This window comes from Corythoichthys intestinalis, chromosome 2 (assembly GCF_030265065.1).
Source record: "Corythoichthys intestinalis isolate RoL2023-P3 chromosome 2, ASM3026506v1, whole genome shotgun sequence".
Taxonomy (NCBI): Eukaryota; Metazoa; Chordata; class Actinopteri; order Syngnathiformes; family Syngnathidae; genus Corythoichthys; species Corythoichthys intestinalis.
The window spans coordinates 51417445-51526524 of NC_080396.1; the positions used below are offsets into that span (position 1 = coordinate 51417445).

General features: G+C 38.6%; 2 protein-coding genes across 8 annotated transcripts; both read right to left on the reverse strand.

Moving 5' to 3' along the window:
* Positions 1-23029: 23029 nt before the first annotated feature.
* LOC130912252 (uridine-cytidine kinase-like 1) lies at positions 23030-52315 on the reverse strand. 5 transcript variants are annotated; one of them, XM_057830187.1, is made up of 15 exons: positions 43302-48211; positions 41141-41334; positions 40242-40348; positions 38926-39096; positions 36097-36168; positions 35744-35933; positions 35595-35656; positions 31349-31368; positions 30626-30724; positions 30451-30544; positions 26734-26796; positions 26529-26651; positions 26333-26440; positions 26108-26264; positions 23030-24096 (listed from the first exon to the last, which is right to left on the reverse strand). In XM_057830187.1, exons 1-15 carry the CDS (start codon positions 43367-43369, stop codon positions 24017-24019), a joined length of 1608 nt encoding a protein of 535 aa, XP_057686170.1. In that variant the 5' UTR covers positions 43370-48211; the 3' UTR covers positions 23030-24016. The 5 variants fall into 5 exon arrangements, with proteins under 5 accessions (XP_057686170.1, XP_057686168.1, XP_057686171.1 ...); XM_057830185.1 differs by having other exon boundaries at positions 26523-26651; XM_057830188.1 differs by lacking the exon at positions 31349-31368 and adding an exon at positions 32250-32266 and having other exon boundaries at positions 23031-24096; positions 43302-48210.
* Positions 52018-91869, reverse strand: znf512b (zinc finger protein 512B). 3 transcript variants are annotated; one of them, XM_057830182.1, is made up of 18 exons: positions 91453-91868; positions 90783-90993; positions 86230-86364; positions 69483-69565; positions 69187-69315; positions 68869-69044; positions 68489-68766; positions 68330-68401; positions 68116-68250; positions 67493-67620; positions 64170-64262; positions 59810-59908; positions 59296-59544; positions 58897-59208; positions 58661-58762; positions 58465-58527; positions 58111-58209; positions 52018-56366 (listed from the first exon to the last, which is right to left on the reverse strand). In XM_057830182.1, the coding sequence occupies exons 3-18, from the start codon at positions 86360-86362 to the stop codon at positions 56019-56021; spliced, it is 2499 nt and encodes an 832-aa protein (XP_057686165.1). In that variant the 5' UTR covers positions 86363-86364; positions 90783-90993; positions 91453-91868; the 3' UTR covers positions 52018-56018. The 3 variants fall into 3 exon arrangements, with proteins under 3 accessions (XP_057686165.1, XP_057686164.1, XP_057686167.1); XM_057830181.1 differs by having other exon boundaries at positions 91094-91868; XM_057830184.1 differs by having other exon boundaries at positions 59296-59442; positions 90783-91869.
* Positions 91870-109080: the final 17211 nt, after the last annotated feature.

Consider the following 109080-nt stretch of genomic DNA (forward strand, 5'->3'; position numbering starts at 1 on the left):
GCAGTGTACGACTGATTGTTGTCCTATGGACAGACTCTCCCACCTCAGCTGTAGATCTCTGCAGTTCATCCAGAGTGATCATGGGCCTCTTGGCTGCATCTCTGATCAGTTTTCTCCTTGTTTGAGAAGAAAGTTTGGAAGGACGGCCGGGTCTTGGTAGATTTGCAGTGGTCTGATGCTCCTTCCATTTCAATATGATGGCTTGCACAGTGCTCCTTGAGATGTTTAAAGCTTGGGAAATCTTTTTGTATCCAAATCCGGCCTTAAAGTTCTCCACAACAGTATCTCGGCCCTGCCTGGTGTGTTCCTTGGTTTTCATAATGCTCTCTGCACTTTAAACAGAACCCTAAGACTATCACAGAGCAGGTGCATTTATACGGAGACTTGATTACACACAGGTGGATTCTATTTATCATCATCGGTCATTTAGGACAACATTGGATCATTCAGAGATCCTCACTGAACTTCTGGAGTGAGTTTGCTGCACTGAAAGTAAAGGGGCCGAATAATATTGCACGCCCCACTTTTCAGTTTTTTATTTGTTAAAAAAGTTTAAATTATCCAATAAATGTTGTTCCACTTCACGATTGTGTCCCACTTGTTGTTGATTCTTGACAAAAAAATTAAATGTCATATCTTTATGTTTGAAGCCTGAAATGTGGCGAAAGGTTGCAAGATTCAAGGGGGCCGAATACTTTTGCAAGGCACTGTATATAGTCTATACATATATAGGCCTATATTTATATACATATATATATATATATAAAGTATATAGTCGAGAGATAAAAACAATGATGACATTTTGTGTTGCCCATGCAACTCGTTAGACTCGTGTTTGTTGTCTTCATCATCTTTTTCTCCTTCTGAATTCTCCTCCTCCTCCAAATATGACTCAAACATTTATGGCTGTATGTCACAGACTTCCTCTGGATCGATAGCATTGTTAAAAAAAAAAAACATCCACACTTGAACCAGAATTGCTGAAAAACGTTTCTTCTTCCATTGTGCTAAATGCCAAATATGTCCCCTAATATAATTATCACCAAGATCACTACAATAGAGCACTACAATGACAGGATTTAAAGACGCATTTCTCGTCATCTGCTCAATGCTCAATTCTTGTATTTACTTGCATCAACTCAATATATGACTTAAATTCCAATAACAATGCAATTTAAGATTTCATTTTTCTTGTATATCTTTAAGGACAGAAATATAAGAATGTTTCATTTTGAGACATTGAAATTGCAAAGATCTAGACAATTTCATCATCTGTAGAAGATTGTCGATAATTTGATAACCTTTCTTAAAGCGATCCACGGACAGAAAGACTTGTAGTCCTTAAAAGTTAAACGTTATTATGAGTTCAAATAATTTGATATGAAATCCCCTCTTGATGTTTTTGTTTTTATACACTTTGTATAATTAGCTTCACTTGGAGGTCGCCATTCTTATGGACATCGCAGAGCGGTGACGTCACATGGTTAAGCTGCCGGGCTTCCAGAGTATGACTCTAGCGACATAAACATGTCATTTGTTCAAACCTTTCAATTTGAACCTGAGAGGAACATTAATGTGAATGACAGCACTGTCAATATTTCACAAAATGAGCAGCAAAAGCAGAATGAACAGAGACGAGACAAAACGAGAGTATGACAAAACTGGTGTTCTGCCAAAATATGGGGAAACGTCTATAAGAGGCGAATTTGACACCCATAGTACTACTGTGCGCTTTAAGCTTGTTTTGCTTAGATGCATACGGACAGAACATATACAGTAAAGATGTCTTAAGAAAATACTTAAACGCAGTAATATCAAATAAGGGTGGTTTAAGTATACTACGTGACTAATGTGGTCAACAGATCAACAATCTGCTTTGAAGCTACCCCAAGAAAACAATGCTTAAATGAGAGGGAATCACGTATGAGAGGGAATCACATGCAAAAAGTATTTTGAGGCAATGACAAGGTAATAAAAGACTCAAAAAAAACCCCCACATATAGTAAGTACTCGCCGCTTTTAGCCGATGTGCGCATGTGTTGGATGTCTCGCCGCATAGAAGGAATTCAGAAGACCGAAATATTGTAGATTATTAAATCAATGGCAATATTTCATGTGTTTCTAATACCATATTTTGGTAAAGGAGAACAATTGTGGCTTATTAGAGCCTACAAATCTTTAAGTCCGGTTTCCTTGAAAGTGTGGTACTAATATTGGTGGTACACGGGCACCCTCTAGAAGTGTACAAAACAATCACTGCCAACAATCAGCCTACACAGTTCAGTTGTATTTTACTTTGTAGTACAATACATTTGTACAAAACAATCATTGCCAACAATCGGCCTACACGGTTCAGTTGTATTTTACTTTGTAGTACAATACAGTTGCCATTCATCCCTATGATTTTTTTTCCTTTTTTTTGTCTTGAGTGCGGGGTACAATTCTTTAGATCACTGTCATGAAAAAAAATTCAGTTTGTATATTTTTAATCATGTTTTCCCCTTTTTTCTTTTTTCTTTTTTTAATTTGTAATATTTGACCACAGAGTTAATGTTCACACAGTGCAAACTCACCTATGTTTGTGTGGCTTCTAATGATATTATAAATACTTTTTAAGGATAAAAACAATCACATTTTAAAGGACCACGTAGACCTTCGAGAGGTCTTTATTTCTTCAGAAGAATATATTCTTGTAATAGATTCCTGGAGCCCAAAAGTTACTTTAAACCATTACAAATTGCGAAATTGACTTCCATTGAACAATGCTGCAGGGTTTGCTCACCTCCATCTCTGTGTGACTCTGCTGTTGCTAAGCACAGATCAAGATCTTCACAGGGCCTGTCCTTGATGAGAATGCGGTGTGGGGACGTACTTGTGCACAGTGACATGCCTCCGTACAAACACTACACTCCCCCACCCCCTTCCCCAAACACACACACATTGGAAAACTTGTCTTCATAATTATCTGGCCTGTTGTGCAAAGAGATGGCATAGAGAGGATTAGAAGGAGGGTGAGTCGTGAGGGATGTATTGTATTTGAAGCCATCAGGGATATAATTCAGGATAACCTCTCACATACTACTGACACTCTCTCATTCACGATTGAAATCTTTTCACACAACATACTCAAATACATTCATATTAAATATTGAAATACACGTTTCATTATTATTTGTCAGAATATTTCAGTAGCCAGTATGAATTAAGAGCAGTTTAATAGAGTGTAAAGGATATTCCGATGGAGTATATGTGTGAAAAAGTTCAGGAGTTTATGTGTGAGCGTAGTAGCATTTAGCGTGTGTGTGTTTTGAGGAGAAATGGGGTTGAAGGCCAGGGGAGAGACGGGTGTGGTCAACGGTTGTAGTGCTGACAGGAAGTAGCGGAGTAGGGGAAAGGGGAAGTGAACCACCCCCGTACTGTTCTTTGCCTTCTCGCGAATGGAACAACGTGACCTCAGCTCATAGCTCCCGCCACACCTTTTTTAACCCCATAACACACACACACGCATATGTACATACAGCACATGCTTTGTGTTGGTGAACATACTCATGTGCAGTAAAGCTTTGTATTAGGGCTTATTTGGCAGTTATATATATTTTAGCTTTAATCCGATATAACATTATGAACAGTTAACACTCATACAGTAAAGATTAAAACTGTGGTTCATTATAAATGAAAAAAAAAAAGATACCAAAATGCAAATGTAAAATGTTTAATCAAAATTGAGTACAGGGACCTTACATACCACTCGAGGTACTTTGAAAATCACTATTTAATATAATTTTAATCAACTATCTTACACACACAAAAAAATATGAAAACAGCTTTTTTTTTTTTTTTTTTTTCATTTTAAAACTGGATGTCTCATAATTATACCCACACTGAATCAAAAATTAACAACTCTATTGTATGTCTTCAGCCAGCATATAAATATATAATTTATAATTGTTGACATGACACTCTTGTGGCGTCTCATCTAGGTTTGAAAATTGCCACACTCTAAGTGTGTTTTGGCTTTTATGCAGTTTTTATATCAGATAGACAAATATTTGAAATTAGACCCTTAGCCTTAATTGAGAATCTTTGCTATATTTTTTTTACCACGATAGAACTTTAATGAAATGTAAAGAAATTACTTTAAAATGGTTGCTTTAAAAGATACGGAATTATTATCATCATTATAAAAATGCAATGATTAGAAACTTCACGTTCAATTTTCTACATGATATGCTTATTATTTTTGAAAGATAAGACAAAAACAAATTGGAAGATGAGTAAAATGCTAACACAAGTATAAAAGTATGTATTTTTATTCAACTTGATGATTTTGATTTAGTTGCTAACGTAATTGTTACACATTTTTGTTATAGGCTTAACACATTTTTGAAGACTGACACTCATACAACTAAATAAAATATTATGATGCTTGTCTATTCAAATGTTTGAAAGAAAATATATAACCACCGCAATAGTCTGTCTGGTGCATTGCACACCACTAAAAACTAAAAGTAAAAGCATTTGTGAAATTTAAAATTATAACCCAAAAGCAGGTGCTCAGAGGCACCAACTGTTCACATTTATCGGCTCGTGAGTGTATTACGCCACCTACTGGTTATTAAATTGATGTTAAACATTCTTTTCAGAACCAAACCTGTATAGTCATAAGCATGTACATTAAAACAATGGATCTTATGTAAAAATGACACGAAATAAAATAAAAATGTGTTTGAAATGGTACAAAGTGAGACAACCTTGTACTTTGAAATGTGTACAACACTCATCCAAACACTTGTTAAAAGGTTTTCTCTTCTATTACCTCTCATTATGCTCCAATCTACGAAGGAGGGACATGAACCAACATGCTCGCAAGTTTTTACAGATGCTACATCAATACCAAATGTCCATCTGGCTATATGAACACTGAATTATAAACTTACTGACACAAAATGCAAAATTAGATGATAACAGAAAAAATATGTTTTTTTTTTGTTTTTTTTTTCTTCCAAATTTAGATAGAGAAATGTATGAATGTCAGAAGCTGGATGGTTTAATTTTGGGACAACACACTCGTCCCAAATATTTATTAGACCCAACAACTATAAACAATTATTTTACTTTTTAGCACAAATAACAGCTACACACATACAGTATACAAATTCAAATTCCAGTGAAGTTGGGATATTCATATTTAAAATCCAAAGTAATATTTTATTTTATTTTGTTAATATTGTTTCATTTTGAATTCCAGAACATTCCATTCCAAAACAGTTAGAACATGGGACAAATAAAGGCTGGAAAAGTTGAGGAATTATCATATTATAATACCAGTTTGAAACATTTAACATGTGAATAGGCTAATTGGAAAAGGGTGGAAATAAAGCATCAAGAAAGAATATGAAATATCTCCACTAAGCTTTAAGAACTGGTGTCCCCACTAAATATTTATTGAGTGTTGTTAAAAGAAAAACCCATGTAACACAGTGGTAAACATGCTTTCTGTCAGAGCTTTTTTAGAACAATTTTCAGACATCAAATTAATATTTGTAGGGTATTAGAGTTTCAATTGGTCAAATTTTTGTTTCATTTATGCCCCCCTTCCTTTTAAAAACATTTTGTACAACATCACAACTTACCTGGATTTAACTTTTCTGAATTTTGCAGAACCAACCAATATCCAAAGGTTTTTTAAGAACCATGCGGTTCTTGGCTATGAAATCATTGCTTGCTAATGTAAAGCAAATAAGCTCTATCAGCCCTCTAAATAACTTCGGTCGTGCTATATAGAGTCCTTTCTAACCACGAAATACCACAGTGAAGTGGAGTTTTTCTCCCAATATTGGTCTTTTTCTTAAATCGGGAAACGATCAGACTCAAAATCATAGGCCATTGTTCATTACAACTCATCAGGTTCTTTGGGGTGCTCCGTCATCCGTGGTCATATTGCTGTAGAGGTGAGTTGCTATTTAATGGGCTGACAAACCTGAGACTGAGCCTGAAACCAAACCATTCTCAAGTTGGTCAGTCCAACAAAGAACCTCTCATCGCCATGTGGAAAGCTCATCAATGACCCACTTGAATATGCTGTATTCCAGCCAACTGAGGCTTTAAGCAGATATATTGTATTGTTTTTTTTTCTCACAGCTCAAACAGAGGAAAGTGTATCTATGCCACACAAGAAGAAGAAACAATTCATTACTGAGCTGACACATGGACAAAAAAGTTTTTAACATTTCACATTATAATGTTATAAGGTTGACTTCTGCATTCAGTAATGTGAAGCAAAGTAAAGAAAAGGGAATCTGTATGCCAACCTGCACCAGAAGGATTTGTTTAATTTTGTTTTGCTGATGACAAGTCAAACTTAAAGGTTACCTTGCATTTTTTTTACAACTGTATTTTTCATAACCTTTGTTGTCATTTTATCAGATTTACAAGACAAAATTCACTGAAAATGCCGGGAATGTCCTTTTTAAAGCTACTTTAAATGATCCTCACATCGGCAACATCAAATGCAATTTTTAACATATATAGTGGGGTTGAATATACAGCCGCAAATCTTCCCCAGCTATTGTTTGGACACCCCTATTTTTGTGCTGCTGCGCTGCTGTATTTTAATGTTGATCAATTTGGCGGCACTTGAAGAGCCAAGTATCTTTTTAGGTGTAAAAATTTGGAGAACCATGGATTAGAACTACTGAATATCATAATAATGAATCCAAACATGTTCTTTTTTTGGAAAATTAAACAGTGGTTGTATTTTTCCTTTGAATCCTTTGCAAACCTAAACGGCATATTACATATTATCAAACCAAAAGTGTGGCAGATCACTGAAAAACATAAAAAATAGATGAATGGGATCAATCCAGACTAAAAGCATCATTGCAATGATATAAGGAAGACAGAAACTGCTTGAAATTGAATTGATTGAAACGCAATCCAAACAACAACCCGCTATGCACGACAGACCATATTTAAACTTTTCGAAGACACAGTTCACTCACTATTCAGCCACTTGGAAGCACATCTGCATGAAGGTCGTTGATATTATCAGCAGACCAGGAAAGACGAATCTGAGAAAAAAATTAAGTTAAAGATCTGAACAAATTGATGAAAAATTCATGGTCGGCCGCTAGAACATCAAGGTGTGAATTCATCGTAATCTGCAATACTAAATGAGGACGTACTTCATACGTATATGCACACGTGAAGTGCCTTCCTGTTGGTTTCATTGCTGGTGCTAAATTTTCCACTGACACTTTCATTCAAGGGACTGATGTCAAGGGACTGCACTGAAATGCTCTTGAAATCTCAATGCAGTTGTGTTGAGCAATGTTTCCTAATTTGCATTGACGGAGTCTTGACAGAAAATGCTTTTAAAAAATGCACAGCACATTTTGATCATGTCCGTTCTCACATCTTCTGACAGCTGCAGAGGAACAAGAAAACAAGTCTGCTGATATTCTTAGCTCTTCTCACGTCTTTTCACTGTCCTTCACTCACCCACTCACTCGCACAATACTCCTCCTCCTCTTGCAGGTCAATATGTGTCTGACAGGCTGCGGGTTTGTAATTGTCCATCAGGCTCATCAGACGTGCGTCAATCATACTTTACTCCAGCCGACATCTTGACAGCTGTCAGTGGTCGTTATGGAAAGTGATGGAAGATATCAAGGTTACTTTCCACGAGAAGAGGACAACCACAACATCCTTCCTGCTACATTGTCTTTTTGTTGCTGTTTTGTAATAAATATAAAAGCAAAAAATAGCTTAGATGATTTGGAGTTTTGCATTGATCGTTGTGTGATGTTTCTTTAGTACTTCGAAGTGTTTTTTGGGTCAAATTATGGGTAGTGAAATAAAGTCAAATTAAATACTTGCATAACATAGAAATATAGAGGACATTTCGCCACCGATTAAACACCCACACCCACACACACCGTATGTGTGTGTGTATATTATGTGGTTCTCCAAATGTGATGGACCTGGGGGTTGGTGAGTCACAGCAGGGGGTCAACAAATACACAATTAAACATATAAATCACATATTATTTTAAACCTTTATTACAGTTGTGGTCAAAAGTTTACATACACTTGTGAAGAACATAATGTCATGGCTCTCTTGAGTTTCCAGTTATTTCTACAACTCTGATTTTTCTCCGATAGAGTGATTGGAACAGATACTTCTTTGTCACAAAAAACATTCATGAAGTTTGGTTCTTTTATGACTTTATTATGGGTTAACAGAAAAAGTGATCAAATCTGCTGGGTCAAAAATATACATACAGCAACACGAATTAGCAATTTCTTGTGAGTGATTATTGACTTGAACAATCATTGACTTGAACAAGTCAGGAAAGTCACTTGGAGCCATTTCAAAGCAGCTGCAGGTCCCAAGAGCAACAGTACAAACAATTGTTTGTAAGTATAAAGTGCATGGCACTGTTTTGTCACTGCCACGATCAGGAAGAAAACGCAAGCTATCACTTGCTGCTGAGAGAAAATTGGTTAGGAGGGTGAAGATTCAACCGAGAATCACCAAAAAGCAGATCTGCCAAGAATTAAAGCTGCTGGAACACAGGTGTCAGTGTCCACAGTCAAGCGTGTTTTGCATCTCCATGGACTGAGAGGCTGCCGTGCAAGAAGGAAGCCCTTGCTCCAAAAGCGGCACCTTAAGGCGCGACTGAAGTTTGCTGCTGATCACATGGACAAAGATAAGACCTTCTGGAGGAAAGTTCTGTGGTCAGACGAAACAAAAATCGAGCTGTTTGGCCACAATGCCCAGCAATATGTTTGGAGGAGAAAAGGTAAGGCCTTTAACCCCAAGTACACCATGCCAACCGTCAAGCATGGTGGTGGTAGTATTATGCTGTGGGGCTGTTTTGCTGCCAATGGAACTGGTGCTTTACAGAGAGTAAATGGGATAATGAAGGAGGAGGATTACCTTCAAATTCTTCCAGATAACCTAACGTCATCAGCCTGAAGATTGGGTCTTGGGCGCAGGACAATGACCCCAAACACACATCAAAAGTGGTAATGGAATGGCTAAATCAGGCTAGAATTAAGGTTTTCGAATGGCCTTCCCAAAGTCCTGACTTAAACCCCATTGAGAACTTGTGGACAATGCTGAAGAAACAAGTCCATGTCAGAAAGCCATCAAATTTAACTGAACTGCACCAATTCTGTCAAGAGGAGTGGTCAAAGATTCAACCAGAAGCTTGCCAGAAGCTTGTGGATGGCTACCAAAAGCGCCTAATTGAAGTGAAAATGGCCAAGGGACATGTTACCAAATATTAGCGCTGCTGTATGTATATTTTTGACCCAGCAGATTTGATCACTTTTTTCTGTTAACCCATAATAAAGTCATAAAATAACCAAACTTCATGAATGTTTTTTGTGACAAAGAAGTATCTGTCCCAATCACTCTATCAGAGAAAAATCAGAGTTGTAGAAATAACTGGAAACTCAACAGAGCCATGACATTATGTTCTTTTATTTTTTTTATTTATTTATTTTTTAAATGACATTATGTTCTTCACAAGTGTATGTAAACTTTTGACCATAACTGTATGTGCCTTTTTGATTGTGGTGTATTATACACAAAATAAAATATATACACATGTAAAAACTTTTATCTTTGCCCCGGTCAGTGGCGGTTTTTAGAAGTGGGGCCACAGGGGCACTGGCCCCACCTCTAATTTAAATGGCCCCTGAATGTCCCATTTTAGTACAAAGTATGGCAATCGGCTGATCCTTCTTTTCTGAAGTGAGAGAGAATGAGATAATGTTGTTTTTTAGAGCAGTGATTCTTAACCTTGCCAAAGGTACCGAACCAACGTGTTTTACAGGTGCATTCACCGAACACTTAGGAATTTCATGAAGCCTTTTTTTTTTTTAACTTCAAAACCAAGCAAGCTAACATCTAAGTGAATTCCCTTTCAAATTTCTTCTAGATTTCAAAGTTGCTATAAGTAATTTTGCCTTTTGCTGTTTATTTTCATGTTGGTAAATGAAATGAAACGATTAATTCCACACTGTTCCTTGTTTTCATGTCTTCATTTTCATTTTGTTGTTGCATCCTTGCAACACATACTATTTTCTTGACAAAAAAAATTATCTACGCGCTTTATGCTGCCTGTAGGTCTGTTATACTTCCTCATACCAAGTGCAAGTCAACTTTCCACCAATCAAACAGATTTCTCCTTGCATTAGATAGAGGGCTAACAGTTAAAAGAAATGGAATAAAGCCTATAAATTGAGTCCAAAAACTTGGTCTAAAATGCCACTTTGCCTAGATTTAGTCATGGAGCGATTATTAGAAAATGGAAGAAGTTCAAGTTAACGGTCAATCTGCCTCGTTCTGGGGCTCCATGCAAGATCTCACCTCGTGGGGCATCACTGATCATGAGGAAGGTGAGGGATCAGCCCAGAACTACAGGGCAGGACCTGGTCAATGACCTGAAGAGAGCTGGAACCACAGTCTCGAAGAAAACCATCAGAAACACATTACGCCGTCATGGATTAAAATCCTACAGCGCACGCAAGGTCCCGCTGCTGAAGCCAGTACATGTCCAAACACGTCTGAAGTTTGCCACTGACCATCTGGATGATCCAGAGGAGCAATGGGAGAAGGTCATGTGGTCGGATGAGACCAAAATTGAACTTTTTGGTCTAAACTCGGCTCGCCGTGTTTGGAGGAAAAAGATGGATGAGTACAACCCCAAGAACACCATCCCAACCGTGAAACATGGAGGAGGAAACATCATTTTTTGGGGCTGCTTCTCTGCCAAGGGTACAGGACGACTGCACCGTATTGAGGGGAGGATGGATGGGGCTATGTATCGCCAGATCTTGGCTGACAACCTCCTTCCTTCAGTGAGAGCCCTGAAGATGGGTCGTGGCTGGGTCTTCCAGCATGACAATGACCCAAAGCACACAGCCAAGGCAACTAAAGAGTGGCTCCGTAATAAGCATCTTAAGGTCCTGGAGTGGCCTAGCCAGTCACCAGATCTGAACACGATAGAAAATCTATGGAGGGAGCTGAAAGTCCGTGTTGCCCGGCAGCAGCCCCGAAACCTGAAGGCTCTGGAGGAGATCTGCATGGAGGAGTGGGCCAAAATCCCTGCTGCAGTGTGTGCAAACCTTGTCAAGGACTACAGGAAACGTTTGGTATCTGTAATAGCAAACAAAGGTTTCTGTACCAAATATTAAGTTTGATTTTTGTGATGTATCAAATACTTATTTCATGCAATTAAATGCAAATTTATTATTTAAAAATCATACAATGTGATTTTCTTTTTTTTATGTTGTTTTTTGTATTAGATTCTGTCCCTCACAGTTGAAGAGAACTTATGATACAAATTACAGACATGCTTTGAAAGTGGGAAAACCAGCAAAATCAGCAGTGTATCAAATACTTGTTCTCCCCACTGTAAGTAATAATTTAAAAAATAATAAATAGATTATTAATACAATCTATATACAATCACAATTTATTATAGAATAGAATAGAATAGAATAGAATAGAATAGAATAGAATAGAATAGAATAGCCCTTCATTATCATTATACAGTTATACAATGAAGTTGCGGAGCATCCCTTTACAGTGCAGGATAAGTTAAAATCTCAAGAGTGACGTGCAAGTATGAAATCTAAATAAACATAAATATAAAATGCGTATGAGATACTCCTATAACTCAGGCAGTGCAAATAATCGATGTGGTATTACCAAGATGTGAGCCTTTCAACAATCACATAGCTTTTTTCTATGTCTTGCGTTTTCTGGTCACCTCGACTTGTACAAGTCCCTGTTCCTCGCCGTCTCCTTTCTGCCCTCCTCGATTCTGCTCCTTTTCCTGCCGGGCGGCCACTCCAAGGCCTTGTTCTTCCTCACTTTTGAAGTCACATCTTTGGAGAAGTTCGCACCAAAACAATTAAAGAGGGACCACCAGGAACTCCAGCAGGTGCTCTTGTGCTTCCTGCACATCAGGGAGTCTTACAGTGACATTCCAAAGGACGCCATGTGGGGCATGGGGAGAGATAGCCACTTGAGGACAGCCCGGCCCGTCTCCAGGTCTCCCTTGCCCTCTGGAAAATCTCCAGGACGTCGGCCCTGTGTGTCCCTGTGTTCCTCCTTGACCATGTTGGGGTTGACGACCGCCATGATGAGCCTGACGCTCTGCTTCTCGATCGAAGAGCGCGCCAACATCTTCTGGGTCAACTTGTAGCCGGAATTGACAGACTTGTAGTTCTCCCACCTGGCCAGCACCTTCCGGCTCGAGAATCGGGCCGTCCTCATTCTCTCAGGCTCCTAAAAAATATGTTTGTTTGAGAAAGATAGGGGTTTTGATTAATCTTTTTTATGAAGTGAATAATGCTGGTCACTTACTTCAGCCCCAGGACACCTGGGCAGCACCATACAGCCGTTGTTGTGGAAGCTGCTGTAGATGGTCTTCCAAAGGTGAAGAAAAGTAGACGAAAATCTGCTTGTTGCCATCGGCGTAGGGGTTGGTGTAGGACCATGGTGTTTCACTGAAAGTGATTAGATTGAAATATTATATAAAATAAAACACGTAAAAGCTGATTGTTTTTTAATATAGATGTAGAAATGTCTAAAATAAAATCTAGAGATACAAAATCCAACATGGCCGCCGTAGCAAAAAAATGAGCTTTTTCCGTTGAAAATTCTTGTGAATAAATGTTTAAATCCCTGAATTCTTTATAGATATGGACGTAAAACATTCTCGATTCCTACATTAAAAGCAAAAAAACTGTGCAGGTAGCATTTTACATAGATATTGCAAATGTGCAGCTCATCTTTAAGTTTCCTGTGGCGCCGCCTTACCACAAGTCCACAACAAAGAGCTTTTTACGTTGAAATTCTTGTGAATAAACACCTGGCGCAACAACCAGGTCTTAAAGTGTTTGGCTGCCGAACTTGAGAACAAGAGGGTATCCACCAATGCCATGCCTCTAAACGCCCAGTTTACCGTCCCACAGAAAATGTTTGTCCGTGAAGGGGAGAAACGGCGGACCAAGTCATCTCCCCTTGGAATCTGGCCCATTGAGCGCAGCCCGGGATTGGGAAATGCGAGTGGACCTCAACCAGAGGCTCACCTTTCCACCCGAAATTGCAGCAACCAATCTGCGACCAGACCTGGTCCTCTGGTCCAAATCCTGCCGGCATGTTTTCATCGTTGAGCTGACTGTCCCGTGGGAGGATGCCATCGATGAGGCATTTGAACGGAAGAGGCTGCGGTATGCCAACTTAGCAGCTGAAGCAGAGGGGCGGGGCTGGAACGTGAAGGTGTGGCCAGTGGAGGTCGGCTGCAGAGGCTTTGTAGCAAGGTCCACCACAAGGCTCCTGAAGGAGGTGGGGATCAGAGGGCAGGCCCAACGGAAGGCAATCAAAGAACTTGCCACTGCAGCAGAGCGGAGCAGTCACTGGCTGTGGCTGAAACGCAGGGACGCAACATGGGCTGCCAAGTGACCGTGCGGTGCCACCGCTTGACACTCACCCAGGTCTGATCAGCCTGTGGTGGGCCAACCCCAGCAGAGGGTGTATTGTGTTAAGTGGCCGAAACACCTGATGAAGCTGGGGCACACAACTGATGATGTGTCGAGCTGGTGGCACCGCTCGATCAGTGACTAAGTCCACCCCACCCAAGAGGACCTCAACTGCTGTGCTGATTAATTTACTTTGAGATCTATAACAACCAGTCCTATTAAGAAGTCTTAAATCCCTGATTTTTTTTTTATAGATATGGACGTAAAACAGTCTCGATTCTTGGTTAAAAGCAAAAGAAACCGTGCATGTAGCATTTATTTTACGTAAATGTGGCGAATGTGCGGCTCTTCTTTAAGATAACTGTGGTGCCGCCGTCCACAACAAATAGCTTGTGAATAAATGCTTAAATCCCTGAATTTTTTACAGATATGGACGTAAAGCAGTCTCAATTCTTGTTTAAAAACAAAAAAACGGGCAGTTTGAATTTACGTAAATATTTCGAAGAATGATACTAGTCTATTAGCTCTTCGTTATAATAATGGGGCTGCCACAATGGCCTTTTTCGTTGAAAATTCTTGTGAATAAATGCTTAAATAACTGAATTCTTTATAGATATGGACGTAAAACAGTCTCGATTCTTGGCTAAAAGCAAAAACCAGGCAGTTGGCAGTTATTTTACGTAAATATTGGGATGTATGGAGCGGCTAATTTTTCCAATTGATTTTTTTCACGTTTCAAAATGCATGCATGGTACGAAAAATATAATTACCCTGGATCAACGAACAAATCACTCCTGAGACAATCTTGTTAGTATGCGGTCCAGATTTTGTACTTTTTGAATGTAAATCCGGCATCGTGCTCAAAAGCATGTGTGAGACTTTCACTCACACCAATATCTAATAAATGAAGCTGAGTCACACAGCCCCCTACGGGCAGGCGGGGTGCAGAGAATGACAAAGTTTACCAGTCAAGTATCTTAATGTCTATGGTCCAAGTTATGTCACAATGACCAAAGTGAGGGAGGGCTACTTCAGCACACTGGCAAAGAAAATATAATTTTGTAATGCATTGATAGGATCCACAGAGACAATTTAATTTCTCCATCCATTTTAATTTCTACTACCGACTAATGATATACACACGTAAATCATCTTTTAAAATGTGAAAATCTCAGTCAATTCAACCACAGAGATCCATTTTAGTGTATCTAATTAAAAAAAATGTTACTTTAAGGTCTCAAGAAATATTATGGTGATTTCATGAATAACTGAACTGCAAATCTTTGTGCACCTATAAATACTGATGCTGCTTTTTGTGTTTTTAAAAAAGGGATTAAAGTTCCATCTATTGTATCCTTACTTGCACGCAGTACGATTAAATACGAATTATTACAAACTTCACTGGTTCATCTTTGCTTGACAGTTTCAAGCAAAAATGTTATTAACGCCACATGCAGGATAATCTGCATATTGCCTTGTTGACCAAATCAAACAAACACTGAACAAAGATAGCTGCGGCACTTGGCCCGTTCTTGGCCCGTTTCAGAAAAAATCCTAGAACCGCCACTGGGTGTATATTCTGCAAGAAAAAAAAGGCTTATTAGTAAAAAAAAAAAAAAAAAAAGTCATTTTTTTCAATAGACTGCATATATTCCATACTTTATACTTACAGGTATGAATCAGTGGCGTAAGTTTGCCCAGGGACGGTAGGGACATAACACTCCCAACTTTTCAGGGTGCTCAAATTGTCCCCACCAACTTTCAAGCAACTTAATTTGCATTATATATTGACTTCAGTCTTATAGGTCATTTAGATCGTCTTCCCATATATTGTAAGGATAGAATCAAACACACATTCGATTGGCTGATGACTTGACCCCCACCCCCAACACACACACACGCACAGCCCCCCCCACACACACACTCACAGCGGAAATACACGTCGACAGCATGCCACCTCCTCCGCCCCCTTTGAAGAGAAGGGATATTAAAAATTTTGGGGGGGGCAGCAGCAGCAGCCACTGTAAGTAATGTAAAAAAGATATCAATGTTGTGGAGGTGGGAACCACGCCACTAATTTTGCTAATGAAAGTCCGACCTGCATCAGTATTAGCATAATATTAAGCTGTGTGAATTTGCTAACCTGCAAAACTCAAACTCGGAGTAGGAAGCTGCTTAGAAAGAAAGGTCCTCCGGTATGTGTTTTCTACTGTTAACGGTAATTAAACTGTGAGAAATGTAGTGAACCGAGGTGTCCACTCCTCCCCAATTTTCATTTTTATTTTATTTATGTGGTCTTAAAGCAGCCCAACGGAACTTTCTTTGTTGTGTTTGACTGTGCTTGTGGAAAAAAACAGTAGTGTTTTACCTGAAGGACGACTCCATGTTTATTAGGGCCCGAGCACTAGGCGTGCGAAGGCCCTATTGTTTTGCAAAGGATTATTATTATTTTTTTTTTTCAGGGCAAATGAAAACGGCCAATTTGGAGGCCTGAACATGCGCAAAAAGTCACCAAAATTTGCACATACGTGCGGAAAATTGTAAATTTCGATAATTTAACAACGTTGCAAAAAAATGTAACAAAATGGCTCAGTGGCGCCCCCTTGAAATTTTAAAATTGGCCTATACCATTAGGGTTTGTCAGCGTAGAGCAATGAAATTTGGGGAGTCTATACCTTGTCTAAAACCGCTTCAAAAAAGCATTGGCACCCATATTCCAAACCCAACAGGAAATCGGTTATTTTGGATTGAATATGAAATTTTTATCGATTTACAGGGTGCACATTTGAGACCTTTTCGCCGAGGGAGTTAGTTGGATCATCTTCAAAATTGGTGAGACTGTTCAGGAGACATATGAGATCTTAAGTTTCTAAAATGGTGTGTTTTCATTCATGGGTCTGACCTGGGCGTGGTGCCAAAGTCGGCCATTTTTTCGGCAAAACACCGAATTCAGTAAATGGCTAATAATTCCTTGACACAACTTTCAATCTTTTTCATATCTGCCATGTACATGCGGTATCCCAGCCTGAACACGACTGCATTGAAATATTACCCATTAGGCCTAGCGCCCCCTAGTGAGAACAGGGAATGCCTTTTTTTACGAGACAGGTTCCTCCTCCAAGGGAAAAAAATCTGTTGACCTCAAACCTGCATCAGGGGAGCCTTAAGACCTGTGTTCAGGTGCCTGATGAAAAATATTGAGGTTTCGTTGAAGCGGAGGGGTCCGAACATGAAAGTGAAAATGATCGTCAACAATTTGTCTCGCAAAATACTTTGAACAGTCATAACTCAGCAGATATACAACATATCTGCGCCAAACTTCCCATGCTTGTTGAGAGTCATACCCTGAAGGCACCTGTAGGGGTCATTTGCATCAACTCTACAGTGCCAACTAGTGGCGACAGAAAGGAGTTTTAAAAAAGGCCTTTCCTATTGGGTTTTTTCAACGTAGAGCAATGAAATTTGGGGAGTAGATACCTTATGCCTAACTGCTCAAAAAAGCCTCTTGCACCCATATTCCAAATCCAACAGAAAATCGGGTATTTTGGATCAAATGTGAAATTTCTGTCCATTTCTAGTACAGGTTACATTTGGAGGCCTGGACATGCACAAAAACTCACCAAATTTTGCACATACATGCGGCTTTGTGTAGATTTCGATAATCTTGCAACATTACAAAAAAATGTAACAAAATGGCTCAGTGGCGCCCCCTTGAATTTTTCAAAAAGGCGTTTCCTATTAGGTTTTTTTAACGTAGAGTAATAAAATTTGGGGAGTCGATACCTTGTGCAAAACTGCTCCAAAAAGTCTCTTGCACCCATATTCCAAACCCAACAGGAAATCGGGTATTTTGGATCAAATGTGAAATTTTTATCAATTAACAGGGTGCACATTTGAGACCTTGTCACAGAGGGAATCAGTTGGATCATCTTCAAAATTGGTTAGACAATTCAGGAGACATATGAAATCTAAACTTTTCAAAATGGTGCGTTTTCATTCATGGGTCTGACCTGGGCGTGGTGCCAAAGTCGGCCATTTTTTCGGCAAAATGACAAATTCAGTAAAGAACTAATAGCTCCTTGAAACAACGTTCAATCTTTTTCATATCTGGCATGTATATGCGGCATCCCACCCTTAACACGAGTGCATTGAAATATTACTCATTAGGCCTAGCGCCCCCTAGTGGGAACAGGAAATGCCTTTTTTACGAAACAGGCTCCTCCTCCAAGGAAAAAAAATCTATTCACCTCAAACCTGCATCAGGGGAGCCTTAAGACATGTGTTCAGGTGCCTGATGAAAAATACTGAGGTTTGGTTGAAGCAGAAGGGTCCAACAGGAGAAGTAAAAATGACTGAAGCCATTTCGTCTCACCACAAGTTTTGAACAGTCATAACTTCTACAACATATCTGCGCCAAACATATCGTGCTTGTTGAGTCATAGTCTGAAGGGTCCTGTAGGGGTCATTTGCATCAACCCTACAGCGCCAACTAGTGGCAATAGAAAGTCACTCATTTTTTAAAATATATGTCCAGTTCTTTTCAGGTTGGTCATTGTAGTTTCAAGACCTTTTAAAATACTTATTTTACGGCCCATGTCCACATGTCTCTGTCTGTTGCTGTGATGACCCTTTATTCGCTCCTTTTTTGTAGTCCTCTGTCCAATAGGGGTTTTTATCTCTTAGGTGTGTGAATGTAAAGAGGCAACTTTCGCGCATGTTAGGTTCTAATGAGATGATTAGAGAGGACGATCTGCCACCACCCTGACCTGCACACTGTCCGAGTTGCGCTAGATTGCGAGGGCCCGTTCAGTCCTGCTTGCAGGCCTAGTTTATTTTTGTTATTCCCTGACTAAAATGGGAAGTTATATTCAGTTATATTTAATGTCTTTATTTGGACAGACAATGTTGAGTAGTTTTAAGGCAAATGTTTATTTTTTTTTCATTCCTGGCTAGTTAAGAGATTATTAACAAGTTTGTATTTAATGTGTATTTTAATATGTTTTGTTCAATTGTTCCAATTTAAATTTGCTAATAAAATCTAGGCATTTATTCTGGAAGTTTTCAAAATATTTTAGTAGTTATTGAAAACAAAAGTTTGAATCAAACAGTGTATAACCTGAACCAAACCACATGAAAGTTAGTATAAGTCAATACCGATTTATGTCGCATTGATCATTTAGCCTATCAATTAATTGGGTTGATATTTGTGAAACATGTGGCCCTGACCCCTGCTCACCCAATCTGTTTGGTTTTATTAATGTCCTGTCCCCATCAAGAAGTGTACATGCAGGTTATGCTGTTATATCGTCCCTACCAATGTTGAGACCAAACCTACGCCCTTGATATAAATGGAACTTTGTCTATGTTTGTGTTTGTAAGGGGGGCGGGGGGCGTCTCCTTAAGTGTGTTCAATCCATATGTACTCCAAAAAGACTGGGCGGATTTTGATGAAATTTTACGAAATCGTACTTTATGTGTCCGGGAGTGTTCTTAGATGGGTTCGATCTCTGTAGGTCTCCATTTAGGAGATACAGCGAGAACCAAAAGTGGTATTTGCCATGTGGCAAAAATGTTTCGCCATGTGGAATTTTTTTTTTGCCATGTGGCATTTTTTTTGGCATGTGGCAAAATGTTTTTGCCATGTGGCATTTTTTTTTGCCATGTGGCAAAATGGATTTTGCCATGTGGCATTTATTTGGGGTATGTGGCAAAATGCATTTTGGTTTGTGGGGGGGGGGGGGGGGGGTATATGGCATTTTTGGGGGTATATGGCTGTTTTGCTGGCCATACAAGTCCATCCCATTGACGGCTATTCACGTCCAAATTGTATTTTCATTTTAAATGTCACTAAAACGTGTGGCTGTGTTTTTGGACCCTACACTTTACATTAGAGCTTATCGACATTCAACTGGCACCCTAAGTAAGTCCATGCCATTGACGGCTATGCACGTCCAAATTGTATTTTCATTTTAAATGGCAGAAAAACATGTGTGGCTGTGTTTTTTGACCCTACACTTTACATTAGAGTTTATCGACATTCAACTGGCACCCCAAGTAAGTCCATACCATTGACGGCTATGCACGTCCAAATTGTATTTTCATTTTAAATGGCAAAAAAATGGATGGCTGTGTTTTTTGACCCTACACTTTAGATTAGAGCTTATCGACATTCAACTGGCACCCCAAATAAGCCCATGCCATTGACGGCTATGCACGTCCAAATTGTATTTTCATTTTAAATGGCAGAAAAACATGCGTGGCTGTGTTTTTTGACGATGCACTTGACATTACAGCTTATCGACATTCAACTGACACCCAAGTAAGGTTCTGCCATTGACGGCTATGCACGTCCATCTGCCATTGACGGCTATGCACGTCCAAATTTCTGTGTCAGCTGTCTTTCTGCACTGATGAATCTTGGGTATGCGGTCACTACGCTCGCGGTTTGACCAGAGGCGTAGCAAGGGTCCCCAGGGGCCCCAGGCAACGAGCAACATGGGGCCCTTTTGAGTCACGTGACACACATACATACTCGCACAGTATAATGAACACAAAGGTGAGGGGGTGCGAGTGCGCGCTGCATGCACGTGCGGTCCATCTTGGCCATAAAAGTGGCGAAAGCTAGCACTTTACACTGACTCATATGGATGTACTTACATTCGTTCATGGACGCATACATTTTAACAGGTGGCCGTCCTCTGCTCGAAATGCGCACCTTACGCCTATTCTCGCTCCCAGAATACTCAGCGCTTGTGACGTAGGACAATAACAGGACTGGTTGCTATGGGAACGTACGCATACCCAAGGAACCTTGCTAAAAGGAGTATTGAAATTGCTAATAAAATAGTTTAGGATTATTTTAGATGCATACACGTTGTATTTTTCTTATAGAGTATTCAACGAGGAATACAATAGACCCATTAATAGACTTTTTTTGAAAATCACCATTTCTTTTAGTAGTTACGAGTAATGAGTTGGCCTCTGAAAAGCAACGTAAAACAACTCGGCAAGGACTTTCCAGAGAGTTTGGTGAGTCACTCTTTAAACAATCATGTGGTATTAATAGCTGATTGGACTTTCTTAAACATGTATAATCTACGTGACATAGTTAGTGCTGATTGGGATTGATAACAGAATTGTTAGATAATCTGCCAAATGATTCCATGGTATTGAAACACAGCGAAATTGAAGTGGGAGCCTTACAGTTGTTTGGACAGACGGAAAACTAGAACCAATACATTGCCTAACAGTGTTTCAGTATCTGTGTAAAAGGAGAATAAAAGAAAACTGAGACATACAAAGTATTTTATTTTTAAACATACAACACAATCATATAAAAACATAACCAGCATTAAAATTAAGACTTACCTGAAATTGTTGACGTGGCTCCTGAAATAACCTGGTGGTCAAACCCAGAGGCGTCGCGTCCCATTAGGCAAACCAGGCAATTGCCTTGAGCCCCCAGCCAGCAGGGGCCCCCAGAGGGCCAACAGATTTAGCACATGCAGCTTTACTGCACTGTCGCAGTGACAAGTGTAGGGAGTGTTTCAATACCATGGAATCATTTGGCAGATTATCTAACGATTCTGTTATCAATCCCAATCAGCACTTACTATGTCACGTAGATTATACATGTTTAAGAAAGTCCAATCAGCTATTAATACCACATGATTGTTTAAAGAGTGACTCACCAAACTCTCTGGAAAGTCCTTGCCGAGTTGTTTTACGTTGCTTTTCAGAGGCCAACTCATTACTCGTAACTACTAAAAGAAATGGTGATTTTCAAAAAAAGTCTATTAATGGGTCTATTGTATTCCTCGTTGAATACTGTATAAGAAAAATACAACATATATGTATCTAAAATAATCCTAAACCATTTTATTAGCAATTTCAATACTCCTTTTAGCAAGGTTTCTTGGGTATGTGTTCGTTCCCATAGCAACCAGTCCTGTTATTGTCCTACGTCACAAGCGCTGTGTATTCTGGGAGCGAGAATAGGGGTAAGGTGTGCACTTCGAGCAGAGGACGGCCACTTGTTAAAATGTGTGCGTCCATGACGAATGTAGGTACATCCATATGAGTCAATGTAAAGTGCTAGTTTTTGCCACTTTTATGGCCAAGATGGACCGCACGTGCATGCAGCGCGCACTCGCACCCCCTCACCTTTGTGTTCATTATACTGCGCGAGTATGTATGTGTGTCACGTGACTCAAAAGGGCCCCATGTTGCCCGTTGCTTGGGGCCATCGGAACCGCGAGCGTAGCGACCGCATACGCAAGATTCATCAGTGCAGAAAGACAGCTGACACCGAAATTTGGACGTGCATAGCCGTCAAAGGCAAAACCTTACTTGGGTGTCAGTTGAATGTCGATAAGCTGTAATGTCAAGTGCATCATAAAAAACACACAGCCCCACGTTTTTCTGCCATTTAAAATACAATTTGGACACGTCAATGGCAGAGCCTTACTTGGGGTGCCAGTTGAATGTCGATAAGCTCTAATGTAAAGTGTAGGGTCAAAAAACAGCCACACGTTTTTCTGCCATTTAAAATGAAAATACAATTTGGACGTGCATAGCCGTCAATGGCAGAGCCTTACTTGGGGTGCCAGTTGAATGTCGATAAGCTCTAATGTAAAGTGTAGGGTCAAAAAACACAGCCACCCATTTTTTTTTTTCCATTTAAAATGAAAATACAATTTGGACGTGCATAGCTGTCAATGGCATGGACTTACTTGGGGTGCCAGTTGAATGTGGATAAGCTCTAATGTAAAGTGTAGGGTCAAAAAACACAGCCACATGTTTTTCTGCCATTTAAAATGAAAATACAATTTGGACGTGCATAGCCATCAATGGCATGGGCTTATTTGGGGTGCCAGTTGAATGTCGATAAGCCCTAATGTAAAGTGTAGGGTCAAAAAACACAGCCACACGTTTTTCTGCCATTTAAAATGAAAATACAATTTGGACGTGCATAGCCGTCAATGGCATGGACTTGTATGGCCTGCAAAACAGCCATATACCCCCAAAAATGCCATATACCCCCCCACAAACCAAAATGCATTTTGCCACATACCCCAAATAAATGCCACATGGCAAAATCCATTTTGCCACATGGCAAAAAAATGTCACATGGCAAAAACATTTTGCCACCTGGCAAAAACATTTTGCCACATGGCAAAAAAAATTGCCACGTGGCGTGGCAAAAAACAATTTTGGTTTTCGACCCTGCCGGCATTTAGTGCGGAAAATTAATTCGAAACAAGAAAAATTAGCATCGAAAATGCCAATGAGCAACGCTGGGTCATACTGCGAACTGTAATTTTTACCTTAATTTCTAAATGCTTAACATTTGACTGATATAACTTAAAACACCACGGTTCTCTCCAATTAGATTGATTCATCTTATAATGTTTAGTAGTTATGGTGTGTTGAGTGTCCTTTGAAAAATGCCTTTTTGTTAGGATGTCCAACAGCAAAGTTTAAGAATAATTTTGTTTGATTGTGCCACAGTCCGTTTGCCCAAACAAAGACTGCCACGACAATTAAAACAATTGCACTTTTATTGAACATTAAAAAAAAAAAAAAAAAAAACGTGCAGAATTTGTAAACAGAACAGTGCAAAGTCATGAGTTAAAACATGAAGTTCTAGTTCTTGCATTCAGCAGTGACAAAACATTTACAGTGGTCTTCGACTGCACCGAGAAAACCAACAGTCCCTTGTATAATATATTTTTTTACACAATAAATAATAAAAATATGGCATCAAAAGTCACATCTTCAAGACAATTTTCCACACAATAACCTATCATCTGCTATGGAATAGTGTGTTTTCATGCAACAGCGTAAAAGAACTGAGCAATGTTTTCAATACTGATGGTGAGTTTTTATGGCTTGGAGAAAAACACAACAAAGAGACTAAAATGCGTTATGCTCTCCATCTAATCTAAACTGCCTGCTCTCTGGTAAAGTGAAGTCTGGAGTCATGTGCAGCAGTCTTTGTAGATGCTTTTGCACAATGCGACCTTTCAGCTGTTTACAAAAAGCGTCCTCCACACCCCAGAGAGAAAGGAAAGGTTTGAACCCTAACAAAAAAAAAGAAATAGAAAGAAACACAACCACCTACACATTTTCCGATTGAACAGTCGTTCTGAAAGTGCACGTGAAAGCTGAGTTTGTTTACTGATTTAACTTCTCATGGCTAATAAAGGCAACACTTACTATTTTTCCCCCACGCCATGTACGAATTCACATTCAGTGTGTCATCCACAGTACGAGGCATTTAAGGCGCGATTTGTCATTGCAAATGTTCCCACACTAACCTAACAAGACATTTTAACTATACAAAAATATCAACCTTTATATTTCAACTTCATCAAGAATAATATAATTTAAACATTTCAACGGGTGACTGTACAGTATAATTCTTTTGCTGGGGGTGCCGCAGAGGGAGGTATCAAATTGCTCTTTGCGGGCCACGTGATAAGCAAGTGCACGGCCGATGATTCATGACGAATCAGTAACTGGGCTCATCCATCTCATCGTCACTCCAGTCAGGAGGAGCATCGGTTCCAAAGTACCTATCCCCAAAATTTCCTGAAACGTAAAAATGTCAAGTTCATTCACATGAAAAAAAAAAAAGAAAAAAAAAACGTCGTAATGCTCATGTACATACAATTGCCTTTAAAACATTATAAAACCTTAAAATAAAATTGCAGACATATTTATTGAAACTGCTGTACGAATTTTAGTGTTGCTGTACATGTCAGTAGAGTCACTGTACCAGAGTGAAAACGAGGAAAATCTTCAATCAATTCAATTCAAAATCAATTCTACAACCTCTGTATCGATACATATATTTTTAACAAGTTCGCAACAATATATTCCTGTATGGTTTTTTTTTTTTTTTTTTTTTAAAACATGTTCCTATATACAAGTGTGGCCTACAAAATGGCTTGTGCAAATTGAATGTGGAGCTAGGTCTATAAATTTGCTTACGGTAAATTAAATATCATATTTATATATTTAGCATAATAAATTAGCAAATAATAAAATGTTAAAAAGACTCAAATTAGAATGAATAAAAATAGCAATATACTCAATACAACAATACTTTTTTTTTTTTTAATCCAACAGTTTTTAACTCCTTGCCTGCCATTGACAATCTATTTTAACCTAAAATACTAGCTGTGAGTGCTCATCATTCAGTGCTATTAACGGCAGGAAGTCCGGTCCATTTTGACTGGGAATATCTAGCATCGAGCCCATAAATGATACACTGCGATGTAACGTTGAAACACTATTTTAGAGCTGAAACGATTCCTTGAATAATTCAAGCAACTCGATTTTAAAAATTGATCGATGCATTTTCTCCGCCTTGAGGAATCATTTAATTTTCCCAGCTGGAAGCATGACGTTTTGCTTGGACTACTTTTGCGGCAAAATGCGCTGACGTCACGTGCATAGAGGAAGAAGGGAGACGCGGCGGATATATTTTATTTCAACTAAGCCTGAACGATATATCGCTTAAACATCACCATCACGATGCGCGCATGCGCAATAGTCCCATCACAAGGAGGTGCGATTTTTAATCCACAAACGTTTTGCTTCATGCTCTCCGCACAGCCTCCCTCCCTCCCTCAGTCTCCCAGCTCTTTGTTCCTCAGTCACTGCAGCACTTGCTTATTAAAGTTAACGATGTTGACAGATGGTTGTGTTTGATCTTACCAGAGAAGCGGACTTCACACGCGCCGTATGTGTCAATCATCGTATAACTTGTTAAATAGTTGGTGCGGCAAGGAAAAGTGTGCTTGAATGAATGTGTGTGTGTGTGTGTGTGTGTGCGTGTGTGCGTGTGCGGAGACGTTCGAGGCAGCCGGACGTGTTGTGTCGTGGCAATAAACGGCAGAAGTGATCCTGAGGAGTTTGTAAGAACATAAGTATTTAACAAAGCCAAGCATTTTTCTACTACAGTAAGTTATTCTTGTTTAAAAATGATTCGGTGGGACAGTTAGGGTTAAAACTGATCATAATTATTACATTTGGAGTGCTTAAAACCCTTTATTAATAATATATATATATATATATATATATATATATATATACACACATTTTTGAAAATCATACTTTGGAGAAAAAAGTCGAAAAAACATGTATCTCTTTCCAATGCTAAATCTAAATAAATACATCGAAAACACACAGGGGGGTGGGGGGTTTGCGCTACTTCGCATTTTTTCACGTATCGCAGCGGATTCTGGTCCCCATTAACTTTTACTTGATGTGTGTTATCAAGCATAATGGGATTTTTTTAGGTAAGAAATAAGATTTTTTTTTTTCCAGTCACATCTGAGATGCAATTGTTGGCTGTATTCAACAATGTACATCTAAAATAAAGACATTTGTCTAAAAATGGTTCAATATTAGGTGAAATGTCATGTATTCTCATGTATATTTATAATTGCTCTTTAGCTAAAAAATATCTATTTTATCCGATTACTTGATTAATTGATGGAATTTTCAGTAGAATACTCGATCACTAAAATATTTGATAGCTGCAGCCTTATACTGTTTTGCAGTCCACATTCATGCTTGTTATTGAGCTGCTCACCGATGCCAGGTATGATGTGGAACAGATCGTTGACTTTCTTGTCCACTGCTGTGGTGATGATCTTCACCTGCGGGAAGGCGTATGCTACCGAGTGCACTCCCATTTCAGCCATCAGGAGTGACACCAGAAGAATCTTGTCCTCTTGTACGTCGTGATCCTAAAACACAAAGGTCCGTTGAGCCGAGGGCTACGCTTGCTTTCTGTGTAGCAGAGAGCAGTACGCACCAGTAGCACTCTAACAGCCATCATGGCCGCAGCGCCGGTGGACACAGTGCAGTCCATCAGAATGACGTGATCTTCACTGATGTCTTTGGGGAGACGTAGGTAATGAAGCTGTGTAAGAATCAAAATGTTAATTCATGCCACAATATTTCAACTGTTTGATGGTGTTAAGCAGTATCCTATCACTTTAAACCTGAACCTCTGGTTCTCCTGTGTCCTGATTTGTCTGAATGAGAATTTTTCCGATACGGACATCTTTGCAAACGGCCCTTAGAGCCGGCTCCATGGTTTCTCCTGCCCGCAAAATGGATACGCCAGTGATCTAGAAACAAAAACAGAATACAGATTATATGCTTTTTAAGGTCCACAACATGAAACAGAAATAGGCATCGAGAAAACATTACCCTCTTTCCGTGGAAAGTCCTACCCTCATAGTCTTGTCCCTGGGGTGTCTGGACGACGTGGGGCTGTGAGAATATACACATAAATTCAACTGCCCAGGCCAACTCTAAACCAGTCAGTAATCAACAGGTAGGTAAACTTTGTATTTGAATAGAGCGGTACTAAATTTTGACATCCAGTTCCCAGACTCAAGACCTTACAAATGAGCTACTGTCATCAGATTTAGTACAACTGTGTGGACGCCAAGTCGTTATAGGATTATCATTACAGTGATACCTCACTACTTCGCGCTTCAAACTTCGAACCCTCGTGGATTTAAAAAAAAAAAAAAAAATACAGTATTTTATTTAAAAATGTTGAAATATCTGCATGTATCGATGTACAAATCATTATTTTTAATCGAGTTAATTACAGCTTAAAAATTAATTAATCGCAAGTAATCGCAATCAAACCATCTATAATATATGCCATATTTTTCTGTAAATTATTGTTGGAATGGAAAGATGAGACACAAGATGGATATATACATTCAACATACGGTACATAAGGACTGTATTTGTTTATTATAACAAAAAATCAACAAGCTGGCATTAACATTATTAACATTCTGTTAAAGCGATCCATGGATAGAAAGACTTGTACTTCTTAAAAGATAAATGTAAGTACAAGTTAAAGAAATTTTATATTAAAACCCCTCTTAATGTTTTCGTTTTAATAAAATTTGTAAAATTTTCAATCAAAAAATAAACTAGTAGCCCGCCATTGTTGATGTCAATAATTACTTAACCAATGCTCATGGGTGCTGAAGCCTACAAAATCAGTCGCACCCAAGCGCCAGCAGAGGACGGCAAAACTCCACAAAACACAATTAACATGTGGGCATTTCACTGTACTGTCATTTAAATCTGTCTGAGTGGGCATGTGCGTTAATTGCGAAAAATATTTTAACGTGATTAATTAAAAAAATTAATTGCCGCCCGTTAACGCAATAATTTTGACAGCCCTAATATATAAATATTTATATCAGAATTATTACATTTGCAGTTATTAAAATATACACACACATAAGCTTTTTTTTTAAATTATACCTTGGGGGGAAAAATGTCTTAATATATTTTTTAATGTAACTAAGCTCCGCCTCTATTTCACGGATTTTCGATTTTGGTTCCCGTTAACCGCAAAAAAATGATGGATCACTGTATGACTAACACAAGTAATATTTTTTCTTGTAACTATGAAAAACTTATTCATTTTTCTCTTTTAAATGTCATTTGAAAGGTGAAATCTTATATTTTTAGTTCTTATTTCAGATATACCGTTATAGTCATGATATTCAGCCCAGCCAATTGACCAAAGAGAAAAAGATTGCAGTTTTGTAGTGGTTCTAGAAAGCCACATTCATCCAACAACAATTTCAAAGGCAATTTCATTCCTATCCAGCGATTATGTACGACGTCGGTACAGTGAAAGACTTGCCACGCTCAGGTTGGCCCGTTACAACAACAACGGCTGAACATTGAACTAAATTGTTGGCTTACTCATTCCCTCAGTGATTAGCAAAGTGCACTGAGCTCCATGGTGCGCAAACAGAACTTTAATAAACATAATGTTTTATGTTGCAAAAAAAAAAAGCATTCAAGCTTTCAAATAACATATAAAAGAGAAAAATTGATTAAGTATCACCAAAATTACAAGCAAGACAAAATATATAGTTAACAGTACGGGTGTGACAAAATATTGAAATGGTGATATATCATGTTACTTTGTATCCCAAAAGGTTAACGATATGCTCCTGTCAAGAATCGAGATATCGTTTTAAAAAGGTGTCAATAAAAATAAAAAAAAGGCTGCCATTGACGGTGCTCGACGCCTAATCCATTTGGACTGGGGACGTTCGTTCATTCAAAACCAGCGCATTCACAGTCATTCGGTCCGATTTTCGGGGCATTTACAGGTCACTTGCTTTTCCTTTTAGGGCATTTACAGGTCATTTCCTGATGAGTTTGAGTCACTGCCTATTCATTTGGGTGATTCCCAGGTCACTTCCTGTTCTGTAACGCAAAATAAACAGCAAATGACCCATAAAATACCCCAAAATCAACAGGAAGTAACTGAAAATCAACAGGTATCGTATTTTTCGGACAATAAGTTGCAGTTTTTTTTTCATAGTTTGGCTGGGGGTGCGACTTATACTCAGGAGCGACTTATGTGTGAAATTATTAACACATTATAATATCATTTCACATGCTATTTTGGTGTTTTGGAGTGACACTGATGGTTTGGTAAACTTGTTAGCATGTTCTTTATGCTATAGTTATCTGAATAACTTTTAATAGCTATGGCCATGTTCACGTTCTGCCTTTGGCAATGTGTGTTCAATTGTATTATTGACTTTTTTATATTGAAATGCATGCTTTTAGTTTGTGGCGCTTTCACCCCCAAGTGGGGGCAGACTCGCACTTGTTTACGCGAAGAAAAGCGCTCACACGCCAGAATAAGACCTACAGCTACGCAGTGTCTCTGAGTGAGTGCGCGCGCACGAGAGAGAGAGAGAGAGAGAGAGGGCGAGAGAGAAACATGGCTGCGAACGTAGGTTCATTGTTTATGCTTGTAAAATATAACTACAGAGGCAACAACTGTGTGCATCATCTTTTCTGTTGTTGTTATGTTTTCCACCCGCGATCGGACACTTACAGCCAGTTGTGTGGTTGTTTGAACGATGTGCTAATGCTAGCGAACGCATGCTAACATTTGCATGTCATTGCTGTAATAGCAGCTAATTATCATTTATTTACGTTGATGCGAACCTGTTTGGTATCCAGGACGAAATTGAGTCACCAAATTATATGGATGTCCAGCATCGTCATTTGGGAGTTTAGCTCGCTGTAAAGCCAGGACCGAGCCGTAGCGTCCTGGTGAGGACAGTATATTCGCATTTCGTTGTTCATGCATCATGTAACATCATACTGTACACTTATTCAGCATGTTGTTCGCTACTGTATTTTTATTTTAAATTGCCTTTCAAGATGACATATCTGTTATAGGTGTTGGATTTTATCGAGTAAATTTCTCTGACTCATACTCCAGTGCGACTTATATATGTTTTTTTCCTCTTCGTTGGGCATTTTATGGCTGGTGCGACTTATACTCAGGTGCGACTTATAGTCCGAAAAATACGGTAAATTACCTTAAATGGCCCAAAATTACTCATTGCCTGGCATTGGCTGCCACTGACGGCCAAAGACGTTCAATCCGTTTGAAGTGGGAGGGTTCATTCGCTGCCACCCTCCCAGTTCAAATGGATTGGACGTCTACAAGTGATAAACTCGTTACAATTCACAGCAGAAGCTTGTTTGTCTGTTTTTTAGTTTTTTGTAGAATGTCCTAGAATGATTTCCTGACCAATGAATCGAAAATCATTGTATCGCTATATCGTCAGATCATCGCTATCGTGAGCTTTATATCACAAATCGTATCATATCGTGAGGTATCAAGGGGTTCCCACTCCTAGTTAACTGTGACGGACCCCACATATGAAATTTCCGTTTTGGAGACTCACAAAAACATCACATTGATCCTTTTAATAGTATCCCAGCACAGAAAAACCAAGTCATCGCCCATCGTTTATCCATTTACCCCAAACTTTCTTGCTCACCTCAACGTAAAGTACGTATTGATTAAAAATTAATGAATTGACTGTGTATCTTGGTCTTAAGCACCTGTGATGGCAGGAAGGAGAGTGCACGCTCAATCAAAAGACGCATCAACCTTTTCGAGTAAAAGATGAACTCATCCCGGCTGGTTTCTTTGTTCCTAAATGAGGCGACAGGCAAAAGATAGGTGAAAACATTTGATACATGCTTTTGTGGTGGGAAGCTGTCTTTTTGTTGTTACCTGATGATGGTGTGCATGCCTTTGACCTGAGGTGTACTCTCTAGAACGCTGAGAGTCTGGGGGAGAGGTTGGGCTTGGTGTGCGGAGGCCAGCGCTGCCCTGTCACCACGGCAACAAATAGTGGTTCAGGTTTAGAGGAGCAGAAAGAAAAAAGCACCTTCCACTCAGTTTGACTAAAACATACAATGTGCACATTCGCAAATGCACACATTCAACCAAAAACACACACACTCAAACTTGTGAGTAGTATAAATAAAGAGGCACAACAAATTTGAGAGCAGAGCAAAATCTGAGGCGTGAAATAAGTTTAGGATTGATTCGCAAAAGCAGAAAGACAAAAAAAAAAAAAAAAAGCAAAAAAAGCACACAGTGTCTTTGTTAGCCTCCTTTGGTAGAAAATTACAACAGAAAAGAGACCATGATAATATAATTAATCATTGATTCAAACTAATCATTCACATTACTATTTCACAAGTTGGATCCTTTTGATTTTGATATACTTTGGTCTCAGTTAATTGTAATAGTTCTCCAAGACTCCACACATCATATAAGAGGTTTGGATATAAAGACTTGTTAGCCAAGGGGATTTAACCCTTTGGCTGCAAACTAAGCACACAGTTACTAGTGATGCAGTCGTGGCGACTATAATGACAGCTACAGTGCCAACAATGTCACTGAGATTAGCTAGATGCAAAGAAAAGAAATCATAGCAAATCTGCTCACATATCCCAGCGAAGTTTCCTCTATGGGGAATTTTCGACGACACACAACAACGTTGACAACGGGGGTGGGGGGACACAGAAAAAAATGGAGAACATAAGGGGATGAGAAATGAAAGGGTGAAACATCATGGTGGATTATCGGATGACGTGCCAATTTCACATTGAGGAGACAGCTACATGTGTATCATATTACAATGATACACATTTTGTGGAGATTTTCACTTGGGCTTTTGGGATTTATGCAGCTCCACTTGGTGTGTATGTGTTTGTGGTAAACAAGCTAGCAAGACATTTACTCAAAAGTCTACAGCGGTGGAACTTGCTATTTCATTTCACTTTCTCTGATGCCCCAGTTTACAGTACTTCCTCCGTGTGCTGCAGGCTTATGTTCAACGGACGGGGGAAAAAAAAAAAAAACAGCAATGTGTAGCAGGGGCACTGGAAACTCAGCTGCTGATCTGTGCAACTGTAGCATGATTTAGTTTTTATTTCTATTTGTCGGTCTCTATTAGTCCTAATGCAACTAAGAGGAACAGTCGGATGTTGCGCTTGCTGTGTATTTTTAGACACAGCAGGTAGCAAGAGTGTGTGTGCGTGTCTGTCAGTTATCATTTCTCTAAAAGAGGGAAAACCAACATCCTCACAATAAATGCTGGCTGCTTCACATTCACCTCACCCAGTGTCTGCAACTTTGGCACACTTTTGGTCATAGAGAATTCAAATTGCCTTGCTGTCGTGGCGCTTGGTGATGCCACATTGCAGCCAGCAGATGGGTGAGGACAGAGGTTGGCTGCTTCCCTCTCTTTCTCCCCAGCTCGCGGAAAGAGAATGCAGGAGCAGTTTGAAAAGAGGACGGATGTTGAAAAGAGGATGGACGACAGACAGGATAAAGGCCACTCTACCTGACGCTGAGCTCGCGCTGTGAGCCGTGGAAGATGGTGGGATGGCGGTGTGGTGAGAAAAGAGTGGGAGAGCAATTTATCATGAGCGTGCAGGTGTACTTATGGCGTCTACCAAAAATAAATTAATTAAAAAACGAGCAATTTTGGTGCATATCTGTTTCGGAAATTGCCAACCGGCATCAACCTTACATTATTATTATATAATGAGAGGAGCTAAATATTCTGTCGACACAAAATTAATAATGCTATTTTTTTTCATCCTGCAAATGTCATTTATTTAAGAATATATTCATTATTGTGGGTTCTTGTTGAGTAGCTGAGCCTCCCAATTCACCGTCGGTGGCAGCCAATGACTTAATTTGGCGCAAAACTAAATTCGACGTACAGTATTTTAAAAGTAAGACCTCCCACAAGCATCATTTTAAATTATATATCATTTTTAATAATTTAGGATACTCATACATATGAGGGCGCTGGTAATAGCTCTGGTAACACTTTCAGTATAAATCCGGACAGATAATTTCCAGATGTCCCCAATTTTAGTGCAGCACATTTTCTCACAGCTAGAGGGAGTGGTTACAGTACATGAGGCAAGTACTCTCAAATACAGCACTTGGACAAGAGTAATGAGACCACCCTTTTTAAAAGATTAAAATAAATTATCTATAAAGGTTAGGATCGTGTTCACCTAAAATATTAAATATATATACACATATATATATATACAGTGCCTTGCAAAAGTATTCGGCCCCCTTGAATCTTGCAACCTTTCGCCACATTTCAGGCTTCAAACAAAGATATGAAATTTAATTTTTTTGTCAAGAATCAACAACAAGTGGGACACAACCGTGAAGTGGAACAACATTTATTGGATAATTTAAACTTTTTTAACAAATAAAAAACTGAAAAGTGGGGCGTGCAATATTATTCGGCCCCTTTACTTTCAGTGCAGCAAACCCACTCCAGAAGTTCAGTGAGGATCTCTGAATGATCCAATGTTGTCCTAAATGACCGATGATGATAAATAGAATCCACCTGTGTGTAATCAAGTCTCCGTATAAATGCACCTGCTCTGTGATAGTCTCAGGGTTCTGTTTAAAGTGCAGAGAGCATTATGAAAACCAAGGAACACACCAGGCAGGTCCGAGATACTGTTGTGGAGAAGTTTAAAGCCGGATTTGGATACAAAAAGATTTCCCAAGCTTTAAACATCTCAAGGAGCACTGTGCAAGCCATCATATTGAAATGGAAGGAGCATCAGACCACTGCAAATCTACCAAGACCCGGCCGTCCTTCCAAACTTTCTTCTCAAACAAGGAGAAAACTGATCAGAGATGTAGCCAAGAGGCCCATGATCACTCTGGATGAACTGCAGAGATCTACAGCTGAGGTGGGAGAGTCTGTCCATAGGACAACAATCAGTCGTACACTGCACAAATCTGGCCTTTATGGAAGAGTGGCAAGAAGAAAGCCATTTCTCAAAGATATCCATAAAAAGTCTCGTTTAAAGTTTGCCACAAGCCACCTGGGAGACACACCAAACATGTGGAAGAAGGTGCTCTGGTCAGATGAAACCAAAATTGAACTTTTTGGCCACAATGCAAAACGATATGTTTGGCGTAAAAGCAACACAGCTCATCACCCTGAACACACCATCCCCACTGTCAAACATGGTGGTGGCAGCATCATGGTTTGGGCCTACTTTTCTTCAGCAGGGACAGGGAAGATGGTTAAAATTGACGGGAAGATGGATGCAGCCAAATACAGGAACATTCTGGAAGAAAACCTGTTGGTATCTGCACGAGACCTGAGACTGGGACGGAGATTTATCTTCCAACAGGACAATGATCCAGAACATAAAGCCAAATCTACAATGGAATGGTTATAAAAAAGGTATCCAGGTGTTAGAATGGCCAAGTCAAAGTCCAGACCTGAATCCAATCGAGAATCTGTGGAAAGAGCTGAAGACTGCTGTTCATAAACACTCTCCATCCAACCTCACTGAGCTCGAGCTGTTTTGCAAGGAAGAATGGGCAAGAATGTCAGTCTCTCGATGTGCAAAACTGATAGAAACATACCCCAAGTGACTTGCAGCTGTAATTGGAGCAAAAGGTGGCGCTACAAAGTATTAACGCAAGGGGGCCGAATAATATTGCACGCCCCACTTTTCAGTTTTTTATTTGTTAAAAAAGTTTAAATTATCCAATAAATTTTGTTCCACTTCACGATTGTGTCCCACTTGTTGTTGATTCTTGACAAAAAATTAAAATTTTATATCTTTATGTTTGAAGCCTGAAATGTGGCGAAAGGTTGCAAGATTCAAGGGGGCCGAATACTTTTGCAAGGCACTGTATATATGTGTATATATGTGTATATATATATATATATATATATATATATATATATATATATATTAGGGCTGTCAAACGATTAACATTTTTAATCGAGTTAATTACAGCTTAAAAATTAATTAATCGTAATTAATTGAAATACAAACCATCTATAAAATATGCCATATTTTTCTGTAAATTATTGTTGGAATGGAAAGATAAGACACAAGACGGATATATACATTCAACATATTATAACAATAAATCAACAAGATGGCATTAACATTATTAACATTCTGTTAAAGTGATCCATGGATAGAAAGACTTGTAGTTCTTAAAAGATAAATGTTAGTACAAGTTATAGAAATTCTATACCCCCTCTTAATGTTTTCGTTTTATTAAAATTTGTAAAAATTTCAATCAAAAAATAAACTCGCAGCTCGCCATTGTTGATGTCAATAATTACACCATGCTCACTCATTATGCTGAAACCTATAAAATCATTTGGACCTTAGCGCCAGGTGAGGGCGCAAAACACCAATTAACAAGTAACAACGGGACATTACACTGCTGTTATTTTAATCTGTTTGAGCGGGGCATGTGCGTTAATTGCGTCAAATATTTTAACGTGATCAATTTAAAAAATTATTTACCGCCCGTTAACGTGATAATTTTGACAGCCCTAACATAAGTGTATATATATATATATATATATATATATATATATATATATATATATATATATATATATATATATATATTAAATATATATCTGCATTATACCATGACATCTATCTTGACATTTTCATCCTTTGCAGAGAGAAGGTACCAGCACAAAAAAAAAAAAAGAATCGTCCAATGAGGTTTGCTCTATTAAGTTTGGCGTGTAAGAGGCCTTTGCGAAACCCTAGTAAACAACACTAGCGGGAAGGAGGGGCCGAGCCTCAATGTACACTTATATTCAACTGGTATGACCCTTTTCCTTGATTTAGGTCAAATGTGCGGACTTTCTCACCTCCTCCAGCTGACTGTGGACATGCTGCACGATCAAATCAATGGCCACCATGTTCCCGCCACCTGACAGAATCACAAAAGAAAACCTTGCTGTTTCTGGCGATAAGAAAATAACTTCCAAGCAAATTCTTGCATGGACGATGAACGTACCACGGGGCACAACAATATCAGCCAGACGCATGGTAGGTTCGATGTACTGCTCAAAGGCTGGCTTGACATACTTATTGTACTGTTTGATGACACCCTCTATGTCCCGGCCTCGCTCAGTTATGTCCCTCCTTAGCCGCCTCACAAGCCGGATGTCTGAGTCTGTATCCACAAAAATCTTCATGTCCAGCAACTTCAAAAGACAATGAAAAGGTTTCGGTGAAAAATGAACAGTAGTTCAAATCTTTGGCTACAGTACACATTAACCAACAGGAAGGCGACACACAAAAGAAGAACATGTTTGATAATGCGCATTGAACGGAGCGCATGTTGTTACTAAAGAACCTTGGCCTTACCTGCAAGAGTGCCTTATCGGTGAAGGCCATGATCCCCTCAAAGATGATAACACTGGCTCCATACACGGTTTTCTGCGGTGGAGAAATAACATGCCAATGTTGTGAAAAGATTTACAAATATTAAGACTTTAAGTCTTAAAATTATCCATCATCATAAACAAATCAGAAACTACATTATCATGACCGTCTCTAAGGTGCTATAGTCACATGATCTGTTCGAACCCATTATGAAATACTTTGAAGGATTCTTGTTCATTTCGTTCATTTTTGTTGTTTTATTGCTTTAAAACGTTTACAGACATTTTAATGGCTATAATTAACGGTCTTTATTTTAAAGGGGTAGTTCAGAATTTTTAACATAAGGCTTAATCTTTGAATTAGCCAGGGTTTAATTAGTCGTTGGAGTTGATTTGAACAAATTCTATGCAGTTTGTCAGTTATTTATTAGTTTCAGGGCTCCGGAGTGGCTAAGCTAGCACGAGTCAATGGTGGTTGAAATCAACTCCTTCAACTAATTAAAGCCCCGCTAACTCGAATATTTAGAATTATATGAAAAATTCAATTACATGCAATGACATTTTTCTGTTGTCATTCTTATGTTAAGGCCGCAAAGGGACAAAAATTGCTAAAAAGTAACTGACAGATTACATTTAAAGTAACTTAGTTACTTTGATAATAAAGTAATCAGTAAAGTAACAAAAAATTTTTTTTTGAGGCGTAATCAGTAATTAAGTTACTTTTTCAATTAATCTGTGACAACACTGATAACAAAAATTCAATTACATGCGATTACATTTTTCTGTTGTCATTCTTATGTTGAGGCCGCAAAGGGAGAAAAATTGGTAAAAAGTAACTAACAGATTACTTTTAAAGTAACTTAGTTACTTTGATAATAAAGTCATCAGTAAAGTAACTAAATTACTTTTTTGAAGCGTAATCAGTGATTAAGTTACTTTTTCAAGTAATCTGTGACAACACTGATAACGACAATAAATCGCAAATAAAAAATGAGATCAAATGCTCATAGCATTAACTAGTGCAAAAGAATGGAATGTAAACAGATTCAGAACACTGACTTCGCCTTTCCAACATGATTCAAAACAATTCTTTGAAAAAATATAGCATTAATATTACAGTATACTACTGTATAAAATAGTAGTATAATACCCAGATAGCAGACTGACGTTGAATAAACATTGATTTTCCATCAAACTCATCAGTATGGTTACCATTAAATTTTTAACAATAAACAATGTTGACTCTACATTGCAAATACCGATGACACCTGACTGTCACGTTGAAACAACATTGTTCTGTGGTGTGTCAGGTGATGGTTGGGTTAACATTGTTTTATAGTTGATGAAATAATGTTGACAAATAGTCGATTTTTTTATTGACCGGGAAATATGATTGAATAGTCATCGAATTATGGATGTGCGGGAGTTATGGTAAAAAAAAAGTTGTGTTCGTGGTTGAGCAGGAAGACAGTGTATCACTTCACACGAACTCCACTGGAAACGCGTCATTTAAGGATAGCCATATTTAAAGGTAAGCCTGTTGCTTTTCTTCAGGGCCTTTATCAGCAATGACGTCATACGGTAGAATAAACCGCGCTTGTCATCAAAGTTGTATATAAAACGGTTTGCCTGACACAACGTGACAAAGTTGCCAAAATTGTAAGAAACGGTGCTTTTGCTGTGATCGGCATACAAGCGAAAACCTACTTAATCTGGATGTTATCTTAGTAGAACTTGGTTCAGGCAAACGTCATTCTTTTTCCAATTAAAAGTGCTAAACTCACTAGATATGACACAAATGAGCCTTGTCTAAATTAATTCACTGAACACAAAGATAGTGCGGTCATTTTTCCATCGTAGCTAGCTAACTAGCTAGCTCCGTTCCCATATACGTATAGCTCTAATTTGGTTTGAGATTGGTTGATAAACTCACCTCACCACAAAATACTGAAGTATTTTAAACTAACCCAAGATAACTGGTTGAATTCCTTGATATGAATTATCTCTGAATGTCGTTGTGTTTACATGTGTGTGTATATTTTTCAGATTCACGGAAGAGGCAGATAGGGATGGACGCATCAAAATATGCATTTGCTGCTGCTGTTGTGCAGAAGTGGCTACGCTATGCCCCAGACTGCGCTGGTGGCAAAGTTCGCTGCGAAGCTCGTCAGAGTGAGGAGGAGGTTTAAGTTTGAAATAACTTTACTGAGTGTTAATGAAGTTTTCTATTGTTGTGTTCAATTAAAAAATAATTTGAAATCGAGCTGGTTTTTATCTTTATTTTTTTATTTATTATTACATTATTTATCTGATATATATATATATATATATATATATAAAGTAAGTAAAGCAGGACCTCCAAATATGGGCATATTTGAAAGCATTAATAGCAACATGGTTGAAAATGAAGGAAAACATGACATTAGCCACGTTTACATACTGACTTTTATTCATACCGATTCAAATCATTCTGAATGGAAATTTCACATCAGCTGTTTACATGTCACTTCATCTATTCCGATCCAGCGTTTACATGTGTCTGCCTTTATTCCGAAAGGACGTTTGACAACTGCCGTCTGACATGCGCAGATTAATCAAAACAAAGCGTCTCGTTGCAAAACATGGAGATCGATCGTCAGATCAGCTGCTGTTTTAACTTTTCGAGTGGAAACAAAACTTCAGAATGATACGCCTTTCATTTAAAAAGTTGTGTGGGTGCGCTGTGCGTGTGCTTGGAAGCCATGTTGCAAGTGACGTTACTTAAAATCCCACAAATTGTTGATGATCTGGCAAAGTGCACGTTCATCCTTACCCACTCCTTCTGTCGTCCATGAGTTGTAAAGTCATACACAGGAATTTTGACACTCTTGCCCTGCTTGAGCTTTCGCAGTGTGTGCGTCAGTAAATCGAAGTCGAAGGCATCAGGGTGGTCAAAGTTGTAATTGTTACTGGCTGCCCGGGCCTGCTGTTCTGAAGAGAGGACCTGAGGGTAACCATCAGAACCAAGCTTCATTAATAACACATGTACAGCATTATGGCAAAGCCTGCTTCCACTGCCCAAGCACTACAAGAACATTGGAACAACATGACTTTGAAAATAAAACCCTGCTACTTTTCTTCCCAATTTACTTTATTCACCAGGGTCTGTATATATCCAACAATATACCAGTACAAGACAACCTGTTGTCAAGAATGCATTTAGGTATCCTCATTCAGCGTAATTTTATGTTATTTGTCATTGCAGTTGATATTAAAGCGCTTGAACTTTGATCTAAAATTTGTTTTATGTTGCTTGTAGGGGTAATAACATTTGTTGCATTAAATAGCATCTCTTATGGTATTTAATGACTAGGAATCACTTCCAATTACTATGTATGAAACTGGGGTCATGGGTCTCAAAAGAAAGTGCTTCTGCTTGATCACAAATTTACAGCCAGACCTCTAAATGTGAAACAACAGTTAAGAAAAAGCTCACACAGATTTCTGTTTAAGAGCAGAAGTGGGTAGAACTAAATTTAGGAGACATCATGTGCAACAGTGACCTCTGCACCAGGTGGTCAGCCACGAAAACACACAGCTGCCTTGCATTTGGACGTTGAGGATGTTCGGGCAAGCCATTCATTCAGTAAATAAATGAGTCGAGAACATTATTTTACATTTGCCATTTGACTCAACTCTAATGAGTGTGTTAATTTAAACTTAAGACACATTCCAGCAATGTTTCAGATGTTGAGCCCCCTGGCCATAACAGTGTGAAAATTGGCACCTGTGCTGGCCTCCAGTGCCAATGATCACAGTGACAGTTACATAATCACAGTGGGTGGTTACATGGAGGCGCAGGACCGATGGCACTCCACAACACACTTTGCCCTTCTGAGACATTTCCATATTCTAATATGAAATTCATGACTTCAGATCTCATCACTCTGGCACCTAAAATAAAATACTCGATTTACCTGCAACAAATTAAGTTTTGTTAAGGCCTCGGGGGTACTAACCTGTCAGACCGGACAGAGATTAAATAAAGGGGTGGGAGGAAGAACAGGTTAGTTCCTGTTAAAATGTCGTCTTGAGGGCCGTGCAGTGGAAAGCTCTAATGATGATGTGTAGCTGCAAGCTATTGCATACCTTGTAAAACGAGTCCATGGAAAGGAGGACGACCCAAGGAACGTCGAGGGCTTCGATGATTTTTCTCGCAACAGTTGTCTTTCCCGAGGCACTTCCACCACACAGACCTGAGACACAATGTGGACATAACAGTAGATGGTGTTATGATAATAGACAGTAGCATGCAGTGTTTGTGTTATGTTGAATCTTATTTATATAATGCGCTTTGTTGGAGCAGTATATATATATATATATATATATATATATATATATATATATATATATATATATATATATATATATATATATATTAGAACAATCTAAAGTTTAAAACTGAGAAGGCGATGCCATCCATCTACACGTTGCAATTACAATTAGCCTTAAAGTAGTGCTAGCAGACTTTTGCAAGAGGCTGTGTGTTTGCTTCAATATAGAATGTGGAATCTTTATTTTGTATTGGTTTTACTGTGAACTTCAACTGGGAGTGTCAGCAAAAAGCTTTCAGAAATCACACAGCTCTGTTTACTATTTGACAAAATGCACACTGCATATTCAAGGAGGTCAGAATAGTATAGTATATGACAGGCTAGTAAAGGGTATCGGCTGTCGTAGTATCAAAGTGTCTTTACGAGTACGAGAACAGATACAGTGTATATGGTATCGGCATCTGTCAGAGGTTACCATCTGACCAATAACAAACAGCGAGAAGGAATGGCTTGCATCTACTATAGTAGCGTCATCAGCATGCTACTGCAATCACACAAACAAGCCCATTGTCTAAAAAAGGAACGACCCAAACAAGTGGTTGATTATGGCAATAAACAATAAACAAGTATGATAAACACTAATGTCTGAAAAATCTGGCCTGATTAACTCAAATTCCGATATAATTATTTCTTAACAAGTATGAATCGTCCTACCAATGACAAAGGCCTCTTTGGACTGTGTGCCATGCTCGTTGTACCAAGGAGGACGCCCAGCGGTGTAAATGGTGCGTTTGGAGGTGCGGAGGAGAGGCGGCTCAGACTTGCACTGACTGGTGGTCCTTTTGCGGGGTGAAAGGCCTGTGCTCACCGAGGGCAGTAGGCGGTCCAGTGATCCCTCGCCAGCTCCGCTTGGAAGACACAACAGAGGATGTTGTAATCTTTCTTTAGTCAGAAGGAATAATCCTGACACTTAAGACTTTACCTGTGCAGGTCTTTTTTTAGTATGCAGTAGAAGCTTACAGGTCTAATCAATCACAGTACACCTATCTCTATCCAAGCGGCTCAGTGCAACATGGCTAAAGTGACAAAGTTTGACTATATTGTGTCTCCTGTAAGGGTAGGTAGAATTTTTTTTGTTTTAAATAAAATGACAGTTGAGCTTCTTTTGACAGTTATCCCAGTTGAAGAAATGAAATGTTACCCGAAAAGGTTTGTGTACAGCATATAAAAGGTTTGTAATGGTGAAAAGGTTAGTATATGACAGAGACTTAACTCCCAAGACAACCAGCTCATCATTGTGTGACTGGTAGCCATGTTAACAGTAAACAAGACTCCGTTTGTACTAAGCTACTGCGTAGTGAGGGTTAATGTTTACTTCTTACTTGCAGAAAAGCTTTGTCCAATCTACTGTAGTCTAAGTGCAACAAGTGCCAAAGTACACAAACCGGCCTGAATCCATGACAACAGTTCAGCTGTATGTGCTTCTGAGTAATGTGCGTGCTACATTTTGATTTCTGAGTGAGGCTAAAATGCCTGAAACCACAGTGTGTCATCTCAATGAGATGTAATCAAGTTTTCCAAGTTTGAAATTTGACAACAATTACTCATCGGGTGTGAAAAAAAATTCAGGTTCATAATAACAAAGCACGAGATTTAAAAAAAAAAAAGTTACCTTTTAGCAATTCACATTGATCATAGTATGCCTATCCTGATGGACCTAAACTTACTGCATTACGCGAGACATCCAAACTTCTCCCAGTGAGGACTGTAAAGAGCTATCTGCCATCAATTCACCGTATAGATGCCTTCATATGAAAATCTCTCAGTTTTCCCTCTAAGGTCTCTTCTCCTACCTTTATATTGTCAACACCCCTCCCCGGGCATATTGTCAATCATTTAGAGGTGAAGCACCCAAGCATTTATCTTATCGCAGAAGGGTCACCTCAGCATGGACTGCGTCTGGGAGGGTTCACGCATACAGACACACAACAGCTACTTTGGTGGGTTGTCTATTCAACCCAGACCTGTGTGCAATAAAAGATTAGCACTGGTGACTATGCTCAATAACGTACTTCTGCATTTACAGTTGCATGCTTTACAGTGTACACATTGATCAATTGTGCAAAGACGTCAAGGGTACCGTAAAGCACAAATCTTTACCAAGGACAACATTAGTCGAAGCAAAACTGTCTTATTTTGAAAAGTTTCTTTTTAAAGTGTCTGTCTGTGTTACTTAATGGCTGCTCGCAGTACTTGAGTTAAACCCAGGCAAGAAGGATTGTTTTGTTGTTTTGTATTCACGTCTTGTAATCATTAGTGCAGATATGATAAATACTGGAATGAAAGAAAAAAAAAACAGCTCACACACCACAGTGAACATAACAAACAAGTTGCTACAAGCAAACAAAGATAGTGAACAAGCACCTCAAGAAAGTATTGAGTACAACAAAGAATTACTGAAGGGTTTACATTTTATAAAGAGGGCTACACACTAGTTTAGAACTAATTTACTCATTGGCTGCCTCTGACAGCGCAAGACATCCAATCCATTTTGACTGGGAGAGGCTGGCAGCAATCAGTCGCTGGCAGCCCTCCCTATTAGTTGCACTGAAAGAACTGGACGTCTACCGTTGTCACTGACAGGCAATTAGTTAATAAGAACTAGCAAAAATATATGAGAGAACTAAGAACTAGCAAAAATATATGAGAGAACTTTCTTTGCTGTTTATCATAGGCTATCCAGGCTGACTTGATGCAAAAGACAAACTACACCCTGGACTGGTCACAACAAGTCAATCACACATAGAAAACCATTCACTACTACAATGAGATAAACGATACGATATTACAATATGATCAAATAAAGTGCACTTACCGGCCATCAGATGTCAGCGTCCAGCAGCCAGATATTCTGGCTCCTGGGTAATTTGGTAGAGAGCTCATACGTAGAGTTTCACCCAAGATACTCCACAACTTTAATTTGATTGAACTGCAGACGGACACACTCACTCGTATATGTGTATATATACTGTGCTGCGATTGTGGTGCAGCGCATCAATAAGAGAAACGGTAAGCGAAACAAGGGGGGCTGGTAAGCGGCTTGGATGAGAAACGAAACTTTACAACATGCTTTCTGTTTTCTTCTATTCGACGGAGCAGAAGCGCAAGGAGGAGGGAGGCACTGTGGCGCGCTCGGTGTCAAACTACAGCACCCTCGACAGTTCTCCTCCTCCTCCCCACTGACAGCGAATGCAAGGGGACGACCCGCCTTGACGACTAACTTCATTAGGCGATATTAATAGCGGCAGCTTCGCCAAAGACTACCGGTTTACGTCAGTACGCGCCCGACATCTGCGCCTGACAGTGCGCGTGCACGGTACAGCTTGGGCTGAAATAAGTAGGAGGATCGCGACCGAGGCCGAGAAAAGGACCAAATAGAACAAGCAAGTTGATATTCTAAGCGAGTGTCTAAATAGTCTAAACAGTTTTGAGGGGAAAATGGAGGGACGGCGGGAGGGAAGGAGTAGTGTTTTCTCTCTGGAGGGACTCATGTGACTTAGAGTGCTTCAGTTCCTCTCTGACACGCACGTTATGATGAAACCAGGGTTGCCAGATTCGGAAGAAAGAATCCAGCACAATCACTAGGCCTTCAGCTATCGATTATTTTAGTAGTCGATTAATCGATGACCTCGTTAGTTCGAATAATCGAGTAATCGGATAAGTGACATAAAAAATTAAAATACCTGACCTGAGCCTCGAACGGTATAAAAACAATTGACTAACTTACATAGCAAAAGTCCACTAGTTTAAATGCTATAAAATGTCAACTTTTTATTTTTATTTTTACAATGCTCTTAACAAATAGTTCAAACACATATTCCCACAAAAAACGGCTAAATGTACCTTTAAACTAAATTATGAATGCATAAAAAAAAAAAAAAAACAGTTCAAACAAAAACTTAGCTTATGTTGGTCTTAACAGGGAGCAACTGGATTCAGCCATGTGAAATGAGGCCGACTAGAGGGCAGTGTATCCACCCAAATCAATAAAACTAAATGCAAACACTTTCAAAACAAACCATTACAACGCCACTTTAATTAAACCAATACTCAAGGCAGCAAATTTTATTAGAATTTTTTTTTCTAATCAAATACTCGAGTTAATAATTTAATCGTTGCAGCACTAACAATCACATCACATAAATCCCACCCAGCTAAATAAAAACCAGCCCAAATTACAATTTCCCTTTAAGATCAGATGCTTCCCTTACATAGTCCCATGCAGGGCTGGAGTGGGACTCATTTTCTGCCCGGGAATTTCATGCCTCAGACCGGCCTGTTTATATCATTTAAAGTAGGGATGTCCTGGTCACATATTTTTTGCACTCGAGTCCGAGTCATGTGATTTTGAAAGTCTGCCGATAAATGGTAAATGGTGTTATACTTGTATAGCGCTTTTCCACTACATTGCCATCCATCTACTGGTGACGCAGCAGTCTTGATATAATACCAAACACAGACAAGACTGAAAAAGCAGTCTCTGCTCATGCACTCCTCTTTAAAATATACTGCTGTATTTTAAATCAAAAGAACTGTTGTGTTTGATAGAACAATATGTCTATATACAGCCATTGCAGATTCATGGCGCATTCAGCCCCCGAACTATTTTTAATTTGTCCGTTTTACCCTGGGAACCTCCATTTACAGACGTCGCTTTTGTTTCAACCCAGCCATAGAAAGAAGGTAAGTAATTATATTTATTATTCAAAATGTCTGTCATTTTTAGCTGAGAATGAATGAATGAATGAATCATGAATTGATGTCTAATATTTCATTTAAAAAAAAAAAAAAAAAAAACGACTTAAAAAAATTATTCACTCGGATATTTTAAACTTTCAAACAAATTACGACACAATGAAAAAAATGGAGTCTGTAAATAAGTCTCGGATATCTACCTCATAACTATCGATTAATTGTATTTTTTTTGTCACTATTGCATTTTCCCCAATATGTTAGATGATAAATAATCTATCCAAAAAAAGAAAAAATGGGGAAAAAAAATTTTTAAAGGGGAAATATATGAAAAAGAAAATCTCTACCATGTCCTTGATTTCTGCATCGCGATCCTTGTTATATTACCATGTTTCACCCATAATATCCCCCAAAAATCCGGCTGTGACCATTCACATCTGTGTCTTGACACTCTATGATACATGCTACATGGAGTTTTTGGATCAAGGTGTGTACACGATAATAGCTCGTTAAAATCATGGTGTCTTTAATTATGCTCTCTCATGCTCTCACCTCTAGTTAGGGTTTCGCTGTTTAAAATTTTTTTTTTTTTTTTAATGCCTTCTTGTTCAAATTTTTCTTCCCCCCCAAAAATTGAGATTTTAAGCTTTCCAATGATATATCACACATGCATATCAGACAATTTTGAAATTTGGCCAAATTGGGGTCTCAGAGCGGAACTTCAAGTCACCTGAGTGTTTTCCGCCATATATAATATTTGAACAAAAGTTCAAAACATGTTACAGTGCTGTATTTCCTCTTTTTCCAATGTTTCGGAGGATAAAACGTGTATATTTTTGTTTCTTTTGAAAATGCCATTGTATTTCTGGATTATTTTGTTACTTTTAAGCTCTTAAAAAAATACAAACATATATATAGGTTTACTGTCTAAAACAGTGCATTTCCGTGTGTACTCCCTGACAGCTAGCTAACATTGAATGTCCTCCAATAAAACACAAGGCTTGGTCTTTTCTTGTTTTTGTATGAACCCCGGATTAGGCAGTAGATGACGGACGGACGGACGGACGGACGGATGGGTAAATCGTTTAAATTTGTGAAACTGTAACAAACATGCATGCATTCAACACAAGTGCACAATACACACCGGTATACAAATACTGTACCATGTAGACGCCACACTTCACTTGAGCAACAGGCTATTAAGTATAGGTTAGTTTCCATACAAGAGGACTTATTAATGAACTTTCAAATAACTTTTCCTTTCAAACACACAGTTGTACAATACTTACAGACATATAGTTTCCAAGGCATAAAACGTAACAGACCTCCCCCCGTCCTCCTTTTTTTTTTTTTTTTAAACAAAGCATTCTGATCAATTCAAGTCAATATTATGGCACTTTAAGATGCCACGTAATTGATTATATTAATTCTAATATTCACTCACTGAAAATTGCAATCCTACCTCCTTGCTCTGAACCTATGGTGTTCTCATCACGGCTGGTCCTTGTTGCTGCATCTCTCTGATGAGGTGCTATAACAAGCCATAGTTTCCACAGTTATATGTTGTTGTCATGTCACACGGTTTGCAAAGTTGCATTTTATTCGTCGTCTTGCCTCACCACTTTCATTGTAATCCTCTGTCGTTTGAGCCCGCGAGCTCATTGTGTTAAAAAACTTGCTATTTTTGCACATTTTGCCGATTCTTTTACAAGCCTTTTCTATTTTTTATTCTTATTTTTTCAGCTCCACCCTAGCTCTTTTAATGCATGAATGATCCAGCACGGCACCGAGCTAATAGCACATCTGGCACAATACAGACTCTACAGACCGTGCACACGTCAGGATGCTTCTGAAAAAAATACATATATAAATGTAAAATATATAGCCTACTGTATATTTATATATTTTAAAGACAGCCCACAGAGACAGCGGTAACAGTATGTAAGTAATACCAAATGTCATGAATAAATACCAATAAAAAAATTAGAATAATGTCGCATTAAAATGTGTAAAACCCGGACCAGATCGACCCTTCTGACCGGCCGTTCCACCGGGATTTATCCCGATCCTCCTGATTAGCCACTCAGGGCCTGGCCCCATGTATATTTATTTTCATACTATAACTAAGATTGTGAAGTTAAACTCACATTAATCATTACCAAAGTAACTACACATTAACTCATTGTTGCATTGTGAGTTTATAAAGATCGATATATCATTAGCTATTTGGCTGCCATTGACAGCGATAGACGTCCAATCCATTTTGACTAGGAGTCCAATTGGGCGGGAACCCGCCTAATCTGGCAACACTGTATGAAACCCAACACTATCTTTTCACAAGTCTCTCTCTCTTTGCACTGTCTCTCTTACAACCATGAACACACACGCACACACGCCCCTACCCTTCATAAACAGCATGATGAAATCCAACACTCCCGCCCTTATCATCAGCTGACACCCCTCCTCCGACACCCACACCGCAGCAAAATACACAAACATATTCACATCACAGATAGACTTAGGAATTGTTTACCAGTGTTTGAGGGGGATAACTTTGCATGAGAATGTGAACTGCTTCCTTGCTAAAATGTGAAATATAGAAAGTAACTATTCACCAGAGGTGGGGCTCACGGACAGGCCTAAAGAAATCATTTTTATTTCGGTGCATCTAAAAATGAATGAATAAAAAACAAAGGGACATTTTTTAATCATGTTTTTTCTTTTGAAAAACACTGATCAACAATGTTTCCCTATTTTCTGAAATTAAAAAGATTTTGTGGTGGCACAGTGGCTGAGTGCTTTGCACATTCGCCTCACAGTTCTGAGCTCAAGGGTTCAATCCTGTTCAAGCCTTTCTGTGTGGAGTTTGCACGTTCTTCCCGTGCCTATGTGGGTTTCCTCCCACATCCCAAAAACATGCATGGTAGGGCTGATTGAACACTCTAAATTGTCCATATGTATAGTGGGGCAAATAAGTATTTAGTCAACCACTAATTGTGCAAGTTCTCCCACTTGAAAATATTAGAGAGGCCTGTAATTGTCAACATGGGTAAACCTCAACCATGAGAGACAGAATGTGGAAAACCCCCCAGAAAATCACATTGTTTGATTTTTAAAGAATTTATTTGCAAATTATGGTGGAAAATAAGTATTTGGCTAATACCAAAAGTTCATCTCAATACTTTGCTATGTACCCTTTGTTGGCAATAACGGAGGCCAAATGTTTTCTGTAACTCTTCACAAGCTTTTCACACACTGTTGCTGGTATTTTGTCCCATTCCTCCATGCAGATCTCCTCTAGGGCAGTGATGTTTTGGGGCTGTCGTTGAGCAACACGGACTTTCAACTCCCTCCACAGATTTTCTATGGGGTTGAGATCTGGAGACTGGCTAGGCCACTCCAGGACCTTGAAATGCTTCTTACGAAGCCACTCCTTTGTTGCCCTGGCTGTGTGTTTGGATCATTGTCATGCTGAAAGACCCAGCCACGTCTCATCTTCAATGCCCTTGCTGATGGAAGGAGATTTTCACTCAAAACCTCTCGATACAAGGCCCCATTCATTCTTTCCTTTACACAGATCAGTTGTCCTGGTCCCTTTGTAGAAAAACAGCCCCACTGATGTTTACACCCCCATGCTTCACAGTGGGTATGGTGTTCTTCAGATGCAAATCGGTATTCTTTCTCCTCCAAACACGAGAACTTGTGTTTCTACCATAACACATTCTCCCGGTCTTCTTCTGGATCATCCAAATGCTCTCTAGCAAACCGCAGACGGGCCCGACTTTTACTGGCTTCAGCAGGGGGACACGTCTGGCAGTGCAGGATTTGAGTCCCTGGCGGCGCATTGTGTTACTGATAGTAGCCTTTGTTACTGTGATCCCAGCCCTCTGTAGGTCATTCACTAGGTCCCCCCTTGTGGTTCTGGGATTTTTGCTCACCGTTCTTGTTATCATTTTGACGCCACGGAGTGAGATCTTGCATGGAGCCCCAGATCGAGGGAGATTATCAGTGGTCTTGTATGTCTTCCATTTTCTAATAATTGCTCCCACAGTTGATTTCGTTACACCTAGCGTTTTACCTATTGCAGATAATGAGTGGAGCTTCGTTAGACCTCGTTCGAAGAAGTTAGACCTCTTTGACAGCCAGAAATCTTGCTTGTTTGTAGGTGACCAAATACTTTTTTTCCCACTCTAATTTGGAAATAAATTCTTTAAAAATCAAACAATGTGATTTTCGGTTTTTTTTTTCCACATTCTGTCTCTCATGGTTGAGGTTTACCCATGCTGACAATTACAGGCCTCTTTAATATTTTCAAGTAGGAGAACTTGCACAATTGGTGGTTGACTAAATACTTCTTTGCTACACTGTATGAGTGTGTGCGTGAATGGTGGTATGTCTCATTGTGGCCTGCAACTGACTGGCAACCAGTTCAGGGTGTACCCTGCGTTCTGCCCGTAGTTAAAAGGAAAAGCGGCATTGGGAATGAATGAATAAAAAGATTTTGCAATTGATTTAAATGCTAACTAAATGTTTTTCCAATCATTGGAATAATCAGTTGGATAATCATTACAACGACGGCTGCCTGGGCCTCACCCTGAATGTCTCATTCACCTCCAGAATCATCAAAGGCACAAACAAAAGCCCCTTTCAGACTTACGCTGAACTCTAGGTCAACTGACACGCAGATTAAGCGGGTGATGTCCTAGTATACTGTCCAGGATTTACGCGGGATGCTACATGTGTGAAAGCAGCCGATTAATTCCGGTGTCACAGCGTAAAGGCTGATCACGTTAATATCATGGCGTGCCGATCATCATTTCCTCTTTCATCGCAGTAAGAGGAAATGCAGTAAACAAACATTGCAATTATAAACATGGCAAGCTGGAAATGTCAAAATTAAACTGGAAACAACAAAATTAAAAAGCAACTGGATCTTAGAGCCGAACAAGAGACAGTTCATCGTCCATCTTTGGAAAAGTGTGTTTTATTTTGTTGCCGATGCTAACCAAAAATGACGTAATCTCTGGGTTATAAAATCCCGCCCTCCCCGCACAGAGAGCGTCAAGTCGCCAACACGGGACAAGTATGAAAATGTCCAACCTGGGTTATTCCCGGGGCATCTCCCAATGTCTGAAAGTCATGACATGGCAAAATCTCGCGTCACCTTGGACGGGAATTTACCAGGATATAAGTCCTAAAGGGGCCAAAGAGAGGCCATGCTTACTAGAAACTAACTAGAAACATACAGGCAACAATAAGCCCACAATTAAATCATTTAATTAATCAGCCGTGAGACAAAACACTAGAAATGGGACTCTGAGGGTCAAATACTATACAACTATATATCCCTGGAATATACCTACCACATTTCATTGTGATCCATTCACTTATAAAGGAGGAATAGCATATTAAATTCACAATTAATTGATCTAATTAATCTGATGAAATTGTTTTTGGCTCCAATTACCTAGAATGTACCTAGGTCTACAAATAACTGAGGAGTAGCAATTTTAGTTGGCATCCTCCCCAAGAGGAAGCGAGAACTTAAGACCTCCCTCCGGATGGTCTATAAAGGGGGAACTTGTGACCTTACTCTGGGCGGTCTAAAAAAGTTCATTAGTGATTAATTTCAAACTGTCTTTGTAGTTTAACAAGACATCACTTGACAACATTTTATTTTACAAACCATGCAAAAACCCGGGTAAAAACAAAAAACAGTGGACCGTGGCGTGTTTGACATTCTCACGTTATATTTTCTGTAATGTGTTAAAATAGTCCCAAAATATGTATTTTAAAGGCAGAATACTATTTACAGTACATATAGTTCATGCATAATAATCACATTTAGATTGCTGTAACTAACAGTTCCTGTCCGCTATAAATGCCCCACAAAAAATGCATAACAGAGACAATGATTCAGTCTCACATTCACACCATAACTGCTAGAACTAAATGCTGCCTGGATCCAAATCAGAGAATGCACTATCATAACATCCAAACTAGAAATCATTTTTTAACAGATTCTGAGGAAACACTGATTAATACTTGGTAGGTTTGCGTCTACTGGCACAGAACACATTATTCCGTGAGATCAAAATGCTCTATAACCAGCTGCTTATATGGTAACAGGTTTGAAAATGGATGGAAATCAAATATTTCACGTAGGTACCGGCAATCTTAATATAAGCATTATAATTTCCATTTTCAGGGTAATGCACGATTCCCTGCAAATAGCTCAGTCCATTGTAAATACAAGTGAGCAGGGGGGAGAAAAATCAACAATAATCTGTCAGTAAACTGTTTGTTTTGAGGAAATGCACTTTGTTATGGTTATTAAGGCTTTCATTCATAATCTGATTCAGATGCCTATTTTTCCTCAGTTGACACATCAATGCAGTAACACCATCTTGTGGCCTAGTCAAGTACCATTGCAGGTTTGAGACTGTGGAGCTTTAACTAGCTCAACATGACACTTTCACATCCGCACCTTTACTTATTTAAACATTTGGACAACTAAACTTAAACAGCCATTACTCTCTGTACAATTCATCCAAAACTAGAATTTGTATGCTATTAAATTCTGCAACCGTTCGGCTTGCATGAGACATTCCTCATACACTTTCTCACGATAAAGATGTTGAACAACGTATATTAGTGTGTTACTTTCATATTTGCACTATGTAAATTTCATATTGTTTCGTGGACGTATTCGATGCGTACGTTGTTACCAAAAGCATGCACCGCGTGTACGTGCGTGTCAACTTTACGACTATGTAACAGCATATGAAATGTAAATGTCACTTCTTTTGATTGTAATATCGTAGCTGTTGCAATACGTATTCATTGGGTTTAAATAAAAAAAAAAAAAAGCGATCATACGCTACTGTGTCAGGCCATATTTCCGTGATAAGCGTCCATTTATGAATATTGTCGTCAAATAAAAATCACCCAACATTCGTCAGTAGCTCTAAGTTGGTAAAAGAAGTGTCTTGAATTTTTAGTGTGTTACCCGTTTGAAGTTTTGTCGTCCTGCTCCATCTTGACGAGCCTTTCTTCCATGCTAACACAAGATTTCTACAGACCATTAGATGATGTGAGTAGAGTTTACTGTAAAGCAACATGGGATTTGTAGGCATTTGGTGTTCCAGGAGGCTACCAAGCGTGGCACCAAAGCCCCGTTAAACTACAAGTCCCAAAATGCAACCCTACTCTTCCCCCGGAGAAGCTAGGACTCAGTGTACTGTACTGTTCATGAGCCTGGGCTGTTGTCGTTCTCTTGATAATTTTCACATATTCTTCTATCACAAATATTTCCAAAGTCATATTTTTTTTTCTGAAGTGCACACAGGCCATCTCCAGCTTGTTTACACAGTGTACGTACATAGTGTACATACATTCTGTGGTTCAGGTGATACACCGTTCGATTCAAACTACTCAAACATACAACAACAGAAACATTTAGAAAACCAGAATAAATGTCTGGGTTTAGCAAATTTCAATTCCAATATTTTAACATAACTTTAGTTATATTAACATACACAAAAAATACACACTTGTTAATCTCTTAACTATCCAAGAATGCAAATAAATAAATAAATAAATTTGAAAAACCATTTGTCTTAAGACCACCTAACATTGTCTAAATAAATAAATAACCATAACTGAAAAAAAAATACTTGGTTGTCAGGGAATAAAAATAAAAAAGCCTTCCTTCAAGTAAAAAAAAAAAAACTACTGCTTTTGTCCACAAGCACAGCTAAACGCACCACAAATAAAATGAAAACCTTTTACCTCGACTATGATTAATGTATGACTATCTGAAAAACCCAGCAGCACTCCATGCACCTCGTCATACTGAACATAAAAATACTACATGTATGTCAGCTCCAGCACCCCCGAGACCTTTGTGAGGACAAGTTACTGAAGACGAATGGGAAAAAAACAAAAAGGCTTATGCATGTGCGTGTCACAAAACCTATACTGAGAAAGTAGGACAGGAAATATGTTTTTTTTTCTTCCCCCCCAACAAACCTGTATTAATTAGTTCAGGGCTAATGAACAGTTCATACAATATGTTTGGGGGGGGGGGGGTGTTGAACAGTTCAAACTCAAAGGATTGAGAAAGACTCCTCTGTTAGGATACAACACAGCTTTATTTTTAGTTATCCTTACTACATCACCATTGTGAGCAACAACATCATCTCTTTAAACTGTTGTCCAATATTATACTTTTGACTTAGGCAGATGCCATTTACCATTTTTAATAGTAGGTAGCAAACAAAGTCAAACACTGTTGTCCCCAAAAAATAGTGTACAATTCTGAGACAGTCTGGCGATTTCAGTCAACTAGCCTCAGTTTTAGGAAACAAACAAAGGGAAGACACTTGGAGTCTGCTGTTTCTTCAGTTACAAAAGTCACACCACACACAGTCCAGATCACTAGAAAGCTCAAACAACACTCCTATTTCAAGCCTATTTCATGGTAAGTGCACTAAATACAGAAACAAACACATATACATATGCCTTGTTGTCCCCATATTGAATAAGTAAGAATAATGGACAATCCCTATGTATTTGTCATTGCATTTTAAAGAAAACAAAAAACTTGCTTATCCGAGTAATAAAAAATGACAAAATAACAGTGAATGCAGACGCATTAGTCTACACCTTTTGTGGTAAACGCACTTTTAGCGCAGCCAAACAATAAGTCATTAATTGAGAAAAGCCATACATTTGATAGAAGACACCAATATCAAAATTTTAGCAAGCACACAAAATCAGCTAAACATGATGTATTGCTTCACTCTCTAAACATGTTGCAGTTAGCTCACACTGCAGGGTAGATACGAGTTTTCCATACCATAGGAAGACAGATAGTAATGGGTGTAATAAAATACAAAATAACCAGGTAAAAGCAGTGCTTAGTTATTATATTGGAACACCAGAGCCTGCCCAGAAAATGGAACATAATGTAACTAACGACATGAGCAAAAAGATTTTGTGCCGTGACAGTCACCAGAAACCATTTAGATTCCTATTCCCCAGTCATTGCAAAGGTCCTTTATGTTCCACACACACACACATTCTCGACTACTCATATGGAAATTAATCAGTGCTTGTCTTATAAATCTCACCAGTTACACCTGGATACAAAGAGGTTTGTCCATCCCATTAAGTGAGAGACAGACATGCATAATTATCCCCACCAATTGATTAAAAATGGGAGAAACATCTGAGCTTTACACTACAAAAAGGTCATGTGTGTCAGTATATACTCTAATTATGCTATTCATCAAGTGTTATATTATGATTAATTTAAATGATAACATTAAACAACATGTATAGGTGCAATTTTAGGAGTGGAGAGAGAATGCAAGGATCTGCTGAGTTTTAACAGATCAGTTTTAGGTTGAGAAGCAATTGGGCAAAGTGCTATCTAGACTTCTAGATAGGCATCAACTTTTGTCAGTATTTCTGCTGTTCACGTTCTTTATAAAACAGTAGATTCAACAAAGTAGCTACACTACTACTCTGTGATTGCACAGTTATAGATGTGATAATTTGATACATGTATTATATTTTGTCTTTTAAAATTCAATTTTAAAAAGCTATCATTAAAGGAGGTGGTGGTAGTTATGGCTTTGAGTGCTGAGTTAAAAGTATATAGTCATGCTAGATTATGGATGTTATCACAGAGGTGCCCATTATCCGTAAATAGAATCTAATTCTGCCCCGAGAATAAAATATTTTTCATCTTGTCTGATAGCTACAAGGTTACACCTTAGAGTGCAAAATCACATGGGAACAAGGGTTAAAGTGCAATACAATATCTTTGAACATCCGGGTGTAAATTCGTATATATTAAATGCGAATCACGATTTGCAATGATAAACGATCACTCTCCTAAACTGCTACAAAATATAGTATTTTTATTCTATTCTTATCTCTGTAAGATAAAACAAAAGCCAAAATATGGCTTCTTCTTTAAAAAAAGGTTTTACCCTACTTGATTGTGCTGCAACAGTGCAACGATCTTCACAACAGTTCGTCCTTCAGTCTAACAAATTGGCTTGTCTGACTGTAGTGACATTATCTCAAGCTTACTTTTTTAAAATCAATTAAAATATGCCTGATGACAATTGACTCCGACACTGCTGAAAAACAAAACATATTAAATATACTGCTACCAATATCTGTTGCGTAAATCCCGTTTTTCGCACTTAATTATGGTTTTCAAAGTAGGGATAGGTTTCAAGTGGTACACTGACAAAATTCATCAAAACACTTGAAATAAAAGTTGAGCTTAAATGTGACTTGCTTCATTATTAAACAATCAGGGATAAAATGATATGACAAAGATTAAAAACATTAAACACAAAACATTCTGAACGACACACGATCAATTATGGTTTTGTTAGATGTTCAAATGTGACAGTATCATTAGTTCGAGTATATATTGTATCTATACTATATGTGCTTATGTACAGATTAAACAGAAAGAAATGTGACAGCACTAGCATCTTGACATTACCATGCTAAGAGAGGTGTTTTGAATATGAGTCTTTTTAAGCAAATGACCCTCCACTGATAGGAAGCAACAGTCTTTCTGTGGGAAGAATGATATCACTGTGGAAGTCAACTTCATGGAAGTCTTTGATTTCATTCTCTAACAAGTGAAATTGTGTGAACTAAACTGAAATGGAAACAGTACTGTAACGTGGTTACTTTTTAGAAGAGCGACCACATTTTCTGTTTTCTCAGTGCACATTTTTTCGTTGTTGTTGTTTAGCCACATCTGCAGCAGGTGTCCTCTGTGGTTTCCTGGTCGATAACAGCAGAGCTACTCGGACAAAGATGATAGCCTCTTCGGTTTGCCTTGTTGCGCAGTAGTGCCGTTGGGCTGTTGGTTTAACTCTGGATTAGTTATGTCTGTAAAATCAGGGCTTTGCGATCGGGACTGTGCTGAGTCAGAGAACAGGGTTGGATCCACCACTGAGTTTTGATTGGTGGTAGTTGCTTCAGTTTGTGTTTGGAAAGGAGCAACCACCTGGGGACGTTCTTTGGGCTTGCGACCCCTCTTTTTACCTGTGGTGGCACCATTCCTCACCTCTTCTTGAATGCTATCATCATCGAGTCCTCTAGTCTTGCTGCTGGAAATCCCTTCACCGGCTGATGCACGGAACCAATTCTGAAGCAATAAAAACATTGATAACTGTGATTAAAAAGAAGCTTTCATGGAGGACCAGATGCATCAAAGGTTAGGTTAAAACTGCAGGTCATCATGCAAAATTTGATTAAAAAAAAAAAAAAAAATTGTATTTTTTTTTCTTTTTTTTTTAGAAACCTGTCCTGTTTAGCTGCTTAGACACTGAGAATAGGATTCTGAGTCTCCTTATAGTTTGAACAGTTTTAATGTAGTTTGATAACTCCCATTGAGGTTGTTCATTTTGTTTTGTTCATTAAAGGGAAAGCAACCAACCGGAAGGGATTATGAGGGGGGCAGAAAGGAAAGAAGCAGAAGAGGGGAAGAACAAACAACAGCAAGAAATAGTTTTCCACGCTTATGCTAACTATGGACGTAGTGGTGCTATCATAAGCTAATTATATCTACTTGTGGACACCATGTGGGGGAACTGATAAACGAAGAGAAAGGGGGGGTGAGGTGAGTGAAAGGGGACGTGAACAGGCGTGTTGGAGCATACACAAATCAGCAAAGTGAGGTTTCGAACCCAGTATTATGTGAGTCACATGTAAGTGTGAATATGCTGACATCCTATTCTATGCTACCTGATCGTGACTCCCACGGCCCACTAGGCTCGGGGGAAGGACATGCACAATTCAGTTTTTGTCATATCTGTTTTTGTGGTTTGCCTGTTCAGACTGCCTTTTTCCATTGAACCCGTTCAAGCACTACGCATACGCACTAACTCGCATCGAACACGTGCTGAGCAAACTGACGCGCATGCGCAGAGAGATCATAACAAACGACTACACATGCTGACTCTACTTTATTCTAGGCTGACCATATTCTAGGCTGACCATATTTTTATTTCCAAAAAGAGGACACAAATAACAGACCCAAATAATCCCCATTTACTTTTATATTCAATGTTTATATGTATTGATAGAACGCATGTACATACGGTCAGTTTGCCCCGACTCTCGGCCATGTGATTAATCAATATTGAAATGTTGCTCACTTGGCGTAGAGAAAGTAAACCCAGCACTCTCAGGCTTATCTTTTTTCCCCCATTTTATTTTTTTATGTCTGTGGTCAAGCCCGCCTCCTCCCTAAAAGGCGAGTTCAAGCTAGCCGCTAACGGTAATGCACAGCTCCAGCGCTGCCCTCCTATCTGCCCCTCTCACTCTTTGCTGACATTAATTGCTGCATTAATTCCGATTTGGGAGACTAGAGAGTTCAGATCACCACCACATTTTGAAAAATGTGGCCCGAATCGGGTTTAAAACCACATACGAAAGTGACCAAGCTTGGATTTGAAATTGTCCACTTCGGTGCGACTTGTCCCGTTTAGACTGTCAAGTCAATGCCTCACTCGAGTTAAATTGGATTTGTGCATTAAGACCTACGGTATGAACCTAGCCTGAATGACCTTATTGTTTTAATTAGAGCAGCAAACCATATTATGTTTGGATACAAACAAATATTGCTGTAATCTTTAAGTGTCAAAAAGCGGTGATTACATCAGGAACCTCATGAAAAGATGAGACCTAAAGTACTTCAGGGAAAAAGATAAAGGTGACTTCAGTCTCATAACTTGACTAAGTCGTCCATTTTAGACTTGGGACTCACCCCCCCAATTTAGTAAGGATTTTCCTCTTGTAAAAAAATGTGGCAAACACTCCAAAAATTACAGTATTATGCCAATAAATATTACGATTTGAAAGTTTAAATCGGAAAAGCATTGACCCACCTGTGAGTGTGTCTTGCTTATGTGGTACTTGACACCACTCTCTGAATTGAATTCCTTCTGGCAGATCAAACACGTATACTTTGCCAGTTCTCCACCTCCCTGTGACGGATGCACATAAAAATAATAGCATCATTTGGTGAATCAGTTTGTTTGTTTGTTGCCTATTATTTGACAGTCACCATTTTTAAATGAGTGTCCTAAAACCGTTCTGCGAAAGTTCTTAGGAGAACATATTGTATGCCATTCTACATCAGTAACTTCTAATGTACAACCATCCCACTTGTTGAATTGAGTGAAACGTAGAATAGTGTCCACCCTCTCAGAGGAGTTTATGCTTGTTCTGTGTGTTAATACCTGACTACAGGTGGCAAAGTGTGCTTTTAGTCCAGACACACTGGAATAGACGGCATCACAATTCTGAATGAAACAAAAAAATACAAAACAGTAAATATTACAACAAAAGCAGCAGTATTACGTTCACAAATCTAGTGCTTAGACTTGTTACAAATTTAATAATATTGTGACTTATGGAATCTGCAAACGGTCTTACCTCATTGGTGCAGCAGATGAAGCCGTTTTCTTTGACTTGAGTCTTCCAGGTCTCTAAAAGCTCCCGGCTGAAGTTGGGAAGGCCTGGGCGAGTGTAGTTCAACTACACAAAAGAGAGTTGCAATAAATTTGTTCATGCTGTTGTAGTATACGGTAATGCCTTGAGATACATATATGTTCCTCGACCACACTCGTATCTCAAATCATTGACTCGTTCTGCTCCGCTCCAAGACTTACCCTCTTACTGTCAGGCACCAGGTCATCTTTGATGCGACGTTTGGTGCCCCAGTCCTTGGCAAGCTCATCCTCTGCAATCTCCTGTAGATGGAACACTGCCACCTGAGCTGACCGGCGCCTCACTCTACCACTAGGTGTTCGTTCAAAATCCTCTTGAGGGCTTTCCTTCTGCGCTGCCTTTTCCTTCACCTTGTTCTTCTCTTGGCTGTCCTTGTCTTTAACCTTGTCCTTCTCCTGGGCCACTTGTGTATTTACATGCCACTCGGGCTGACTTTGCTCTCGCTTCCCAACTAAAAACTTCTCGCAGGTGATCTGGAGGAACAGTAAGAAACAATAAATCCATTGAAACTACCTTATTATTTAAAAAAAAAAAGTATTCTATGGCATGTCAGCTCTTACCCTCTCTTTGCCAGTGTTGTTGTTGGTGTCAGTCCTATTGTTTTTGTTGATGCTGGGGGCTGTCGTGGTAGAGGTGGTGGTTGGGGAGTGCTCAGTGCGCACATGGTAGTCTCGGCCAGCTTTGGAGCGATATGTTTTCCCGCAGTGCTGGCACAAAAACATGGCTTTCTCAGCATCAGAGAACTCACGTCCACAACGCTTCTGGTGGTACTGGTAGCCCATTAGACTGGAGAAGTGAGCTGAACAGCCCTGCACATTGATAAGTGAAGGATGTATGAAAAATATTTCTATGTATTCTTAATTATTAGTATGAAAACATGCTGTTTCTTTCCACTCAATGGGCACAACAAAGCAGGTTAGAAGGAAAGATAAATTTAGGAAGTAAATTATAAAGGCCAAAAGAAAACTTACAACTATATAATGAAAAGAAAAATGTGATATGAAATCTGGAAATGGGAGGCACATTAAGCCAGGCACCGGAACAAATGAGAGGAACAAAAATTCAATGACATACCTCACTGGGACATTTGATTCTACCCATCTGTTTGAGTATTCGGCGTAGTCTTTCTCTTTCCTCATGCTCGTCGTCCATCTGGCCTTCATTCCAAGATGACTGAGGTGGAACACAGAGAAATTACATACTGTAATATTGTTGAGAAGATCATCAAATGTATTTTCCATTTCATGCATTCAGTTTGTGAGGATTAAATGGCTTCACAGCAAGGCTTTCTTATGGTTATGACTTGATTGGTGTCAATCATTAGCCAAGACCACCACAGTGAACATAAAGAATGAAAGAGCTGTGTTAAAACGCAAAAGGATGGGTCTCTTGGTGGAGTTAACCCACACTGGATGGGATCAATGTTTTATTCTTAAGCCTGCTAGTTAGCGTTAGCCTGGAGGGAGGGAGAGGAAGGAAGGGCTCAATATTTGTCATCAATGCCAGCTGCCTCCCAAGAAGATATTTTAACTTGTATCTTTGTGTGCGCCTATGTTAAGTCTGTACAAACGTTTTTCTTTTTTTACTCATAAAATACAGATGACTATAAACAACACTCACAAAAATTCCCACAAAAAAAAAAATGTTCATAACTAGGAGATGGGTGATCATGATGTTTTATGGTACAGTATATTTACACCAAAGGACTCATTAGCCTGTACAAATCCATGAATTCACCTTACTGGACTATGAACTGCTGGGTTCAAAGTGCGGGGAAAAAGTAGTGACTTATAGTTTGAAAATGTGTACATTTTTTTAATAATACTATTATTACTACAACAGTACAGACGGTAGATTTAGCAAATCTTAATGAGTGGCGAGACCACAAATGAAAATCATTTTGCGATTGCCCCCTTTTTTCAGTTGCAATTAGGTCTTAAAGACGATTAATAAGACTAATTAAGAACATACCAAAAAAAAAAAAAACCCAAAATACAGATTTTAGGAATTGCCATGCGTGACTAGGCATGTGCCGGTATGAGATTTTGACGGTACGATAACCGTGAGCAAAAATACCGCGGTTTCACGGTATCGCGGTATTGCAATTATAGCTCCAAAATTTTGAGATGTATGGGTTTAAAAAAAAGCAACAACTTTTTTCCATTGAACAGGTTTTTTTTCCCCAGAACATATTTGCAAATTGGAACATGAATATAATGTGAAAATAAATAAATTAACAAAAAATAACAAATATATGAAATTAAAATAAATAGAACCTAGACTATACCCACAGCCACAGCTCAAGTTGCTCATTATTAGAGCAAGAACAAAATAATTGCTATAAAAAAGTAAAAACACTTCTAAATGAAATTAAAAATATATACTGTATGACTTTTTTTGAGGGGGAGAAGCTGAAGTTTCGCCATTTTCAGCCACTGTGTCAACTCTCTTCTACATGATGTCCTGCCTTTGTGTTAAAAAGAACAAAGAATTCATAAGTTAATACGCTAGTTAAAAATGTATAAGTTAGTTTTATAAGTTAGTTAAAATGTAAATATTGTTGAGGAAAGGTTTCATCTAAAACAAAAAGTGAGGAGTGAGACCTCCTTTCGCAATTAGCGATCTTTGACGCAATCCTTTTTTTTTCTCCCCCCCTTCATTCAAGCTTGTTTCTTACTCAGCGGCAGTGAGACATAAAACCTTGACGAAGCTGCTCTCCCAGCTTAGCCGAGGCTAACATTCGTCTTTGTAAGTTTTAGTTAGTTTGTATATTGAATTTGAAAGGAAAATGTGTGTTTTGTTTTTGGCGACCTTTTTCATGGTGCTACAGCTATCCTGTTGAACCTACTCACATGTGGAAAAATACAATTGTACAACGTTTTAAATGTATTCATTTGTATATTTCACCACGATTTGAGAGCTCAATAAATTGAAGAAAAGTACGCCTTGTGTTTGGAGGGTTTGTTTTGGGGTTTGCTGGCTGTTTAGCAGAATAGCGTCACTGACACTCACGGCAACAAACGGGAAGGGTGAGCGCTGCCGCACCAAGCCACTTCGGCTGCATTTGGGCACATGAAAAATAGCGAATACCTTACTAAGGTATGACGGAAAATTTTAGTGGTTTTGAAACCGCGACGTTTTCACACCACGGTAAACCGTGAAACCGGTAACCGGCACATGTCTATTCGTGACATATTGAGCCTATGACAATTACGCAATGCAAGACAAAGAAGAACTTCTGCGTATCAATGCCAAGGCTGTTCGCAAACCAAAAATAAAGCATCTACTAAGGTACCGGTATTTTTTTTTCTTTGAAACTTTAGCAAGTACACCAAACGTCTTCAGCCAAATATTTTATAACCCAAGGTTCTACCAGAAATAATAAGTTCTATGATGTTGCATTTCGTGTATTATTAGCGCATGCCACGTTTGCGGTAAGTCCATTAATGAAACATTCATGATACTTTTTTGACACCGATTTGAATTATTCAGCAAACCCCAGCGCTCTAATGTAGAGGTGCTTTGATAATGTCTTAAAGAATATCTCCCAGCTGTCAGACTTCAGGCAGCTGCAGAAATAGAGAGAGGTTGAGGCACTAATGAAACCTGAGATTCAAACCAAGAGGAGAGTGACTAATGAAAAAGGAACATACAAATACTGGTATTCTGTAGTATACCTTAAAGAGCATACGACAGGAGAAAAAAAGTCTTAAATAGCATTATTATGTGAATTAGATTAATATTTTGAGACAATTCGACTATATACAACAATTTAGCAAAGCGCAGATGACGAGAAATTAGTCTTTTAATCTGCCGGTTAGCCACGCCTACCATTATGGGGCTCTAGTGTCCCCAACAGGTGGATGACGTCAGCGGGAGACTGGGCTCATCGGTTTTACTATTCAGCCCATTGAGAGGGAATTATTCAGAAGGAGGAAAACGCGATGAAGAGAGCCGCAAAATGTCATTATTTCAGTCTCTCTACTCCAATATTTTTATAGGATATTCTTTTTATCCAAGTATTTTTCCCCAATAGCTAAATAAATGGCTTGACAAGGACCAGTCAGCCCGTCAAGGGGGAACTATTCACATCGAGGAAAACGCGACGAAGAGAGCTGCAAAATGTCATTGTTTCTGTCTCTTCAATATTTTTACAAGATATTCTTTTTATCCAAGTATTTTCCCCAATTGCTAAATAAATGGCATGGTCATGACAAATAACAGTCTTGTGCTAAATGGAATATGAAATCATAAAAATGCATTTATTCAGGACGACATGGCAAAATTACTCCATAATGGTCAAAACTGTCGACTTCACCTTTACTGTCGCACCTCCCGAACGATATTTTATGACACCTAAATCGGACATATGTCATTTCCCTTCCCCGGCTTCGGAGAATGTAAACAAACCAAGAGGCGTGACAGCTAGCCGACATGCTAACCCGAACCGAGTGACGTTTCAAAGTCTTCGAAGCGGAAAATCACACATAACTAGCCCGGATTATTTGACATGACGACTGGGTTGTCGATTGTCTTCGCGGATCGGCAAACCGCCTGGCGGAGAGCAATTTACAGTTCGTTCCCCGGAGGAGGGCGGCTGCAGTTGTTGTGCAGCTAACGTGCAGCTAATGTGCACAAGAAGAGCTTTTTATATGCCTATCAATGATCAAACGTAAGTAGTCGTTTATTCAAAGAAAGTTTGTAGTGTTTACTTTGTAATCGCTGTATTAATATTTGACATAATACAAAACAAGATGTTTACTCACTTCCTCGTATGTCCAATGTTCCCACAGTAGTAGGGCTTGGCCAATATCCACGTTGAATGGGAACGTTTTGAAACTCCAAAAAGGTGCACACGCCTCTCCCTCATAAAGCAAGATTTTTCTGCAGCCGTTTGGCTGGCATGATGCGAAAAATAAACGTATTAATCCGCAAAATCAGCTGAATCCTTAGTCCTCATACACAACAGTACGGCTGTTTATGGAAGAGGACGCCTTCACCCGTACACGTCACAGCGCCCTCCTCCTCTATGCAAGACCAAAGCCGGAAGTCACTCATTTTCATGGCGCGGGATTCAAAAAACTAAATAAATATAGCGATCGCTTCCGCACCCTTCCAAGCGGTCCATATCATTCAGGAGCATAAAATACAGCGTGTATTATGAAATAAACATGCTTTTTCGTGTTACATGCACTTTAAGGGGTAGTAAATGGGGCATTTATCTGTTGGGACTCCCTACACCAAACTGTGTGAAAGCCGACACTGGTGTCAATGCGTGTGTCGATTTCTATACATAGTCCTCTTTCGTCATTAGTTTTGGTCTCAAGTAACTACTGGTAATTCTCCTATTCTATGAACTCCTAACGTCATTGGAAAAACAAAAACCTAAAATACAAAATGAATTCATTGATCATTGATATGGACTAGTGTGTACCTTGGAGTTGTGTTCTGCCATGTTGTGGTAGTTAAGTCCTGCTTTGGATCTGAACTGTTTCTGGCACTGCTGGCACTTCAGGGCTTCTTGAAGCTGCATGGGGGATTGAAGGTCAAATTCATTATTTTATTATTATTTCGAGTAAAAGCACAAGGGTCAATCCATAAAGCAGCATTTGATCGGTAATCTATCCTGATGCTGTTATATTTATTTGGCACATTTTTTTTTTTTTTTAAATATATTTGATGCTTCTCATTTTTGTATTTTTGGGAGAACTTGGTACCTGCACTCAATAGGAATTGGAACATTGGTCGGGAATCAAACCCCCAACAAAAGGTATCAACTAGGGCTGTCAAAATTATCGCGTTAACGGGTGTTAATTAATTTTTTAAATTAATCACGTTAAAATATTTGACGCAATTAACGCATGCACTGAATGAGCCGGTCTCGCATTGACTCAAACAGATTTCAATGACTCCGTTTATGGACATTAAGAGTGAAGAGAATGCCACCGGCCGCTTGGGGGCAGCACAGCGCCGTTCCATACTAATGTTATTCCTTCTAATAGTGGGAGAATTAGTAGTTGTGAGACGTTTATGCTGTTGCTTTGTGCTCCACACATATTTCGGTAAGTTTGCTTTCTTTTAGTGGCAATTATGTGTCTCTTGTTGTATTTTGGGTAAGATATGCACTGAGATATATCTGTTATAAAGGCGAGTGGACACAGGCGTTCTTTGGGCTGCGCCGTTTATTGGCATAAGCTTCTGCAACTCCTTCACAACACACAGAAGTATCATCTAGTGAAAGCACAACAAAAATAATATTGCTATCTCTCAAAAAAAATAATGTTCACAAAAAGAAAAGCACTTCAGTCCATAGTAATGAGGCCCTATTTTCACACAGCTAAACAACAATGCAAAGTGAACTGGCATTACTCAGAGTTTGGTCACTCAATTCTTATTATTGTTATTTTTATTGTTCTTATTATTATATTAACTCTACTTTTGATTGAAAATTGTACAAATTTTATTAAAACGAAAATATGAAGAGGGGTTTTAATATAAAATTACTATAACTTGTAACTATAACATTTATCTTTTATGAACTACAAGTCTTACTATCCGTGGATCACTCAAACAGAAAGAATGTTAATAATGCCATTTGTGGATTTATTGTTATAATAAACAAATACAGCACTGTATATCCGTCTTGTGTCTTATTTTTCCATTCCAACAATAATTTACAGAAAAATATGGCATATTTTAGAGATGGTTTGAATTGCAAATAATTGCGATTAATTACGATTAATTAATTTTTAAGCTGTAATTAACTCGATTAAAAATTTTAATCGTTTGACAGCCCTAGTATCAACATATACCCCTACATTACTTTGCATCGCTCAGCAATATGAAATTTAGCGTTGGGACAATAAACCGATTCAACCAGATATCTGTTCCTATAGGCGAAGATTCAAACGTATTGTTAGCAGGCTCCTCTAAAGATCGATACAAAAACCCCCAATAATCTTGCAACACAGTACATTGATTATTAAGCTGTTCACCAGCTTTTGTGAGGCTAATAATCAATTGCCTGAGGCTTCACATTGTTTTCATTTTAAAAACGCTACGAGTGTCACGTGATAGTTCTTGCACATTCTCTGATGTTTTACTGGACCGATTGCTTGCCACTAGCGGCATGACTGTAGTCACCAGAGATTTCAAAGCGATTGCTTGCGGGAGCCAACTTCAAATTAAAAGCTGAACTTGGCCATGGAGCAGTACAGTAAAAGTGGTCCATGGAGCAAAAAGATTGAGGACCGGAGCCTGTGAGAATTGCACTGATAGGTCAACTGACTGCCCCGTTCAAACATCGCAAGTCAGGCTAATTTATTTTTCTTTCCTCAGTAATAATATACTCGAGAGGAAATGTTGCACTTTTTTACCTACATGTTGTGTTCAAAGCACTAAGCAGAAATGTTGTTATCGGCCTAATGCATATTGATAAAAACTTGGGCTGTCAAACGATTAAAATTTTTAATCGAGTTAATCACAGCTTAAAAATTAATTAATCGTAATTAATCGCAATTCAAACCATCTCTAAAATATGCCATATTTTTCTATAAATTATTGTTGTAATGAAAAGATAAGAGACAAGACGGATATATACATTCAACATACTGTACATAAGTACTGTATTTGTTTATTATAACAATAAATCAACAAGATGGCATTAACATGATTAACATTCTGTTAAAGCGATCCATGGATAGAAAGTCTTGTAGTTCTTAAAAGATAAATGTTAGTACAAGTTATAGAAATTTTATATTAAAACCCCTCTTAATGTTTTCGTTTTAATAAAATTTGTAAAATTTTCAATAAAAAAAAATAAACTAGTAGCCCGCCATTGTTGATGTCAATAATCACTTACACAATGCTCATGGGTGCTGAAGCCTACAAAATCAGTCACACCCAAGCGCCAGCAGAGGGCAGCAAAACTCCACAAAACACAATTAACAAGTGGGCATTTGACTGTACTGTCATTTAAATCTGTCTGAGCGGGGCATGTGCGTTAATTGCGTCAAATATCTTAACGTGATTAATCTAAAAAAATTAATTACCGCCCGTTAACGCGATAATTTTGACAGCCCTAAAAACATTTGACCAAGTTTTACTGTGTGCATGTGGTGTTTCTTTGTTGTTGTTATTGTCATCAACATCAAACTTTACCTGAGATTTTGTTGTTATTTTTTGACATTACAAACAATGCACAGCAATAAATGGCCTTTTACCTGTTTGAAAATACTTAATCCATACATGGTATTTATGTATCTAGTTGTTTTACTTTAAGGCGCATCGAATTATAAAACACGCCATTAATGAACAAGTTTATTTTCATAATTAAGGTGCTCCTAAATATAAAATCCTTTATTTTTTCCCCAAAGATGACAGTTCTCCCTAGAATCCATTCTGCCTTATGTATGAATTCTCTCAATTTGGTGGTGGTGGTGGTGGGGGGGTGGTGGTGGGGGGGGGGGGGGGGGGTTTAAGTGCACCATATAGTCTGATACAGTTTTTGCGTTCTTTTATGATATATATCTACATACAAAATATTGTATATCATCGTTTGTTTCTAGATAATTTCTAATCGTACACTTCCAAAAAGAACCGCATCGTAATTTCATGAGCGTATTTTGTTCGCAAAATTAGTTTTTTTTTACATGGTGCAATGTATAAGTGATCCCAAATTGTGTAGTGAGGCCCTAAATTATGGTTCTAAGAAACCATAGGTAAAGCAGTGCAAATTGAGTTGAGTCGTATTATAACCTTCTGGCAGATTTCCATGTGTTTCTTCAAGCCGTGTATTGTTTTCCTGGTGACGATGGAACAAGTGGGGCACACCACTTCGCCTCGCTCTGAAATTGCTTTCTGCCATTGAATGTCAGGAACAGTACCTAAAAAAATAAATAAATAAAAGGATGTTACGTACTCTCCGAGAGAGCAAATGAAATATTTGTATAGTATGACTCTCTCAGGGTTTGTCTACTTCCTGGTGTTACTTTTGGTTGACATCTGTTACTCATCTACTGATGTCTCCTTTACCTGAGTAAGAAGTCTGGTTTCATAAGTAGCTATGATATTTAAAATGTTGCTTTTGCGTGACAATTTATTTTTATTAGTTTCTTGATCAACAGTACTTCTTGAAAAAAGGCTGATTAGGAACAAATAGTGCTTTGCTGCCTCCCACTGGTTAAAATCAACATCACAGTTTTCTTTGTAAGAAACTATTTACAATTTTTGGATGCACATCAATCAAGAGAAAAGCGTAAGAATATGTAATTATATTGCGGGTTAAACATAATACTGTACTACGATCTGTATGTTGACGCTTTAAATACAAAAATCACATCTTCATCATTTTTTCTGGCACTTATGAAATAAGTATTCACCTGAACTAGTGGTTGCTGTGTGTTTAGTGAAGGACTGATTTGATGTTGGTCGCCTATGAGGCTCCTCGCTAAATCCACTACCATCAGGTCTCTTTATGCGGCTTGCTTTCAGCTTCTCCTCCACTTTAGTCATACCTGCAGTAAACATACTCAATTTTGAAAGTCACTAGAGCTACACGGATCTGGAACAAAGATTAGATATATTTGTCAATACCTTTCAATCCAAACGTTCCAGAGATTGAAGGCTGCTCTCCAGTGAACTTCTTAGGTGTTTTCTGCTTCCGTCCTTGCTCAAGAAATAACGTAAAAGCAAACAAAAATGGTCAAAAACAGCTGGAGCATTTGGTGAAAATAAAAATGCTGTAAATCTTACTGTGTTTCATTCGTTCTGGGTCTTCATCAGGATAAGATGGCGGTAGGCTGCCACATTCACTTTCACTCCCCCCTGCATCAGAGGACGTGCTTTGGGACTGAGACTGCTCAATTTGAAGCTGGGCTGACTGGGACTGGTGACTCTGCAGTGATTGCTGGTTGTGCTGTTTCCTCTCACTCCTGTGATGGGTCAGCTCTCCATTGTGAGACGGGGCAGACACTTCTTGGGTCTTTTTCACTTTGAAGAACACTGGGGATGGAGGCCTATTCTCCAGCGGTCTGAATTCACAAATCAAGGAAATACAGCATGTCAAATGTCATAAATAATATTATGATACTCAATTACAGCCCAGTAAATTTAAGGTTGACAATATAGGTTACCTTTTTACAGTGCTGGACTTGACGGGGTTCTTCTGAAGCTTAAGCTGCTCATCCTTTGACTCCAAACTAACCCTATCTGGGTGGTTCCAAAGCATATGCTTCTGTAAACGTACCATTGTTGCAAACACTGCCTCACAATAGGGACAACCATGACTCTGCTTCTCAGCTTCGATGGTCTGGAAAAAACACAGACAAGCACTTTGGAGAAACCACATTTAAAAGTGCGCGCTTGCTTAATAATGGAAAATGTGGACATTGCCATGAAGCATACTGTACAACGGCTATTATTGTGTAGTTAGAGAGAGGATACAGGCTTACCCCCTGGCAGCGTTGATAGTGGTATTTTACACCATAGATGCTGGGAAAGTCCAACCAGCAGCCCGAACATGGACATTTGACTCTAGAGCGACGCTTAAACTCTTCCTTCCACTGTACAATCAAGTGGGCCTGCTCGAGGAGAGGAAAGAAATGAATAACTAAATTATATACAAATTCATACACAAAAAAACTGTTGCCACATTATATATTGTGCAAATTTTTGTAAGACAGCCTACTCTGAGTAAATAAATTAAGCTCACTTGAAACACCCACTCAGTTCAAAGAGAGTAACTCACAGGGATGCTCCTCAGTTCCCGGTCTTCTTCTGCTTTAGGACGACCTTTCCGCTTCCCCTCTGCTGCCTCACCACAAACAGATGCTGGCAAAATACAAAAGAAAACTGCATTAAACTGGTGACTGATTCAGGACACTGAAATTTAAATAGAGGTCGTAGTATTTAGTAAAATGTGCAATGCAGGTATGTGGGCAGCAAAACTATGCATCAGTAGAAATTTGGTATGAGTGTACTATAAACACAAAAATCTGTACCTGTATCAGTGATCCTGCTAGATTGGCTTTACTTTGGCAAGCCGCCCAAGTATATTGACAGCTGCCCAAGATAATAAAACTAACGTATTTTTCAACTTTTTTTTTCTCTCTCCCTTTGTACCCTGCGGCTTTAATGGCGAAATAGCTTATTCATGGTTTTTTATGGTCTAACAATCCTCATGTTTCCTTGTTACAAAGCTAAAGTTTTCATTCATCCCATTTTGCTTAGCAGCCTATAGGGTTTCATGGTGACTTTCATCGGTTTGGGTTAAACCCAGAGTCGCTAACCCCACTAACCTAACCCCCCCCCCCCCCCCCACACACACACACATGCACAAACAAATTGTGAGAAAAATAAATTCACAACACCGAACTAAAGTGTTCTCCCAACAACAATACAATTTTCCACATGATAATGTTTATTCATTTTCCATACGACTTATAACAAGTGTCGCGGGGGTGCTGGAGCCTTTAAATTTGAACTTACAGTAAATGTGGTAAATGCAAAAGTACAAAACCCAGTTCTTGATACAACTTTTATGTCCTCGTGTTAACAGTCGCATTGACAATGGAAAATGACTCAACTGTGGTAGCGATGCAAACAAGTTGACAACAAATCAAATGTTAAGGTAAAATCATTTTTTTCTATATACCTACAGTATCATTGCCTACCTGTAGCTGATCTTAAAGGGACCCTCTGACTTAAAGACTTGTAGGTTCTTACAAGCCACAATTGTTCTCCTTTACTCAAATGTGTTATTAGAAATACATATATTATTGCCATTGATTTAAAAATATCTAGTACATGTTTTGACCTACAGAGGGCGCAATGTTTTACGCCTGCAATTCACGATGGGGGTGATGATGCTGTTGGGCTGGTCTGGGAAAATAGCTGTGCTAGCTAGCAAGCGAAGCTACTATGACGGCTGGAATGATTTTGTCACATTCTGCTGCTGGTCAGACTGTGCTCACAGACGGCTCACCCCATTTTTTTCCCAGTTCTTTTTCTTTCTCCCTTTTCGCGATCACGTGTATTTTGTTATTTGTATGTGTTCAATAAACCCTTGTACGCAATCCGACTGCTAATGTTGTCTGCTTTGTGGTCAAGCCTCGTTCCCGCATTTGCAAACCGTTTGTTGCTTTTCATCTGAGGACTTGAGTTACTGATTGCAGCTAATAGAGCGATAAACAATACACATACTATCGATGTAATATTGATAACGTGGTCCTTGTGGTGTTCGTTACTGTTGCAAAACAGTGTGGTCTTGAACGCTCCCCTAATCCAGCGCCAGTGCGGAGTTGAATAAAAAGAGTGTCACATTTGCTCACAATGTGTCTGACGTGCATTAAGTACAAATAAAGTACAAAACAGTCATCTTATATCTCAATGTGCAAAATAAGGCGTCGTGATAATCTGTATGGCAGAAAATGATATAAATAGCCGACAATCAAACAAAGTTTAATACATTTATTCATTTGTTTTAAGTGTCGCTTATTCACCGCCACAAAAGCTTCAGGAGCAAGATTTTTCACTTTATTGTCCCTAGATGATCAGTGAGACCTCTTAATGTCTCGTCAGTAACGACTCAAATACCGTGATGTGGCTCTCAGTCTAATCTGGCTGCGTAAACATGGACAAACGTGGGTGTGTTTTAGTGCGGAATATACAGTAGAGCCCCAAACAAAATATATACCGTATTGGCCCGAATATACTGTAAGACAGCCCTGATTATAAGACGACCCCCTCTTTTTCAAGACTTAAGTTTGAAAAAAGACTTTTTGAAAACCAAATTAATTTTTATACAGAAAATAATTACAGAACATCCGAAACAAATGATTATAACAATATATTTGAGAGAAAAAGCATGTTATATTGCCTAATTCAAATGTTAATATCTGAACATTTAAATATGTAAACTAAAGTGCAACCACATTCGTAAATGAATGGCTTCTGGTTTTTGAAATACAAATAAACCAATCTAATGTGATAAAACAACAAAATTACAATAACAGCATTAACAATCAAAGTGAAGTCTAACTGTAGCTGTCTTGAAACAAATCTGAATAAGGAAAAACATTGCTATAAAATAATGCAAACTGGATAAACTTAAGAGTAGCTGAGATCTGTAATGACAGAACATCGCTTCAATGATATCTGGCGCCATCTAGCGTCGTGAATGCGTATAATGTCTGGACCGCGAATATAAGACGACCCCCTCTTTTTCAGTCTTATTTCAATGCAAAAAACACAGTCTTATATTCGGGCCAATATGATCTATTAAAAAATATATATAGCAGCGCCATTGGGGTTGAGCAATTAATCAAACAACATTTTGTCACGCTGTTTAACACCTACAACCACAAGTAAATCCTCAACCTACAGGAAACACTTCTTTCTCTTTGAGCTGTGGTTTGAGTTTGAGAGAGCAATGTAACTTAAAGCTGTCCGCTGAGACCAAAAGATCAACTATAAATCGTAAATGCTGGTGTAAACCTTTCACACAGCAGCACACAGAATAACGACTGCTTCAGCTTTATCCTCCACTCAATTCCTGAGACTGCTGCTTTCATCACTGCTTATGCAAAATCTGAAGTATTCATTTCCATTCCCTGTTGACCCATGATTTCCACTCACATGACCATCATGAAATGGTATATTATATTAACTGCACTCACTCAATTGTTACAATTACGACACTGCTACATCATTATTGTAATTGCATGTTCCTAGCAGGACACATACATAAAAGAGAGCTGGAGAGATTTGAGTATTTTTGTGGGGTGGGACTGGGGTGGGCAAGGGGGAAGAGGAAGGATGAGGACACAGAGCGAATGCCAACAGAAATTTTAATTTCTTTCTTTGACCAAGAAGAATAATTTATGACAATCTGCAAGTACCAACTCATCCGCTGCAACACAAAATAAGGCATTACCCACCCAGATCTTAACCTCAAAGCACTCATGTTGCTAAACTTCACAGTGACTGCTTCATATAGAGATATCAAATGTACAAAACTGTCAAAATGGAACAATTATTAATGGCTAACACATCCGTTTGTTTTGAAACGAAATGAAGACTTGAAAAGGGAAAATAATATGTCAACCATTTCATGTACACATTCATTGGGAAACAGTGACAGCCTGCACACATGCAGCCTCATTTTTGGTGGCACCTAAACTTAGTCCAAGTACTCAGGGTACCTATCAGGATTATGAAAATGGAAGGAGGATTTTGTATGAAATACATTAAATTAATTGTTTTTCTGCCGAGAAAAAGCTTACGCGAGCATGAAGACTCCTATTTCTCTACGTCAGTGATGTATAACGTTCTCCCAGCTCAGTCATTTTCCTGTGTTTTGTCACCGTTCCAGTTATGGATAAGGGTCACTCACTTCTGTTTAATGTTTAACCAAGAGCACAGACATCATGTGTAACATTTTACTTCAGACATATGCCGAAATAGAACTTGAAAAAAGCAACAATAATTAAGATTACTGGTTAGTCGTGAAGCCAGGACTACTGTATTTATAGGCACAAGGGTTGAAGACGAGTGCATAATTAGAATAATAAGACACACAGGTACACCAAAAAGTGAGGTTATGTGCGCAAAATGTGTAGTGTTAATTCAAACACTTCTAGTTATGCAATTTTGGGGCGCTGAATCCAGATCTGACCTTAGTTTATTCCTATAAGCTTTAGTTTTTTTTTTTTTCCCCAAACAAATCAAAATGTATCATTTCAATGGAAAAGAAACAAAAAAACTGTATGTAGCAAAATAATACCTCTTATGTTATGTTTTTACACAACCGCAGATAGATGCGAACAACAATAGGGACAATGTGCTCAAATATGTGGAAATTAAAAGCGATTTAAAGAGATGAAGAGTTGAACAGGTATTTGGTAAAAACTAAAAATACATCAAGAATCTGTATAAAACTTACATAAGAATATCAAAAAAGCAGATTGTGTAAAAAAAAAAATAAAGATTACAGAAAAAAAAGCGACCAAAAATTGTATAGAATCAGTTCAATTAAATAACATTAAAAAACAAAACAAAACAAAACAAAAAAAACATGCAAAGGAAGGGAAGGGGGATATGTATGTTGGTCAGTGCAACAGTGCAACAGAACCAATTTTCATTCACTATCCAAGTCATAGCTGGAGGGGTGAATACAGCTCTTTTTTTGGGCAGGAAATTGAACATAGATTCAAATTCCTAACTTAGAAAATATAGGTTTGTAAAATAAGGTCCTAATTAATACATTCAGCTCCTGAGGAGATACAGTATGTTTTTGTTGCCATGGGAATAAGATCGACATGCCATATTTATAACTTTCTAAAAGCTCTTGGCAGAGAATCAATTACAATTAGATGTGAATCCATTTAATGAACAGGGAAGTAAAAAAGACAGAGCTTGGTATGGATGAAATATACAGTATAACAGTAAACAAAAACTTGTCAGCCGCTCAGCTGTTGCGAATTTGAGGAGCACACTCAGCCATTGTCCTAGTTGAAAGAAAGCAGGCCTGTTTACGTCCAAACCTCAGCTCCTAGGCACAAGTCGGAGGAATAAAACAGCTGTTCATTTTGTGTTAGGGAATGACTTGTGCCCAGCTGTCTGCATATCTGTGCAACTGTTCAGCCACACTTGGTAAGGAATAGGGACGAAAGCTGTAAATAAAACACAAATTTAGCCCTTTCAGCCATTTATTAAATGAGAAATCATGATAAAGGGAGATATATCTCCTTTGTTTGGGAACGGGAAACAGTTTCAATTGTCAAGGAAATAAGAACTACCATGCCATGAATTTAAAACAAAGAAGACTTTTTTCGAGTAGAGAAGCAGGACCAAGAGGTCCTGGCAGCTGTCTGATGCTCTCATATAACCCCTGAGCTCCCTAGCTAAGACTGCAATTGCTCCCCACACACTTCCAAACGGCATGCATTCACGCATGCACACACGCACACATTAACAGAACGGAGATTTGTTTTTTTTTTCCTCTGTATGCACTCACACAAGAGTCATTGTCTGGATCTGCCTGGTTGGATTGGAACTGTACTGCTGTTTAGAAGACACATGCAACTGGCATCAACACAGCTGTGTGGCTTGAAAATCCACTTTACATCCCAGTTTACATTTTATGAGAGAATATTTAGCTGGGAATGACAGCAGGTAATCATGCCTTGTTTGAAGAGAACTAAAGAAACAGCATTAAAACAAAGTCAGCTCAACTAACTCTAAAAAATGATGTTCTACACAACTCAAAATAAAATTGCCTGGCTAGCTATTCTATGTAACCCTGGCCTTCAGTGCTGAATATAAAAAATTCAGGACAGAATAAATGACTACTCATCGCAGAAAAGTAGCTCCTCTTTTGACTATGTAACTACCATCAATATAAATTTCCATGAAAATAGAAATGATGCATATATTTTACCTGTTTGCCATTGTTGTTGTTTCATCTGTTGTTTTATTTCATCCAAGCAAAGCTTCATTTGCTCAAATGGTTAAGCCCTGTTGATTGACATTAGCTTTTGTGAAGGGAGAAGCACTTTGCGAGCGCACCTGTGGCTCAGTTTACAGCACACGCAAAATACATTGTATGCTTTAAATACAGTAAAAATGCTCATAGCTTTCCTTCTTTGGAAATTCAGAGTGCCTCAATTGTCCCCTCAGAACGGCACTGATTCTAAAGAGTCTTTGACATCAGCTGCATACTTCACCACCCTGGAAGCTGTATCTATTGCCAGATGCTCATTTGAGTCAGAGCCAACACTGAATTTACCAGTCATGAGTGCTCGATTCGCTGTCCATATTCAGTAAGTGGTCAGTAAAATCCTAGGTACAAATCAGTGAGCAACTAAAACGGAGAAACTACGTAAATATGTTACAGTATAATTTTTACAAGTACATAATCAGAATTTGACAAATAAATAAATCAAACTTAATAAAATTACTGTTGCAAATCTGTAATAATAATTCTCACCAAAACATTCTTTACTCCATAGTATTTTGTCATGCCGGCTCTGCGCTTTGGTGGGACAATAATTATTAATAACTGATGTCATCAAAAATCAGGGTGCATGAAAATAGGCCTGCACAATATATCGTTTCAATATCACCATCGCGGTGTGCGCATGCGCAATAGTCCTATCGCAGGATGTGCGATTATTATTATTATTTTTTTGAACACGTAAACTTTTGGTTTGCTTCATAAAAGCAGCAAGTGTGCAGAGACATGGCTTCCTGTATCTCTTTTATATACAGTAATCTTGATCATTCACAGATAAACCCCTTTAACCTGGATTACACAGCATTATAGCAATACAATCGTATATGTCGGTTTTGCAATTTTTTGCACTTTCAGTTCTTAAATAAATGAATAATAAATAAATAAATACAATTAAAATAAATTGAAGTACATAAAATCCATAATGCAACAAATAAAAATTACAGAAACTAAGATAACATTTTTTATAATGAACTATAGACCTCATAATGGTATTGACGGGCCACATCAGTCATGCACTGCGCCTTGCATTCAAGTCGGGGGCCGCCCACATCAAGAGAAGCTATTCACATACACATGCACGCAGCGATCTAACACCGGATTTCTGTTGAAAAAAGTACGAAAGCTGTACCATGTACAAACAGGAAGCATTGTTTCGGGACTGATTTGTTCGAGGATTGAAGGTAATTATTATATTTTTCGTACCATGCATACATTTTGAAACGTGAAAAAAATCAAAGGGAGAAATTAGCCGCATTGGCATCATAGTTCGCAATATTTACATAAAATAAATGCTAACTGCACAATTTTTTTTTTGCTTTTAACCAAGAATCCAGACTGTTTTACGTCCATATCTATAAAGAATTTGGGGATTTAAGCATTAATTCACAAGAATTTTCACCGGAAAAGGTCTGTTTAAATAAGGTGGCCGCTAGCTAAATTTACTAACAGACTAGTATTGAACTTTGACATATTTACGGAAAATAAATGCTAACTGCACGTTTTTTTTATTTTAACCAAAAGTCAAGACTGTTTAATGTCGATATCTATAAAGAATTCGGGGATTTAAGCATTTATTCACAAGAATTTTCACTGGAAAATCTTTGTTTACATAAGGCGACCGCTAGCTTCATTTACTAACAGACTCGCATTGTACTTCGACATATTCACGTAAAATAAATGCTAACTGCACGTTTTTTTTCTTTTACCCAAGAATCTAGACTGTTTTACGTTCATATCTATAAATAATTCAGGGATTTAAGCATTTATTCAAAAGAATTTTCGACGAAAAAAGCTCTTTGTCTGTGATTCCACTCAGTCAGCTTTGACGGCCTCGCCAACAATGCAGGCCCCCTATTTATCGGCCCCGCGCCCCGTCAATACAGTATGAAGTCTATGAATGAAGAATATGATAAATTGTTTTAATAATATAAAAAAAGACAACAATAAGAATACAAGGATAAATGAGAAAAAAAGAGGGTGACAAATAATACACAAATACACAAAAAATATACAAAAAAATGTTGAGTCAACCAAAGTTTTACCAAACAGCTATTCAAGTCATCTGGTGAAAATTCTTCTCATTTTAATATTGAAATATATATCGCAATATATTGAAAACCCCCAAAAAGTTGTTAGTTTTTTCCAATATTGTTTAGCCCTAGTACCTACGAACGTCTCTACATACGGATTTTTTAGGTTATGACACGGCTCAGATGTAAAATATTGCCTCTTGTTTTGAGAGAAATTTCAGGATACGAAATGAAAAAATACAGTATGGGCTGCTACTGAACAACATAACGGTACTTATAACATACAGAGCTGCCAACTTTTAGGAAAAACCTTGGAGTGAGATTTTGTTGGGGGTGACCAAAATTTTGCCCCGCACGCAGGCACACAAGTTGGTGGCTCAAATATCAGGGAATTAGAATTAATTTGGCATTGTACCCATGTTGTGCCCTGCTTTCTGGTGGTTTGTGGGGCATTAGTCTCAGTCGGATAACTGGCCATTGCCTTTTCACACTACACAGAGTTATATGACATGAGTCACAAATTATCCCGGACCAGGTTATTGAAAGCCCCTGCGACTCCCTTTTGCGGAGGATGTCATGCATCCATTAATGGCGCCTTGATGGTTCAGGAGCCTCCTCCTCTTCCTCAAATGTCATAGCTAATACCAGTAGCATTTTATTAAACAAATTTAATACATAAATTAAAATGCTAACGATGGACTACGTTAGCCTATTTGGTTGACCAACGTTACTAACCATTATGTATGATGACGTTTAAGATACAATCCCGTTTAGAATACTCGCTCTAAAGGCGCTCAGTAGGCGCAGGAGGCAGCACTTTTTTCTGGAAAAAAGCGCCAAGCGTGAACACGGCCTAATACTAAATATACAATGGTATATGCAGGCATGAAAACGGGTCAGGGTTAAAAAGGTGAGAAGGGTGTGGAGGAAATATGTTCCGGTAGGGCTGTCCCAAACGACTAATTTTCTCCCGATCAGTCAGCCGACAATTGTTACAATTAGTCGACTAATATACTGTATAAATATATATATATATATATATATATATATATATACACACAGTGGGGAGAACAAGTATTTGATACACTGCTAATGGGAAAACCCATTGGCAGTGTATCAAATACTTGTTCTCCCCACTGTATATATGTATATATACATATATATATATATATATATATATATATATATATATATATTTTTTTTTTTTTACTAATTTAGCAACGAAATTTTTGTTGGCGCTTATTAATTCACAAAAACATTTTGGAACACTCAAATTCTTTATTTAAGTACAAATAAACATGTCAATAACAATAATTAATCACACATGAACACTGAGGGAGAGGGAAGTCTGGGCTTCCCTGCTGAAGCTGCTGCCCCCGCGACCCGACCCCGGAATAAGCGGAAGATAATGGATGGATGGATGGATGAACACTGAGGTCAAATGCTGATAGTAGGCCTGAACGATATTCGGAAAAAAAATTTCATTGCGATTTTTGGAGAGTTTGCGATATTATATTGCGATATTAAAACGACAAAATTTTAACCAAATAACTTGAATAGCTCCGTTCCGGACAGCAGCACTGTTGGCGAAGAAAAACAGTTTGGTCGCGCTGCCTAGCAGGAGGGAGAGTGAGACACTGTGGTGCTGTATGAGCATGAAGCAGAAAAACATGAATATATGTTGGTTTTAAATTCCGATGCTCTGAAAAACGGCGCCATCGACCCTAATTTCTATAACTCATTTTAATTCAGGATCTGCACACTTTCTGCGTTCATGAAGTAAAACAAATTTTTAAATGTTTAAAAAAAAGAAAAACATTTGCACGTCCTGCGATGTGACTATTCCGCATGCGCACATTGTGATGGTGATGTTCAAACGATATATTGTGCAGGCTTAGTTGATAGAATTTACTAGTGCAAAAAAAGTGGAATGTTACTAGATTCAGAACACTGTCTTCGCCTTTCCAACATTATTCAAAACAATTCTTATTAAAAAAAAAAAAAAAAAGTCTAGCATTATTATTATTATTATAGAATACTACTATATATATTAGTATTATAATAATTATATTAATTGTCAAACAATTTTTAAAAAAGGGTGTCATTTTAAAGTTATTCTTAGTGTAAAATCTGAATTCTGTAGTATTATAGTATTTAGATATTATAATTAATTCTGATGTATGTGGGATTAACTCCAGAAATGGTTATTTATGACAAACGTGACGTGCCTTTATTTTGAAATGTTCACCGGAAGTACGTTTGCTAAACCGCTGACAACTTTACACGCCGCAAAAAGCAGTTCTCATCATTGCTTGTGGTGTCACTAATAGATTTTTTTGGGTCATTTTTTCGTTTGCAAATGCTGTTAACCAGCGATTTTTCATGTTTGAAGTGTTACCTTTTAACCGCAAGTTTGCGTTTTGGAAAAGACTGTTTTATAGCAGGCTAACGTAAGTTGTCTTTTTTCCCATTAGTCTCAGTGTAGCAATGCTAACATTTACAGTGTTTAATATACTGTAGATGTTTCCTTATTATGTATGTGTGAACTGTAACTCTACGGCGTGTTGTTGACCAATAAACATCTGGACACAATAACTCAGTCTCATATGTCATTTACACGCACGCACAAATGTATGCACGCACGCGGTGATAAAACGCAGCCTGAAAAAATTACCGCCCTCATTTTTATCATTTTTATTTTAGCATCTCCCTGGCATCCAGTTGGCTAAGAGGGATCTCTACCGTATGTGTATGTGTGTATCCCAGCGTCCTCTTCATTAGCCCCTTGGGCCATGAAATGTTATGACAGCTATAGGTGAGTGAGTGTATTCATTTTTCTTCTTTACTCTATTTTTTGTTTTTTTAAAGAACAACTATTATTTTATGTTTATTGTGCAATGATAATTGGATCATGTATTTGCTACATGTTTTGATGCATTTTTTTGCTTTTGAATTTAGGGGACTTGGAACAGATTAGGGCATTTATATCGAAAATGCGTCTCTACTTACGAAATTTTCAGTTTACAAAACTACTTCCAGAACCAATTATTTTGTAAGTAGAGATGCCAATGTATTATTAATTATACTATACTACAGTTTTCTTTTCCTATCGGGTCAAATGTTTAATGAAGGCAACATTTCAGCCTGAAAAAACAGATGAATTCATATTATTATCAGTAAAAGTAAAATACAATAATAATTGTATTACAATTGCCGTATTTTTCGGACAACAAGTCGCAGTTTTTTTTTCATAGTTTGGCTGGGGATGCGACTTACACTCTGGAGCGACTTATGTGTGAAATTATTAACACATTATTATATCATTTCTAGGCCTGTCGCGATAACAAATTTTAGTGTGCGATAATTATTCTCATAAATTATTGCGATATGCGATATTATTGCGCCCCCCCCCATTTTTTAAAACCAATTTACAATAACACAGTGCGAATACAGTATATATTAATAGATCAAGTACACCCATTTAAACACGATAAATATTTACTCTTAAATTCAAATATACTTTTTAAGAAATCACAACTAAAAACAAAAGACCCTGCCTCTTAAGTAAAAAACAACAATATTGATACCGCACAGAAACACAGAATAAATAAAATGTGTTTAAAAAAAAAAAATAAATTAAAAAAAAAATTGCACTTAATAACTTAAGCATTTAGGAAAATGAAAACTTTTCCCGTCATAGGTTCTGCAATGGTGTTCCATAGGGATGCAACGATACAGTTAAGTCATGGTTCGGTACGAATTTTGATACGGGGGACACGATTTTCGATCCGATTTAATACATTTAATGCTCTGTAAAAAAAAAAAAAAAAAAAAACAATTGTGTTTTTTGTTTCATTTTTTTTGTTTCGTTTTTTTTTTTTTTTTTGCTAACGAGAAAAAATTAAATTGCCATCATATAAACATGCATTTTAGTGCATAATATTTACGTGCTTACTTCTTACTGATATGAAAAAAATTTGTATAAAAGTGCTGAGAACAATCTTTACTGTTTGTAAAGTGAGGCAGGGCACACCGTTGGTTGCTACAGCTCTCTTAGCAGCTAGGTTTACTACATGAGCAAGACGTCCTATTTATGGTCCGAATCCATCTGTGTCACGTACTGAATTAACAATATTTGCAACATTATCTATAGTCACTGGTATGGATTGATTTGGCCTTCTTAACCTCATGTGACAAATGACAGTTTAGAATTCATCGATGTAGTATATAGACTACATGTCCCATAATCACTCTGGGCTCACGTAGCCAATGGCATGGGACGTAGCACATCTAGTTTGCCATTTCATGATATCTAGTGTGTGCGCGCAACCGCGCATTAAAAAAGTTAGCAAGCGCCGCTGAAGTCACGTCTGCTCATTACTACACAACACCAGCATATGACGGCTTTCATAAACAGGACGAGTTTGAAGCACAGCGCTCTTAATTTCATTCAGCTGTTCGTTGTCAAAGTGAGGTTATTCGTAGCAGCCAAGTCGGTAACAATGTTTTGGCGGACTTCGTTGTAAATATCCAGCGTTGTGCGGAAAAATAGCCGCCCCGCATGAAATGTCACTCCTGACGGGAGCGCCCACACGTCAACAACACCGGCGCGCCATAGATGGCCCACAGTCACTCCGGAGCACTGACGCGGCCGGTATACGTCGAACAATAGGATATAATGGGAACGATTGGCTCCGGCGCTAGTTTTTGCCGGACCTGGAACCAAGATGCATTTTGCGCAGTTGGTAACAAACTTTTAACAGCACGTCTGCCGCACGCGCGCACACACGTGCACGCGAGGCGATAAATCGCAGCGGAAAAATTACCGCCTTCATATTTATATGTCGCGCGATAAATGGAATTATTGCATATCGCGACAGGCTTAATCATTTCACATGTTAATTTGGTGTTTTGGAGTGGCACTGATGGTTTGGTAAAGTTGTTAGCATATTCTTTGTGCTATAGTTATCTGAATAACTTTTAATAGCTATGTTATGTTAACATACCAGCCATGTTTGCATTTCGTTGTTCATGCATCATGTAACATTATCATACTGTACACTTACAGTGGGGAGAACAAGTATTTGATACACTGCCAATATTTAGCATGTTGTTCTCTATTGTGTTTTTATTTTAAATTGCCTTTCAAGATTACATATCTGTTCTATGTGTTGGATTTTATCAAGTACATTTCCCCCCAAAATGCAACTTATACTCTGGTGCGACTTATATGTTTGTTTTTCCACTTCATTACGCATTTTTGGGCTGGTGCGACTTATACTCAGGTGTGACTTATAGTCCGGAAAAAAAACAGTATTTACTGAGGGAATACCGACATACTACCGTTCCACTGTGTGGCAAGAACTGGACAGCACAGACAGAGGGTGACTGAGAAACGGATGCTGTTACAAATACGCAGGGTCAGCAGATGGCACATGAATGATGTCCTGCAGTCAGTGAAGTTGGCTGGCGTTTAAGCGCGCACACACACACGGCAGCATATTTATAAGATAAATAAATAAAATAAAAGCAGCAGCCTGAGCAGCAGCGGCACCTCACCGCACATGAGTAACCACCTCCAAAATGACAAAGTCCTATGTGCAGTGATGTTGGTCAATTGATTGTGAAAACAATATGTCAAAAGAATAATGTGTTGAACACTATCATCTACACCCACACACAAAATGTTTCATAACATCACACTTTTTTCAGACTACAGTTATTAGGGCATCATTTGTTTTTTTTCCACTTCTCCTAATTCTCCCTTCTAGAGAAGTGGATTGAGAATAAAAATACTACAGTTACTTGGAAAACAAAACTGTACATTAAATAGAAATTGTGTTTGGGGTAAAGGGACACAACTTTCCCCGAAGAAGGTGGATAATGTTCAGTTTCATGACTGCAAAGTCATTTCTATGATTTCCAAATACTTTCCATTAAACTTTTCACCTTTTTACTTGGCTATTTAGGGCAATTGTGAATTCCTCGTTGATAATAGCGTTACAAATCAAGATATGTCTACAATACATATGGAAAAACAAAAGACATCTTTCGTGTTAATCATTTGTGTCTTTTGGGAAACCACTCCTTTGTGTGTAACCAACTCAATCAGTGTGGTTTACTGGCTGGTTGCATGTTGTGGGGTAGCGATCCACAGAAATGGAAGGGAAAAGAAATCATCCAGTGTGATCAGTGCATCGTGCTGAATTGACCGAATCTGGATCACATGGTCAGCTACAATTCCGCCAATAGCTTGGTAATTTAGATGGATGTTGTAAGCATGTAGCGCATGCAAGTACTCCATGTAGAGAACGTCACTGTGACACTGAAGTTACAAAACAAATTGGGATGAATGAAAACACGTGTTTTGTAACAAGAAAGCAATTACCTCATTAGCCCATGAAAATCCATAAATAAACAGCATGTTTTGAACGGAGAGAAAAAAGTAACAGCTACAGTATGAAAAACACGGTAAATATAATGTAAAGACGTAAAGGTTGTGCATCATGATTCCATGACTCAACTAAATAACTCCGTTAGCTCCTGTTATAGAAAAATGTTATTATTTTTTTCAGAGGATAAATATTATGCAGGGTAACTGGGATTATGGTTATACTGTCTGACTGCATGCGTGCTCTCTTGTGCTCATATATCAGTTACCCAAACAATTATAACTACCACAAGATGAATGCTCATTTTGAGAGTCCACTGTGTTTTCAGTTGTGGTTTTGCATTAACCTAGTAGTCTTGTAATGTGTGGCGTGTAATTATTCATTTATATTTTTATTCTTTTAATTAGGAATGGCAATAAACCGCTCGAGGTAAGTGTTTAAACTTTTTGTTTAAAAGTTCACTATCAGCTGCTTGTTGTGAGGTTTGCTGCCACTATTAAGTACGGGTAACTTACTAAAATTTGCTCACAACAGAAGGCAAAAATTATTGGCTGATTGAAAACTCATCTTGGTGGGGTGATGTAAAATTAACCATTTGGAGGTAGGTTTGTCGAAAAACAAAAGGAAATAGACAAACTCTACTGCTGTATATGGCTGTCTGTGGCAAAAATAAAAATAACAATTAACGGCAACTGTGAAAGCACAACATTAACACTAACACTTTTGTTTTGACCTAAGCCACATGCATTTACATGTCAGATTGGTATCACACGACCTCTTGTTGGATGGGGCAAAACAATGCAAGCTGTAAGAAAAACACTTTTCTGCCATTAAGCTTGCCTGTATGATTAAACATTTGAAAGCAATATTCTACATTGTACATTTAGCTACAGTGAAAGCAGTCAGAGGAATGATTTAACACGATGCATTTCTGCACTTTTAGTTCATCTTACAAAAATATGTAAAGCTGTCAACTGCACAAAAACACATGTAAGAACACAAACAGCCTCACATGGATCATAATCCACTCTTCAGGGCATCCTATTAACCTTATTATTATTATTATTTTTAAATTGAAGTACCGTAGTCCAGTGCAGTGGTATTAATGCTGCGCATATACAGACAAGTGAGTGCGTGGGTGTGCGTGCATGGGGGTGTGTGTGCGTGTGTGTGGATTTAAAAGACTATTTTGCATCAGCAGAAACAACTGGGTCAATAGAACAGCCCTAGATTTTCCAAGTCTACATTACTCTATTAACAAAGTTAAGACTATGGTCAACTGGTTATTGAGTCGATACCCAAATTTGTAATCCTGGTATATTTGTTTTTCTAATCCTTATATATTTTCCAGACCTTTGTCCATGTTGAGACTCTTGATTTAACGAAAAATTAAGATAATGTGAACAAAGTACTCAGTATTTGAAGTTTGCAGCCAGTTGAGGTAAATTAAAAAAAACCTTGTAAACATGTTGCCAACATGTTATAAAGTCCTAGTTGTCACCTGTCAGTGTACATTTTTTGTTGTTGCGCAGTGCTAACATGTTTATTAATTTATGTGTTTTTAGTAGAGTTGTCAGATATTACCGCGTAGCCGATAATATCAGCCATTAAAAGCATTTTAAAACAATATCGGATTATATTGACATCGGTTTGTCACTATCAGTTTTGGGCCAAGATGTATGTTGCCTTCAAAGTTAATCTACATTTTTACAAAGGGTGGTCACAGCTTAGCATGGCAGTTATTCTTATTGATCATTAGAAAAATGTCTCCAAACTAAGATGGTTGGGATTTGTTATGTGAGTATTAACATTATATTAAAGCATCCAATGGGGGATCACAATACAATTAGCCATTATATGTTAAGTCCACAACTGCATATATCAGTATCGGATTTTTGGAGTTGGACAATATCGGGATATAGGTTATCTGTTTAAAAAGTCATTATTGGACAACTCTAGTTGTCAGTCCAATCGGATTTCAGAAGTACTGTATTCGTTGCAATTAGCTGTAGCTAATGTAAACCCTGTAAACCCTTAACCAAACTGTGCCTGCTAACTTGGGTAAGTGGGCAGGGTACACAACAATGAACATGAACATGAACAATCATGAGTCAGTCACTGAGCTGACAAATGGAGACAGACAGCCCTTCAAACCTCTGCTGGCAATTCAAAATTATTAATAAACGTAACAATGTCACTTTAATACACTGAAAATCAGGAAACAGCCCAGAAGCTATTAAGCAGAGAATGAAAATGTCATTTTTGCAAAGAAAGCTGCAAAGCCACATATGTTGACTTAGTAGCTATTTGTTATGAGTGAACAAGGTGTCCAGTGATGTTCAATACTTTGTCAAGTTTTCACAATTATCTTCTGATGTAATCAGTCAGGAACAATGTTTTGTCAGATCTAACATGGCCTATGTCATGTTATATGCGAACAGAAATCGGTCTTATCACTCAGAAAAGAATCCCAACAAACAAAGCTCCCACTACTCCCACATCTTAAACAATCTCCGACAATCATTTAGGTTTCTTAAAGCAAAGCAGCTTGTCACTTACTGTGTTTGATGTTGTTTTCAGGGCAAGGCACAGTTCTGACAGGCTCCTGAGGATGTCCATGCTTAGAGGTCCGGCCCCTTGGCAGCCCTGATGACGACAGCTTCCCAGCCTTGGTGCCACTGGGATTTTCCATGCCTACATTAGTATGGGGCGGGTCAAGACAAATCCTCATTATCATAGCTCCTGGGACCATCCAAAGCATTACTTCCGTTGATAACAATGTTAAAAATGTACTGTAAACAAGTGTTTTTTCAACCACTGTGCCGCGGCACACGCGGCACGCTAACTACGCCATGGCACGCTGTGCGCCGCGGCGTGCAGTGTGCCGTGCTGCGACACAGTGGTTGAAAAACATTGCTGTAAACAGCAGTGATACTATTTAATGGTGTTGTTTAGTCGTTCTGTGTATTGATGTGGCTACAATGAAGGTTATCTGAATTGAGTCACACACATCATCTGTGGTGGTAACGAGGCTATGACCTTACATGTTTGATTTCAAAATCAATACTCTCATGCTTTTACTCCCATTAGAAAAAGGGAACGTCAAAGAGAGGGGCAGGGTGAGCCAGCTGTGCATCCCTTGGTCAGATTCCATTTCAAGCAGCAACGTTTTTGCCTCAAAAAGTGTGTTATTACTAGTGTTGCACCAATAACCTTTTTGTCTCCCGATATCAATTCCCGGCTGTGTGGTATCAGCCAATGGTGATATTGTACCTATACAACATTTTTTTTAAAAGTCCCTAATCAGTGCCATTAAACCACATTAGTAAATTAGCTTAGTTTACTTATGTTAGTAGAGGACAAGTTTGCTAGCTTACTCTTTCCAGTTTTCTCTTCTTCTAACAAACCTAGTTATTATTTCTTAGTACTAGAAGATATTGATGCCTGCATTTGAATGCCGTATCATGGCCCATTCCGAAACTAATATCGGTGCAACGCTAGTTATCAGCATTTTCCAATATGCTCGAAACAAGCTCTGGGTGCTGGACCGTTATTTATTATGAAGTTTAGTCTCCAACAAATTGTGACATGGAAGTTTTAGGGTCTGTTCATTTTGAGCCCCTTATCTGACATACACTGAAGTCTGGTTTTTAGGGAGTTCACTCTTATGTGCCATTTAAAAAAAAAAAAAAGAATTGGAAAAACTAACCCTTTCAGGCATAGCAGTCACTATAATGGACAGTTTAGTTATTATTTCTGATCATGCCTATAGAGTTATAAAAACACGAGGAAAGAATCCTGATTTAAATTATCGTAACTTGTGAATGAAAGGGTTAAATGTGGTTAAATGTGAATTTTGAACACCTTACAATGTTTCATTATAATGAAACTCACAATCATTAAAATAGGTGTTTATGAAACGGGTAATGTGGAAATGTCAATTACCGTAAATTCAGCAATGTTGAGCACAACTAACTATAAGCCGCAAAGCCCACATTTCACAAAATGTAAGAAAAATATCCGTACACGCTGCACCTGACTATAAGCCGCGTATGTTTATGTCTTATTATTGGTAAATTTACATGGAGGGATGTTACACTGAAACATCTGATTGATCAAAAACATATTTGATCACCAAATTAACATTTAAAGTGCCTGTGATAGCATAAAAAAAATCTAAAATAGCATTATTATTGGAATTAGAATCATATTTTGAGACGATTCAACAATATACAACAATTTGGCAAAGCGCAGATGAGGAGAAATTAATCTTTTAATCAGCAGTTTAGCCCCGCCTGTCTTTATAGTGCTCTTGCATCCCCAGCTGGAGGATGACGTCGGCCGGGTCACGATTTCATCGGATTTAGAATTCAGTACATTGAGGGGGGAAGATTCAGAACGAGGAAAATGTGACTAAGAGACATTTTTGTTTCAATCGCTCTACTCCAATATTTTTACAGGATATTCTTTTTATCTAGGTATTTTTCCTCAATTGCTAAATATATGGTATGATCATGAAAAAATAAGTCTTGTGTTAAATTGAAATGAAATATTAAAAATGCATTTATTCAGTACGACAGGGCCAAATTACTGCATAATGGTCAAAACTGTTGACTTTTTGCACCTCCCGAACGGTATTTTATGCCACCGGAGTTAGTCTTTTTGTTGTTGTTGTTGTTGTCATTTCCCTTATTAAAATGTGTGCCATGATCCTCGTATTTGACATAATACAAAACATGTAGTTTACTAACTTCCTCGTGAGTACAATGGTCCCACAGTTGTCAGACTTGTTTTAGCCAATCTCCGCTGTGAACTGGAACTTTTTAAAACCCAAAAAGGCTCACATGCCTCTCCCTGGTGCAGCAACAAAAACCTGCAGCACATTTGGCTGGCGTGATGCAAAAAATAAATTAATCCACAAAATCAGCTGAATCTGCAGTCCATCTGCATACTATTAAGCAATGCTGTATTATGAGATGCTGACCAGGGTGACGTCACATTCGCATTCTTCCTCAATCCAGGAAGTCACTCATTTTCATGGCGAGGGATTAAAAAATTGAATATATAAATCGATCGCTTCAACACACATCCAAGCGGTCCATTTATTTCAGGAGCATACAATTCCGTGTGAAATATGGAATAAACATGGTTTTTGCTGTCATAGGCACTTTAACCAGGTCTTTGTGAGGTTACTTTTTTTTTTTCATGGCAATAAAGATGAGCATTCAAAATCAATCCTTCCAATTAAAATTAAATGGACATGCATTGTTGTCAGTGAGTAAAATAGTATGAAATACCTGTATATATTTTAATCTGTTTATTCATATTCATTTTAATTAGCATTTAATTTATTTGGAATAGAGTTGTTTAATAAAACTGATTATTGATGAAATATTAATGAAAAATAATATGATTAATAATATCATAAATATATTACATGAAATTATCATTTAGATCTGACATCTCCACATATGGACATATTGGGGTTAGGTTTATTTTAAATGACCAAAAATAGTCACTTGCCCTATAAAGGGGCGTTAGAACCTAATAAATAAAATTTCTCATTTTAACTTTGTAAATTTTAAGTTATAATGTGGAAACTTTCACAAGTTGCCGTATGAAATTCACAGAATTTATTTTTCTTGAGTGGCAGCAACACGCTGGCAGAAATTTAAAATTAGGGGAAAAAAAGATATGAAAGATTACTTTAAGGCAGTACTTCTCAAATAGTGGGGCGCGCCCCCCCAGGGGGGCGCAGAGCGATGCCAAGGGTGGCGCGTGTGACCTCGGGGAACATGCTTTTTTTTTGTTTGTTTGTTTGTTTTTTTTGCGCCGTGCTAGTATAAAGTCTACTTGCACATCCACTCAGTGGGTGGCAGTGGCGCTCTCATTTTCAAAGTGCGCGCAGTATTTTTGAGGTAAGCAAGAGCACAAGGAAGAGACTCATGAAGAGCTGGAGAGCTGTGCGCCGTTTTCGAAAGCCGTTTTCCAGCCAGACTCACGCAGCGACCCACTGTCTTCTCCGGTTCTCACGTGTCCGCCCGAGAAGTGCCATTTTCGGCTTGGGATCGTCACGACGACCGCCCTCACCTACGGTTCTCCCTCGGCCGGCGAGAATGCGCTTTTTTCGGGCCGTTTGCCTTTTGGCTTTGACATTTAATACAGTGGTAGATTAGGAAAGACCACTGTTTACTGTGTCTAAAAATGATTATAGCGGACAGCCGGAAGCCAAATCAATAAAGACGCCACTTAAAGACATTAGACCCCAATCTCATTGATAAGCCGCTTGGTTGTTTTTTTTTAGCGAAAACGTGCTGAATATTGCCAACAATCGTCCCGCTTTGTCAGTGTTATATCAGTAAACCAGCGAGCACTGTTAGCATGCTCAGTGCAAAATAACCCCACACCATTGCAAACTGGAGGTGATACTGTCAGCAGCGAGCAGCGAAAATACAAACTGTCCTTCTGTCCAAAGACACTTTTTTTTTTCTATTCAGTTTTGTTTTTTCGGTCATTTTTTGGGGGGGGCATATTGTCCTCATGAGTTAATGTTTCTAATCAATTTGAATTTGTTATTATTTACTGATTTTATTTTTCAGTATCATATGGTCAAAAATGTACCTTGAGTGTATTTTTACAGTTTGGATGTGACTTTTTTTTTTTGGTTCAGGCAAATTGATGCGCGTTAAGTCTTTTCTGTTACAAACAAAACAATGTTAGTAAAGTTATACTTTATAAGTTGATCTCTGTTATTTTCTCTCATAGAAAAAAAAGGATACAATGTGAGGCAGAAGCGTACTTATAATAGTAATATTATAGACAAATGATACTATTTACAGTGGCGGCAGAGTTTGGGGGGGGCGCGAAACATTTACGTCTTCCTTGGGGGGGGGGCGTAACAGAAAATAATTGAGAAGCACTGCTTTAAGGTAATGAATGACAGCAAAATGGGGCAGACACAACACTCCTCTTTAAATCCACTCACACAATCTGCTGACAAACTGGAAACAAGTAATTTAACCATGCACATGGCACGCTGCCATGTTCGTGTGACTCACGAGAGATGAGAAAGTAGCACTTTTCTTCCACGAGCTGTGGTCAGCCACACCTACCTGAAGTGTTGGCCTCTTGGCCACAGCTCAGGGCCGACTGGACACAGGTCAGCCCCCGTGGCGTGGACGAGGAGGGGGTTCCAAAGAGAGGCACCGTATTGGGTGTTTATCCACCAATGTTTGTTACATTGCAATCCCACCTGCTGTGTGTCAAGGGCCGGTCACAACGCTTGTGATATGGGGAACGCCGTCGGCCTGCCCCCCTTCACGCCTGCAAACGTCAAAGAGGGTAAAGGGTGGGCGGAAGAAGCAAAAAAGGACAAACTGCGTGCAGGTTAAAAACAAAAACAAACAATCCAGGAGACTTTAACCTGGCCGTGCCTCCTTCCTTTGCTGCATTAATATGTATAAAGCACGAGACGCCGCTCCAAGCTTGCCGTGAAACAGTCCAAAAATAGCCCAAAAAGATTTGTAAATCCTCGACTCCTTCAGGAAAAATATCGGAATACCGGATGGTTTATACGAGCAGTGAAGCAAAATGGCGACTTTATAAACGAAGGAGGAGAGCAGAAAAAAATCCTTGTGCTGGCTGGATCTTAAGGGAGCCACCTAAATGTTATACGTGCGATCATTTCGACGGTTGCAAGACAGTTTGGGAGAGCAAAGAGAGCCGAAGCGGGTGAAAATAAAGAGAAACGCCGACGGTTTTGGCCACTCCTCGGCTCCTTACCTCGGGATTATTTTCGCTTTTAATACGGATATGATGTCTCCGCGGCCATGTACACTATCCCACCAATGTGTGCTGTCTGACGCGTAAGCTAAGCACGCCACCTTTGACAGCGGCAACGAGACTCAACTTGACATCATTGCTATCAGAGTTGCTATTCCTATCCTTGTTTCCGATATCGAGAATGATAATGGAGCTTTCAGCGGGCTAAAGTTGCTGCTGTGCCACCGGTTCTTCCGTCGGAACCGCGTTCGCGCCTGACGTGCGACCAGGGCTTCACAATCCTTGCCAACTATTTGAGTCCATGAAAAAAAAACATGCTCGCCCTTAGCATGTAGCACGCCGACTCCTCTACTCCAATCTAATTACAGCCATTTTAATCATTATACTGAGAGTTAAGATGCTCCTTTTAATGTGGCGGTGGCGTTTAGCCAATCACAGCCTTCCTTATAAACCCATGATATCAGACTAAGCCTCAGCAACATAGGAGATGCATAACACTATAACCCCAAACGACATTTTCATAGTAGGTGGTAAGAAAATACATTAAACCCTAGATAGGCAAAGTGATTGTGTTTGGTAATGTAAAATGATGATAATAATAATAATTAATAATAATCAACCCCGCAAAAGAGCTGGCATGGACATCACATTTTGGGCCATGCAGGACACAATATTAACATTTGGCAGGGGCGTCACTAGGTTTTAATAACAGGGGGCTTAGCCCCCAGGAGTACAGCATACAAGCACAAAACGTCACACACAGCTAACAAAGACTGATAATTTATAAACGGTATATGGCGGAAAACACTCAGGTGACTTGAAGTTTTGTTCTGAGTCCCAGGCCCGGATCTAGGTTTACCCACCAGAGTGGGCACTAAGAAAACTTGAGGGGGCACCCCCAATGCAGGCTTTTTTTTACCCTCTGCATTTCTCCAGGCTTGGGACCGGCGCAAGTAGGACACTGGCTTGTGTCCCGTTGAGGCTGCATTAATTTTTGGGGGGTTTGTTTTTTGTTTGTTTGTTGTTTTTTTTTCATTCATCTATCTACTTATTCTTGCTGTCGGCGTGATGTCACGATGACGTCATCTCGCATAGCAACGTGTCGCCATTTTGAGATGGGGGCATACACAGGTAAACATCCGTAGACAAACGTCTGAAATTAATATATTTCAGCTGTGTTTTGCGTCTTTTTTTCATTAAAAACGTCTTAAACATGACTTATTATCACAAGTCACTGCCGACAGACGCGAGGAGATGATACAACTTAAAACTAGGCCTGCAAGCAGGACTGAACGGGCCCTCGCAATCTAGCGCAACTCGGACGTCACGCAACTCGGACTGTGTGCAGGTCAGGGTGGTGGCAGATCCTCCTCTCTAATCATCTCATTAGAACCTAACATGCTCGAAAGTCGCCTCTTACATTACCACACCCAAGAGATAAAAACCCCTATTGGAGAGAGTACTACAAAAAAGGAGCCATTACTGAGCTGTGCAGCCAAGCCCTTATTCAAAACCAAAATTAATCTTCTAACTGGGCCAATTTGACCAAGTGTGCCAAATATTGTGGCTCTATAAGCTGCCTGACTCTCTGGAAAAAAAATATTTCCTTTAAATGGCGAACAAAGGGTCGTCACGGCAACAGACAGACACGTGGACATGGGCCGTAAATAAGTATTTTAATAGGTCTTGAAACTACAATGACCAAACTGAAAAGAACTGGACATGTATTGGAAAAACGAGTGACTTTCTATTGCCACTAGTTGGCGCTGTAGGGTTGATGCAAATGACCCCTACAAGGCACTTCAGGGTATGACTCTCAACAAGCACGGGAAGTTTGTCGCAGATATGTTGTATATCTGCCGAGTTATGACTGTTCAAAGTTTTTAGCGAGACAAATTGTTGACGGTCATTTTCACTTTCCTGTTTGGACCCCTCCGCTTCAACGAAACCTCAATATTTTTCATCAGGCACCTGAACACGGGTCTTAAGGCTTCCCTTATGCAGGTTTGAGGTAGATTGTTTTTTTCCCTTTAGAGGAGGTGTGTGTCCCGTAAAAAAAGGGCTTTTCCTGTTCCCACTAGGAGGCGCCAGGCACAAATGGTAAATTTTCAATCCAGTCCTGCTCAGGCAGGTATACCTCACACACATGCCAGATTTAAAATAGATTGAACGTTGTATGAGGGAGTTATCAGTCATTTTCCGAATTTGGTGTTTTGGCGAAAAAATGGCCGACTTTGGCACCCCGCCCAGCTCAGGCCCGTGAATGAAAACACACCATTTTGATAACTTAAGATTTCATATGCCTCATGAACAGTCTCGCCAATTTTGAGAATGATCAAACTAATTCCCTAGGTGCCAAGGTGTAAAATGTGCACACTGTAAATCGATAAAAATTTCACATTCAATCCAAAATACCCGATTTCCTGTTGGGTTTGGAATACGCATGCAAGAGACTTTTTGGAGCAGTTTTGTACAAGGTATCGACTCTCCGAATTTCATCCCTCTACGTTGAAAAAACCTAAATGGAGAGGCCTTTTTGAAAATTTCAAGGGGGCGCCACTGAGCCATTTTGTTACATGTTTTCGTAACGTTGCAAGATTATCGAACGTTATGCAAAGCTGCATGTATGTGCAAATTTTGGTGAGTTTTTATGCATATTCAAGCCTCCAAATGTAAACTCTTACTGTGAACCCATGAAAATTTCACATTCGATCAAAAATACCCGATTTCCTGTTGGATTTGGAATATGGGTGCAAGAGACTTTTTGGAGCAGTTTTGCATAAGGTATCTACTCCCCAAATTTCCTTGCTCTATGTTGAAAAAACCCAATGGGAAAGGCCTTTTTTAAAACTTCTTTCTGTCGCCACTAGTTGGCACTGTAGAGTTGATGCAAATGACCCCTACAAGAACCTTTAGGGTATGACTCTCAACAAACACGGAAAGTTTGGCGCAGATATGTTGCATATCTGCCGAGTTATGACTGTTCAAAGTTTTTGGCGAGACAAATTGTTGACGGTCATTTTCACTTCCAGTTTAGACCTCTCCGCTTCAACGAAACCTCAATATTTTTCATCAGGCACCTGAACACATGTCTTGAGGCTCCCCTGAAACAGGTTTGAGGTCAATAGATTTTTTTCCCTTGGATGAGGAGCCTGTCTCGTAAAGAAGGCCATTTCCTGTTTCCACTAGGGGCGCCAGGTCTAATGGGTAATATTTCAATGCAGTCGTGTTCAGGCTGGGATATCTCATAAACATGCTAGAAATGAAAAAGATTGAACGTTGGATCACGGAGTTTTTAATCATTTTCTGAATTTGGTATTTTGCCTAAAAATGGCCGACTTTGGGACCACGCCCAGGCCAGACCCTTGAATGAAAACACACCATTTTGAAAACTTAAGATCTCATAGGTCTCCTGAATAGTCTGACCAATTTTGAAGACGATCCAACTTTATCCTTCAGCGACAAGGTCTCAAATGTAAATCGATAAAATTTCGCATTTGACCCAAAATTTCCGGCTTCTTGTTGGGTTTGGAATATGGGTGCAAGAGACTTTTTGGAGCAGTTTTGTACAATGTATCGACTCACTAAATTTCATTGTTCTACATTGAAAAAACCTAATAGGAGAGGCCTTTTTGAAAATTTCAAGGGGGCGCCACTGAGCCATTTTGTTAAATTTTTTATAGATTATCAAAATTTACGCAAAGTTGAATGTATGTGCAAATTTTGGTGAGTTTTCGTGCATGTTCAAGCCTCCAAACGTAAACTCCAACTGTGAACCGAAAAAATTTCACATTCGATCCAAAATACCCGATTTCCTGTTGGATTTGGAATATGGGTGCAAGAGGCTTTTTTGAACAGTTAGGCATAAGGTATCTACTCCCCAAATTTCATTGCTCTACGTTGAAAACCTGAGAGGAGAGGCCTTTTTGAAAATTTTAAGGGTCAAGGGGGCGCCACTGAGCCATTTTTTGACATTTTTTCAAAACGACGCAAGATTATCGAAATTTACGCGAATCTGCACGTATGTGCAAATTTTGGTGACTTTTCGTGCATGTTCAGGCCTCCAAATTGGCCGTTTTCATTTGCCCTGAAAAAATAAAAAATAAAAAAAATAAAAAATAATCCTTTGCAAAACAATAGGGCCTTCGCACGCCTAGTGCTCGGGCCCTAATTAACGTGTATTGGCCTGCAAATCTGCCCATACAAAGTCGCAGCTGATAGCTGGATAAACAATCCAAAGGAATTGCCTGCAGTGGTGTTCGGTAACATCTACAACTACCTCATAAAGTCACCCAGTAAGTTGACCTTTACCAATTACGTGGAATATGTACTGTGAGGAACTAAGAAAACTGGGAGTATATACGGAGTGATCATTTCTGCCGTAACCGGTAATTTGCCTCCAAGCGTTATTTAGCTGTGAACACGTCACAGCAAAATAACCAATTCCCACCAGTCCAATAATATACCGATTGACCGATCAGAGCAGTTCATGGCAAAAGAAAAATAACGCTTTGCAAGTTGTCAGTTACGGTAATAATAAAAATGCTTAGTCTATTGAATCCTAGCAGCTAATTGGGGCAAGAAAAATCGATTAAAGTTTACTCACCACTAATAAAATGTCAGCTGCAAACGTACAGTAAATGTGCCTGGATTTAGGTTCCCACTGGCGAGAATGGTCCACGGAACCGTCTTCTTTTACTGTTCCTTAATTAATTGCTTTCAGTCATTTGCTTGTCCTTTTTTTCTCACGAGGAAGAATAAAGAACTTCAAATGTGGCTCCGAACTCTTCCTTGTGTTACAAACCTCAACACGGCAACTTTCAGTCATTCAGATGGAAAAAAAAGACCGCAAATAAGACAAAAGTTCAACGCGTTTGTACTACAATAAAGGACAGAGCAACTGCTTGTGACTCGTGTTTTGCCCCCATTTCAATATGGCGACGCTTTGTTGTGGCTGGTGACGTCATTAATGCCCGGATGTCCGACTGCGAGAATGTGTCAGGAGGAGAGAGAGGAAGCGCGGGGATAACAAATGAGGTTGGAAAAACAGCTTGTTTTGGTGATTACTTGTTCGGCGTGGTTGCGGCCAACAGTAACCGTTAATCCTGCAATAAAAAAGTAGGTGAGACCAACTCTCCGTGCGTTCTCTATATCCAATGCGACGCTAAATAGAGACTGTGCCGTCACGATAGTCGTGGCTATGAACACCTTTCTCGGATCAACGACTCTACAGACGTGGCTATGTCTAAGCAGGTTTATTAACACTCAAAAGGGTGAAACTAAAGAAAACAGACAAAACAACACAATCAAATTATGCACAATATATGAAATCGCATATATACTGCCCTATCTGTAGCAAACTGCATATGAAAATATGAATAAACAATTAGCAGAGCGCCCGAGACGCCATTTTGCCGATCCTCTAACTCGTGGGTAATTAACATATCACAAGTTTCATACTAAGTGAATCTGTCACACTTTTTTTGCACTGAAGTACACACAATTCACATATTTACGTTTTTAAACACATTTAAACAATACATACTGGCGATGCAACTTCAAATTCAAGGCAAAGTGGTCACAGAGACAGTGCGAACTGACTGCGGCCGTCTTCGTGTGATTCCCTACGGAACAACTACTGAACATCCGTGTGACAGTTTCTTTCAAATGAAGTGCACATGGGATGCAGTAAATTAAGGCGTCCACTAGATGATGCTAATAAGACGTAAAAGCAATAAAACTCAGGTATTCAATCACAAAACCCATCAATCTTTTATGCATAACAGAACACCGACGTTTTGATTGGGTGGGCACGACTCACGTCTGGGTGGGCCGTGCCCACCCCGGCCCCCCCATAGATCCGGCCCCGCTGAGTCCCCCAATTTGGCCACATTTAAAAATTGTCCTATATGCATGTGCGATACATCATTGGAAAGCTTAAAATCTCAGTTTTCTGGGGGATGAAAATTTTTTGAACAGGAGGGCATTTAATCACTCCCAGCCATTTTCACCGGCGCAACCCCATTCGCTCCTGGCCGTTTTACTGGATTTTGACATATTTTGCAAGGCCCACAGAAAATTCCGTTCTATTGCTATATAATCCTGGAACCCACCAAAAGAAAGATTAGACTCTCTTCTTTCAGCAGGAAAAAAAGTTAGTTCATATCTTTTTCTATTCTTTACAAATCAGCATTAGAAAATAGCTTAGTTTGAGCAATTTTCCCATCTCTGATGAAAAAACTGAGAAATTGAGCTTTTTGTAAAAGCATAGATTTCAAACATAACTTTGACTTTAACACAGCTGTTTTTTGCTTTTGTGACATCCCAAACATCTGAATAATGTTTTCTCTCTACAAAATAACATTAAAAAACAAGGCAGTAGAGCTTTTGATAGCAAAGTAACAGTTTATTTACACATAACTAAACTATTGAACTAAGAAATGACGCTGTTGTGGCCGCGGCCGTTCCGTTCCGTTAAATCGGGTTACGCCTGGCGTCCTGTGTGGGTGAATTCTGGGGGGGGGGGACCTGTGTAGTGACCACTACCTCATAACAGAATTCACTTAGGAAACTTGTGTGGGGCATGTGCCTGGTGTTTGACATCGTTCTCCACATTTTTCTCACGCTTCTTACTTCTTCCAACCTCCGTTTCCTCACTATTTCTCTTCATTCACTTCCTTTCATGGTCCGATGCGAGTTCTTACCAAATGCGCTACTGACCTCCAGTGGCCAGTTTTATTGCTTTAAAATGGATTTTGAGCATTGTGCTTTGGAGCGAAGTTGCATCAGAACCTAGAGATGTCGCTTATGAAAAAAAAAAACGTATAAGACGTATAAATATGGCTTTGGGACACTGAAACAATTAAAAATAGAATGTATTTATACGTTTTTGGGAGTAAATGAGTTTAATAAATAAATAAACAGCAAAACCCTAACTGGAGGTTAGAGCATGAGAGAGCAGAATTAAAGAAGCCACGATTTTAACAAGATCGCATAATTACCTCTTTTCGATCCAAAAACTCCATGTAGTAAGTATCACCTAGCGTCAAGACACAGCTGTGAATGGCCAGAGCCGGATTTTTTGGTGATTTTATGGGTGAAACATGTTAATATAACCAGGGTCGTGATGCAGAAATCGCAGACATCAAGGAGTGGTTGAGATTTTCATATATTTACACTTTTAAACATTTTTTTTCTTTTTTTTCATTGTTTGGATCGATTTTTTATAATCTAAAATATTGGGAAAAATGCGACAGTAACAAAAAAATACAATTAAGCGATAGTTATGAGGTAGATAGCCGTGACTTATTTACAGACACCATTTTTTCATTGTGACGTAATTTGTTTAAAATTTAAGTTTAAAATATGCGCGTGAATAATTTTTAAAAGTCGTTTTTTTTTTTTTAATTAAACATTAGACATCAATGAATGATTCTAAGTTAAAAATGACAGACATTTCGACTAATAAATATAATTACTTAACTTCTTTTTAGGGCTGGGTTGAAACAAAAGCGGTTGCGTGACATCTGTCAACTGGGGTTTCCAGGGTAAAACGGACAAATTAAAAATAGTTCGGGGGCTTACTGCGCCATGAATTTGCTATGGCAGCATATAGACATATTGTTCTATCAAGCACAACAGTTCTTTTGGCTTAAAATACAGCAGTTTACTTTAAAGAGGGGTACAAGAGCAGGAACGGCTTTTTTAGCCTTGTCTGTTTTCCGCCATATATATTTAATCTTAGAGGCTAATGCCATGACTTTCGCTCACAATACAGTATTTGTTTGTTCCCAAATATTTGTCTATAGTGTGCAAGCAAGGTTTTTATTTTTCAAACACGTAACATCTGGTTTATTAATTACATGGTACTTTCTGCTGTAAACTGAGGGCTGGAGCCACCGAACTGGTACTACCAGCAGTGATGAATACTCACTTTCTTGAAAAACCTTCTTATGTTCATCCTTCATCCATCTATTCACACTCTACCCTGTGCGCGTGAGCTACCTAACTGTTACTACCAGCAGTGATAAATTCTCACTTTCTTGAAAAACCTTCTTATGTTCATCTTTCATCCATCTATTCACACTCTACTCTGTGCGTGTCAGAGTACGGTATTGACTGCGAGCAAGGTCACAGGGAAAACGCGGATTGGATTATCAGTGATGTAGGCGTTTTCTATATCAACAAGTGGAATGGATTGGATAACCAAGCACTGGGAGGGGCTCTCAATGTTACGCTATGAAGTGAGGGGAAACTGACAGATTTATGATCATATTTAAGTTAATAATGACAGGTTATATGATTATTGATTTAAACTAATATTCTGGCAACTTTATCGTGAATATGTCAGCATTTTTGTAATGTTTTTTTTCTTTAAATAAAACAACACCAAATTGATTAGGAGGGCTTTTGCCACTGACATTTGGTATACAACCAATGTGGAGGCCAGGTTTCAATTTTAATTACAGTACTGTATTATCATATTATTAATTATTTGTACGGTAGATACTTTTTATGAATAAACAAAATTATACAGTAATTAAAAAAAAAAAAAAGTTACCGCAAAATTTAATCCTTTCCGGGACAATGGTTACTAAAGCAGTCAGCTATTCAGGAGTTGACCCATAAAACCTTTAACCCTTTATGGGGCAAGTGATTTTTTTTGGTAATTTGAAAACAACTTTTTCTGGGACAGTATAGACCTTTAATCCTTAAAAAGCAAGTGACTGTTTTTGGACATAAAAATACTAGCAATAATTATATTATTTTTATTCATTCTTCTTTTTTTTTTTTTTTTTTAATTGATGCCAGTTTGAATGAATTGGATGGCTATCGTTGTCAATGGTCAGGCATTGAGTTGAACACTGTGATATAATTTAAAACCAAAACAACAACTTTAGAGTGTCATTGGGGGCCGTAACCAGAGCGTAGTGCTGACAGCGATTATTCACTGCCAGCCCCTCCGAGTTGAAATTGATTGGACGTCTGACGCCGTCAATGGCAGTGGATGTGTTAATAAGCTTTATTTTATTTATTTACTTATTTAGTTATTTATTTATTTTATTTTATTTTATTTTTTAACATGACGTCAACGTTGTTTGAAATGAAACCAGGAGAGGGCAGGAGAAACTAAATCTTGCACGAGATCTACTCTCCATTGAGAAATAAACTAGGAGGGTCTTTTTGAAATTCATCTTTACGGAAACGTATGAAAGCATTTACAGCTCACGTGACATCTAAACAGTATGGAATACAATGTTTGAGTTCCTACCATTTTTAATGTATGCTAGATAAACGTTAATTGAGCGTGGTAAATTATGGGCTTCATCCATAGTAGGCCAAGTTTCTAGACATCTTCCTGTATTTTTCCTTTTTTCACAGCGTTCAGTGAACAACAGTTTTCGTGTTCATTAGTCTTCCACTAAGGGGCAGTGCTGTTTTGTAAAATAATCCAAAGCACTCCTAAAAAACATTTTCACCACAATTGACCGTCTAATCTGACATTTTATATTTAACTCATTTTCCCCAATGTCATTAAATTTTAAATATGAAGCAGTTATGATTACAATGCATAAAATTGCAATTTCGAGGACATTGCCTGCTCACATTGACTGTATGTTTTCTGATCTATATCACGGTCAGTCTGACTCTTCAGTAATATACTATACTTTTTTTTTTTTTTTTTTAAATTATTTTTTAACAACTATTAATGTAGCATATAAATGTTGGATGAAAATATAGTCATAACCAGGGAGCCCAAACCTTTGCATGCAACGGTATGCAAAGGCTTGGGCACATTGGTTATCACTAAAAACCTGACCATATTACATTAGGATGACCGAACGTCCTCTTTTGCCTGGACAAGTCCTCTTATTATGTGCTCTCCGGAGCGTCCGGCCAGGTTTCATAAATTCATGAAAATGTCCGTTTTTTATGATTTTTCACGGGACCAATTTGAAGAGAATCCCTCCGGCCGCTAGGAGGCAGCGCCTGCCTGTGTTGACGTGGCTCCCACTAATTTGTGGCAGAAGGAGTAGATCTTCTTCTTGTTTTTTGTTGGCAGTTTACCCTTTGTTTCATGGGGAATTACCACTATCTAATGACGGTTGACAGTTTGGTGAGAGATCAGACTACAGTAAGGAGTTTTAAGACGTGGCTCCATACACCTTTCTATAAGTTTATCCCCTGTTAATGTCGATCACGTGTCTTCTGTTGTATATTGGGTTATATGTGTACACAGAGATGCAGTATATTGTACGAGTCTTGTAATTGTTCTGCGTTCGTTTATTTGGTTGAACGTGAGTATTATATTCTAAGTAACTGTGTTTGTTATGAGTTTTTTTTTTTTTTTTTTTTTTATGATAAATACGTATATAATGGCAACTGTTGACTTCTGTCGGAGATTTGTACTGGCGTAATCTGTAAAATCCCTTTTGGTGTCCCATCGTTGGGCTGCCGACAGGGTTTCCCCTACACATTAAATATTGTGGCGCACCGCCACACCAAAATAAAAGCCGCCACGCCGGGCAAATGAGATGTTTTATTATTATTATTTTTTTTTAAGGCCATTTCAAACTAGAGGCAGCATCGTGTGACGGGTTCAGCGGCAACCTATTCATTGTGTATTGTAATGTCCGCAACTATACAAGGCCCCCTTAAGAGACGATCGGACGGGGAGCTGTGACGTAGAGGGAAGCGAGAAGGAGATAGCGGTCGCATGTCGCGGAAGCCTGTTGTCCTTTTGTTATTCTTTTTCTTTATTATTGAAGTGGCTAAGCCAATACAGACTCCATTAGAAATGGGTCCATTACATGGGCGTAGGTTTGGTCTCAATATTGGGGGGGACGATATAACAGCATAACCTGCATGTACACTTTTTGCTGGGGACAGGACATTAATAAAACTTAATTGATTAGGTTAACGGGGGTCAGGGCTACATTTCTCACCAATATGAACCTAATTAATTGATAGGCTAAATGATCAATGCAAAAATAAATCTGTATTGACTTGTACTAACTTTCACACTGCAAATTTATAACGTTTTAATCTGATAATTTTTCTTAAATCTATTCGAATAATTTTTTCCATCTTGTTTTGAGTGTTAAAGACTAGTTAACAGATTAATGGGTCAGATTATTCAATTTACTTTAGGTAAATATTACCATTTGTTCTTATTAAGCCTATACATCTAAAGGTTGGTCATTTTTCACCAAAATCAAAGGGGAAAATGATTTCAAGTAATGTTTTGAACAATATCACTTCTTGAATTAAGAACATTTCTGACGAAAAAAAGCTTTTTTTTTTTTTGCTTAAAATACAGTAAGTGTGTTAAAAAATAGCTGTCTGAAAATAATCTTATTTCAAGAAATCTGAGTAAAATTTACTTAAAGCACTGGCAGATAATTTCACTTATTTCTTGTAGATTGAAAACAAGAGAATTTAGTCATCTGCCAATCAAACGTGCGTTTGGGGGGAATAAAATGGTGTCAGTGTAAGTCTGAACATAATGAAAGTAATTCACTTGATAATGGTAGGGTCAATTCTATCCTTACAAAATATGTGAACACATTCTAAATGACCTCTATAACTGAACTCATTATATAATGCAAAAAGGTTGCTTAAAATTTGGTGGGGACAATTTGAGCATCCTGAAAAGTTCCTAGTGTTATGGCCTTAACGTCCCTATGCAAACCTACGCCATTGGTCCATTAACAGAAGGACAAGTATTGTTGTGTTAATGTAGTACATATTATGGCCAAATAAAACGAAAAAGAAGGACTACGAGACGTAAGTAGTACTATTACTACAAGAAAAAAAAGTCGTATTATTACGAAGGGTAATGTAGCTGTAATCATCTACACATTTTACGTACATGTACCATAGCTGAGAGCTACGACATTAGCCTGGCTAATGAAATATTTCAAATAGATCTTTGTTATGGTTCTTCTTGGGAAACAAAATGTGAAAAAAAAATTAAATTGTCATAATATGACGCAATTTTGCCGTGGCATGACTTGGTGAGGCGGTCCGACTCCGATGCGGCCCACCACCGCAGCTTCAAAAAGTCCTAGGGGAAACCCTGGCCGATGATTGTAAACTTTTATAGCAAAGTTTGATTTTGCCTCGGGTCCCGGTGTTCGATCATTCCTTACTATTCGGCGAAACGTTCTACACAGAGCTCAGCACGGTTGCGCCAGCATCCGCACGCATGCGCCCATCAGTTAGAAGTAGAGATGATGCCGATCGATCGGGTACAATCACGTCATTTTCAAAGTATCGGAATCTGCAAAAAAAATATCGGCCATGCCTTTTTTTAATATATATATATATATTTTTTAATTATATAGTTTTCTAATTGTATTTAATGTTACAGACATGATATATTACACTCATTCAGTCTTTAATTCAGGCTTAAGGTAGGGTTATCAGTAATATCCCGATAATGGCGGAAATTATTTTATTAATCATGTGTCACGTTAAAATATTTAACGCTATTAATTTGAGCGCTGCACGACCCTCTCACTCATTGTCGCGCTCAATCTGTAATGACGCCGTTTTACCTACGTATGTTAGTGTTGTATCGGGCGCGAACGATTCGTTCTTTTTGAACGAATTGTTTGGGTGAACGAGACCGAACTAATCACCATCTGCACTGATTCGTTCTATGAAGTTGGGGCTTGTTCGCTGCGTAGGAGGGCATTGAGCAAGCGTCAGCGTCTTCTGACATCGCACACGACCAATCAGACGCCAGCCTCATCGCGGGCAGGGGAGGGAGCGGAAACAGAATCAGGGCGTCTGTCACTCACTTCCACGTGTAGCCAATAAGCAGCCAGCGTGCAGGCAGGGGGGCAAGACTGAGTTATGTCACTTCCCGTTCAGTGACTCGGTCCTCCGGTTCCTGACCTAGATTACTGCTAACTTGACTTTCCAGTAATGCGGTGAACGAGTCAAAAAATGAAAGGAAATGACTTTGTCACATATTTGTTAATGTGGAGCCTATCAAATGCTGCTCAAACAGACAAAAACACCACACAAATCTAGCGAGCATGGTTTAGTGTACTACTTTTCTCAACAGACTCGGGACTACCTATGACGACATACTATCAAATTTACAGTAGTTTAAAACACAGGTAGCTACGAGGCAAGTAAAAGTGAGCTGCGGTCGCGTGACGGCAGTGAAGGGGGCAGAGAACTGTCACTATATGGAGGCTTCATGGCAGCGATATTTACCTCATATGTGCACAGAGAAAAAGAATATTTAGTATGATCACCATAATACTGATTTGCAATGAAACTGTATATATATGTCAATTTTTTCCGACTGTTTTATTTTTTTTTTTCGTGTCAGAGCGTGTCGGGTGTTGGTTGGTTTGACAAATTATGTCCATCCGTCCACCATGTGCTACTCAAGCGCCCAAAAACAACGCACGCGGACATGGGAGATGTCGCAATATGTCTACATTTTTCTTAACAGACTAATGAGAGTAGAAAGGCGACTTCGTAAAGAGCAAACAATTATTTCTCATCAGCATTTGACGATCTGAGATGAGGGGACGACAGGGGAGCTGACCGGATAATTTTATTTGTTAATACCAGTGCAAAAATTCAATACGATCATCTTAATACTGATTTGCAATTAAACTGTCAAATATCAAAATGTAGTATTGTTTTTTTCAGAGCAGCACATTTGACAACTAGCTATTTACGCTTTAGTTTTAACAGTAGTGACCAAAAATAATAGTGATGAGCATAAAAACTAAAATACAACAGAGTGAGCGGTAAATATGATGTGTTGGTCGTTCCATATTTAGAAATTAAACTTTCGATTTATTTTTATTTTCGTGACAGCAAGCATGCCGCGTTGGCTGGTAGCAGCAGCATTCTATATGTGATCAAGATCATGCTAAAGAAAGTCCCTGCGCCCCCGACCCCAAACCCCCACTCCCCCCACAAAAGGAAAATGTTAAACCGTGTCCTAAATCGAAATGCAAGCACGAGCCATGACTTTGATCCCATTGAACTAGGACAGACGACGCGGAAGTTCTCCCTCGGTTTTGCAGCAGCGGGAGGGAGACGAGGCTGTCTGTGAAAGCAGAATGATATCGCCTGTCACTCATTTCTGAAATTACGACGAGTGGTCAATGAGGAGCCTGTGTGCAAGAGAGGGAGGGACCAAGCAATGTCACTTCCCGTTCAGTTATACTGCGAAGCGGTCTTTGGTGATTCGTTCGGCAACGTCACTTCCCGTTCACTAACCGAACGATTCATTTGGGCGGGGAGGGAGATGAGGGGGGCGAACGATTCGTTGAACGATTTGTTTGAACGAATCTTTTTACTGAACGAACCGGAATGGATTCGTTTACTCAAGTGAACGACAGATCCCGTCACTAACGTATGTAGAGAGATAAAAGGCAGCGCAGACCGAGTAGAGAGAAGTTTGTCAGCTTATGGAGCCTCCCCTCAAATGGCTATAACCTTGAAATCCCTCTCCCTATGATTAGAAATATCATGGGAAAGCAATGTGAGGAAGCAAGGTGGCCGTTGAACATTGTCTTAATATCTTAACTAATATCTTAACTTATTTCCCAAAGCAGAGAAGATATATCCATTGGTAGCACGACGCACAGTCATGGTTTTACTTCCCATCATGGTTCCACTTCCCATCATGCATTGGGGCATGGTTGCAGTATCATTTACTGAAAGCTCAACAAATACACTAGATGGTAATATTTACTCACAATACACAAAGTCACAAGTCTTTCTATCCGTGGATCCCTCTCACAGAAAGAATGTTAATAATGTAAATGCCATCTTGAGGATTTATTGTCAGAATAAACAAATACAGTACTTATGTACTGTATGTTGAATGTATATATTCGTCCGAGTTTTATTCATTTTTTTCTTAATGCATTGCCAAAATGTATATGATCGGGAAAAATTATCGGGAATGATTGGAATTGAATCGGGAGCAAAAAAAAGCAATCGGATCGGGAAATATCGGGATCGGCAGATACTCAAACTAAAACGATTGGGATCGGATCGGGAGCAAAAAAACATGATCGGAACAACCCTAGTTAGAAGCGGCGAGTATTTTTGTTTTTATTTAGTTTTTTAGAACATTTTTATTGCCTCAAAAATACTTTTTGCATGTATTACCCTCTCATACTTTTAACCATTGTGTTTTTTGTGTTAGCTTTGAAGCGGTTGACCACATTAGTCACGTAGCGTATTTAAACCGTCCTTATTTGATATAACTACATTTAAGTATTTTCTTAAGGCATTTTTTCAGCACATTCTGCCTGTATGCATCTAAACAAAACAAGTTTAACGCGCACGGTAGTACTTTGGGTGTCAAATTCGACTAATGTAAGACGTTTCGCCGATGTAGCAGATTTTGGCAGAACATCTGTACTCACTAATAGGGTAGCTTATCAGTGAACTAAGCCGCGCTAGGCATTATTGGCAATGTAGTTTTGAACTGCTGCGTTTGGAAACATGCTGGTTGAATAGCTTGTCAGTTTATTTCGGTTATTGTTTGCGTACAATCTAGAACATTGAATGAGAATAAAAATTGAGTGGGAATAACAATTTGTCAATTACAATTGTCATGGTAGTAATTTATAAAAATGTTGAGTTGGCACATAGCCTACTGTGTGTGTATATTGACTGGACTACAGGTCCATGGGTCTGCATTGTATTGTATATATATATTTAATCATTATTTCTTTTTTTTCCTTTTTTTTTTTTTTTAAAGGTTTGATCATTTTTCTAGGAAGAATAAAGCCTGTTGAGTAACCAGTTGAGTAAAAGAATATTTCCATATAGTGTATAATATATATTATATGGCAATAGGCCTAAGTTTTTATTTATTTATTTTAAATAAAACTGAATTTTCCTGTCCAGACGGAGGAGGCACACTTTAAATACATTAAAGTGATAAAGGCATCTGTGAGTGCCGGGCCGAGTGTCCTCTTTTTTGGAAATCAAAATATGGTCACCCTATATTACATGCAACATCTAAATGAGTTTTATAAATTATTCTGTTACCTCCTCAATGCTCTTTCACTGTACTGGGCCTAAAATGAGTGAGAAGTAATTTTGCTGATGAATCTACTTATTTTGATGTGGCTCTTGAAATGAATTGTATTGATTTGTGCTGCTATAGTGTATCTCACGAGCTAGTGACTGTTGCTATATGGCAATCAGATATTGTGTGGGTGAAAAATACCAACAAGTGCAACCACTTAGGTCCAATGCAATTTTCTCCAAACGTTGGTCAAATCCTGATTTGTTGATTAGCAATCAATATTTCCCCACTACTGGGCCATTGCATACATTCCCAATCCTCATTTTGCTGAGTGGGACATGAGTAATGTTCATTGAGTTGTCATTACTGGTATAGTCTCCGGCACCCCGTGACCCTCATGAGGATAAGCGGTGTGGAAAACAAAAATTCATACTGTACAGTCCATGTACAACTACCTGCTTGCTAAAAATACACCCCCTCTAACATGGTAACATGTATATTTTGAAGGACCTTAAGCTTTTGTTCAGCACTCTGCCCTTTTTGTTTGGAGTACACGAATGTATCACGTTGCAATATTTTCTCTCTTTTCTTCCCAAAACATTACAAATCTGTTGCATTGTGAAACCATATCGTGTGTACAGCCCTATAGATCACTCTGTGCGTGATCTATGGGTAGAGTTGTTTATAAATTTTTTCGCTTTGATAAAGGTCCCAGTTTGATTCAAAGAAAAATGGCTCCAAAGTAGGATGTTGCCACTACCATACTTTACTGTATGTATGTACAGTAATTCTTTAGGGGATGAGCAGTGTTGTGAAGTACATTCTACCATTTGGAGTTCTGGAATTAAAGTTTTAATTTTTCCTTTATATTTAGGAGATTTCAAAGTTGTTGTTTTTTTAACAAAATGTAGCTGGGCACGGATGCTTCCATTTTTACGATGAGGCAATCTTGCCACATTACCCTGTAGCCTTGACATACAATTTAAAAAGACTTTAGATTGGCATTTGTAATAAACAGCCAGTGTTCACCAGAAATTTTCCACACCTCTTTCAATTTTTTGTCCAACTACCTATTGCTAGCCAGCCTGACCAGGTCTAGTCTTTTCTTCAATTTTTGGAGGCATGTCCACTTCTTCGTCATGTCGGTTTTGTGCTGGATTTTTTCCCCCACATTTAATGTCATCCATAAATGTGTCCCTGAACAATTGACTCAATAGATTTAATCAATGACATCTCTGTTGCTATTGAATCTCTCTGAAAAAACATGGTTTGTTTTAAGTTGTGCCTACAAAATAGAGGGACAAGTCTACTAAACCAGCTGAACTTATTGCAGCGTTAATTCACTGCACTTTGAATAGTGGCAGGGGTGTGGTGACTCACTTTTAATGAGTTTGAATGTGAGTGCTCAATTCTGAACACAGAAACCTCCCTAGTTATGAGAGTGTGTGCACTATTTTGCATCTGCATACATGTTGGTTGTTTATTATTGCTTTCCCTCAAATAATAATCAAAAAACATAATATTGGAAAAGGTTTTCAAATAATATGGCTTGGTATCACTTTAAATACTTTGAAATCCTGGTATTTGAACAGGGGTGTGTA

Coding starts and splice junctions, on each gene's coding strand:
- LOC130912252 (XM_057830185.1), bottom strand. CDS start 43,369: ATGAGCTCTCTACCAAATTACCCAGGAGCCAGAATATCTGGCTGCTGG. Junction 30,545..30,625: donor GGCATGCACACCATCATCAG/GTAACAACAAAA, acceptor CGCCTCATTTAG/GAACAAAGAAACCAGCCGGG. Junction 24,097..26,107: donor CCACATCATACCTGGCATCG/GTGAGCAGCTCA, acceptor TTTACGTTTCAG/GAAATTTTGGGGATAGGTAC.
- znf512b (XM_057830182.1), bottom strand. CDS start 86,362: ATGGAAAATCCCAGTGGCACCAAGGCTGGGAAGCTGTCGTCATCAGGG. Junction 68,767..68,868: donor AAGTCCAGCACTGTAAAAAG/GTAACCTATATT, acceptor TTGTGAATTCAG/ACCGCTGGAGAATAGGCCTC. Junction 58,528..58,660: donor TCATCTGCTGCACCAATGAG/GTAAGACCGTTT, acceptor TGTTTCATTCAG/AATTGTGATGCCGTCTATTC.